Source organism: Cinclus cinclus, chromosome 5 (assembly GCF_963662255.1).
Source record: "Cinclus cinclus chromosome 5, bCinCin1.1, whole genome shotgun sequence".
Classification (NCBI taxonomy): domain Eukaryota; kingdom Metazoa; phylum Chordata; class Aves; order Passeriformes; family Cinclidae; genus Cinclus; species Cinclus cinclus.
In genome coordinates, this window is record NC_085050.1 from 2,419,398 (window position 1) to 2,561,314 (window position 141,917).

At 46.6% G+C, this 141,917-nt stretch overlaps 2 protein-coding genes across 3 annotated transcripts; both read left to right on the forward strand.

Annotated features, from left to right (window-relative positions):
- The first annotated feature begins 4,438 nt into the window (after positions 1-4,438).
- On the forward strand, positions 4,439-71,863 carry SLC4A11 (solute carrier family 4 member 11). 2 transcript variants are annotated; one of them, XM_062493956.1, is made up of 19 exons: positions 4,439-6,414; positions 10,417-10,432; positions 15,429-15,468; positions 20,672-20,903; positions 22,151-22,232; positions 30,790-30,913; positions 34,154-34,360; positions 39,037-39,121; positions 46,187-46,312; positions 47,081-47,194; positions 48,251-48,383; positions 48,675-48,748; positions 53,392-53,617; positions 54,337-54,443; positions 55,554-55,722; positions 58,828-59,001; positions 63,376-63,571; positions 65,105-65,274; positions 68,372-71,863. In XM_062493956.1, exons 1-19 carry the CDS (start codon positions 6,150-6,152, stop codon positions 68,433-68,435), a joined length of 2,604 nt encoding a protein of 867 aa, XP_062349940.1. In that variant the 5' UTR covers positions 4,439-6,149; the 3' UTR covers positions 68,436-71,863. The 2 variants fall into 2 exon arrangements, with proteins under 2 accessions (XP_062349940.1, XP_062349939.1); XM_062493955.1 differs by lacking the exon at positions 10,417-10,432 and adding an exon at positions 21,546-21,608 and having other exon boundaries at positions 15,422-15,468.
- An 11,744-nt stretch (positions 71,864-83,607) lies between these two features.
- Positions 83,608-93,686, forward strand: LOC134044176 (5-hydroxytryptamine receptor 7-like). The gene is made up of 2 exons (XM_062493285.1): positions 83,608-84,116; positions 91,620-93,686. Exons 1-2 carry the CDS (start codon positions 83,608-83,610, stop codon positions 92,392-92,394), a joined length of 1,284 nt encoding a protein of 427 aa, XP_062349269.1. The 3' UTR covers positions 92,395-93,686.
- The last annotated feature ends 48,231 nt before the right edge of the window (positions 93,687-141,917 follow it).

Genomic DNA, 141,917 nt, shown 5'->3' on the forward strand with positions numbered 1-141,917 from the left:
AAACCCTCAGAAGTCCCAACCATGAGATCTGAGGACACCCCCTGCCCCCCAGTTGTCTGCTGGGCTGGCACAATGTCCCTGTGGCTTCCAGGGGTAAATCTCCTGGGAGCCTTGCCAGGGACTGTCTCAGCTGTAAACCAAAGGCAAAGTTTAAAATCCTAGCAAGCATCCAGCTTTATTTAACCACTGTGGCTTACAGTTTTAGTTGGGTGGGAGACAGCTTTGGGTGCTGCTGGCTGGCTGCAGCTTCACAGTTGTTCTTGTCTCTGAAATGCAATAATCTGTTAGGAAGGAAGGGGTTTTTCATGACTCTTGTCATGCAAAACAAACCCCAAACTTTGCAGTTCAACGTCAGCAGGGATGTGCAAAATGTAGGTGGGTATTTACCTAAAAAAATGTGGTTATATCTGTGTAGGTACTCTTATTATATCTGGGGAAAAAAAAAAAAAAGATAATTATTTTGGTAAGCAGGTGATTATGCTGGAATCAGCCTGTGAGATGTGCCCACAAACTTGCTTTGGTTCATGTGGGAGCACGCTGCTGTTTAAACCCTTTTTTTTTCTGGAATGCTCTGGAGATTGGAGAACTGATAACACTTGTACAAAGTTCTTCCAGGTCTCTCCTGAATCCTCCAGTTGGCCTCTCCGTGCCAGAGTTAACTGACTGGAACCTATGGAGGCACCAGGAGTCCATGTTTTCTGTGCAGAGTGTAAAGGTCAGGATGGAGGTGGATGCTCCATTATTAACTGAGTTTCCTTTTGCACCCAAAGTTGGGGATTTGGGTGTTTTCCAGGTGACACAGCGAATTGAAGCCTGCAGAGAGTGAAGCAAACCCTCTGAGAGCCGAGAGCTCAGGTTAATTAAAACTTCATGCCTTTCTTGAAAATTAGTGTCTGTTCTTGGCTAGAGCAAGTTAAAAATCCAGAAGGAGAAAAATTAGGTGAAGATGACTTTTTTCATTTTTTTTTACTTAATGCCAGTATTATCACCAGTTTTAGATACAAGGCTTAAGTCTCTCTTGAGTTCCTTAATTCTCTCTTACAGCCGAGCATTGGGATGCTCAAAAAAACCAGACGGGATTTTAGGGTAATGCCCATGTCCCACTTGATGCTCCTTTGCCTTTAAAAGCTATTGAATATACATTATTATAATTGATTCCTTTGACCTTCTGTACTTGACCTGCAATTTCGCTGAGAAAATGGATGCAAAAATGATTCTCGGGCTCTTCCAAAACAATTTGCTGCCTTCTATGCCTAAAAACTCACTTGAGAAATCCGAAATGGCTTTTAACGTGACAAGCTGATAGTGTTGGATTGCCAATCAAAGCTCAAAAAGCCTCTTCTAATGTAAGTTGATGTTCCTGGCTTTCTGAGGAGAGTTTTTCTGGGGGGTAACTACCATTTGAGAAGAGGAGGAGATGCAATTCCATGATTCTGGAAGCCTGAGCTTGGATTTGACAGAGGGAATAGGCACTGCTATAAATGAGAAGAGTTTTCCAGGCCTTGGAAATTGAGGGTAAAAATCAGATGCTTCCAGAATACTGCTCTGAGTCAGTGGCTTGTGCCTGCAGATGGTGGTTAAAGCTCCACAATTGGCTTTGTCACCTGAGACACCCCGAGACATCTTGCAGGGGCTGTGGCTGGAATAATTCCCATCACCTGGGGTGTGAGAGGATGTTTTTAGTAATAAAGCTGCTTTTCTCCCAGGAAATTGAGCTTGATTGAGGTTTTTGGCTTTGCTGGAGCAGCCTGCAGCTCTTGGACTGGGAGTGCTGCTCCCACTTCTGCTTTTCTAGGGAATATATCTGACGTGGCTGAGGCTGAGCTTTCTGCTCACCGTGACTCTGCTGGTTTTATTGCCCCAGGTGCAGCTGCCAGGTGCCACCAGAGCAGCAGTGGGACACTCAGTGCCACCTCTGATGGCAGTGGCTGCAGTCACTGCTGCTCCCTACAGAGCCCTGGGTATTAAAACTCAGTTCCAAAACAAAATAGCTGCAGGGCAGGCACCTTGTCAGAGCTGTGAGAGGGCTGAGAGCAGCAGGAGCCGGGAGATGAGGTGGAGCTGAGAATGTGAGGAGAGTAAAGAGAGAAGGCTGGGGATGAAATTATGGAATCCTAAAATGGTTTGGGTTGGAAGGGACATTAAAGATCATCCAGTTCCACCTTCTTGCCGTGAGCAGGAGCAGCTTCCATTAGACCAGGTTGCTCCAAGCCCCATCCAACCTGGCCTTGGGTGGATATTGAGATACTAGAGCACTTCAGGTCTAGTCCAAGGGTGAATTACAGAGGAAGGGGTGATTCTTTGGAGGGGAATTGCCAGAGAAATCATAATTATTTCTTTGGTTTTTGCTTCCCAGCACCTGCATAAAATTTGGTTTATTTTCTGGTTATTCTTGTTTATTTTCATGTTACATAGTACGGGCTGGGGGAAGCCCTTAAGGTAAAAGAGGATTTCAGGTGAAAGCATCTGGGTGAGGAGGGGGTTTTGTTCCTGCAGCCCTGAAGGATGCTGCTTGCTCCCCTTGTTCTCATGCACTTCCCAAGTTTTCCATTTCTTTGCCACGAGATGAGTCCTGCAGAGGGTGGACTGAAGGGGATTATCCTGACCACAGTGTGTTCTTCATGGTGCAGGAAGGCTCCAGTGATCTGAGCCAGCTTCAGCTGTATTCCAGCTCTTCCTCAGCCAAACCTCTTTTCTCCAGTGCTTTTAGACCATATTTTGGGCTGAAGTGGCACTTTCTGTGTTCACAGCTCTGACTGGCCCTGTCACTTCAGCCAAGGCTGCTTTCCTCTGAAGGTGCCAACTTGCAGTGATAAAGATGGGGGGGAACACCAATTCGGAGATCTTAAACTCTCCCCCAGGAATCTGATGCCAATGAAAAGGTGTTTAACTTTGTCCTCTGAAGCAACTGCTCCTGACAAAGCTTTTGAAGTGTTACTGGGACTTCTGTGTGGAAACTTGATTGGCATCTGCACCGATTCTGCAACAGCCACATCAGATCCTGCTCTGAACTTCTGCAAAACACCCATCAGACTTCCAGAGGAGCTGAACAGCTTCTGCTGTCGCTTGTGGCATCTGCTGCCCTTCAAGCAGCGGGGGTGGCACTCGGTGAACATCAGGGAATGGGAAGGAAACAGCTGCCAGGGCTGGAGGCAGGGCTGGAGCTCGGAGGGAAGGTGCATCTGCCACAAACAGAGCCTGTGTCACCTCGAGGTCACCCTGCATTTGACATTTGGCATGAATTGCTCCTGGTTTCGAACTCCTGGCAGATGAAATAGGCTGAAGGATTCCAACCAGGAGTGGTCTGAAGCCTGGAGGTGGTTCAGTGGCAAAGCAGACACCTGTCTGGGAGTGCAGTTCCTGTCCAGCCCAGGTTGGGGAATTACTTGCAAGCCGAGTGTTTTGTCCGTCCCTTGCCCAAGGGACACGAGACTCGGCTGCCTTTTGTTCTGCTCTTTCCTCCCCTAAAGAGGGAGGAACCGAGGATGCTTCCCTTGCCAGAGTCCTCGCTGACCTCTGCCCAACCCTCTGATCCTACTCCACCCTTGCCCTTCTTCCAGCTCCTGGGCTGCTTCTGTCCTGTCTCCAACCCTCTCTGTTTTCAGAGGCCACCACTGCCACCCTCTTATCAAACCAGTTTCAGTGGCTGGGAGGGGAATAAATAGTTTCCTATTTCAAGTTTGCTTGGCTTTTCCCTATTTATCCATCTCATTCCATTAGGACAGGGAGGAAAAGCTCAGCCATGTTCTCAGAGCTGGGTGCTCCAACCATCTTTATGTGTCTCCCGTCTGACCCAGCGAGTGGGAAGGTTGGAGATAAAGCTCAAAACTTCCTTGAGGCTGCAGTTCTGCATGTGGTTGAGGTGAAAAAAATCCTTCCCCAGGCTGATTTTTTTTTCCTTTGCGGGGTTGCCCAAACTCTCCTGGTGCTGAGGGGAACGTCAGCACTGTGGGTGCACAACTTTGAGGAGAGGTTATGGTGTCCATCTTGCATTTTGGAGGAACAAAACCCCAGCTTTGGGACTTAGTTTGGGATTGAGATGCTTGTATGGGACTTTGCAGTACTTCTGATGGCAGCATGTACCTTGTCTGGCTGATGTCCATCCTTCCAGGACATCCCTGCCCCATCTGCAGCAGACATTTCATATCTGGTGGTGCCCACAGCATTCAGGTGTTTCCTGTACTTTCCGCTCCTCACTTTTTTCTGCATGGACAAGTTTCCATCGTGCAGGGATGCAAACACCCTAAGCTCTGCCAGCAGCACAGGGTGATAGCCTCAGTGTGCTTCGCTGGATTGGAACAGCAGCACCCTGGATGATTTTTGAAGCCTTCAGGGCTTATGCACATTTATTCCTGCCAAGCTGTAAGGTGAAGGAGGCAGAGATCAGAAAGAGGGGTTAATCTGAGGGGCTTTATCTGGTTTCCCATACCTTTGATAAGCAGTTTAGGAGTCATCTGAAGGCTTGAAAGTCCTGCAGCCCCTTTGCACCCTCTGAGCCTTCTGGGGGGATGCTGAGCTCCATCAGCTCGTGGCAGGAAATGCTGCAGCTCCTGTCCTGTGTCACCAAGTTTCTGTTTGTGGCCTCACTCCTCTGGGTTTGTGTTTTGTGGTGGAGAACTGTCAGCTCAATCCCTCAGAGGCAGCCTGTGCTGCTTTCAGCTGCTGCCTCCACATTTGCTTATACGAGGCTTTAAAAAAAGCCATCAATATTTTAGTTTCCGTTCAAGCCTCTGCCTCGAAGCTTCCCCTTTTCATTTCACTGTAGTGCCTAGAGCCAGCTAATGAAATATCTCCCTCCTGCTTCAAATTAGGTGTAAGAGACTTGTCAGAAGATGAGGAGAAGCTGCTGAATAATCCTGGTAGTGTAAAAATCGACATTCTATAATGTCCCTAATTCTCCTAATTAAACATGATACATGAGTGTGCTACGAGAGTCCTCCAGCTGCTGTGTAATGAGATGTTACAGGGACCAGTTTGCTGTTGGATGAGGCTGGGTTAAACTCTAATTAAAGCCTCGCAAAAGGCTAAGGAGTTGTCTGGTGTAATTAAGAAACTTGTCTCACGTTCTCAGTGCTGCCACCCCCAGTGACCTGCTCCTGTGCCCCGTGGGGAACTGTGGGTCTCTCTGTCCTTATCAGGTGTCTCCTTGGAAATTTATTTTATTTTTAATTTTTTTTTTTTTTTTAATTTTCCTACCCATAGTTTCAAATTGCCGCATCGCAGAGCAGTGGCACGGCCTTGGCTGGGCAGAGGCGTGGGGTTCAGGGTGTGTAACAGTGGTGGGAGTTTGCACTACTTAATTAGTGGTTTATTTCAGTTTCTTTTGCTTTTATTCAGAGTTAGGATTAAAAAATACATGAAAGAAACATATATTCTGTGTTTGGTCTTGGTTGTTTATTAAATTTTATTAAAAAGTACGGAGTTTAACAGCACTTCTAGCTGCTTGCTAGAAGTGAGGAAAATGGAGAAAGATGCAGCTGCTACAGGGTTTCTTAAAGCTAAATAGCTTAATAGAGAATTAACACTTATATTATTTGTTTTTTTAACCTAATAACTGAATTGTCATGACTCTTAGTATGACACTGACTGACTAGAAACTACTACCTGAAACTCATGAAGGAGAAGGAAGATGAACACTGAAAGAGATACTGCTCAAAATCCTCCATCTTCTTCTATACCTATTACTACACTGTAAAAACCTTAAATTTAAACCTTTTACCGTGTGAAATCACACACTTCTATTTAACTGCACACCCGTGATTTTAACTTCATCACTCAATTTTGGAAGCGTTCCCCAAGGCCTCAGGTGTTCTCCAGGGGGTCAGTGCCCAAAAGCACAGATAGCTGGAAAACTCCAGATTTCTGGGATCCAGCATCGGTGGGCTGGGGTGCAGCTCGTCCTTTTGGTGGTGTTTTCATGCAGGACCATAAACGGGGAAACCGGGACAGTTTCCATGCTGTGGTGCTTTTTACCTGAGGGCAGCGAGGTGTTTGGGCTGGGCCTCGCTGCTCTCACCGTTGGCGTGAGGCCAGAGCCGCCGTGGCCACCCCAAAACACGCTGGGGGCCATTCCTTGAACGCCCCGGGCCCGGCGGGACCTCACGGCCGCCCCTCAGGAGGCCCTGAAGGCGGCAGAGGCCTCGCCAGCCATGGACTCGGACTCGGACTTAGACTCGGAGTTTGACACGGACGCTTCCTCCACGCCGCCGCCGCCGCCGGTGGCCAAGGACGGCCTGCGGCCCTCTCATGGCACCCCCATCTCGTTGTCAGGGTACCTCAAGTGCGACACGGACGACGCGAAGGAGGAAGGGACGGGCGAGGAGCTCTTCGACGGCGTCAACTCCACCATCGTGTCCGGGGACAGCATTCGCTTCTTCGTCAACGTCAACCTCGAGGGCCCTCCCAGTGCCACCGGTGAGTGGTCCCAAAAAACAGGGAGGGGAGGGGGGTGTTGTTCCCGGTGGTGGGATTTCATGGGATTGCAGTGGGTTGGGTTGGAAGGGACCTGAAGTGTAATTTCTTTAAGGGTGGGGGCACCTTTCACTAGGCTGGGTTGCTCCAGGCCCTGTCCAACCCATCCTTGAACCTTTGCTTCTGGCACAGTATTTTAATATCCTCAGTACTGCCTGTGATAAGTGGTGAGGAAGAAAGATAGCCAAACCCTTCACCAAAAACTTCTGTCATTTTCTTTGTTTGTATTCCATACGCAGTTTTGAACTTCTTTTCTTCTGCACAAAATCAAACAAAATCCTGTTCGCTTGATTTCCCATAAAAAACAGTGCTGATGTTTAGTGAGTCCTTTGAAAAGCAAAGCTGGAAGAGGTAGGGAATACAGATCTAAACTGAGATCCCATGTAGTGCCAAGCCAGGTCTGAGAGACAGAGGTTTTAGGAGAGGACAGAAATGAAGTCATACAGCTAAAGAGGTCTTTTTTTTTTTTTTTTTTTTTTTTGTGGCTGGTGGCTGGGACAATCTTGCTTAGCTGTAGCAACCATTTTCTTTTTCTAGAACATGTTTTCAATTCCACTAAGATAAGTAGCTCTGAAGTTAGACAAAACTTAACTTTTTTATTCCCTGGAAGTTTCCAAGGCCAGGTTGGATGGGGCTTGGAGGAACCTGGTCTGGTGGAAGGTGTCCTGCCCACAGAAGGGGGGGTGGAACTGGATTATCTTTAAGGTCCTTTCCCTCCCATTTTGTGAAGGCTGGATTTTGTGGGATGTGCCTGGGAAAAAGTAACTCCTGCACTCTGCAGTAGCCTGGGTTTATCCCAGCAGCTGGAGCACTGGCTATTTTAGAGGTTAAATGCACAGACCCTGGATTTTTCTTGGTGTCAGAGAGTCCTTTAAGTTTGTTAAAATTTATTTTTAGGTTACATGCAAACCCCAGTTGATCTGCAGTGAGTAGTTACTGGGAGTGGTGATGCAGATTAGGCATAGCCTGGACCCCTGTTTGACTATCTTGGAGTCTGCTGTTTGACTCTTAAGTGATGGCTTGAACTTAGGAATAATATCCAGCATTTTCCAAGCCTGCAATTTTACAAATGCCATCTTAATTGAAAGATTTAAGGGAGCTGTGCTCTGCTATGACAAGTCTGGACTTAATGCCGTGGGGTGCATTGTTTGGGGATGAGGAATGCAAGTGTTGTGGATTCTTCTGCATCTGAAGAAGTTCACTTTCCTTGTGTGTCCTTCTGGGCTTTTTTAGTTTTCCCTTCCATTCAAAACAGGACAAAAAAGGCTTCCTTATTTCCCTGAAGCACTGCTGTTTGTGCTGGTGCTATTACTTGTAACCTTTTTTTTTTTTTCAGCTGAGGTGTTTAGGATTTTTAAGGAAAAATGGATTTCTGGTGTGCTGAGGTCCTGTTTTAGATGGAAGGCTGGAGATTTTTAAAATGAGCTTCAGGCAGAACAAAAGCCCAGACTTTCAATAATGTGAAAAAAGAGGGGGGTTTTTTTGTTTGGTTTGTTTTTTTTTTTTTTGTTTTTTTTTTTTGGTTTGTTTTTTTTTTTTTTTACCCCATTACAACATCAAAGTGATCCAGGTATCCCAAATCCAACTTTTTCACTGTTAGGCAAAGAATTCATCAGAGTCCAGGTGTTGGAGTCATCTGGGCTATCAGTTCCTTTACAGAGATGTTTTTACTGGAGTTTCTTCCAGGTTGGATTTTATACACATCAAATCAGTCTGTGACTGCACAGGACCCAGCTGATCCTCCTTGAGGGGTTAATTTTTTGGGTGATTGAGATAAGCCCCTTAAGCTCTTCCAAGAAAAATACCCTGAACTTCTGAAGAAAATACCCAGTTCCAAACTGAAGTTTAATTATGCCAAAGCCAAGGTGTGTCTGGGAGTGAATTGTTCCCTGTTCAGAAGTTCCCTTCCATCTCTGCCAGTCTTTGGAATCTTTGGGAAGTTTGTTTTTGTGCTCAGGCTTTGATTTCCTGGAGCAAAGCTGGATCTGAACATTTGCATGGATTGTCCAAAGTGAGACAAGCTGGAAAGGAGGGGGAAATAAAAGTAGGATTTCTCCAGGTGATGCCACAGGCCCCAAACACCTCATTTCAGACCCCTGGGGAGCTGGTGCAGCAGGATCCTACGAAATCCTCTGCTGCTCTGAAAACACAGAGGAAAACCAAGCATGGGATGGAATCTTTGCATCCTCATCTTACTTTACTGTGTTCTCCAAGCTGGGTGAAATGTTTGAGTGTGCTCTCTTGGCTGAATGTGGTGCCCAAACTCTCTCCTGCTGGAGACTTTTTTGGGTCAGCTACTGTGAGGTTGCTGCCCACCTTAATATAGGGGCTAAAAGATCCAAAATTCCCATTTAGGCAGGGGATGAGTTGGAACCCTGGGATCCAGGTGCTGGCAGGCAGTGAAGGTGGAATTACAGCTGCAGTGACAGCTCTGCATCATCCTGTAGAGCTGTTCCTCTCTGTGTGATGTGTGTGCAGCTCTCCATGAGCATAATTGGATGCTCTCCACTCTAATTCTGTTTTAAAGAGATCACTGTGTGGGATTAAGCTTTGAGCCAACAAAACACAGCACGACCCATAAAACTCCAACAATTGACCATTGACATGAAATATTGGGCTTTGTGTGTAAAACGGGATGGCTTGAAGAAATCTGGGGTTCAAGGTCTGGCGTGTATTATTTGTAATTAATACTGGCTGCCTTTGCAGGGAATGCTGAGCCCAAAGCAGTGCAGATGCCTGAGCACTAAAATGCTGCTCAGAAGTGACATTTGGGTCATTTCTCCTGGGTGCTTCAGTGCTTCCTTGCGTTAACTGATGAAAGGTTATTTATAATTCTCTTCTGCTTTTTGTCCTTGTAACTTGGATTTTGGTGGTAACATTTGTTTTCAGCAAATGTTGGTAGCTCTAACAGGAAGGTGGGTGTTTATCTGAAGCTGGAGGCTTTTGGACCCAGAATCTGCATTTTTGGGGGAAGATCAGGGTGGTTTTTAGGCTGAGGCTTTTTCTGAAGTCATAATAAATGTTTGTTGAGTAAAATCACAGAATTGTTTGGGTGGGAAGTGACCTTTAAAGGTCATCTAGTCCAACTCCCCTGCAGAAAGCAGGAATGTTTTCCACTGCACCAGTTTGCTCCAAGCCCTGTCCAGCCTGGCCTTGGACACTTCCAGGGATCCAGGGGCAACCACAGCTTCTCTGGGCAGCCTGGGCTTCCCCACCCTCATTGTAAAAACATTTCTTTTTCAGGTCTAATCTAAATGTCCTAAACTCCCCCTTGTCCTGGCACTCCAGGCTTTTGTCCAGGAAAGCTTTATCTGCAGCACACCTGGAATTAAATAAATACAGGAATTTGGTTTAGGCTGGACTTTAAATTGGCCTAAACCAATGGTCAGGTGATGCAAGTGAGTCTTTGGAATATGTGGGGACACATCCTTGCCATCAGTCACAGTGTTCTTATCTCCTTGGCAGCTGCCTTAGATCAGCCAGGCACGTATTTTCATCATTTGGATCTTGGGGGTTTTTTTCCAGTTTTAGATTTTAAAACAATCATTTGGATCTTGTGCTTGTAATTTGGGGTTTTTAAACGGTGCTTTGGATGTTGTTTCCGTAGGTTGAGGTTCTGAAACAATTCGCCTTCTCCTTACCCACATTGCAAGAGGGGTTTGCACAGTATTTTCTTAAATTTACGCACAGTTTATCAAGGATTTGCGGAGCTGTAGCTGCCCTAACTTTTCCCACTTGCAGCTGATGCTCAGACTGGTGATTTTTGAGGTGCCTCCAGGAGTTTTGGGGAGAACAAGGCAAACCCCTGCCGGCAGCGAAAACCCAATTGGAGAGCAGGATGTAGCTCTGCCGGGGTGTGTGGAGGGGGGGGAGCAGCGGAACACGAATTACGCTTCGGGAGAAATTAAAGGCTGTTCCACCCTGTGGACAATTGATCATTCCTAGATACAGAGAATCAAGAGTTTCCTGTATCCCGCTCCAAAGGCACACACGTGCACGCCCGCCGCCGCTGCTCCCGGCAAAACACAGCATCCAAATGTTGGCCCTGCCCCTGCCCAGATGACTTTTTTCTTCAAGGGGACGAGGAGAAAAGCTGGATGCTGGCGCCAAGGATATTCCAGGGAGAGTAGCGTCCAGAGACAAGTGGTCTGGGCTTGAATGGGTATCATTCTGCACACAATAGTCACATTTCCTCACATTAATACCAAGGTCCTTTTTATGTCTCGAGGCACAATGCTGACCCACGCGTTCCATCTGATAACTCCTGTTTTAGCAGTTTGATGTCAGAGTGGGATGTTGGGCTCCTGAGGCTTCCTACCCTCTAATGGAAAGTGGATATACCGATTGTGTGCCGGGGAGGGGACGGCCTCCCTCCGAATTTCCTGACCAGGGTGTTTTCAAAGCGCTGCTTAGGAAGCCAAGGGAGGTGTGGGGGGAGCACGGGTGGTTCTGCACGGAGGCAGCGGCCTCCCTTCTCCATGCTTCACCTTGGTCCTTTGGAGTGGCTTCCCGTGGGATTTAGAGTGCATGAAAAAAACCGCACGTTTTCCCCCTGCCCTAAATTGGTTGATGGAACGTACCGCAGGTGGGGTTTTTTTTGTGAAATACTCAGCTTTTATGGCACATGGGTGTGACAAGTGACACCTTGGTCAATCTCTGTGCTATCCCCTCTCCTCCCAGTTCCCCACCCAGCAGTGTGAGAGATGGCTCTTCACCTGCCCTGCTGTTTTTGCTGCCCCAGAATCCTTATTCCCACCTGCCTTTAACCCGGGGATTTGTGGGATGAACCCCGTTGACTCCAGGCTCTTTGCCTCAGCTCAGCCCATCACCTGTTGTGGTGATAATGAAGGCACAGTTATTTATCTAACAGTATTTAACCAAAATTACTCAAACCTGATGGGGATTAATCCAGGCTGAGGACAGCAAAGCAAAGAATCCCCCTAAGATCCTGTTTGTACAATCCCTTAGTGCCAGGGGTGTGTCAGAGGTGTCACTGCTGCTCCTGACAAGCTCCTGTCGTGCCATGTGGTGGTGGGCTTTTATTTAAATATTTTTACAGCACTTTTGAAAAGCAGAACAATTTTTTCTGCTCACAGTGGGTTTCTAAGTCTTAGAGTGGGGGCTGAGTCTTAGGCTTGGGCAGACCCCTGATAAAAAAAACAAAGATAAAATAGATTTTTTTTTTTTTTAATAATAAGCCCTCCAAACCTTAAATGCTTCCACTCACACCAGATCCTTGATATTTTTCAGGGGAAAACAAGGAAGTGCTAATACAGTATTCTGCTCTGATTTATTTTACTGTGCTTATATATATTTAATGTGAAGATGCAGGGGAGAGTGTTTGCAGATCTAAAGAAACGTGCACAGCCAAAAAGCTCTTTTTCTCTAATTTCCACTCCTTTTATCCCAAAATAAAGTACTGTCTTAAGATGCTGCAGGCATCCAGTGGTGGCTTTGCTCCAAAGTCTTTTGGATCTTCTCAGGTGTTCAGTGCAGCACTGGGGACCTGGATGAGGAACAGGATGGAAAGGGATCCTGGGTGAAAGGAGATCTCTTAAGGCAAAAGGTGAAAAGCCTTAAACTTTGATATTTGACTTATAGGGGTTTGTTTTCAGGCTTGCATGGCAGATGTTGTTACCTAAGCAGGGGGTGGAGGGGAAGCAAGGAGTATTTTATTTCTCTGGGTTGCTCTTAGGCATATTATTAGGGCAGCTGAGATGCAACTGAGCAAATAAACTCCCAAGCATTAAATCTCCTCGTGTGTGTTTGGATGGGGCCTGTTTGGAGAATGGTGGGAAATAAAAAGGAGATGCAGGGCCCTGAGTGTGCCATGAGTTCTGGTGTTGACAATTCCTCGGTGTTGTCAGAGCTGAGCTCCCTGGGAGTCACTTGTGGCATTCCCAGTAACGCTCCGTGCCTGCGTGCACGCATCCCAGAAATTCGGGATGCGCGTGGTGCCTTGATGTGCCTGCCAGGGGATGTCGGGGATGCGTTGCTGACTTTTTGGCTTTTCCCCTGGGCAGGACCTGGAGCAGAGCCCAACAGATAAGCTCGGCCACCCCTGGCAGCTCTCCCTCAGCTGTGTGTCAGGACACACAATAATGCCCCTCGCTCGCTCGCTTGCCTAAAATAGGCTTTTGCTGCCTGCTCTGTCCAGCAAGGAGGGCCACAAATATAGACATGAAAATTTCACGTGGTCCCGACCTCCTCGTAGAGTTTCATTGTGCTTGATTATGACGTTCAGGTGTGAAATCTCAGATTACTGAGATTTTCAAGTTACTGCTCTTGGTAGTAAGACTTGGCTGAGGACATTGATGGGGAGTTTCTTGTAGGGTGAATCCAGGGTTTTCTGTATCCATGTCATCCCTGTGAAGGGCTTCTCTGTGGAGGTGCAAGGGCCAAGCATGTTGATTCTTTTTACCCCCCCTCCTTGGCTGGAGGAAGGCAGGGATTGTGCTGTGGAAGAGGAGAAAATGAGTGGCGGGCTGGTGGTGGTTGGGCTTGAGCTTTGGATGTATCATGGGCAACCTCCTGCAGGGTTTAATCCCACATTGCCTGGCAGGAAATAAAAGGATATTTAATGTGAGCGAGGCAGAAGAAGCACTTGGGAAGTCTCCGTGTATTTTTCCCTTCCCTTTGTCATGTTCCAGTGGATTTGCTGCTATCCCTCAGTGATGTTGTAGCACTCCAGTGAGCATTCAAGATACCAGCCCAGAACTGGGATGGCCATATCCATCCATCTCCCTGCCTGGATTAAATCCGAGCCCTGTGTTGTTGGGATGAATGATGAATGAGGCTCTGGGCTTTCCAAAACGCCACCTCCATACCCAGAACAGCTTTTTTTTTTTGAGAAGTTTTAAAGATCCTGCTCCAACAGATGCAATGAGATGTTTTTGCTTGTGTTGATACAGCAACACTTGGTGCTCCTCCAGCTGGGTACGTGAGAGAGCTGTCAACAAAGATTGATACACCTTGAAAATGATAAGAGGAACCAAGAGTTGCTGCCTGATACAAAGCACAAGGAGAATTTCTGTTCCATTTCCATATATCCATGAGGACAGACTGCAGCTCTCTCTTCAGCATGTGCCTGCTATTGTTCAGGACTCTGGGTGTTTTTTGTCTCTCCCGAACAATTTCTTGCAAAAGCAGATAAACCAAAACAGGTTTTCTCCTCAATGAATATTTATGGGATTCCAAATCTCCCCACATACTTGTGCATGTGTAATTAGGCTGGAAGTTGGGTAAGTGAGCGTTGGAGAACTACAAATGTGAGAACCTGGGGAAAATGCTTGATGTTTCTGGTTTATTTGGGTGCTTGCTTTTTAATAATAAATTGCACTTTTTAGATGAAACAGCTTGTGTTTTCCAAAAGGCGTGTTAAAAGCAGGAATAATTGGGGCTGTTGCAGCAGCAGACTTGTCTGGTTAAGTGATGCTTTTAATCACATGTGCAGCATCCAAGTGAAACCTGGGAGAAGTTGGGTGATGTAACCGAAGTTTCTGAACCACCTTATTTTTTTTTTAGGGGGAGATGAAGTCAATCCTTTCCCTCTTTTCTACAGCTCTGCTCCCACTTTGAGTTGGAGCCTTTGAACCCCATTGAGGGCAAGACTCAAATTTTTGTTTGATCAGTGATGATTTTGTTTAAAGCAGTTTTCTGCATGCAAAAGATAACTGCTTTTGTTCTGGAGTTCTGGAGTTTGACGTGAGTTGCACCCTCATCTTATTTTTCAGAGAGTAGCAGGGCTTGGCTTGAAGGTGCGTGGCCAAGTCATGGGATTGCAGCAGCTCTTATAGGTTAGGATTTGGAAGTAGAGATCTGGAAAGGAAGCAAAACCCTCATCTGAATAACTCCGTGTTACATTTCTGTAGTTTTCCACAGCTTGGCCTCTGGAAAAGTTTTGGTTTTCAGTGGGTTTTTTTCCATGCTGCTGCTGCTGTGCTCATTGAATTAAAGTTGTTCATGTGTTTCATTTTGGTAGCAGCTCAGGCTTGGGGGGTTGTTTTGGAGAAGTTAAGGAGAAGGATGCCAGGCTGGAAGTGTTCAAGGCCAGGTTGGATGGGGCTTGGAGCAATCTGGTCAAGTGGAAGATGACTTGAATGGTCTTTAAGGTCCCTTCCAACCCAAATCATCCTGTGATTCTCTGTACAAAAAAGTACCTGTGGAACAAATAATGCCACTCAGCTGCAAGGAGTGGAAATTTTGGTAAATACAGCTTGGTTTGGTTTGGTTTGGTTTTGTTTTGTTTTGTAACTGATACCCAAAAAATGCTTCGTAGATGCTCTAAGAAAATGTTATTGTTGGCACTAGGGAGTTTGAAGTGGGAATTTCCTGGGTTCCCCCATCCTGTGTATTCAATGACATTTACTAGTCCCTAAACAGCAGTTTTCTTTCCCAAGAGCTGTGTTGCTTTCTCCTCAGATTTATGGAGGCAGCGTGGTGAGTTGACAGAACATTAATGTGCTCATCTTGGAGTCACTGCCTGCAATCCCTTGGAACTGCCTGGCTGTTATTGTTGACTCCTTAACGAGGACAAGGAGGCTTTCCAAACGAGGATGACTCATGAAATTGTAGCCTCAATCTATCAAACAACGATGCATTGGATTAAATGATTACTTCAAGGATTAGGAGTTAGATTTTTGGGGAGGTGGAGAGGGAGGGAGAGAAGGGAAGAATAAAAATACATCAGAGTTACAAAAGCCCGGCCAAAAAAAGCAGCAAGTCACAATCCCTTAGTGATCAGATAATGGCAATCCTGCGCTTGGTTCACGCTTCCAAAATGGGAAATGTTGTAAAAATTGAATCTCTGCTTTTCTCTAGAGATCATCCCCTGCCAAGAGAGTGATGGCTCACCTCTTCCTGAGTCTCCTGCTTGGCTCCTGCTGCCTGTCAGGTACCTCTGATAGTAACACTCTTCTCATGTGGTTTTTTTCTTTTTCCCTTTTTACAGCTGAAAGTGAAGGTGCTGGCTGCGTGTTACTGCACACATCAAGGAAGGTAAGTAGAGGTGCTGTCTGACTAAATTGGTTTTTCCATCATCCAGAAGTACAGAAAAGATTCATGAAACACACCGAGGGGCTGCTTGTCCCTGGCCTAAGCAAAAGGCATTTAAATGCTTCTCTTGAATTCTTCTCCCTTTCTTTAAACCTAAAAAGCTACGTGCCGCTCATTCTCCAAACAATTTCTCTGTAATTCTGATTGTTCCACTGCTTTTTGTCCCAGACAATTCCTTGACACGTTAATTCATCACTGTCTCTTCTGCAGCTGCCTCCATAGGGATCCAAATGCTGTAGAGATGCTGGCTGCTGAGCTCCTCTGGAGCTGGAAGCAGAGACACCCAGCAGACATGGCTGGGCTTTGGTTCCTTCTTTATTCCAGCTAATCAGTCGTCCTTCACTAGGTTCGGCAGGAGTGAAATTCCTGGAAACAAGCAGGCAAGGAGGAGGATTAGGAACTCACACATAGTTTACACTTGCTCCTGAGGCTGTAACTCACTAATGATAAGGTGAAAGTGCAAAATAACTTGTGCAGGCTTTGTTATTCCAACCCTTCTTCTATGGAAGGGCACAGAAAGTACTCAGGAAGGAATTGGGTTGGTATTTTGATAACTTCCCTGTGAGGGCCCTGGCACAGGGTGCCCAGAGAAGCTGTGGCTGCCCCTGGATCCCTGGAAGTGTCCAAGGCCAGGTTGGACAGGGCTTGAAGCAACCTGGGTTAGTGGAAGGTGTCCCTGCCTGTGGCAGGGGTGGCACTTGGTGATCTTTGATTATTTAATTCTTTAATTCTCTGATTCTCTCTTTAATACCATGTGAAGTTTTGTCTTTAGGGTTGTGAGGCTCACGGTGCATTAAGTTGTTTTGACTTCTCATCTGAGGGCTGGAAGGAGTGGCTGTTGTCATGGCAGCTTGTAGCATCACTGATCATGGTAAATGGCAGAATCAATCAGGTTGGAAAAACCCTCTAAGGTCACCAAATCCAACCATTCCCCCAGCACTGCCAAGGCCACCACTGACATGTCCCCAGGTGCCATGTCCACACGGCTTTTAAATCCCTTCAGGGGTGGGGACTCCACCACAGCCCTGGGCAACTGTGCCAGTGCCTGAAATCTTGGATTTCAAGCTTTGTTGTAGGTTGTTACTCGAGGTTTCAGTTTGTGTAGCCTTGTAAGCTTTGGGGGTGTTTTAGGGAATCCCAGAGAGCTCTTTAATTGTGCTTTGCTTAGGCCTCTAAGACAGCTCAAATCCTGAAAAGTTATTTCAGAAGGCTGAATTAGTAGTGGGAGGAAAATGTGTGGTAGCTTTAGAAACCTTTTCCCCAGTTTAACAAAAAATACCCAAAGCAAATAAATACCAAAGGAAACACTACCCAAAACAAGGCCACCAACACAAAAAACAATTTAAACATTGTTTGGTATAGAATCATGGAAAGTTAAAACAAGCAATTCCATGCTCAGGAATGAAAATGTCTTTATCCCTAATTTGTCTTTGTCTAATCCCAGTGCCGAGGTTCTCAGTCATACACACTTGACTGAAAGTAACCTGAGAACTTAATCACTTAAAAGTGCAAATTCTAAGCCCAAATGCACAATCTGCCTTTGATAAGAAATAGTTAGAAACTGCTAACTCATATGTGTCTCTTCTATTTTGTTTTTCCTTTTCAGAGCTGTAGGATTCTTGCTTTTTCTGGCCTGCAGTTCATGCTTGAGCATTTTAGTGTGCTGTAGAGCCACAAATACCAGAGAGCTTTAGCAGGGCTTGAGAAAAAGATACTTTTGCCAGTTTTTCCCTCCGGGGAGGATGAGTGGAAATTTTGTGCTTCAGATGCAAAGGAAATTGGGACCTGACTCATGGAGGAGATGGCTCCAAGTGTCTGGGAAGGGGGAATCACCAGCAGAGAAGTGAGAAGCTTTGTCTGGAGAGGTTTCCCTGTAGGTTGTCCCTGTCTCTGGTGGTAGCCTGTGGTTCTGGCAGGGTGGTTTGTGTCTCAGGCCAGTTGCTATCTAGCAGGACACTTGGTGGGCAGGAATAAAGGCTTCTTCATACTGATTGAGCTTTTCAGTTACCATCACAGAGTGGTTCTGAGGGAGTTGGGCCAAATCACCAGCAGCCCAGGCAGAGCTCTGCTCAGAAGAATGGGATTTTTTGGACACCACAAAAAATTTGCTGGTGGCTCTGAGTGGAAGTGTGTCCTGAGCAGCCAGCCAGGAGAGAACTTGTGTTTTGAGCCTTATTGATGAGTTAAAATGTGTGATTTTGGCCTGCCTGAAGTCAGGGGAGGCTGTTTCAATGTTTCCCCCCTTTTTTTGGCACAACAGCTTCTGTTCCTGTCACGGTGCGCCGTGGAGCTTTGCAATCAAGGATGCCCAGAGCTGTTCAAGTGGCTCTTGGGTAGCCGGCTTAGGTTTCTTCCTAAGCAATTTCCAGCATCGAGTTTCCAGCATCAAGTTTCCTGGTGTGACTTGACTGTCCAGCTAAAAATATTAGTGAGGCAGCATTCATTAATCTCCCCTGAACCCATCAGGGGTCCTGGCTGGAACATTTGTGCCTGAGCTGTTGCTGAGGCTTTGCTGTGCCAGTGCTTCCAGTAATTTGATTTTGGTGGGTCTCAGGGAGTGATGGATTTCTGTCCTTTCATGGTGGCTGCTTGCCTTGTGATGTTTAATGTGCATAAATCCTCTTTAAGCAATGAGAGTAGATTTAGATCGGGTGTTAGAGATGCTCCCTTGTGAGTGTGCTGAGGCCCTGGCACAGCCCAGAGGAGCTGTGGCTGCCCCTGGATCCCTGGAAGTGTCCAAGGCCAGGCTTTAGAAGGCTTGGAGCAAGCTGGGCCAATGGAAAGTGTCCCTGCCCATGGCAGGGGTTGGAACAGGATGAGCTTTGAGTTCCCTTCCAGCCCAAACCATTCCATGACTAGAACGACTTCCCTAATCTTTTGAAATTATAATAATGATAAATGGTTGAGAAATACAAGTCTTCCCCATATTTCTTATAAAGGACCAACAGCAGGGAAATGAAACAGCAGTGAGGCATGGAAAGTTATTTTCTCAGGACACTGCTTGAAGCCTGTGGCTCAGCTGGAGCTGAATCCTCCTGCCTTGTAGTGAGCTGCTGCTGGTGCTGTCAGGCACAGCTCACTGCAGGATCAGTTTTGATTGAGATGAACTGGGGCCTTCCAGTACCTGAGGGAGCTACAAGAAAGATGGGAAGAGATTATTTACAATAGTCTGGAGTGACAGGACAAGGGGAAATAGCTTCAGACTGAAAGAGAGTAGGCTTAGACTCGATATTAGGAAAAAATTCTTTATCGTGAAGATAGTGAGGCCCTGGCAGACCTTTCCCAGAGAAGCTGTGTCTGCCCCACCCTGGAAGTGTCCAAGGCCAGGCTGGATGGTGCTCTGAGCAACCTGGGCAGGTGGAAGGTGTTCCTGCCTGTGGCAAGGGATCGGAACTGGATAATCTTTAAGGTCCCGACCTGGGCAAATAACCCACATGAATGCCTTTGATTAATTTTTTACTGTCCCTGAACTTTCTCCTTCTTCTGTTCTGCTTCTGGTTGTTTCTCTCATGCAGAAGTTGGTGACACAAAGCCACCTTTGCTATTTTGAAAACTCTTGTTACAGGTGTGTGTTAATCTGCTCTCGGTTTGAGACAGGCTCACTGCTTGCATTTCTGAGGTGGAGTTGTAGCTGTGTCACCGTCTCCTCTCCTACGAGCAGATGGTTCCAAAGCCTTGGGGGTGGGAGCTGAAACACTTCAGAGAATCCTCCCTCTCAAGGATGCTGTGGAAAGAGTGATTGATGCAAAGTAAAACAGTGCTAATTGCAATGGATGTGTACTGACAACTTGATAGTTGCTGTGATAATTACAGTAATTAGGGAGATGTTAGCATTTTTTTGCCTGTGTCTATAAATGGAAAAGGTAAGAGAGAGTGTGCATGGAAGGAGAGGACCCATGAGTCAGGCTCTGGGATGGCTCTGGGATGGCTCTGGGATGGCCCTGTACCCTGGGGAGTAAGTGGCATGGTCCTGGATGAGGAGGCATCTGGGGATCAGATTTGTGAAAGCAATTCAGAGCTTGCTTCTTCCTGAGCTTGAAGGGAACTGAGGGTTTCCATGTCTCTTGACAGTCTGGTTCTCAGCATCATGAATTCGGCCTGGCAGCTTTCCCATCAGGAGGATGATCCACAGAACAGCACAGTTCCCCTTTCCTCACTCAGTTTTAGGCTGTTGAAGGAGAGGGCCAGGACTGCCAGCCCTCCTTTTCCAGTGCTCCGTGTGGATTTCCAAGGACTGTGCAGTGGGAACGAGGCATTTGTAGTTTGATCACTCAGTTAATCACCTTCACAGCTGACAGGTACAGAAAGGAGCTGAGGTTCTGGAGCACACTGGGGCTCTCGCTTCCATCTCAAGGCCAGTAAGTCTGGGACAGCAGAAGGAATCAGCAGAGAGCTGGGATAGTTTCAGCCTTTGCTGTCTTCTTTTCATTATTGCTTCAAAGCTAAATCCACAAAGGAAGAAAACTTCCATGGAAGTGGAAAGAACAGAAATTTAGCAAATGTCAGAAAAGGTGTTGGGCTGTATGGCATTCCCTAACTCCCACATCAGGCTCCCTAACTGGGAGCACTGGGGACAGGTGGTTCCCAGTTTGAGGACAACTGGGTTGACTCGGCACTGGGATTCATACTGGTAATTTTTTGCGCTGCTGAGCTCAGTGTCCATTTCTCCCAAATAACCTTCCCACATTATTTCAAACTTCCTAAATTACTTGAACCTAAAGAAGATTTCAAATGCTACCTTAAGTATTTTGGCTTTTAGACCAACTTATCCTACATTATTCTAGGTTAAAAAAAAAACAAAAACAAACCCCCCTAAAAAACCAAAACCAAAACCAACCAACCAACAAACAAAAAAAGCACAACAGAGCAAAAAAACCACAACCAAACACAATTTTTTTTTTTTTAAATTTCTGCTTTCTGTGTCAGGGTATAAATGGTACCTGGGCATTCACACTGTTAGGATAAGCCTTGAAAATGCAAACCTTCAATGCATTAATGCATAAAAATGCCTTTTCTCCTGTCATCTGAATGGCCACTAGAATCTTTGATTGGGTGGTAACCTCAGCAAAACTGCTGTGAAGGACCTGGATTCTCCTTTGCTGGTATTGTGTACATCTGCCTCATGCTCTGATTTTTCTTAACACAGTACCTGAAATTAAAGAATTTTGAGGAAGAGGTCAGAGCCCAGCGAGACCTGGATGGCTTCTTGGCCAGAGCCAGCATCATCCTGGATGAAACAGCCACGTCCTTGGACGATGTTCTCCGGGAGATGCTGAAACACTTCGCCGAGGATCCTGAGAACATGGAGCCGAGCTGCAACTTCGAAAAAATCATGAACACTTTATTCACAGATTCAGGGACCCCACGGGAAGGGAACGGTAATCAACTCTTGGTTTGCTTTGGCTGGTGGGCTGCTGTTCATTTGCCATCCTTGCTGTGGTGGGGTGCTGGACACTCACTGTGTGGTCCCCACGCTTGCACGTTGCATGTGACGCCGTGGGTTGATTTTTTTTTTTTTTTCCATGTCACTCAGACTGAAGGGCCTCATTTCTCCAGGGTTTTTGTGTTTTGGTGGAGTCTTGCCCCTGTTTCATTAAAATCACCTGTTGTTGTGCTCTCTGGGGTGAGGAGTCAGCAGCACTGGGATGTCTTGTCTGCGTGGACCCTTTTGGTTTGATTGTCTTCAGACAATGCTGTTCAGCCAAGAGACTCCTGCTGGTGTCTTGTCAGCAATGGCTCCTTTGCCTTGTGATTCTCTACCTGAATTCACACAGGCTGGGTAATTCTGCCTGCTTTGGATGAATAACTGGGGAGGGTTGATTTTTTGTGACACTCCCAGCCCACTGGAGGAGTTGGGAGACGCTTGATTTTCCTCCAGAAGCTCAACCGGGGCAGACCTAGCCAAGGTTTTTGGCTCTGGTGTCACCTTAAGCTATCAACAAATGTTGTAGTGTAGTCTAAAACCACTGCCTTTTAGCCCAAGATGTGAAGAAGCTTAACTGAGCATTGTTTCTCTGTAGGCACCCATGATGTTTCAGACTCAACAGGAATGAATGTACAAACATGTCCATCGCACCTCAAATGTAACTGTCACAGCCTGAGTGAATTTGTTTAACAGATATGTCAAGTCCTGAGCATGTAGTAAGCATGTTCATGCTTTGGTTACTTCTTGCTACCTGTCTTAGAGCTTCGCATTTCTAATCCCTTTAATTTAGGCTTTCTGCCAATAAAGAACAAAAAGTAAGTAGTGCCATAAAATAGTGTGAGAGCAGTAGCTGGGAAGAGGGGGAGAGAGGGCAGGGGATTGGGAAGGTGACACCTCTCCCAGTCCTGTCTGTGTGTGTGTGGTGGATAATGCTAATCTAATAACCCAGTACTGCAGTAGGATGATGTTGGGAGGAGAAAGCAGCTGCCTTTCTAAGCTGTGAATAGTTTAAGGACACAGTTCAAAAGCAGCAGGACAAATGTTTCCATCTCTCTCTGTCAGCCCCCACCCCTGCATCAGTCCACTGGGCAGATAGGAATACTTGGGATTAGTAGTAGCTTCCATTTAGAAGGAAATGTTATTTACAGCTGCAAAATAAATGAGGACAACCTGTGATATTTCCATCTCTTCTCTTCCCAGTTCATCTCTTATCAGACACAATTCAAGGGGTCACAGCCACAGTCACGGGGGTGCAGTATCAGCAGTCCTGGCTCTGTATCATGTAAGTACCTGGGTTAGATGAGCAAAATCACTGACATCCAAACCTTTTCATGCTGCTGGGAGGAGCAGAGGTTCAGAATGTGCCCTTTTGGGTTAAGATGGTGCTGCTTTCTCCATCCATCCTGTGGGATCTGTTGCTCTCTGGGCTGCTACTTGCAAACACATGCAGGTGACCACAGCCACTCCAGGGCACTCAGCTCTTGGATGTTTTAGAAATCTGCTGTTAACAAGCTAAGAATGCTGAAAAAAATGAGCCAGAAAATGCTAATTGCTGAGAAATGCTAATAAAGGAACTTCTCAAAGGGACAAGCAAACTGGTTCATGGACTGCTTTGGCTGCCAAAGTCTGGGAGCCTGGACCAAAAGATTTCTTAGGTCCTTTGATGGAACCATCCAAACTTTGTAGCTGAAAATTGAAGTCAGACATTCCATGCTATTTAGACACTGATTACTTTGTCTGACAATTAATTTGGATGCTGATTAATTGTCAACACTGTTAAACATTGGAGGAGCAGGCCCTTAAGAAACTAAGAACTCTGTCACCTGGGATTTATGAGATGTGGTGGCTTCACCCCAGCTTGCACTTGACCAGAACTGGGGTTTGAAGTTATTGTCTCCAAGTCAGGCCTGTGGGGTGAGCCAGGCTGTCCTTTCACAGGGGACAGAACCTGACTCCCTGAGCCAACCAAAGCAGTGCCTTTTTGACTCTGTTGCTTTATTCCTGTGCAGTCTTGAAGTCGAGTTGTCAAGAAATATGTTAATTCCCAGAGAAATGACTGGGATATGTGGGATAGGTGCCTAAAGGCATGCACATATTTTAGCCTTCACAGCCAGTTTGCTGGGACAACTGTCACAATAGTTTTCCTTCTGCTTGCACTTCTGCTCCTGCCCTCTGCTTATGGCTGGGGAAAATGGAGAAAAACAGAGGATTAAAAAAAACAAAACAAAACAAAAAGGAGACAATGCCATCAACAAACAAGGAAAAATCTCCCACTTGTTTTTAATCCCTTATGAAAGAGAAGATGTGATCTCAATGTGAAGAAGAAGTCATTGCATATCAGGGCTGTGTCCTGAGAAAGAAGAGCTGGATGATATTTCATGCTTTGCGTGCTACTTTTTTACACCTGGCACATACAAAAGCAGGACCACAAAGAAGAAGATGAGTTTATAAAGTAAAATGGTGTCAACCAAGAGGACTTTGGTGCAGTTTTCTCCACTTTGGATGCCATAGGAAGGGTAACAGCAGTAAGGATATGTAGGTGCTGCTGATGAAGAGGATGGAAGTTTCTCCTGTGGGGTGAGACAGCTCTGTGGAGGGTTTTGAGGAGTGTTGCCTTAACACCAAAGCATTTTAAAGGTCATGATACAGATGCTGTGATTACATACATGAGACTGAAAAGGGTGGGTTCAGCCTGTTAGCAAAGTGAGCCAGAGCTTTAAATGCATCCATGTGAGTAATCCTGGCTTCCATGACAAGAGATGATTTGAAAAATAAGCTCACAGCCTGAAGGTGTCTTGTGCAAAACTTTCCTTGTTTCTTCCTTTTGTTGCTCTGAAGAGGGAGAAGAAAGTGGTGGGAAAGCAATGATGAGTTATTAACTATAATTATCTAATTATTGCACTGTATTTCTGCTGGATTTATTGTGCAACAGATTGTGAACCATATTTTTAGATCTTACATTTTTCTTGAAGTCAGATTGCAAAACAGCTTCCAAACCTCTGAAGTAAAAGGAATTTGTTGATGAAAAAATTTTCCATATGAGTGGGAAGAACATTTAAGATATCTGCTATTCTTTATCCTTGCATTTGGTCTATACTCTTAGCTAATTTTTAAATTAGCACTGCTGGGTTGGTGCACCTTAACCAACTTTTAATTCCTGGTGGATGAGATAGAATTGAGGATCATGGTAAGATTATATTAATGAGGAAGAACAGCTCAGAGATAAGGTGTTGGTGGTGTTGATTCTGCATAAATGATGAGGGGAAATATTAAGAACTGAAAGTAGTTTGGGGTGAGAAAGGAAGGCATTTTGTTGGATATTCACTGAGTTGTGCAGAGCCTGGCTACATAAGAACATTCCTAATGGAGACAAAAATGTGTTTCCCTCTTCTTTGTGCTGGAAGGAAGGCTCTTACTTCTTATCTGATTTATCCTCAGTGAGTAGAGCAGTGGGGAGAACCTGGGGTTGAAATAGATGTTCTGCTTCTGTTGGATTTGGTGCTCTCCTGATGGTTTCAGGTCCGGGGAAGCTCCAGCAAGGTCAGACATTCCATGTGGTTCTGGCCTTCAGGCACAGAGCAGAACAAACCCTTGAGGAACTGAAGATCTCAAGGTTTCAGTGTTGCAGTGAAGTCCAGGAAAACAGCTGGATTCTGAGGCACTGCATGCTTTAGGGCTGTTTTTGTCAGGAATGACCAAAGCCTGATCTTGCTGAGGCCATACCAGGATACATCACCTTATGGAAAACTTGGGATTCTTCTTTTAAAGTGAGGGCTAAGAGTTATCAAAGCCTTTCAGGCCCCGGTGACCGGCAGGGTCCACCTCTGAAAGAATAAAGGTTTCTATTTGTGTATTAATTTCCTAACTAGAAAGCAAATCTTGAGTTTTATAGATGAGCTTCATCAGCCCAGGACAAGATCTCATACCTTTGAAACCATGGCCACAACTCCTTTTTACCTCCTATTCCAGCATTTGCCAGAACAAGAAGATCCAAATTGTCACAGAGATCTCCTGCTGCTTCTCTGGGAAACTGCTGCTGGTTGTGTCCTTGGAGAACCTGGGATGAGGGTTGGTCCAGTCCCAGAATGGGGAGTGCTGGACAGTTTTCCTCAGTTATTTAAGTGGGGAAACTCAGCTGCTGGTAGGAGCTGCAGAATGGAATGACTGAAGCAAGCAGGAGTGCTGCCAGGAGGGTGCTTGAAGCTCTCCCTGAACCACCCAGACCTGCCATGATCCCAGCACAGAGGAGTGAACTGGATGGTTTCCATGTCTGGACTGGGAAAAATGGGCAAGAAGCTCCAGTGGGAGCTGCTGGTTTTGGTGTTGCAGTTTTGTGCCTCAGAAAGGCCAAGAAACCCCTCCTTATGCCATGAAGAAGTGCAAGCCAAGTCCTATCACACCCCATTCTTTCTTTCAGTGCCTGAGAAATGAAGATGAACATTTCTGATTTTTAATTTCTTTCCCCTTGGAGTGAAGGATATATGATTTTAAAACAGCTTAACCGGCTGCTGGTGGATTTTTCTCCCTCATGTTCTACTAGGAGAAACATCAGCTCAGTGGGTTATAGAACAAAAGTCTCTGAGCTGATGGAACTCCCCAGGCATCCCAGCTTCCAGGCTGTATTCTCCTTGCCAGCAGATTGATACAATTGCTGATTTCCAGAGTTGAATCCTTAGAAAAACATGAAATCAAGCTGCTCCATAGTCTGCATGGAGTAGTTGTAGAGCCATTTCTTCTGGCTGGATTGCTAAGGCACGTGGACTGGGCATTAAACTGATTTCCTAAAGTTGTTTTAATAGGCAGAGCAGAGGGGGAAAAAGCCTCTCTGCAAGCAAGGAGTGGTTCAGTGGTTTATGTGCTCTGTGTTGCTATAGAATTTCTGCCTTTGATTGTAGCCTGTCATGGCAGTGACTCCTGTGGAGGAGTTTAACTCAGAGAAGCCCAGGTGGCGTCTCAAAAATAGGTACTGTGAGATGATATTGGATAACCAGCAAGGCTGCTGTTGAGATAATCAAAATTGGAGGAGGAAGATCCCAAATTTAATGTATTACTGTGCGAAGGATGTGACTGGTGTCTCTCTCAACAGAAGTAATGCAAGTCCATTTCATGTGTTTAAGGATTTTTCCAGATCCAGAGGTCTGTGGGTTTCTAGAAAAGTCACATTGTCTCTGATTTAGCTGTTGAATGGATTTCAAATAAAGATGCTTCAGTTGCTGTCTCTTCCTCAGAGTAGGAAAATTAAAACAATTGGACTGCTTAAAACAAATATTTTCATTTAGCTGAATGATTACAAGATTTGGAGCCTTGTAAGCAAGAGCCTCTTCTCCAGAATTTACAATCATCATCTCTCAAGTGTTCTTTGGGATCAGAGAACCATATAATTTTTAAGGGCCTCTCCACCCTTTCTGGGTTTTCTCAGATGATGCTGGAGAGCTGAAGCTCTTGCAGGTGCTGTTTTATGAAAAGAAAACCTCAGATTCAAACTCTGCATTAGGAATTTGAGGAACAAAGATGGATTGTTTTGCTACCTGCAGAGTCTGTACAGGGATGGGATGTCTCCTTATAGAATCGTGAAGGTTGGAAGAGTCCAGCCATTAGTGCAACACCATCGTGTTCACCTCTAAACCATGTCCCAAGTGCCACAGTCAAAATCTGGCAAGTGTGCTTTGAATTCAGAGAACCAAATAATTTTCTTTTAAGGGCCTCTCCCCCCGTGCTGAGCCATCCCAGGTGCTGCTGGAGATGGAAAGGAGTTCTCAATATGCACTGGGCTGGAGGAAATCCTTCCCCTGGAGGGGATGAGCCTTCCTGGAGCCCAGCAAGGTGCATTTCCCAGGCCAAAAGGACTTTTTCAGCCTGGAGTGGGGATGTTGTGGCTGAGACCAGCCCGTGCCAAGCTGTGGGTGAGCTGCCTGGCCTGGCCACAGTTTCGTTCCTCACTTGCAGAGGCTGGTTTCTCAAAGCTGGAGCCTGGAGCTGCTCAGCAAAGGAAGATTTATTGGCAGTGGTTGAGAACAAGAAGTGTCATTGTTGTTCTGTGTGGGGACAGGAAAAGGCTGGCTGGCTGATTACCTCTGCTGGGCACTTTTTCATATTGCAAGGGATAATTTGGTTCTGAATTAACTTCCTTTCTTACCCTTTTAAAAGAGGGTTTCTGTTTCTCTTAGGTCTCCATAATTTGACCCTTTTTATGATTTGGTTGAGCAATGTGTTATTAGTCTGATAGCATCTTGGGTGTGGGGCAGACCTGGGGCACGTGGGATTCGGTGGATCTGGGATTTTGGTGGAGCACTGCCAGTTCTCACCATCCCAGTACCAGCCTCAGCACCACCAGAGGCAGAGAGGAGCACGGAGAAGCAGAATTTGTGCTATAATTTAAATGCCCTTTTTACAAGCTAATTTATTGGGGGATCAAGATAAAACTGCTGAGAACACAACCTGGCATCTCATTAAATCATAGTTCAGCATTTCCTGGGGTGACTAATACTGGGTGAAAATAGATTTTTCAGCTTTCTAGCCAAACCAAGGGAGAATCAAATCAACTCAAACCAAAACGGAACTTGGAGGCTTTGACCAAACCAGACTTGATTTAGAGTCAGATGAAAATGTCTTGCTAGTTCTCAGTTTTTTGGGGCTTTGCCTATTTACTCTCCAGCTTATTTTTATTTTCTTTTTTTTTTTTCTCAGTGGGAATTTGTTTAAATGCTACTTAAAAAAAAAAAAAGTAGTTTCATTTTGAAAGTGACTTTCTTCTTGGCCTGAGCTGTGCTGACTTTTACCTGTGGTCTTGCTTGACTTGGGATTTCTCCATGTGAACCAAAGAACTTCATTTTGGTATCTTTTGCAACTATTTGCATAAGTCTAGTTGGGTTTGCAGTTTTGGTTTGTATTGTATTTGTATCTGGATTCTGGAATTAAAACAAAAGTGGGAGCTGTAAGTGCTACATCAGGGAATAGGATTTAAGTCAGTTAAATAATGGCTTAAATTTGAAGAAAAGCTTGAGCTGCTGAATGATGCATGGGCAGGAGTGACTTGTCCTTGCACTGGAAGTATTGAAACATAATTTTTTTTTCCCAAATAAATGGATATAACAGAGGGGGAGCAGACTCAGATGAGGCTGCATTCTGCACTGTTTCTCCCCTCCATGCAGCCAGGCTCAGGTACATCCCATCTTCTCTTGTGGCACCTCTTTAAATCTGGTTTTAATCAGGTTTGACCTCACTAAATCAACTCCAGCCTGATTTGTAAAAGTGTTACTGATCTACATTATTTGTCCATTGACCTAAGTGCTGGAAGTTCTTAATTTTACTGGTGTGATATTGGGATTTAGATCCATGTGTCAGTGTCCATAGAACTCTTTACAGAGGAGCTGGAGGAGACTTTCAGCAGTGTGAGAAACCTCAGACTCCAGCACTCCAGATAAAACTATTTCAGATATAAAGGGTGGATAATGACAGTGAATTTCTTGGTGTCTTGTAAATGTTCTCCGTGTGAAATATTTCAGTACTGTGGGATCTTCTTCTTGCTCAATCCCTGAGCTTAAGGAAACAGTGAACTCCTGACTAAGAGAAACACAAATTTTTGGTGGCTGCCAGGAAAATGATCTTGTATGTGAGAGAGACCCAATAGCAAAGCTCAATTTTTTACAGTCCGGTTTTCCCCTCTGTACCCAAGAAGCTCTTGAGCTGAAGTGGGATTGTGGCACTGCTGGTTGCACTCCTGTCTCTGGAAAACACAGCCCTGGAGACAATTAATGGAGCTGAAACATAACCCTGTCGCTCCAGGGAGAAAGAAAACTCCAGAACATGTGGCTTGCTTCATTATTGTACTTTATAATAGGCTTTTCCAAATTGCTTTGTACTTGCTTGGTCAGGTCCTGCCTGGTGCACGTGGTAGGGAAGGGATGATGTCTGAGAAGTGTTGGTACAGCTCTGTGAGCCACAGACAGCTGATACCTGCTGCTGGCCATGTCTGGGGTAGAAATGATGTCCAAAATGCCCAGCAAACCTTCATTTTCAAAACACATTACTCGATGAGCTCAGCAGCTGAGGTTTGGAAATGCTGAGAACTGAGCTCAGAATTAATGCTAGTGGTGCAGTAATCATTCACTGCTGGTGACCAGGTGGGTGAAGCTGAGAGAACTGAAGGTGTTGGACCACTTGATGGTTCTCCAGTTGGTCCAAATCCCAGAGTTCATGTCCTCTCTGGCTTGTTGAGCTCTAACACAAGGAGACTTGTCTGCTGTCCAGCCACAGCTGGATTGCAAGCAGGGGCTTGGCTTTGGTTGTGAAAACAAGTGTAGCTTGCACTCCATTTTCAATTGCTTCAAAAGATGTTTATTCCTCACCTTTGGACCTGCCTTGATCTTTCTCTCTTTCAAAACTGATTCAAGTACAAAAAGAACAAGAGGCTGTGGTGAAGGGAAGTTAGGAAATGAATGAAACAGTGTCATCTTTCTCATGCCCTGTATTGTTCCAATTAAGCTGTTTGGTTGCTCTCAGACGAGTGCCTCTTTGAGATTAATTTATGGGTGCAGGCTGCTTCCAGTCTGAGATCAGGAAGTCAAACTCAGTAAGAAAATACTTCATGGTGTGACCTTTAATTTCTTTTTTAATGTAAATAGCGAAGAACTTGATAAAAAATACAGTGTGGTTCCTGGCCAAAGATCCTCTTAATGGAGCAGCCCTCAGGATGCATGGGGCTGAGAATACATCTGAAAAGGAAAGAAATAAGATGGGCTTAGGGAAGAGACATTAGAGAAATAAATCCTCCTGTTGGAGGACTTGATAGGTGCTTGTTCAATGAACAAAAGGGAGCAAGCAGCTGAAATAACTTTGAACCAGATAAAAGGAAGGGAGAACCACTGTGAGGTAGGAAAACACTTCCATACCTCTTCCAGGTGTCTGTAGGCAAACCCTGTGTGCATTTTTCACCACTGGTTTTACAGAAGGGTTGGGAAGTGGTTGGTGGCTTGAAAGGGAACAGGAGAGCTGCATGCCAGCCTGGCATTACCCACCTGCTGCCCCTGCACCAAGCCCCAAAGTTTCCCAGCAGGAAAAGTGGCAGCTAAGCAGGCCCCAGGCTCTGTTTAAATATCCTGGGGTGGAAACAGACCTGGTCTTTCATGGCCTCTGGACATGATCCCCGTGTTTATTCCACATGACTTTTTTTTGCTAGTCTTGGTTCTGGGAGTCAAACATCCATCCCATCCTCTGGATCCCAGCCAAGGGTTTCCCTCCAAGCACTAATCCTGTCTCTGATTCTTGAGTAGGGAGGTCAGCCTGGGTTCTTCAACACTTGTGAGCCTGAAAGGGGAAAACAACAGCTGGGAGCAAATGAGGAAAGCTATTACAACAGAGAGGACTGCCTGAGGCAGAAGTGGGAATATATTGGCTTGGCATTTTGCCTCAGTGTTTCCAGAAGCACTTTGGGAGATCAGGTGAAATGAAGTATAATCTGCTTTCCAATAATGCAGGTGTTTTTTAAAAAGAGGCTTTTTTGTGTGTGTAGAAGCTTCGTAGCTCTGCAAGCACTCGGTGTGTTGTGCTCTCTGTCATTTGTTTTCTTGGCTGTTAAAAAGCAGCTGGAGGAAAGGGCAGAATACACCTTGAAATCTTGAAAGGTATTTCCCATAAAAACACAGGTATCAAATTGAATAAAAAGTAGAAGAATTGGGCTAATAGTAACTAAAAGTCACCATTTAAGACACTTTAGTGGTCTTAAACCACAAACTTAATGTGTTTCTCAAAGCTGAAATGTGGTTTTATACCTTGTGCACCAGGGGAGATCATTCCTGGTGTTGTGGGGCTGAGTCTAATGATCCCATTTTCCCTGACAGTTGCACTATAAAGTCCCTTCAGCGACGTCACGTTTGCATCAGCCGCCTGGAGAGGCCTCAGAACTGGGGTGAGAACTCCTGTGAAGTCAGATTTGTGATACTGGTTCTGGCTCCTCCCAAGATGGTGAGTCTTGTCTTCTTGTTCCACAACTTTGGGGTGTTCTCCTGTGTTTGCTTTTCCTTGGTCTCCTCCAGGGGTTAATAAATGTTGTTTTTAAAACACAAAGGGATGTGAAAAGACCTGAGGTCTTCTCAGCAGCTGTCAAGATGATTTATCCTGTTGGTTAGGGGTAGATTAGTGGGCTGTGTCCTTGTCTCATGACCTGTATCCTGATGGGGAGGAGAACACTGTGTGGCCTCTGTACACACCTGTGATGCCTTTAACACTCCATGGATTTCCCTCTCCAGCTGTAGCTGCTATTTTTAGAAGTAAGAAAAGCAGTTCCTTGCTAAAGCCAGGCTTTTGAAAGGTCCTTGTGAGCCTACAGCTGGTGCTCCACTGCAAAGGTCTGGGTTGCTTCCCAACAAACTTCCCTGATGGGGCTGACATTTACCCTGCACGTGTGGCTGCAGCAGCTGGAGGTGATGTAGCCAAGAGGAAGATCATTCTTTTTTGAGCTCTGGTGCAGTGAGGGTGAGACTTTCTGGGAGCTGCGGTGCTTCTAAGGCCAGCCTGTCCCTGATGTGTCTTCAGAGATTTTAGTGCTTGAAACAGCAAGGTTAAAGCTTGCTCAAGTTCTGGTTATTCAGTGTAGACAAGAGTGGCACAGTGGAACACATTTACTGCACTCAGAATATCCTGAGTTGGAAGGGACCCACAAGGATCATCCAAGTCCGACTCCGATATCATGAGGTGCATCGAGGTTAATTGGGGATCACCATCCTGTCTTCCTAGAAAGTACTGGCCTGACCAAGGTGGTTCTTCAGCTGATGGCTGAATGGTTCAAAGCTCGAGACCTTTTCACACTCCAGCTGGCTGTTTACACCTTGGAGCTGCTGGGTCTGTGCTCCTGGGAGGTGCTGGAGAGGCTGGGGACCTTTTCTGGACAGGATATGTCCTGATTTAATTTCCTGCTCTTCAATTCTATCTGTGTGACCTTGGGACCTGCTGGTCTGGCCTGTCTCCTCCCGCCCTTCACCACCACCCTCGTTGAAATGGGAATGCTGGTGTTTCCTTCTTTCCCAGGATTTCTGGCAGGTCTTTCCCAACCGAGCAGCTCGATGCTTTTGGCATCGACCTCGAAGCCAACAGGCTGAAAACATATTGATGTTCCTTGTGAAAAGCAGGAGGGAGAACAGCTGGAGCTGTGTGCAGTTCCATGGATCTCTCCCTCATTGTTATCTCGGGCCAGCTACGTGCAGAGCACCCGGCGAACGACTCCGCATCCGCTGGGATCCCGAGAGTTTGCAATTCCAATGGTCAGCATCAAATTAAGGGAAGGGAGTGGAGGCCAACAGAGCTCACACTTGCCAATGTGCTTTTTTATTTTAAATGGGTTGGTGGAGCCAGCCCCAAGTGCGCATTTCTGGTGCAGCAGTTAAAATAATTAACCTGCTGACAGCAACACGTTCAGCGGGCCTTGCTGGGGGGAGGGGAGGGTGGAAAGTCCACAAAATGGGCATTTGTTGTGCTGAGAATCCAGATCCTTGGCCTTGCTAATATGGAGGAAGGAAAAAAATGGATTTTTCCTGCAAATATGTATCTTCTCTAAACTGTTCATGCCCTCCGTAAAGGAAGAATGGGAAGAGCATTGGGAATGTTGAAGCAATCCTTGCAGCATCCAGCCCAAGGATTGCTGCTGCTTAGAGGTGAAAGGTGGAGTCTCCTCTGTGGTGGCAAATCCAGGCTGGTTCGCAAACTCTAAAAGCAAGTCCCAGGGAAAATCCTTCACTTAAATCCAAACCTCTCCCTAGAAATTTAAATTGAATGTGCCCTAGTGAGTGTGTGAAGGGACATTCCTGGTGATGGAATTCCAGAATGGTTTGGGTTGGGAGGCACATTTAAGACAATCTCATTCCAGCCCTCTGCCATGTGTAGGGACACCTTCCACTATCCCAGGTTGCTCCAAGCCCCATCCAATCTGGCCTTGAACACTTCAGGGATGTGTCAGCCACAATTTTTCTGAGCAAATGGAAGAGAGGAGGGTGATGTGAGTGATGGAGGAAGGGCAGCGTTAGCAATGACTCTGGGGCCAGCTCAGTGCCACTCACACCTGCACCTCTGCATCACCCACACTGAAGTGTTTGGTTGTGTTCATGGAGAAATTGTTCATCTGTTCAGTTGTGAATCAGGAGAAGCAATTGGGATCAATCACAGATGCTCACTCCTCTTTTCACAGCAGTGAGAGGAGCTTGGAGGTTCTCCAGGGCTGGAGAGTGTTCGGGTGTCTCTGGTAGCTGCTGCATGATGAGTGTGGAGTGTAGAAGAGGTAGATGGGTTAAAACTTGGCATCAGAAGGAGCTGTGGTTTTAATGAGCTGTGGTTCTGTGTAATTTGACCTTGGCAAGTATCTTACCTCTCCTGGTCACAGTAGGAGTAGGTGAGCAGGTCAGGGCCTGGAGAGCTTGGATTTCCTGGGTTTGTGCAGGGATGGAGAGCCTCCTTTACTCTTCCCTTTGCATTTTATTTCCTGCAGTAGGAAGGCAGCTTGGATTCTGTTGGATGCTGGAACCCCAGAGATCAAGCCCGAGTCTCAGAAATATTAAATCCTGAAAATAAACACTTTCTTCATGGCTCCTTTCCCTTCCAAACATTTAGTGAAGACAGACAGGAGCTCCCTGTGTGTGTGCTCAGCTGTTTTTTCCCATCCTCTCCTCTGTGCCATTGGTTACTTGAGCTGAAAACTCCCAATCTCCACTTGTGCTGGCAGAATTGCCCCAGAGTGGCCAAATGAGCCGAATTTTAATGCTCAGAAAATAGAAATCAGGTAAGCACAATAATCTCAGTCTTTCAGATAAGACATCAGTACCTGCAGAAACCTTGACTGCAGCACCTTTCCACCCCAGGAGCAGCAATGCTGGGGTGCTCTGAGGTAGCAAAGATTTTTGTTTGTCTAGTCTTGATGGGAAACCAGGGATAAAATGCATGCTCAGCATGATTCAGCTTTGGATTGGTTTGTGGGAAGTTGGTCAAGTAAAGATCAGTCAGGGCTTCAGATAAGGACCTGTGCTGGTGCCTCCACAGGATTCTGCTGTGGATGTGTGTTCATCTGCAACAGCTTCCACATGTGCCCTCCTCCCTCAGGTCTCTCTGGGATCCTGGGAGCTGAGAAGTTCCTTTTCATTATGGGGTTTGCCTTTCAGAAGTGAAATTAAATGGTTTTAGAAGCACTTTTTCTGTCTTTTTTCCCCAACCCCTGTTTAGAAAAGCACCAAAACGGCCACAGAAGTGGGCAGGACCTTTGCCACGATGTTTTCTGACATAACCTTCCGGCAGAAGCTCCTGGAAACCAAAACTGAGGAGGAGTTCAAGGAGGCCTTGGTGCACCAACGCCATTTGCTGACGGTGGCAAATCAGAGACCCTCAGGGATGAAGGATGGGCACAAGTCACACGGTAACAAACCACTCAAGGTAAGGCTTGGCCAGCACCTCTGCCATGCCCCTGCTTCCCTGCTGTCCAAATCCATCAATCCAAGGGGATTTGGGGTGAGGAGGTGAACACTTGAGGCCAGTGGATGCAGCAGCATTCCCAGCAAGCCCCCAGCGCTGAGGCTTCCCCAAACTTCTGCTGTGTGCACATCTACCTTCCTCAGATTCTGCTGTAAATCTCCAAAAAGCCACTTGAAAGAGGCAGGTGCTGAAGGGATGCAGAGAACCTGGGGGTTGAAATGGTTACAGGACTTTGATTCCAGATGCTTAGTGGAGGGTGGGATTAATGGATCCCTGCTCCTTGTCAGTCCGTGGTACTTAATCCTCACAATCAGAAGGCTCTGAAGGAAGCTGCTGCTTGTCTTTCCTGCAGCCAAAAGGCTTCTTGGCCATCTCTGCATGGTAATTTCACTTAAAAGTTGCCTGCCAGTATTTGGCCTGAATTCTCCCTGTTTGATCTGTAGCTCTGTAAAACATTACTTGCTTTGTACTTTAAAGTTCGAGGGAAGTGCTGTAACTCAGCTTTCTTTTCTGGAATTTCCTGTGTGTTGGTCATTGCTTTGTTTTTCCGTTCAGAAATCCATTCTTTAAGCAGACATCATACCTGAAAAACAAACTGTGCCATCTCCAGCATGCTGCTCCTGTCCCTGCATTACAAATAAGCCCCAAAGCTTTGGGTTGCTTATAGTGCAGGAGCTGCTTCACTTATCACTTTTCTTTTCCCCCCTGGAATAGATTTAAGGGGTTTGATCTGCACATCTGGAAATAAGCAAAGCTCATGTTTTTCCTGCAGAATCCCCTTGCTTATAGGTAGTGCTTTGAACTTTGCTAGACCCCATACCTGCTCTTAACTTTGCAGAACAAGTCCTGAAACCCTCTTTAAACCAAGGTTGTGCAAGGCAGAGATATTTGGAGTAGTAATTTACCTAGAGTAGGTTTAACCCTTTACACCTGGCCTTTCAAAGGGGTTTTTGTTAGGGCAGTTGAAGTGTCTGGCTTTGTGTTTTGCTAAAAATAGAAAAAAAAAATGTCTCCAGAGAGTTTCCTGCTCTGTCATTTGGTGGGAAGGGCTGGATAACACACTGAGCTTGTAGATTTTGGCCCTGAGACTGGTGATTCCTGCTGGCCTGCTTGGAAAAGCAGCCTTGGCCAGACAGAATCCTGATTTCTCCAAGCCAGTGCTGTAGAGAGTGACACTTCTTCCTTCAGCTCTTGCTTTTGGCATCCAGTTGTGGGTCTGGGTTTGCTGAACTGTTGTTTTTTTTAAAGCCATTTTATCCTTCAGCTCTTGGGAGATGCTGCCTCTGTATCCCTCCCTTGCTCTGGCAGCACAAAGAGCTGGGAAAGGAGATTTCCTGGCAAACCAAGGTTTGCCTGGAGAAGTGAGGTTGATTTGAGCCCCTAGGCTGGATTCCTCAGCTCCTGAGAGCCATCTCCAACATCTCCCCACCTTGTGGAGAGAAAGCATTTAATACGAGCACAAACCCATGTGAGACCAGGAGTGGAATTTCAACCTGTCATCCCCCACCCCCAGAGAAATAAACACCCTCAGTAGAGCCCCTGGACTATGACAAGTGAGCTCTCAGGGAGGTGTAAAATCTCTGGGTGACATGAAAATCTGCCCTCCTGGGTCCTGCAGTGATGGGAGAGAAACCAGGCCTTAAATTCTGTGTGTGAGTGGGATTTTTGCAAGTGCTTGTTTCTACCTCTGCTGGAATACTGAGGGGGATGTGACAGTCACATTCCCTGCTGTGCCTACAGCACCGTCACTTTGGCTTGGCTCATCTCAGAGGATTATTTAGGCAAGGCAATGTACTCAATCATAATTAAGTCAGTCTGAAATCCTCTTGTTTACTGAGGCATCTAATTGTGATTTTGTTCATGGAGGCGCCCCTAACAGCTGTGATGTTTTTCTGGCTGTGATTTTGTGTCCTGTGTGGATTTGCTGAGGGGGCTGTGTGTGCTCAGCATCAGCAGGAGGGAGTATACAGAGGATGTAATATTTTTGCACAGACTCGTGGCCCTGATCTTTGTAAAATACTCCTGCAGCCCCCCAGCACTTTTGGGGAGGGCTGAGGAAGAGTCAGAGTTGTTGGAGCAGATTTTTTCTGTTTGGCTTTGTAGCTGCTAAGTGCTGGCTTAGCCTCTTCCTCTAACCCAAATAATGGCAAGAAGCTGGGAGGGATTTGTAGAATGGAAAGCGGAAAAATTAATGAACTTCAGCTAGTTGGATAGGTTGGGGAATAAAAGCGAAACCAAACAGGCCTGTAACTTTGGAGGCCAGTAAACTTAGTCTTTCACGTTTTGCATTTTTTATCTTTCGTAACTCAGTCTTTTAGCAGCCTTCTACAGGAAGGTGGCCTGCAGGAAGATTGGAGAGGGCTTGAAAGGGCATGGAGTGACAGGAGAATGGGGGAGTGAAAGAGGTAGATTTAGATGGGATATTGGGAAGAAATGCTTTCCTGTGAGGATGCTGAAGCCCTGGCACAGGGTGCCCAGAGAAGCTGTGGCTGCCCCTGGATCCCTGGAAGTGTCCAAGGCCAGGTTGGATGGGGCTTGGAACAACCTGGTACAATGGAAGGTGTCCCTGCCCATGGCAGGGGTGGAACTGGGTGGGCTTTGAGATCCCTTCCAGTCCAAACCATTCTGTGATATCTCTGATGCAGCCCAGGTTGAGTCTGAGGGTAGGAGAGCAGAGAGGAAAGCTCACAGGAGGATCAACCCAACAGAAGGAACAGCTTTTCCTACTGGTGAAGTTCCACTGACACCCCATATCCTCGTTTCACACTCACACACACAAGAAAAGAGTGCATGAAGGAATCAAGGCGGGGTCTTAAACATAACCCTTGTGCCTTGTGGGATGAGTTAGGCAGTGCTCTCCTCCTCTGCACACTCCCAGCTGCCTGGAACAGGCTTTGTGCTCCAGAGCCCCCTCCCTTCTGCCCCAGGCCAGGAGCAGCCGTGTTTCTCCTTCCCTGGAAGATGAGACACCCCGAGCATCCTTTACCCCGTGCTCACTGCAGTATGATAAGTAAACATCCCAGTCTGAGGCCATTGTGACTCTCTGGCTGACTCATGCCTTCAGGAATCTCTTTCTGGGGGGGGGAAATTAAATTGCTTTTCGAGTGCATCTGGCTTTGATGTTCAACTCTGTCACCAAATATGGTTGAAGCGCAGAGATTTTTCAGAAATGCTTAAAATGCAGATGTTTTGCTGGTGTCTGCTGGCAACACATCTGTCTGCTCATCCTGGTTGTTCAGGTTTGAGTTGAAACTGTCCTAAAGTTCAAAAAGTCCTGCAGGTGTATTGACAAATTGCAGCAGAATTGACTGAAATAGCTGAAATCTGAGATGATGCAGTCACTGATAAAGGAGCTGATCCTCTTTTGTGCTCCAAACCCAGTGATTGCTGTGCCCAGTGTATTCTGTCTTAAGGAAAAGATTCCCTTCCTTATTTTGTTTGTGGTTCTGATTTTCCAGGTGTTGCAAACAGGTGAGTCTCAGGAGAGAAGGCAAAGCTGTGTAGTCCATTAAATGAGTAGTGTCAAGTCCTTTCTGAAGCAGTAATTTTTATCAGTTTCCACATGAACCAGCCAAAGGAAGAGCTCCCTGCTGCTTTGAGATGATCTGTGGGTGTAAATTTTGTGTCTGTGATTTTTATTTCCCCCTTTAAACTCCATAGCAGAGGTTATAAGTCTTCTGTGCCTGGTTCTGCAACAAATACATGAAATGTTTTAGCTGAGGCAGCTGGGGTTGTTATCACTGCATAAAGGTGCATTTGATTTTCAGAGTGGTTTGTGTGCTCTGAGAATAACAGGAAAAAATCTGACAGGTGCCTCATTTATAAGTGTTGCCTACCCTGACGTTTTCCATGTGCTTTCCATAAGGAAGGAGTTATGAGGATTGGGAGGCTGAGTGTCAATAGCAGCTGTCACATATTCCTGACGAGCTCCTCATTGCCTGTGATGAGCAGCAGATCCTATCAGCAATCCTACTGCACCTTGCAGGCCCCCAAAGCAGGAATAAAAGGGAACATGTTGCATTTTTGGAACCCTTCCCCAGTGTTTTTATTGTGTTTTAATGGGCAGAAATTATGGTTTGGTTGTGTGGATTTATTCAGGCTTTTCCCTGTCGATGGAGTTTGAGGTGCAGACAGCCTGAATTTCCTCACATCTCTCTGAGATCTCTCTTTGCCATGGCAATGCCAAGGGAGAAGCACTTGCTGGGGATCCTCTTCCAAAGGTTTCATGTGGATTCAGGGGAATTTTTGTGGTGGCTGGCATCTAAAGGAAAAGTTGTGTGGGGGGGTGGGGAAGACACCTCAGACGTGTTTAACCCCAGGGAACCCAAGGTCTGATCCTTCCAGTGGATCTTCAGCTCCCTCACCTGCAAAACAGGGATGCAGATAGGAATGGGAGGGGGGAAAAGGGAAGGAAGGGAGGAAAATAAGGTGGTCTGGGGGATTTTCTCTTTTACAATGCTATGAGGATACAAATTGAACCCCCCGGCGAGTTTATTTTTATTATCATGACAAGATGGGATTTGAATGCTCTATTCAAAACGAGCCCTCTCACTCCTATCAGGGTTGAATAAGGAGCTTAATCTCTTTAACAATACATGAGCCTTTACACTGACACAGCACTTCCTTCCTTTCTTCAGCTGCACGACTTTCTCAATATTGGCAAGGGGATTTCTGATGACATTGCACGAAGATTCCCAGTGTACGCTCTGGACTTCACCGATGGTATGTTGGCCAATGTTTATGGAAGCACTGCCCCGATTGGGGATTTTTTTTTTGTGATGTGATGTCCTGTTTACAGTGTGCATTCAATGTGTGCTCTGATATGTGTAATAGCTCTCCTAACCCTTGTTTAAGAAGGGTGTTTTGGCAAAAGCCTGTGAATGGGCACCGTGGAGCCCTAGAGATGAGGCTCCTGCAGCGTTTCCTTAATGAAGGTGTTGGCTGTGCACAGATGAGGATTTTAATTTTTATTAAGCAGTGATTAAATGGATCGATTATCGCCGTGTGTAGACTCAGATCAACTCCTTGCAATCTAATTACTCAGCACTGGCCTGATAGTCCCTTTCTGCTGCCTCTGCAAGCCGGCTCCACACTAATTATAGTGATGCTGTGGGAGCTGAGAATGCTTCAACAAAATGTGAGCTGCAGTAACTTCAGCCCGGTGTTGTGAAAAACAGGATACAGCTCGTCCGCTGCCGCCAGATCACAGGAGCAGCACACAATGTTTATAGTGAGCCTCAGCTTTCGGGCTTGATGCACTTCCCACAGTGGCCTTGGGGGTTTTAAGAGTTGTTTTCTCCCTTTTCACTCGCAGACTTTCACTTTCTTGAAGGCTGGGAGGAATCTTTAGGGCAAAGCGGGATTACAGAGCCCCAGCCTGACAGCAAAATGTGTTTCTTGCAGCTTGTTGGGGAACTAGTTAATATATTCAATATCATACCCAGAAAGTTCTGATAAAACAGAGAATTAAAGTGTAGGCAGGGAGAACCTTGAAGATTTTTCAGAAAAATCAGGAATTTATCCCTTCCTGCTGTTAAATCCACCGTAGCTCAAGTGTGTCCCTGCCTTCCTCAGTGCACGAGTGCTGTGAAGGCTCGTGAGATGAGGGTGATCTTCCTTGGATTAGGCATAACAAACCCAAGATGCCCACCCAAACCCCAGTTTTCAGAGTCATCTCTTGCAGAGCCACCTTCCACAGGCAACTTAAGCTTCAGAGAAGCCTGGCCAAGGCTGTGAATGTGTGTCCTCACTCCCTTCCAACCAGCAGAGGAGCGTGAATGAGATGTTGCCTTAGCACAGGGGTTGAGTGCTGGGTACTTTTTCCAGGTGCTTTGGCACTGCTGGGATGAAGCTATTTTCAGGAGACTTAGCGTGATGGGAGGGTTATCAGAGAAATTCCTCTGAGGGTTTGAGGGTGTTTTGGGGAGGATGAGGGGTATAAAATGATTTTCAGGGGAGCAGCAAGGGTTCGGATAAAACAGAAACATTGATTTTTGGCGTGTGCATCACTGGCATCAGATCTGGCTGGGGACTTCAGCTCCTAATCTGGACACTTCATCCCTTTGGCTGTTGCTTTCTAGAGCTGTCAAAGGCTCATTCTTCATGACAGAGGGATATTGAAGCACTTGGGAAGGGAAGTGCTGCAGAAGCACCTTGTGGGGATCCGTGTTCACCTCAACACAGAGCAGTGTCTGCTGTGCCTGTCTGAGCACAGCAGGCACAAAAGCAGCAGATTTTGGTCCTGCAGCCAATTCTGGTTGTCAGCAGACTTGGAAACTCCCTTCAGGGTCCTTATTGTGACTCTGGCTGCATCCAGATGTCCCTGTGGGTGCTGCTTCAGCTCTGGGCTCTTGGCTGTAAGCTCTACAAGCTTTGCATACATTGATGTACAGAAGGGGCGTGAAGTTGGGATAAAATGCAACCACAGGTTAAAAAGTGTCAGTATTTTGTTATATAACGTCTGGGGAATGGAAAAGAGCCCAGAGAAACTCTGGAACTACTTCAGCTCATGTGGGAGGTTCTTTCCTTAGGAGCAGTTGTGCCCTTTTAATAGGAAACGGGGAAAAGGGGATTTTCTAAAAAACACTGTATATTGGTATGGCCATTTCTTCCCAGAAACCAGAAATTAAGATGAATTCTTTAAGGAACTGCTTGAAATGAAAAGCAGATGGAGCATGAAGCATCTGCCATAAACCATTGAGACTGAAGGTGATCAGGAATGTGGAATTCCTGGAGCATCTCAAAGCAGTGGTGCATCAGAACATGAGGGATTTGAGCTATCCAAGTATCTGCACTTCAGAGAGCCACATGTGCACCATCAAAGAGCTCTGAATTACAGAGATGCTGGGTTTTGAATGGTTGGTGTCTTTAAATCCTCAGTCTGAGAAGCATCCTGGGGTTTGGGGTTAGACAGATAAATCTGTCAGGGACAGGGTGATAAATTATGAGGCTTTTGTAGGACCAGCAAATCTTTGACCAGTTGGAGTTTTGTGGGATTGGTCCTCTTCACACACTGTACAAATTATCCTTAAAGGAAAAGTCTTCCTCTTTTTTTTTTTTCCTCCCCTTTTACTCCAGATTAGGAACTTGCCAACTTTGTTCTGTGGCAAAGCCTTGTGCATTTTGCTGAATGGGTTAAAGGATCAAGGAGGAGTTTTTCTAAACTTTTGCTCCAGGATTTTGGTGATAAAGATGGCTTGTAATAGATGTCTTCCAGCAGGAACATCTGCAAATGAGCAACTGGGTTCTGCTGAGCCTGAGAACTCCTGTAGTTTTCCTTTAAACTGGAATTTACTCCATTTGGCATGTACCTGTAACCCTTGTGTGTAGGATTCTATCTTAAAATACAGTGTGACTGAATTTCATCCTAATCCTGTCAAATTGGCTCAAAGCACTTGTGTGTCAGTTTTATTACTCTTTAAGCCTCAAAATGTAGGAGCTTCCAGAAATTTCTTTATATTGAGGCCGGTTTGAGTGAAAGGGGATTCTGCCTGGACTCGGATACAAGATTTCTGAAACTCCTGAAAGCTGCTGTCCTCATTCTTCAGTGTTATTTTCTGGTACAACACAGAGGAACAAACACAATTGCAGTGCCTGAAGTGCCCAGTGGGAAATTTGAGGTGCCTGAGATTTTTATGGTGAGCTTTGATGCAATGTTCTTACATATCCATATCCCTTCACTTCCTGGGGAGGAAAGTGAAGGAAAAAGAGGAGAACTGAGGTTTATTCTCTTTCTCCCGATTTTTTTCTTGGCCTGTCTTTGATACCTGGCTGTGGTGGGTGGAGAGTTCTGCTGGAAGTGTGGAATTCTCCCTGTCCTTGGTCCTGCAGAGGGTTCCTAACCAGCTCCTGAGGTCTGCTGGCAGCATCCTTGGGATTTACTGTGATGTTTTACAAGAGGGAGATCTCCAAAGCTCCCCACAATGTGGGCATGCTTAGATGGAAGGCTTGAAAACTTTGGAGAAATGGGATTTGAAAGAGTTTTGCTGGCTGTCTAAAGTAGCTCAGAGCTTAAGCCTTGATCTGAACCCAGAACTGAAATGTTGACCATGGGCCAGCTTTGACATGTGCTAAATACTCATCAGCTTTCCTGCCTTGGCCACCTTGTCTGTCAGGATTCCATTCCTGAGGAAGGAGGGGAAATAAAGGGATTGCAGAGAGGCTTTTCCCCTTCTCATCCATTCCTCTCCTGCCCTAGATCAAATACGGGGGAGCTCCTGCATCACTCTGCAACCCTTCATCCCTAAATATCACCTGGGTACCAAAGTTTAATATCCTGAACTTGCCAAAACATCCAGCCTGGGTTGTTTTGGGGTCTCTGTGTCAGTGGTGGATGAGAATATTCTGAAGAAAGATTGTGTTTTGTCTGTGGATGTTTCCTTCCAAGAGACCCAGGATTTCCTGGGAAGTGGGCTGAAGGAAGTGAGATAGAAAGGGAAGGTTCTGAGCCCTGATCTGATTTTTCGTGCCTCTCTGCTCTCAGCATATGCTTGGCTTCTGCTCCAAACTCCCTGGGTGGATTTCCTTTTCCAGCTGAGTTCTTAGTCCCACTTGTTCTGTGATTTACTCTTCACAGGACTTCAGGGAAGATTCATCTTCACAACATTGATCAGAGTCCAGAAGCCATCACATAAATGAAAGCCCAGCTTGAGGGCATTGGGAGAAGTTTGTAATTCTGAGTTTTACAGTGTTTTTAATATTAAAAAGTAATTAAAAAAATAAGGCTCTAATAAACATATCCTTGCTGCTGTGCTGCAGGTCAGTGTAATTAAACTTTCTTTCATGGGATATTTCAGAGAACTGGGAAGAAACATTAACAGGAAGTTCAGAGAATATCCATCAGTTGTGATTTTTGATTTAGTAAATGTACAATTAATAGACTTCAGGTGCTGTAAAACCCAGTTTTTAGGGCTGCTGGTCACTTACTGCTGTGGAATCCCAAGCAAATGGAGGCCAGAGTTGCTGCAGTTTCCCCTGAAACTGTAATCTTGTCTCTACAAAGTGTGACATTTCAGAAATCCAGGCAGGTAAAATGGAACTGTCACATTGATGAACATAATTTCTTCCCATTCCAGTGCGTAGCTATGCCTTAATTTCAGGGGAATGCTCTGAATTCCTGTAATAATCAGCTACTCAGATTCCTCAGCTGGACCAAGAGTTGATTTTTCTGCTATAAATTTCCATAGTGCAGGTGGAGTGACACGTTTTTCAGTGGCTTTATGAGCCTGTCACAAATGAAATGTCATCATAATGCAGCTCACCTTCTTCTGAATGCGACCATGGCAGTCCATGGGCTGCAGAACATCCTGAAAATGTTTCACCAGGTGTTGGCTTTGAAAAGGCAGAAAGGTAAATTGTGATTAATGCTGGATTTCAGTGCCAGTGGCAGCTGGATCTGTACAAGGAGAGGCAATGTTTGGTCATGACTGCAATTTAAGAGTGATCAATCAGTTTTGGGAAGGAGTATATTTAATCTGGTGCAATTATTGTCTCCATTATAAAGTGAATTTCACTGCCCACTGGAAGGATTCTTGATCCTAGAATCTTACCTGGATGATTATGGATTAAAGAAAGTGCTGGAAGTCTTGGACCCAGCCAGAATGAATCACAGAAGTTGGAAAAAAGTCCTCCAAGATTGAGTCCAAGCTGTGCCCAATTTCCCCCTTGTCACCAGCCCAGAGCACTGAGTGTCACCTCCAGTCCTTCCTTGGACAGCTCCAGGGCTGGGCATTCACTGCCTCCCTGGGCAGCCCATTCCTGTGTTTAACAACCCTTCCCATGAGGAAATTCCTCCTGATGTCCGGCTGAACCTCCCTTGAGGCCATGTCCTTATGCATAAGGACCTCCATGACCACCAATGGCTCCTTTGCCAGGACTGAAACTGAAAATGAGCTCTTGTGGTACTCTTCAAGGTTTCTTCCTTCTGCCCTCTTATAGTATGGTTTAACTACCTGAATCTTTTTTAAAAAGATATTATTTGCCTCTCTGATCTGGTTGTCCTTTCAGAAATTATTTCAAAGCTTCCAGGCATCGTTGCCCCTGACCTTTGATGTTGGAAAGACTCCCTTGTCCAAAAAGCAATATTTTGGAGTGACAGAGAATCCTCTGAACCAGGGTGTGACCATGTCTACTCATGGAACCACCCCTCAGTCCTGTTTGTCTTGCCAAATCCTTCCTTTTCTCTGAAGGTCGCAAGCAGTTTGGAGTATGAGGTTGGAGCCTGCAGCTGTTGGACTTAGGATCACAGGAAGTCTCCATCTGTGAGAATTAAATTCCAGGCCCTTTGGGTTGCCAGGAGTGGTCAGGAATGTGACCTGTGGTTTCTGGATCATCCCAATAAATGGAAAGGAGTTTGCCTGGGAACAGCTGGTCCGATGACTCCCAAAAGGTCAAGCTCATATTTGCGTACTTGAGGTGTCTCTTGTCAGGTTTTAGCCTGGAGTTTGAGGATGCTGAGCATCAGAAGTGCTGTCTGTGTCTGTTCCTCTCCTGCCTGCAAGCAGGCACCTCACAAGGTGTCCTTTATTCATGTGGCTGCCTGCTCATTACACGTCACATATGATTTTTGGGTTTTTACATCCTCCTCCCATCCTTATCTCTGCCCTGCAAATGGTGCAGAAAGCAGATGTTAGATAAGATCCCAAAGTCATTGGGAGATTTTTGTTCTTTTCATTCCAGTGATAAAGATTTTCGGGGTGGCACCAATAACCTCTAAAAGCCAAGCACTCCTTTATCTGATCCAACTCATTGGATTTTACTTCTCTCAGCAAGGGATTGATGCTGCATAAGCTTTGGTGGGCATTTGGGAGCTCAGGGCAGATTCCTGCGTGAGAATTCTCTGCTCTGGAGCCTTCCAGAAAGGGGAATTGGGCAGCTCCAAGCTCTTCCAGCTGTCTCAGAGGAAGAGCCCCATCAAGGATGGTGGCACAGGCAGGCTGGAGGCTGAGGAGACTTTCTCCAGTGCATCCTCTCTGTTCTGTGGAAAAACTTGTGTTCTCCTGGAGCAGTATCAGCTGCTGTCATCTCATCCTTTCTCCTGTGCATCCCCAGTGAGCTCATACCAACATCAGCCTGAAAACAGGAAGGGGAAGGGAAGCTACTTCAGAGGCTCTTAAATTCGTACTGTGACACTTTAATTCGCTTTCTGGCTGCTTTGTGTTTTGGCCTGGTGTGTTTTTTTCCGATGGAGATGAGAGGGGTGAGTGGATGGAAAAGAGAGAGCCTGTTCTTTCAGCAGGGCCTGTTAGAGCAAATCTCAGTGTAGCCATTCCTGACCTCTGGGGCTGTTTGGTTTTGTGTCCTGCTGTCACTTTTTTGGCTCAGGGTAGCATAATATCAATTCAAACCTACAGCCCTAAACTTCTGTCTAGGGAAAAATGGAAGTGCTTCATGTTATCCTGCCCAGGACAAGAGTAGAGAAGATGAGATCATCATGAAGCTCATTAGGGATCCAGTCCAGAATGCCTGAGAGCTTGGTGTTAAAGGGGGTGGTGGGAGTTTATGAACCCTAAATTTAGAGTTTCTGCCTTGATCCTCTTCCAGGCTTTGGGGAGTGGCAAAACCGAGCAAAAGGATTCTTGTATTTCCTGTTTTGATGATGTCAAAAATGCCAGGTGGCAATTTTGGTGCCACTTCTGTTTCGTGCAGAATCACATATTAATAGTTTGGTTTTGTGTTTAAAGTGTGGACTGAATTTCTGCTTCTCGACATGAACTAACGGTGCCCATGGATGATGTGAGAAGGTTTTCAGTGCTTTACCAACCTGATTTTTGTTGTGGTTTGCCCCAGGTATTATTGGGAACAACAAAGCTATTGGAAAATACATCACAACCATGATCTTTCTGTACTTTGCCTGCCTCCTTCCATCCATTGCCTTTGGGTCCCTCAATGATGAAAATACCCGAGGAGCTATTGGTGAGTTCATCAGTTCTGTGCTTCTTAAATTTCTCAGTTTTGTGCATTTGATTCCATGTATTCAGAATGTCATTCTGGTCACAGAAAGTTCTGATAAGTTTTTATTGACGGGGCAAAACAAAGTCAAAACCACGACTGAAGGACTTTTTCTAATTAAGTTCATGACTTTTGTAGGAAATCAGAAAAACTGAACACTGATTTGGGTGTTATCATCTGACTTGTACTGATAACACATGTATGCTACTGTATTTTTTAATTCTGCAGACTTAATATAATTATTTGCACATTTTTCTTGGTACAAGATCCTGTGATTTTGATCTGGATTTGATTGCCAGTATTAAAATCCCTAGGACAGAGCTAAACATCATCCTTTATCCCAGCTGTAGAAGCAGTTCAAACAAGTAGTCACAGTTCAAACAAGCACTGGTTATAAGTGTTAAAATAAATATATTTAAAATGTATATATAAAATACACAGAAAAAATCCCAGAAGCTGAACATCTGGAAGCCTAAATTATGGATATGAATATATTATGGGTGCGAATAAATTATGGTACAAATAAATTATGGGTTCGAATAAATGATGGGTACGAATAAATGATGGGTATGAATCAAGGGTCGCTTTTTGATTTATGAGTGTGTGACTTCTGCACTCTTTAAACATTTCTTCCACTGGTTAGTGGTTGGTTTCTCTGCCCTGTGAACGCTCCTGGATGAGGGAGGGATTGACCCAAATCCCTGTTTTTATTTCCACCCTCCCCAATTGCAGATGTGAGGAAGACAATTTTCGGGCAGTGCATTGGAGGGCTGCTTTACGCCCTGTTCTCGGGGCAGCCCCTGGTTGTGCTGCTGACCACAGCTCCCTTGGCTCTCTACATCAATGGTGAGTCTGCTCCAGGTCTGCACCAGGGGACTGAGGGCTTGGAACTTTGGGTGAGAGCTCCGTAGAGCTTGAGTTGTGTTTGTTTGGTAAATTGATATTTAATGGCTGCTCTCAGGGAAAGGTTCTTCCCCAGAGGGTGGTGGGGCACAGGAACAGACTCCCCCGGGAAGTTACAGGGCACAAAGTCAAGGAATGTTTGGACAAAGCTCTCAGGAACATCATGGGGTTGTTGGGGTCTCCTGTGTGGGGCCAGGAGTTGCATTGATGATCCTGGCAGGGGTCCCTTCCAGCTCAGGATGTTCTGGAATTCTGCAAAACCTCAATGAAATTCCTCCCCTTTCCATCAGTATCAGAATATCCTAAGTTGGAAGGGACCCACAGGGGTCATCAAGACCAACTCCTGGTTTAGTTCAAATTGTTTTTCCCTTTAAAAAAATCATTTTGCAGAGAAAAAAACTTCATGAAAATAAGCATTTTTTCATCTTCACTAAGGAAATCTGTTTCAGTAATGGTTTTCTCAAGTGGCTGTGTTTAACCAGCTTGAGACAAAGTTTTTTGGGTTTGTTGAATTCTGGTTGTGTTTGGTTTTTTTTAATTGATGTTTTAAAGTATGATCAGCAGCTTTCCAGGTACTGCAAGCTGATCTCAATGAACCAGAGATAAGCCAAAGGAAGAAGCTCAGTACCTGTGGGGATAATCAGAGGATGGGCTATGACCAGCTGGGAAGAGCATAATAGCAACAGCATCCCAAAATGTCAGCGAGAGCAAATTCCAACTGCTTTTGTGGCCTCAATTCCTAGGAAAAATGCATTGAGCAGTGGCGGGGGGGGATATTTTCCCAAGTGTCTCTCCCCATTTCTCGTGATGGAAGGAGAGAACAGTTTGTGTTGATGCAGCATCCCTTCGGAAGTGCAGGAGTATTAATTTAATGGTGTCTGTAATAAATGCACTGGGGCAAAGTCTTGAAATTGCTTTCTTTTGGCCTGGAGCAGATGGGTATCACTGGGTGGCAGTGACAGGAGTTGATTGTGACACGTGAATGCTTCACTTTTGCAGTCATCCAAGGAATCTGTGACGATTACCACTTGGATTTCAGCGCTTTCTATGCCTGGATTGGACTCTGGAACAGCTTTTTCCTTGTGATCTACTCCCTCTTTAATTTCAGCCTCCTGATGAAGCTCTTCAAAAGGTAGCTATCAAGAAGTCATATTTTGATCGGATTATTCTTCAAATGGAAAAATTACACATTCCACAAGCTCCTTAATTATGATCTTGCTGCAAAATGTATTTTGTGAGATAAGGAAAGTATCATTTTGGCTTATTGTTCCAGCTTGAAAGAAGTTCTCTGATTTACTGGGTTTTGTTTCTAAGTTGGAGCCTAACTCAAATTGGTACATTTTCATGTAAATTGATGAATATGCTGATTTTTCTTTGAACAGAGTTGAATGCAGCTCTGTTAATTCCTGGGCTTTTTCCACAGGTCAACAGAAGAAATAATTGCACTTTTTATATCCATCACATTCGTGCTTGATGCCATCAAAGGCATTGTTAAAGGTAAGTCTTGCAACAGTGTTTTTCAGAGCAGATCTCTGCTTTGCTGCCTTGTCAAAGGCAAGCACAAGGCTGCAAAAATATGTGATGTTTGCTTGTTCTGCGTTCATTCAAAGTCTTCAGGGAAAAACAGAAAATCTGTGTGTGTGAGATGGAAGTAGCCCTTTGTCAGCAGTTTACCTGGCTGTGCAGAATTTTTAGCAGTTCTAATTTCAGCTGGTTGAGACAGAATTGGTTTCTAAACTTTGACCAAATGGAGAAACCATGATGTTACTGATGTGAGAGCCTTCTCCCGATTCCAGTTTGGTTTTGAATAATCCTGACCAAAAAAAAAGTCAAATTTAAATGCAGTGTCCTTATTCCTTGATACACTATTCAGACTCTGTGGAGGGGAGTTGAAAGATGGGTTGAGATTTCCTGGTTTTCCCTGAGCTCTGAGACCCTTCTTTAATGGCAGCACAAGGACTGCAGTGCCTCCAGCACTTTCCTAAAGTTCCTCTGCCCTTTCCAGCAACTTGGTTTTCCCATTTCTGGGTTAAATTCTGAATCTCCATGGAGAGCCTTGGGGTTTAACAGATTCCTCTGACACTCCTCTCCCTCCCCACGGGGATTGGCAGGAGGTATTTGAGAAGGTGAATCACAGTAGCTGAAATACCTTGTGAGTGGCAGCATTTCTGTTCATCCCATTGAGGAGTTGGACAATGCTCCATCCCTCGATTTTTATGACCTGTTGTACAACATCCCAAAGTTTGGGCTATCCTTTGAAATCCTTCAGGATACAGCCAAGCACACTCCTTGTTTTTAAGACACTCAGGCTTGCAAGGGAATGCTTTTTCCAAGAGATTTGACACTGCAGAGCAATTTGAAGTGAGATAGTTTCTGGCTTCACTGGGAATCCTTAATTTGCCTTGTGTGCTTTGATTGTGCAATCAGAGTTTTTTTTCTCTGCAGAACACCTGCGTCTTTTAAATATCCTGCTTAGAGGTGGTGAGGGAGAAAATTTTCTGGGATAGTTGTTGACTCTGTGAGCTTTGCTGAGTGTGTGCTGTCAGTGCCCTGTTCTGGAGGCTGTGGTCCTCAACAGAACATTGGCTCTGTAAAAATTAGCAAATATTCACAAAGTTTCTGTAGCCCAGAGCTGATCTCCCGTAGCAGAGGTGTGGGGTGCGGGTTAAAAGTGCAGGAAGCATCCACTGGGCTTGTCTGCCAGACTTTCAGGAATATGCAAGTAAATCCTTGGAGTATTGAAGTGGGAACAGGAGAAGATCCTGTAAGACAAGGGGCAGTGGTCTTACTGACAGAAACCAGGTTTAGATTGGATATTAGGGAGAAATTCTTCCATGTGAGGATGCTGACGCCCTGGCACAGCGTGCCCAGAGAAGCTGTGGCTGCTCCTGGATCCCTGGACATGTCCAAGGCCAGGTTGGACAGGATTTGGAGCACCCTGGGCTAGTGGAGGGTGTCCCTCTATGGCAGGAGGTGGAACAAGATGATTTTAAAGGTCCCTTCCAACACAACACATTCTGTGATTTTAGGTGTGATCTGCGAACCTGTTGAATTCTCTTTGTACTTGTGAAGGGATGAATTTAGAGGAATGATGGTAATAAAGTCAAACCAAACTTTTCCAGCTCACGTTGGCTTCAGCTGCACCTGGGAATGTTCAGGGCATCTACATGTGGGACCAGAGCTGTTTCCAGACACAGGAGGGCACCAGTGCTGGCAGGCACAGACTTTGTCCTTAACCTTCTTAGTGCCCACATTTAGAAACATGACACCAGTGTAACTCATGGCCACAGACTCACCTTTGTTCTTCCACTCCTGTTTTCGAGGAGGTGATGGTTCACTGTGGTCACCTCCTCCTCCCACTCACAATTTTGGTTGAGCAGTTCAGTAGGAAGTGAAAGCTGGTGTTTATCCCATGCTGTTTAAACGTGTGCTGGTAGTGCCTTATCCAGCTGGCATCAACTCTGGGCTTCCTGAGTGCCAGGGGACAATGCCACCTCTTCCCAGATGTTTTCCCAGCCCATTCATAGCCTTGATTTTTTGAAAGGTACACATTCAGGAAAGGAGAGGAGGGCCCTGCCCTGCAGAGGAACCAAAGCCGAGAGCGTTCACGCGGTCCCGGTGACACTTTGTTTTCGCTGCCTGGCCCAGCCACCGAGGCTGTGTTTGTTTGATCTTGACATCTGCACTGGGCAGGAAATGGTGGTGAGCAGGCAGAGGAAAACAAAGCCAGTTCATATTGTTGGAGGATGGAGAAGGGCTCGGCTTCAGCCAGGGCACCCCCGGCTCTACTGTTCTCTCTGGATGCTGGCAATGAGGTTCACTGAGCTCTGGTGTGAAAACAATGTGGACATGTTCAGAAATCAAATCCTTCCCAGCGAGGTGGTACGGGATGAAGGTCTCCACTCTCTGTGTTTGTGTGTTCTTGTTGCTTTAATTAAAATACACGAGTAAAGCAAGGTTTTTTTCCTCTATCTAGGAGGGACTGGAGCAATCCTGCCTGGGTTGATGCATATAAATTGAATTGCAGCCTCAGAGACAGAGCATGGAGCGATGTAGTCCAGCTGAGCACAGGGCACCAAAGATCAGCCCCAAATATATTATTGCAATATAGCCATCTGTGGGAGCTGGAGAAAATCTACAGGACCCAAACCAAAGTCACTTGTTTGTTATTCATTCCAGTCTTAATCTGGAGGAATGCAAATATGCTCTCTGTAGTTCCTGGGTTGTTTGTGCTGCCGGTTTCTCTGGTGCTCAGATGTGTCTCTAAGACTTGGTTGCACTTAGGGTGAGCAGGCTTTTCTCCCTGGCCAGCTGTGAATTCCCAGGAAATGCTGCCAGAGTCATTTTATCAGGCCAAAAGTGTCCTTTGGCGTTCAGAGCCGGAAAGTGCAAATCTTCTAACGACCCATTCTGTGCCAGGCTGTGGGTCATGGCAGTGCCCTGGGCCCCAGTTTTACCTGTTTGCAGAGCAGGTGTGTGTCCTGCCAGGGCTGAGGCAGCTGGAGCACAGAGGGAGGAAATAAAGGAGAGCAGAGCCTCTTCCGTAGCACGGGATGGGGAACGCGTGGTGCTGACCGGGCTTGGGATGGGATTGCTCCTCACTGGAGGCAGCCTTTCTGGAGCCTTAAGGTGATTTCCTCACTCCTGGCTGCTCTTGGTGCAGTTTGAGAGATTAAATTTTGAACTGTAAACCTTCTGTGATGTTTAAATTTACGTACAGATGTATTGAGTGTGAGGCAGTCTTGTCTCTCATGGCCTGCATGCTGCGCTCACCTCATCCACTTGTGGAATGCCCAGACTCATTTTAAAACACCTTTAAATCCTTCTAAAGATGGTACAAGAAAGATCACGACTGCATTTCAAATGGCTTCTTGGCTGAACTTGGGGCATTTTACACTAGGGTGAGCTCCAAACCAGCAGTAACACAACCTGGGCTTCAGCCAGACTCAAGGTGGTTGCGAATATTGGTTGTGTTGCACAAGAACATTCAAAGTTTCTTTTCAAATATTCAGGATTAGTTTGTCTCCTCTGCTTTCCCTGTGGCCGCTGCAGATGGAAAAGCTGAAATGTTTGGGGCTTTCAGAACCTGGATTATTATTTGAGGGTGAGGGAGATGTTAGAAGGTGCATTTTAGACTGAGCTTCAGGTGCCTAGAGAGGATGGTCTTGCCCTGAAGTTCTCTATGCAAAGTTTGAAGGGCTGTTTTGACTAAAATGAAGAAAAGTAGTGGGACTGCAAAGCTCTGGCCTGGTGATTTCCATGCTCCTGTATTTCCCATGGGTACAGGGAAGTGTGGGTGCTGCATGTTGCCATTTGAGCAGATACTGTGGTAACACTGAAGCTGCAAAGCCCAATTCCTGTCTTCTGGTTTTAATTGCTGCTTCAGGCTACTCTTCCCCAAAGAGGTTAAATGGTCCCAAAAGCCATATTTATACACTTGGAGACAGCCAGTGACATAAAAATGGGAACACAGTAAATGCTCAAGAACAAGAGGGTCTTTACAGCTGTCCATTCCTTATATAAATGCCTTTGAGCTGATCTAAAACATTTATGGACAATTCCAGGGGCTTCACTGGGTGTTCTGTTTGTGCAGTTTTACTTCAGGTGCCCTGTAACTCTAATGTGCATTGTGAATTTAAATGTTCTGCCAGATTTTGCATATCATCCACACTTATCTCTAAAATCTGGACTAGCCTTGGAAGAAAAGTAATTACTGTACACTGTGTAATCCACTTAAGGATCTGTGCAGCCTGGCTGCTCTTAGTGTTTCCAGAGAATCCTGATGGGATTTGTTTGCCAGGCTGCTGAAAGCAGGTGTCTAGATAGAAATACTTACATGTATATCTAACAGCAGTACTTCCAGTATTTGGAACAAAACCATATAATTAGCACTGGAAGTCCTTACAGTGTTGCTTTATAGAGTAGTTTAACTTTCACCTGTTAAAATAAGTGAAAAAATCAATTTGTGAAGCACTGGCTTCCTAAGAGCAGCAGCTCTGATTTCTCTCTGCAGGCTTGAGAGGCAGAGCTGATGAAGCATAACGTTAATACTTCACGATCAAGCAAGAAGCTCCCTTAATTTTCCTTGCTTTGATTGTCACACTGCTCTCCTAACGCTTGCCTGTTGGTTGTTTGTGCAGTTTTTAAGAAATATTACCACCACGGGCACACAGGAGGTGTAAAATCACGGGCTGATGCTATCCCAGGCCTGGGCATCAACACCACCTTCTTGATGAACTCCTCAGTGAGTGAGAACCAGACTTGCACTCACGATGGGCACTACGGGCGTGAGACCGCCGTCCTCAGCCTGATGTTGATGTTGGGAACCCTTTGGCTCGGCCACACGCTCTATCAGTTCAAGAAAAGGTGAGTTGTTTAGAGCTCAGGCTGCTGATTACTTCATGTCCTCTCCGAGGGAGTAATTTACAGCTTAGGTCTTAATTCTGCAACCCAGGAAAATCAGGTGGAAGCCAAAGGCAGAGATAAACTTGGCAGGGCTGCCTGGAAAATATTCCCAGCAGAACAAAAAGTTCACTCTGTGGACAGTGCTCTTCTGTCTTCGGTTTGGCCTCACAAATGACTTTCAAAAAAACCTTTGGATTCCCCATTCACATTGGGATCCCCGTATCTCCCTCCAAACAAGCACTGAACCGTGTTGCTGGGCAAAAATTCCTGATGGTGCAGGAAGGTCTACTGGGAATGTACCTTCAGTGTGCTCTTGGGAGTCAAACACCGGCTCTAATCTGGGGTTCGCTCCTATTGCTCTTAAACCTCTTCATTTGAAATGCAGGAAACAATTAAAGTGGAAGTGAGACACTAATTGGTCCTTGAAGGCCACTTTTTTCCCTAGCTTGCATTATATTTTCTTGATTCTCTGTGTTTTGCTTCTGCATTCATCAACCTTCAAAGCTGTAGATTCCAGAAGATTTAGGTTCTGAATGAAAGACTTAATTTGTCACTCCAAGTATCTCTTCAGAATTGCAAGATAAGACTGAATTTTCACTTCTAAAGCATTAGATGTTGTCTGGATTGAGTGATTGATGTGACAGGCGGGTGTTGATGGGAATTCTTTGTCTCTTTTGCAGCCCATATTTGCACGCCAGGGTACGCGAAATTCTGTCCGACTGTGCCTTACCCATTTCAGTCCTGACCTTCTCTGTTGTGGGTTCCTATATCTTCAAGGAAATTGAAAGTAAGTTCTGGTTTTGCTCTCTGGAATACTGGGGTTTATGCAAGAGAGAAGTGAAATCCCAAAAAAGTTTAGCTAAAAAATAAAGTTCTTCCGTATAATTTCACAAATGCCGTGTGTACCTCCCACCAAGAGCTCAGATTTCCTCACCATTAGATTTGTGTCATTCAAATTATTGAATGATTAAATGAGGCTGGGGCAAGAAAAATTACCCAGATGTGTCTTTTCAATGAGTTTGAGGTGTGTGTCACAATAGGGGAGATGAACAATTTCTGGCAAAGAACAAAGGGCAGAGTAATCAGCAGGCAGGAAGGGTTGTTGCCAGTCATATCAACATGGAGTTGGTCATCCCAGTTTGTCCTCTTTGTCTCCAGTTTGTTTTGCTAATTTAGGTGAAATGGTGCAGAGCATCTGGGCAGCTCTAAGTTACACAAGGAAATCTAAAAATGAGACACCATTCATTGGCCAGATAGATCAACTTTTCCATATCAGGAAGTGATAATGGGGACAGGAATTGCATTGTCCTGCAGTGACGTGAGTGGGTGATGTGAGGAAATGTATGGAAACAAATAAGAAATGGCTTTTTTTTTTTTTGATTGTGATGGCCATTCCATCCAATTGGATTGCAAAATTATGCGTGGCCATGTGTGATTTATCCCTAGCTGTGGATTGCTTCCAATGGCAGCAGAGTTTTGATTGAGATTTTATACTAAAATGCCTTGAACAGCTTGTTGGAGATGAGGAAGTTTTCAAATGCTTCTGTGGGTTGATAAGCTGAGCATTATGATGGTGGTTAGAAATAAGGCTTCTTCATCTAAAAACACCTTGCATCAAAACAAGTTTCCCTCTTTTGTTTTGCTCCAATGTCTGTAATGCCTCGCTAGGAGTAGCAGTGGTCTGTCCCATCAGGATGGCAGCCAAGTCCTAAGTGGATGGAGGAAAAAAATAAACCAAACCAGCCAGATGGACCCATCTTCCATGGCCTCCAGGCTCCCACATGCCAGAGCATCACGCCTGCTTTCCTGCTTGCTTCCCAGTACTTTGTGGTGTGTGTAAAACATTGATGGTTGGACAAGAAGGTGCCTCCTAACATCCTTCCCCTCCTCTTTGCAGTGTCCAAATTTAACTACAACGCCTCTGACAGCTTGTTTGTGCTGGCCCCTGTGCAGTCCCTGTCCATTGGGTCAGTGATGAGTGCCATGGGACTGGGATTTCTCCTCTCCATGCTCTTCTTCATCGAGCAGAACATCGTTGCGTCCCTCACCAACGCCCCAGAGAACAGGTAACACCTTTGGTGCTGCTTTTCCCTCTGTGGAGGGATTGTCACCACCACTGCTTGCCCAAAGCTTGTCTGAGCATCAGAAAATGTGTTCAGGATGTGTTTGTAAGAATTCCTGTTGTCACAGGTGGAGGTAACTCTGCTGCCTAACTCCTCACCATCCCCAAAGCCCAGTGTTGTGGCAGTGAGCCAAAACCACAAACCCTCAACAAGCTCATCACCTCAACCTGTTTCTTCTTTTCTCTCTGCTCAACACCATCGTTTGACCCCCTAAAGCTCTCAAGGCATTTTTCAGGAAGAGTTTTGGGAGCCAAGAGGTGGCGTAGTCAATGTGAAGTGGATATTTTGTACGGTTTGAGGTCTTTGGATGCACCTCAAGATATTTAGGGGGTGTTTGACACATGTGGACACTTGCACTGATCTTGCAATACAAAGAATTTGTTGAAAATAAGAAGTCAATGACCTACATAAATGTTGTAGCACAGCATGCTGCAGCTGAGCAGCAGGAGTGTTTGGAGCTGGTAAATTCCAACTAAAAAAAGGTGGAAGTGCAGTAAAACAATATGTCCAATGTCTGATAAGTCTCACTTATGTGCAAACTTGAGATGTGGCACTATTAAAATATTCCCTCTGATGTTTTTGTGCCAACTGCAATCAGACCTGATGTCAAGAATGAACACGGATGACTTTTTTCCAGGGAAACTACCATGTCTCCGAGGATTTTTTGCTAATGTGATGCGTGGGAGGGTTCTCTCCTTGCATAATATCCATTAGCATTCTCCATGTTGTAGCTGGAGTGACACAGTATTAGGAGAGAGGAGACAAGCTCAAATTCAGCTACACTAATTTAGTTTCCTTTGACCACCTCTTATCTCTATTATATCCCTTTAAGTGTTGCATAAATCTGTATGTAAGTGGGTCATCTCTTGGCTAATAGGAATTTCTTCTGAACTTTTGGTATTTTCCACTAGAATGTCTTTAAGGAATATAAAATGTTCTTTGGATTTTTTCAGAGTGCCTGGGTACAGGGCCGAGCTGATACCGATCAGGTTTTGGGGCAGGGATTTTTAAAGATGGAAAAACAAGGCAGGGATTTTTAGAGGTGTAAAAACTAGGATTTGACACCATCTGTTTGTGGTGCCATCACACACACCTTGCACTATCCCAAGTTGTTCCAACCGCCATTCAGCCTGGCCTTGGACACTTCCAGGGATCCAGGGGCAGCCACAGCTTCTCTGGGCACCCTGTGCCAGGGCCTCACCACCCTCACAGGGAAAGATTATTTTCTAATATCTCATTTAAGCCTACTCTGTGTCTGTTTGAGTCCAGTCCCCCTTGTCCTGTCACTCCAGGCCCTTTTAGAGTCTCTCTCCATCATTCTTGTAGCTCCCTTTAAGTCCTGGATGGCTGCAATTAGGTCACCCCAAAGCCTTTTCTTCTCCAGGCTGAACAATCCTAATTCTCTCAGCCTTTTCCTTATGGCAGAGGTGCTCCATCACTCTGATAATCTTGGTGGTCTCCTCTGGATTCATTCCAACAGGTTGATGTCCCTAAAGCTTTCTGAAAAGAATGGGAAGGACAATGAACAATAACCCTGAGGGTGGTGAAGGTGCCTTTGCTCAGAGAAAGCAGCACGTGAGCAGGAGCTGTGTTTCCAAAGCGTGAGCCAACGCAGGAAACACGTTTGCAATCCCACCCTTCCTGCCAGCACCTTCCAGAGGCTTTGCAGGCTAGACACCTACCTGACCCACTCATCCCACAGCCTCCTCAGTCAGTGGAAGGGGACACTCCCAGTGGGACCAGGCTTTTGTCCCAAAACTGAGCCCCACCCAAGATTTCTGCTGCCCAAACAATGGCTTTGATCTTCATGTGCTGGGTCAACTCTACCAGCTCCATGTGCCTCGTGTCCAGGAGTAACTTGGATGGCTCCAAGTCTGTGCTGAGGTGTTCAGTGCAGCCTCTTCGGGCGGCGTTGACACGTCTAAATGATGCTTCCCTTTCTGGTGGTGCCCAGAGAGAATTCAGCTGATCACTTGCATTGTGTGAGGATGTCAAGTGCTCCAGTGGCAGAGATACAGCCTTCGACCTTTCAGTGGGGGGTTAAAGTCTGAGAGCTGAATCCTTTCTCAGCCTTTTTTCTAAACTTTCCTCATAATGGCTCAGCAGGATGGGAAGATCAAGGGAAGGGATGGGAATATTCAGGAAAGGGCCAGACCTTGGAAAAAATGGCAGGGTTAAAGTAGATAAATGTGAGTTCTTGGTGCTGCTTTTCTGCACACTGGCAAAGTGACTGTGCTCAGATTCCTCAGTGAAGGCTGTCAGATTCCCCATCCCCTAAAAATCAAAACGGAGAGGCTCTGCAGCATTTGGTGAACTTAGGAGCAAATCTCCTTGGCTGGCTACCAACCTTCTGGAATGTGTTGCCTAGAGAAGCTATAGCTGTCCCATCCCTGGAAGTGTCCAAGGATGAGTAGGATGGCATTTGGAGCAATCTAGGATAGTGAAATGTATCCCTGCCCATGGCAGGGGGTTGGAATTGGATGATCTTTAAGGTTCCTTCCAACCCAAACCATTCTGTTGATCCATTCCATGATTCTGTGATTACCAAGGAGGAGCTGAAGTTTAATGAATTCCTGTCCCATTTTCTTATCATGCAGTAGCAATTACATAATTAAGGGATTACTGCAGCATTACCGAGCACGTGTTCTTCTTGTGGGGAAGGAGACAATTCAGGGCTACAAACAAGAAACCTCAGTGTCAGTACTTGGACAACAAATGCTCAGGATTTTATCCACTCCCTATGTGGACTCTGCGAGCAAACACATGTGTAGGATTTTGTGTAGGCTCTGTGATAAATGTAGGATGAAAATGTTCATGGGCCATTACTTTAGTGGGCTGCCTTTCTGCTCAGAGTTGTTCTCTCCAGATGACAACAGCTTTTGGAGCAAACCGTCACATTTCACTACCTTTAGTGTTCACACCGTGCCAACGGTAAATCCAGAGGTACGAAATCTGTGTGCATGTGTATGACAGCACTTGAGTGTTCAACAGAGTCAGCCTGTAGGGTTTGCACCAGGTGTAAGTGCTGTCCCCAACCCCTCGTTCCAGGCTGGTGAAGGGCACAGCCTATCACTGGGACCTGCTGCTCGTGGCACTGATCAACACGGGGCTGTCGGTCTTCGGCCTGCCCTGGATCCATGCGGCTTTCCCGCATTCCCCCATGCACGTCCGGGCCCTGGCCTATGTGGAGGAGAGGGTGGAGAGTGGACACATCTACGAGACGTAAGTAGATCCCTTTGGATTCATTTGTGGCTTCCCAATCCTTTGGGAACTGTGGGTTGCGTGGTCGGGGTGTTGGCTGTTGTATTCCAGATATGAAAGTGATGGAAAGATGCACCCGGTGAGCCTTGATTTGGCTTCATCCCCTGCACTCAAGCACTCAAATTCATGCTCTGGCCAGTGGCAGCTTCCTACAGGGATCCTACCCACTCCATTGCAAATTCTCGTCTGGAAAAGTCAGCCAAGGCCATTTTGAGTTTCAGCCTTGTGGGAAGCTGAGGAGATGCTTTGGCTGGATCTATCCGGATGCTTTCCCCAGAAAGAATCCAGAGCTGATTCATTGCCTGAAACCTGTCTGGTGGTTATTACGAAGGGCAGAAAAAATGCACCATTCTTTCAGAGCTCCCATAAAATCTCCCACCACATTTTGGGAAGGAGATGCTTAAATTCTCTGGGTTTTAAACAAAAGCAAGTGTGAAGCCATGGCTGGGTCACGGGTTTCTATTTAAGACCAGCTCTGAGTTGAGCAACACATTCTTATCACATATCTATTTAAAAAAAAATTAAAAAGCTTTTTCTCTTGAACAGTCTCTGCTCTGGGGCAGATCTGGCCCGTTTGATCTCAGTCTGTTGTAGTTGAGTGCTTTTACCACAGAAGTGGTAATTTCCACTCACATACTATTAGTTTTAATTATCCTGCCTTGGTTTCCATTTTCTGAGCTGCCACTTATCAGAAGTGAGGCTAAGTGGTCATTGACTTTGGGGGATGGATTGGGTCTGTCTTAATCTCAGTCTTGCCTTCATGCTTGTTTTGGTGCCTAATGGCCCAGCTCAGCCAGGCACAGCTGATTTTTGGGTCAGGGATGGACAGATTTCACCTTTCACATCTGGAAATTGCTGAGTTCTGCTGCTCCCTGTAGGTCTTCTACAGACCTTTTCCTGGCAGATCAGTCCCTTGGGTTTGTATTCCTGTTAGGTTATGTTGTTATTGATTGTTTCTACAGCTATATGTCTCTTGAATAAATGCTAAATCCTATTTAAAGAAAAAAACAACTTTGAAATCTGAGTTCTGTAGGGTTTTAATCCATGCCCCTGTTCTTTGTGTCCATGATGTGCTCTGGGATACCTCCACTCTCTTTCAGTTTCTTTGAGAGATGCAGAGCTCACACTTTGAAACACATGTGCCAAACCTCCCTCCTGTGTCTCCTGTTGTCACTTTTAATATTCAAGTGCCTCTTTTTCCTGTTTTTCCACTGTCACGATTCTGTATTCTGGCTTTACCTGGACAAAGTTAAGTCCCCTTGTTCTCTCCTCCTTCACCCAACTGCCCTAAAAAAGAAGAGCACCAGAGAGACCTTTTTGGCCACTCTGACCTAGATATAGCTCCAGTGATTATCCTGGAAGGGCTGAGGGCTGCCCTGACCTCCCTGAATGTGTTCCCTCATGGCACAGCTCTGCTCTGCTGGAGGCAAATCAGTGCTGGGAACTGGATACTGGGAGTGAAAAAGGGAATGAGGGTTTCCTAGAGCTTTGAACTCCCTTTGAGACCAAAGCTTTTGTTCTCTGCGAAACACTGGGGCTAGAATAGGAGGCTCCAAGCAATATAGTCATCCTTTTTTTTTTTTTTTCTCCCCCTCTTAACCATCTCTGCTGAAAAAGAAATGAAGCTCAATTAGAAAACCAGCTCTGTCTCCCTTGGCAGGCTCCTTCCCTGCACTCAAATCAAAGCTCCCACAGGATGATGACATAAACAAGGATAAAGATCTGTCCCAGTGAAAGCAAAATTTTCTTCTCCCCTGTAGAGAAACGATTTAAGTTTCCTGTGGCAATCTGCAAACAGGCTCTTGTTGCTTACTTGGAGAAGTTCAGGAATGGCTAATCCCATGCTAGCCATATTTAGAGGATTTTGGGGAAATGAGCCTGGATTATGCTCTTTAATCTCCATTAATTACTTTATTTCCATCACAGCACAGACTTTCTGGAGCTGTTTCCTCAAGGGCCAAACCAGATTCTGAACACATGGAAATCAAGGATTCCTCTGTTGACTTAATGTGACTGTGATGTTCTTATTCTGGAAATGAGGTGCTAGAATTAGCAGAAGACCAATCTAAAGATGGGAACATCAGTTTTAAAAATCATCATGTTGACCAATTATGAGCAATTTTAGCTATGTTCTGATAAAATATTCCAAACTAATCAGTGGCATTTGCAGGAGCTGGCAGCAATTGCAGTACATCTTGTCTGTGATCAAACACAGTGCTGTGATTGCTGCATCCCTAAGAGATGGCTGTAGAAAATTCCATGGACTTCAGAAATCTCTTACCAAAGGGCTGCCACTCTGATCTTGTACTTGCAGCCTTGCATCTGACTGAAATGTGGTTTTGAAAATTTGATTGAAATTTGTGGGTTTTTTTCCCTGAACTCTTCCATTTGCATGACTTCCCCTTGCAAACTTGTGTGTGCTTGCAAGGGCAGGAGCCTCCCCAGCTGGAGGGGAGATCTCTGTCTGAAATAGCAGAATTTCTTCTTCTGTGGCTGACCTGGTGCTGGAGAAACTCTTGCTGTACCTGGCTGAGGTTAAATCAGTGAATCCTTAAACTCCTGCTTCTCTGAGCCACCACAGAGGCTCATCGTGGTTCTGGCAGCTCTGGAGTGACCAGACTCTGGAATTACTCTGGTCCAGCACTTCCAGTTGCACTTTAAGCTGTTCGGCTCCGTTCATCTCCAGGATTTCTGTGGTGATCCAGACCTGGGGCAGTGGGAAAGCTGCCAAACCCATTTAGGTGATGTCCCAGTTTTACCAGAGCTGGCAAGAGTGAAGAGCTCTGCTCTCCCTCAGCTTCTCTAGGCACTGGCAGGGACCCCTTGGATTTAGGAGACTTGTAAGAGGATCCAACAAAATCTGCTTGGAAGGAGAAAAGCTGTGGTTTAAACCTGCTGGAAGGTTACTTAAGTGTTAACACCTCTGTGCATCCTGTCCTGGTAAGCCTGGATGATTTCAGGACTTTGTGTGCTGTTTGTGGTACCTGTTATTCCTTAGGTCTCATCACTCCTGGTGTTAATTCTGCCTTGTTGTCCAAATTCTCAGAGCAAGCTTTGGGCTGTCACCCTTTCCCTCCCTCTCCAAATACAGGTGTGGAAGGCTCCTTCATCTCCTCAGCTTCATTTTGCTCCTTGAAGGTATAAACAGGTTTGAAGTTCATCCTGACTTTACTTCTAAGCAAAACTCTCCAACTAAATATTGCAGTAATTCAATCTTCTTTAGGACAGAAGGAGTTAGGAAGTCCCAGCAGTGCATGTGCAAAGGAGGGAAGTGTGTTTTGATAGATCTTTGATGTTAATCCTCAGAGAAATTTGTGTACAGGGTTAATTCAGAATTTGAGGGGTCTCATCCAGGGAATGAGGTCACTAAATTACACCAAAACAGCCTAATGACAAAAATTTTCCCTCATAATAGGGTGATTTATTCACTAGCTTATCCACTGAATTGTTGGCTTTATCTTGTATTTAAAAAAAATAATAAAAATTAGGAATCCTCTTTTTCTCTCTTTGTAAGTAGTCTTGACAGATGTGGGGTTTCTTTCCTCCTATTGTTTCTGGTGATTTTTTTCAGACTGGGAGGAGATGCTCACAGGTTTAGCTGCAGTGCAAAGAAAACACAGCAGCCTCCCCTCAAGTAGGTTGCTAAATCTGCTGCCTGCTTTCCTGTCAGTCTTCCCCTTAAAAAAGCTCAATTTGTGGCCTGTCAGCTCTGGAAAATTTGCATTAATTAATGACATGTTTTGCATGGTAATAGGCAATTGCCCACAGCAGGATTGAATCCCTGTGTGGTGCTCTCAGCATTCCCTTCCATGTAAACAGGGAGATCCTTGTATCCATCAAAAATGCTGACTTGCTGTCAGGAGACTGCTGACTTTCTGTTGTTTGTTTATTTTTTTTTTTTTTTTCTCCAAGAGGTTCCTTACTTCCTGGACAAGTCAATGAGTTTTCTTTGGGACAGAAGCCAGTTGCATGTGCCCAGGGTAAATCAAGGGAAGGATTACTGCCCAGAAAGAGGATTCTTGCCTGGTTTGTTTTTTTTTTTTGTTTTTTTTTTTTCTGCATAGTGCTAAACAGAATGAGTTTCGAGGGCAGTTTAGTTCAGGATAGGATCTGTAGAGTTTTGCAGAAGGGGAGTTGAGCACTTTTCCAGCTGCTCTGAGCTGTGGATTAAGCACCTGGCCTGGCTCCAGCCAGGCTCTGATCTCAGTGCAGTGGGGATGAATTTCCCTTGCCCTGTGGCACGTGTCCTGCTCCTCCACGGAGCAGCCACTGGGATAAATCACGGATCTTGGGGTGGTATCCCATCTCCTCACCCTTCTCTTTTCCTGCTTCCAGGATCGTGAGTGTGAAGGAGACCCGGCTGACCAGTCTGATGGCAAATTTCTTGGTGGGGCTGTCTCTGCTGCTCCTGCCCTTCCCTCTGCAGTGGATCCCAAAGCCGGTGCTCTTCGGCCTCTTCCTCTACATCGCCCTCACCTCCATTGATGGCAACCAGCTCTTTGAAAGGGTGGCTCTGCTGCTCAAGGAACAGGTACCTGCAGCTGTGTTTGCAGCCTGAGCGCACAGCTCTTCAAATTGTTGCTCTCTCAGTGTGGGATTTTTATTTTTTTTTTTTTGAGGATTTTTTTGGGAGTTTTAAATCTCCCTGTGCTGTCGTGTCATCTGCAAAGTACATGCATTTAACAAAAGTAATAATATAAAATATAAAAAGCACAACATCAGGAAATTATGATCTTTGATTTCCCCAGCAAAGCTTCAGGCAGGTAATTTTTTGGATGCTGTTTTACACTTTCATTTTGTGTGAAATACCACAAGATGGGATTTTAAACTCAAAATGAAATTACTTGTGTTATTGAAACCTCTCTGATGTGGGCTGAAAACAAACCTGGGAGATGTTTTTTTTTTTTTTTAAATCTGTCTCTGTTAGAGGTGCTAAAAAGGTGTTGTTTGGCAGTGTAGGTGGTACCTGGAGCAATCTCCAGCTCACCTTCTCTTATGTAACAAGGGTTTAATAAGCCCAACATTTGGCTCTGCATCTCTGCTAATCTGTCTTGATCTCCAGTATTACATGCCAGAGGTTAAAACTGAATTTTGGGTAAAGATTACATTTGTCATGTCATTTTTTGAATGAGGGTTGAACAGCTACTGATCTATGTCACTTATTACTTCTGGTTTTAGTAGGAATTATGTGGGGAATTTTCCAGGTTTTGGCGTGGAAAATTAAAAAGTATTCTCAAATACAGAAAACTCCCTTTTGTGGAAACCTTTTAATGAGTCATGGCACAATCTGAAAGCCACTGAGGCTGAGCTGGTGCCAGCAGACAGTCACTCACCCTCTTCATTGATGTATAGACAGTGAGTCAAAGCCTCTGTTCAGACATGAGCAAGGAACTGTCAAAAGAAACCACCATATTTAGCTTATTAATGTCATTTTTTTCCTCCTTATTTCTCAAAAATGGGTGGCTTATAGGAGCTGAGAAAATCCCCACAGTCTGAGCACAGCCTCTTCCTGCACTTTTCCTCATCTCTTGGTCTTTCCCTAATGGGGTTCAGCCAAGAGATGGGAGCACCAGGGGCAAGCCTGGAGCCTTGGAAGGCTCTAAAATAATGAGGAGCTGGGTGTCAGGTGGAGGAAGCGTGGACAGGAGCAACACCTGGATGCATCTGCTCTCCTTCCCCCTGCACATCCCCACAGGCACCTCTGGCTGTGGAGCCCTGACAATGCCAGTCCTCCTCAGGGAATCTCATTACTGCACTTCCCAAGATACTGCATTGCACTCCAGATATTCCCAGAGGCAGTCGTGGCCCTGAGGAGTGTCCTGTCTTGTCTCCAGCTCTCAGTGCCCAGTCATTCTCTTGGTCTTGCTGCCAGTGCTGTGGTTTAAGGCACTGGAATTAACCCTACAAATCCCATGTTCAGCTGCTGAACCTTTTAAGGATTCTGATGCTGATGCATTGCTTGTACAAACTGATGATTTCCTTCAAATCCTGGTGTCCCAAAGCCCCATTCTGCTGTCACAAGTCCAGGTCCCTGCATGTCTAACTGGGGTTCTTCTCTTCCCAGACTGCTTATCCTCCGACCCATTACATCCGCAGAGTTCCCCAGAGGAAGATCCACTATTTCACAGGCCTGCAGGTCCTGCAGCTCCTCATCCTCTGTGGCTTTGGAATGTCACCCCTGCCTTACATGAAGATGATCTTCCCCCTCATCATGATAGGGATGATCCCCATCAGGTAGGAAGCTTGGCTGTCTTCTTTTCCCTGTCTCCCATGCCTCGTTTTTTTGTTGTTTTTTTTAATCCAGTCCATCAGACTTGGATTACTGGAAGTCTGAGGAGAGGAGAAACTGGGAGCTGGGCTTGTGTAGTCTAGAGGAGAGGGAGAGGGAGAGGGAGAGGGAGAGGAGAGGAGAGATCTCACCAATCCATATAAATATCTCCAGGATGGTGCCAGACTTTTTCCAATGGTGTCCGGTGACAGGACAAGGATAAAGGCCACCAACTAAAACACAAGAAGTTTCACCTCAACTGAGGAAGAGCTTCTTTATGTTGAGGGTGACAGAGCACTGGAACAGCTGCCCAAGGGAGGCCATGGAATCTCCTTCTCTGGAGACATTTCAAACCCACCTGGACACATCCCTGTGTCACCTGCTCCAGGGGGATTGGACTGGGTGATCTCCAGAGGTCCCTTCCAATCCCAACTATTGCATGAAGTGTGAGTGGTTCAGGAGGGTTTTCTGCATTTTCCAGACTAACCAGCTCCTGGAAGTGGGTAATGAAGAGGGTTGGTTTGACCAGCTGTTCAGGCCTGAGGAGGAATCAGGATTTCACTGCTGCTGGGAGTTGTGCAGAGGGTTCTGGGCTGGCAAGTGCTTTTCTTCCAGCTTCCCAGGAGGCAAGAACTCCAAAACCTCTGCTTTTTTTTTTTTTTTTTTTTGGAGAGATGTGAGATGCCTGATCTTCCTGAGAAGCCATAGCCCAAACCTGTAGGTGGTATTTGATACTTTTCCTTATCACTCTGCAATTTGATTTCCTCAGGCCAGTGCTCACAGCAGAGCTGGAAGCTTTTCCTAAGAGGAATCCTTACCTCTTATCCAGTGCTGTGGTGACCTCACAGACCTCCTGCACTGCTGGGTGCCCCTGTCAATGATCACTTGGGTGAAACTGGCCATGTTTAGACTTAAAATATATGTTTAAAGCTGGGACTCCACAATATCCTACAAGCTTGAGAGAGAATCCTTAAGAAATTGGACTAATTTCTTCCTTAGGGTTCATTAGCAGCCACTGCCCATCATTCTCCAGTTAAATCATTCATGCTCTGAGTCCTTTGGATATAATGAGAGGCCATAATAAGATCTTAGAAGGAACAAATCAAGTTTCCAGTCCACTTGATTATTTTTAGGCCAGCATGGTACCAGTGGTATCTGCTGGACTTTGAGCTTGAAGTCCCAGAGCTTTTCCCTCTGATCCCAAAGTTCAGGACTACCAATTTGCTAATCTGCATCACCTGCTGTGGTGTTTTCCTTGGCTGATAAAGATGGGTCCAGTCCTTCCTGAAACAAAAGCAAATGTCAGAGCTACCGTGGCTTTCAACAGGATCATGCAGGAGCCATTTGGGCTAGATTTTATAAGATAAACAGGTTTGGAGAACACAGAAATTATTGTTCCTGTGGCAGTAATGCCTCACCTGCCCTTCACACTGGTGGCACTTGAGGTGCCTGGATGAGTGGCTGGTAAATATTTCTGCTGTGAGTAGTGCTGCATGAGTGGCTCTTGTGGGAATCACAGCTTTGCACACAGGGCAGCTCAGTGCAGAACAGAAAACGGGGGGGCACACTCAGCCAAGTTCAGGTATTGGACATGGAATAGAAAACTCAATTAGTGTGGAGAGAATGCAGTCAAAAAAACCTGATCTTGTACTGAGAGCTAGATACTAATATGCAAGTATATCTTCTTTTCAGTAAATAAGGTGCTGTTACTTTATACCCTCTGTGTTGCTAACTCATTTCTCTTTCCAGGGCAGTTTTTTCCCAGCAGCTGGATAATCAGCCCTGCTGCCAAGGGGAAGATGCTGCTGCCTGGCACAGCGTGGAAATTTGCCCTTGGCTTTCCTTCCTCTGATTTCTTTTGCCTTCATGTAGTTTCTGTGGCCTCCAGCCAAGAAGACAGCACCATGATCCATGAGCCCTGTAGTTAATGACTTTTTCCCAAAGATTTGTCACTCTAAATAGATGAGGCAGTTGAAGAAATTTAATATATTTTCTCCCTTTTTTTTTATTATTTTTGAGAAGTGAAGGGAAAAAGAGGAGATGGGACAGTAGCCAGGGGGCAAATTCCAGAATCAAACAGAAATGAGTGAGGCATGGCTTGGTGTCCCATCCAAAACACCAGCCACGTCCCAAAGCCACATTTCCATCCATCCAACAGCTTTTAGAAACATGATTTGTGTTGTTAATACTGAGGGATCACTGGTGTGGTCTTAGACAGATACTGAGAAGCCACTGAAATCCATTACTGCAGTGGGAAGCAGCCTGCTGGAAGAAAACCTGATCTCTTTGGGTATTCCCAGTTCCTGGCTCAGATTCAGAACTTTGGGATGATGAGTTTTTGGTTGCCCACAGAAGAATCTTCTCTCCAAGTTGTCTCTTGTATGGGCTCTCAAGCTTTTTGTTCTATGCTGGATCTATTTAATGAGATCCTGGTATTTCTCATTAATAAGTGATGTTTGGAATCTCCTGCTCAGCTGTTGAAACCTGAAACTGATTTTTTTTTTTTTTTGGTGCTTTATGAGTTATTTTAGCACCTGAAGAGTCGCTTCCTTGTTAAACAAGGGGAAATGTCACGTAAATGTGCACTGGCATTTACAAGAGCAACTTCACAGCGCCTTTCTAAGCCAAATACATTAATTTGCGAGGATGTTCTTGCAAAAAAATCAAATTTCAATATTTTTTTTAAGTAAGGGAATCTCTGTCTGCACGTGGAGAAGCCAGACACCAGGTCGAGATGGTCTTGTTTGGAGTCACGGCTCTTCACCTTTGTATTTTTGTCACCCTGGGGACTCGGTGGTGACAGAGATTTAGGAGAGTGACGTTCCTCCTGCGAGGATGAGGATGTTACAGCTGAAAGGAGGAGGCTCTTCCAGAGGGAAGTTCCTCCTTTGCTGTTCCTATGGACACTATGTTTGCTTGCAGGATTGGTTGGTTTTGCTCTCCCTCACTTCGTGTCCCCCTCAGCTGGGTGAATTTCACGGCCAAACTCACCTGGGAGCTTTGGGGCAGAGAGAAAAACGCTGCATAAAGCAGGACTGAGTCCCTGTCTCTGCTCTGCCTTAGGTACAACCTGCTCCCGAGGATCATCGAGGCCAAGTACCTGGATGCCATGGATGCAGAGTACTGAAGGCAGCAGGGACAACTCCTTTGGGGCTGGAAAAGGCGTGGGACCATCTCCTGCAGTTTTCTTTCACCACTTTCTTCGTGCTCTGACGTTGGCAATGCACTCCTGGCACAGCTCCACGGGGCCTGTGCCAGACCAAGGGAGCCTTGGACTTGAGAGGACGATGCTCTCTGGAGCTGTGAGGCGAACAAGCTTTATGGAAAATGCTACTTTCCACATCCCCAACCACACAAACCCCAAAGATCAGCCTGGCTGCACGGTTGGAGCATCCAGAGTTGTCCTGTGTTCCCTTGTTTGAGGGTGGGGGGGGTTTTTGTAATGCACCACATCCTTCTCTTCCCCAACACTAAGAACAGCAACTGACCCTTGTTTTATAGAATGACAGCCCTGTCCTGGCCTTCGAATCCAATTCCCTGTGCACCCAGCATTCCCAAAGTGGTGTTCTGGGTGGGATGGCCTCCTGCTAAACCACTCATGTCAGGAGAGATGGTAGCTGTTTTCTCAGATTAATGGGTTTGGAAACAGTTGCAGTGTGTTCTGCTACAACCCACGGCTTTGGATGAATTTTTAATTCCTGCAAATGAGCTGGGAACATTCAGGGGCTGGGCTCGCACTGCCCTGTGGATGAAACCCCTTCTGGGTTTGAGCTGTTTGGGCATTAGTTTGGATCTTTCTCCCATTTCTCCTGGGTAATCAAACACAGAATTGTAGGTTTTGCACAACTGCAGCATTTTTTGCTTGCACCCAGAGGGCAGTTGTGTCGAGGTTGCATATACATATGTACAGTAGTGCCTATGTGTACATATATACATATGGAGTTGTGTATATATTTTGCATAGATATACAAATAGGCCTGGTTCTTTCTAAATTCACAAGTGTTTTGTGCAGTCAGTGTTACCCACCATGTCCTGACCATATACTTGTTCTCTGCTTCAGTGCTGCTTTTTCTCATTTGAGATATGGTCACTTTTATTCCTTTGGAAGCTGCTCAGTTACTGGTTTTGTTCACGTGTTGCTTTATTCAAGGTGTTTTCGTTGCTTTCTCCTTCCTGTGGCTTGAGATCCTTCATCATTCTGTCTCGAGGCTCCAACATGTGAATTTTTCATTTAATTTTGATGTACAGAATGCAATGAAAGTTTTCCTCTTTTCACCTAATCAATACTTACTTGTTGGTCATTTCATTGTTTCTGTTGTGTAGCTGATTTCCAGTTTCCCCCCAGACCTTATATTATATTTCTGGATGAATCTTAACTTCTGCTGTCTTTTATATTTCAGTTTATTTAATTTTGCTTGTACTATGGTCAGTTTTCTTCTTGGAGTACTGTGAAACAAGCTGCCCTTTAGTTCAGTGCTTGGCACATCACAGGTCACAGCTAAAAATGTTCAGAAAATTGTAGGCCTCGGTGATGAACTTTCAAAAGAGTAGAAATGAGGGAAGAAGAGGAATGTAAAATATGAATTAATCAGCACAGAGAAGTGCTTCTTACCAGTTACTTGCCCAGTAGATGGTGCAGAGTTTTCTTTTCCTCCCACCCCAGCATGGTGAGGGAGACCAACCCAGCCATGAGGGAGGAAGGCTTTGGGTGCAAAGCTCCTGTGCTGACACTAAGCCAGGCTCAAGCCACTGCAAATTTGGTGTATTTGCACTAAAGATCAGAAGGTATTTAATCTTTGTGGAGCTGCCCACAGCTCTTGATCACGTGTGCAGAACTAATGTTTTCATTTTCTTACTAAACCCTTTGTATTGAGACTCGAGGGAGGAGAGCAGCCAGAGTTCCTACATCCATGGTTTTATATCCCTGAGGGAATTGTAGGGGAAACCCTTCAGCTTAGCAAGCAGAACAGTGTCACAGATAGCAAAACCACAACTTTCACGTGGCACCAAGCTGGTGTGAGGAGTCTCGGGGTCGAGGTGACCACCCCAGGGCATCAAGGCAGGGAATTTGGCTTTCAGCAGCCTCGGGGGCAGCAGGGTTGGCTCCTGCCACGTCTGGCAAGAGCAGGTACAAACCTGAGCGTGGTTTCTGACCACTTTCCCCAAGATTCCCTGGCTTTTGAGTCGTTTCTGTGGCAGGATCACTCGGAGCTCTTAGCCAGGGTGGCATGTAGGAACAGGGGCAGACAGGATTTCAGAGGTGGCAGAACTCTGCCTGATCTTCAGTCAACAGCAAAAGGGCAGGTGACAGCCAGCAGTTCAGGACCTGCTGGAAGCCATGGAGTGCAGAGGGCTGCTGAGGCTGAAATAACACGTTTTTCCCACAGATGTCAAAAGATTTCAGCAAAGCTGCAATCAGAGGTGTCATCCTCTGGCTGAGTAAAGCTGTAACATGCACGTGTCCTGTGGGTGAATTCCTGGTGTCTCCACAGGAGGAAGTCACCTTGTGGGGTGGTTTAAGTGATGTTTTGGGTGCTGTGGCTGGAGGAAGGACAGGATGTGCCCAAGGGAACGTGGCTTTGGTGCTCTTTGAGGCTCTGGGTGGGAATTCCTCAGGCACAGAGCCATAGTGAGGTAGACTGGCCTGCAGTTCTTGCCAGATGAAATAGTTTTGAGTTGCACCATCCATCCCCTACTTAGAAGGGCCGGAAATGTCCCCATTTGAAGTCTTTTTGAAAGATCAATTCCAGAGAGTGTCAAATGTTGCAGAGAGAATTTAAAATCCAGGCAGCAGGGAGGGTTAAATATCCACCACAACTCTTGTTTATGTCTTTTATTTTCCTTCACCGGTGTGACTTCAGTGTTTGTATTCTCTTTGTAGCATCAGTAGGATTCTGTTCTGCAGGGTTTTTTGTTCTTACAGAAGTCAGGGGCCAAAGAATAGACTGATGGGAAATCAGCACAGCTTGATTGGGGGGAAAAAAGGCTGTGCTGGATTGGTTGAGCATTTGGACCTATGTCTCAAAGTTTGGGTAGGAGGGAGATGTGAGACTCGAGGCCTCTTGTGTCAGAAGGGGTTTTCATGATCCTGCAGAGGATTTGTTTTATTTTTACATGCCTTTTCTCTTCTTGTTTGCTTCTGGTTTTGCTGATTTAAGTGCAGGCGTTTCCAGGAAGTAGCTGACTAGGGAAGGAGGGTTTGTTCAGAGTTGATTGAGCACTTTAATACTTCTGTGAAGGTTTAAGACAATTAGAATGTAAAAGAAGTTTTATTATAAGCTCTTTATATACGCACAATGCTCTGTATAACTGTTGCCAAAGAACTGAGTCTGAAAGGTGTCAAGAGGTGTTGGGCGAGTCCGTGGGGTTCACCTGGCATTGCAAGGTAGGGAAAAGCTTCTGAAACGAGTGGATTTTGGAAGTTGCCATTTGACAGCTGCCACAACGATCAGAAACTGGGGATAGAATAAAATTCTACTCTCAAACTTGTAGTTTTTGATCCTTGTGTTGAATGTAGGAGCTAGAAGTGAGCTTGACAATTAAAATTGGATTTGTACCTGACTGGCTTTGTTGGTCTGAGACTTTATTTTGTTGCTTTTGAAGACGTCCTTGACGTGCTGCATGTGGGATTTGATGTGTTTGTCCATGTAAATGAAGGGAAATTGGTGAAAAGGTGGAACTTGCAGAACAAGCAGTGCAGCACTTTTGGGATTGTTTAGGAAGTGCAGCTGACAACTTCCCTGCAACAACCCCAAGCTCCCTGGCACCGACATTTGAAGTTATCTAAGAAATGTCAAGCTCTGCTTGGACGTGCATCAGTGCTGCCAAAGGATGGGGATGGAGTAAAGGGGTTCAGCTGCTTTGGCTCAGAGCTGCTGCTGGTGAAGTGGTCCAAGATGAGCCCCAGGACTTCTTGAGCCCCAGGATGAGCTTCCTGATGGTCCAGGGAACTGGGATGCTCTGGAAAGAAACAGGGTAGATGGCCACACTTATGCACAGTTGTAGGTTCTTCCCCAAAATTCCACATCCCCAGCTGTGCCCAGAGACTGAGACTTTGCAAACTTCTGCTCGTGGCTTTTGGCTGCTTTAGGAGCTGCTGCTGGACTGGGCTCTGTGGACCCTCCTGGGAGGAGCAGGAAGTTCCCCCAAAGTTGGAGAGAATGTTTGGAGGTGGGAGGAAAGGGGTTGGTTTGGGGTTTTTTTTTGTGGAGCTCTCAGCACAAGAAAGGGACCTGAGATGTCACATCACCAAAAGCAGCTCCTGTTTTCCAGTGTGTCCCACCAGGCATCCACACCATCATTGTCATGTTCATGTTATTCCTTTCCAACCTTTTTTAATTGTTTGTTGCATTCTGAATCTGCCCTTTGTGGGGTTTCTACCTGCCTGGAATGCTGATGGGCAGAGCCAGGGGTGGCTCGAGCACTTCTGTTGTGTCTGTTCTCCCAAAACTCAGTGCAAGCTGTTTGCTGTCATCTCCTGACCCAGCTCTGCTTTCCCAGCCCATTCTAGAAGCTGGCTCTGGAATTTCCACTGTGGAAATGCCCAGGTGCTGGGAGAGAATTTTTCCTGGAGAACCTGAGCCTGTGTCTGGCAGTGGCTGCTCCTTGGGGCTCCTTTGCCACATGAGCAATGATGAAGAATTCATAAGTGTCCAGCAGTTGTCCCCATCCCTTCGGAAATCTCCTTTATTACCCCTGTTCCAGTTGGGATATCCTCCTTTCATCTGCCAAGCTTCCAAAACAACCTAAATAGACATAATAGGATGGAGCTGGGTTGTTTTCTGTATTGAGGCCTGTGAATGTTAGAAGAGAATCATCTCTAATTGTTTTCCTGTCTAATGAAAGCACTGAAGGACCAAACCCTGCCCATTCCACTCGTAGCTGCAGCACTGCTTGCAAAGAGCAAACCCTGAACGTTGTGGACAGAGCAGAGGGGAGGGAGTTGTTGCAGTACAAGCTTTAGAATCACAAATTAGCACTTTCCTCTTTGGCTTTTGGGTGTTTTCCTTTCACACTTCCCTGGCTGTGTCTTTCTTTGCCTTGTACAAAATGCTGCATGAGCTCGGATTGCTTGGCTCTGCTCTGATGTGACATTAAATATTGAAGAGCCTGTCCTGGGGGAGCTGCTGCCTTCTGCTCCCCATCTGCCTCTCCTGCAAAGAGCTGCTCACTTGGAGAGTCTGCTCTTCATCCATGAGACAAATACCTGCTGCTGCATGAGCAGTGCCCCTTACTCAGCCACAGAAGGGGAGCAAAACGCAAAGAGTTGGGAAAAAACAGCTTGAAAATAAAGTCTCTCCCTCCTGATCTGAGTGATGCTGGCACTCCTTAGCACGTGGGGAGAGGCAGGAGCTCTGCAGCAGTGGGGTGTTTGTGATGTGATCAGGGGCTGCAGGAAATCCTCCCATCAAATTCAACACTAGGGGATTGATTGCAGTGCCGGGGAGGCTTTTGGGGGGGCTGGGAGAATTTCTCATCTTCCCAGCAGCAACAATTGGTGTCTTGGAACGCTTGTCTTAGGTGAGTTTTCCATGGCTGGATGAGCTGGGTGGTGCTGCAGTGTCTGGGAGGGAGATCAGGGGTGGCTGGAGCAGAAGGTGCAGCCCCGGGTGCCCTGAGCATCCCCAGTGCTGGGGGTGAGCTCTTTGATGTGAGTGATGGAGCTCGGAACGTGTCCCCTCCTGGCTGGAGCTGCTTCCCCTGGGAGCTCTGCTGGCGCCTCTGCTGTTCAAAGCATCACATTTCTCAAATTTGGGACCAGTGCCACTGATTTCAAATAGCACCTCCAGGGGAGTGCCAGTCTGCTTGAGCAGGATTTTATGGGATTCAGGAATGGGTTGGGGTTGGAAGGGACCCTAAATCCCATCTCATTCCACCCCCTTCAGGGCAGAGACACCTTCCACTGTCCCAGGTTGCTCCAAGCCCCATCCAGCCTGGCCTTGGACACTTCCAGGGATCCAGGGGCAGCCACAGCTTCTCTGGGCACCCTGTGCCAGGACCTGCCCACCCTCACAGGGAACAATTCCTTCCCAATATCCCATCAATCCCTGCCCTCTGGCAGTGGGAAGCCATTCCCTGTGTCCTGTCCCTCCAGGCTCTTCACTGCAGAGCTTCCCTTGCCTGCCCAGGTGTTGGCAGCTCCCTCCCATCTCCACCATTTCTGATATTAAAGAGTAATTATGATCCTGGCATTTAGTGGCCAAGTCAGGAAGCTGCAGCCCCTGGGATGTGTTGGATGTGTCCACTTGGAGCTGGGCTGTGCTCTGAGGTGCCCAGCAGGTCCAAGTGCATCTATTCCCATGGGAGAAAGAATGATCCAGCTGCAAAGCAGAGCAGCCACTGGGGAGAGAGTGAGGAGCTGCTGATTGACCCTGGGAGGGTTTGGCCTGTGGTGTCTGGTGGGGCCACACGGGTTTCATCAGGGACTGAGGGCTCTGCTGGTTTTGGAGGTGTTTATCCCCTCCTTTCCCTGTCCTCTCTGTTGGTGTTTGCACCTGACTCAATGATCCTCACGGGTCCCTTCAAAGTCGGGACGTTCCATGATCCTATGAGATGTTACCCCAGAAAACAGGAGTTTTCTTGCTAAAAACTGCAACAGTTCAGCAGCTACAAACCCCCTAAACTTTATCCAAGCTACACCCTCAAATTAATGCAAACCAACCCCTTCTCCATGATCTCACCTGAGAAAGGCGTATCCTAAACATATAAATATCTTAAATACTCCCCCCTTTTCCCCTCCTGCTTTCCCTGGGGGAAGTGTAAATGCAGGATAAGCCCTGTCTAAGAAGATAAACCTTCCAGGGGCAGATCCAGCTCATCTCCCTTTCCCTGCAGTGTAGGGTGGATTTCCAGTGATGTGTAACAGTGCTGGGTTTATTTCCCCCCATGATGTGTAACTGGTTAAATCCTTCTCCCTTTGTCCCATGATTCTCAGACAGGATTTTAAGTGAGGGAGATCCCTGTCCAGGGATTTCTGGCCCATAGACAATGCTAAAGAGGCTCTCCCAGCACATGTCCCTGATCTGGTGTTGATTTTTCCAGTGAAGGATTTATTTTGATAAGAGTTGCTTGGGGAGGAGAGGGAGAGGGAATTCTTTGGTTGTATGAGGGAGTTCTGTGTTTAAAATGGAAATAAAAAAGAAATATGCTGTTTATATATCTCTACTTTTTGCCCAATCCCTGTCTTTTCTTTAATCTGAAGTTCCCAGCACAGTCTGGGTTTCTCTCCCAGTGCTGAGGGTGTTTCTCTGGGGACTGGGGATATTTGTGCAATCCCCAGCACTTGGAGGATTTGAGCATCTCAGCTGTGACTGTGAGAGAACATGTCTGATACATGAGAGCCTGGGGAGCCAAAAAATGGATTATTTCATCATTTAATGGGGAATAACTCCACCTTTGACCTGATTTGGTGAACTGAGAGCATCTGGAGGTGGCTCTGACTTCCTTGGCATCACCCAAACCAGAGATGAACCCAAATCCTGGTGAATGTTGTCATTGACGAACCTGGGAATGAGCCTCTTCTCCAAGGAGTGGATTTGTTAGCTGCCACAGGATCCAGGCTTGGATCCAGCATCCAGTTGCCCTCCAATCTCCTTTAACTCAAGGATCCTGAAGCAGCTCATGAGGACAGGAGGTTGAGGTGAGGCTGGGAATGGCTGTGTGTGTCTCAGAGCAGGATCTGGGACAAACCAGAGCCTGCAAACTTGTCCCTGATCTCCAGCTTCTGCATCTCCCCACGTTCCATGGGATTCCTTCTCCAGCTCTGGCCTTCATCAGCATGAGCTGTCCTAAAACACCGCCTCATATAAATCTATGTATTAAAAAAATCCCAATTCATAAGTGGACTGAATCCCAGGAAAAGTGGGAGCAGTTTGGGTGGTGTTAATTTAGGGGTTTGCCTCTGATTTTTGGGATGGGAGACGCTCCCTGCTCTGCCATGGGGATTGCTGGGATGTGCCAGGAGCAGAGCACTGAACCTGTCCCAACCCAGGGCTGCTCCCTCCTTCCTGCACAGGCTGGAAAGTCCCAAAACAGGACAGAAAAATCTGTGAGAAGTGGTTGTGCTCAAACAGAGCCTCTGGGAGATGTGGGGATCTTGCAGATCCCTGGGGATGGATGCTGAGCAGCAGGCAGGAGGTGGGAGGGAGGTGCTTGGCACCTTCTGGATGTCACTGCATGGATTTCTTTTGGATGAGCCCCTGTTCAGAGCAGATTTTATACAGATATTGCTTTAAATGTCGGCGGCATTTGGTGCAGAGCTGGGGAGGGTCGGGGTTGGGTTTGATGTGTTTCCCTCACATTGCCCTTCCTTCCCCACCAGGACACAAGTGGTGCTCTGCCTGGAGCTTTGCAGAAGGCTTGAAATGTGAGGTGGCCAAAAATTTCATGGATGAACTGACCAAGGAAGAGCCAGGCCCCAGGAATATGATGTGTGGGTTTGCCCTGTGCCATGGAGGACATGGAAAAAAGGATTATTTAGGTTGGCTGAGTCTTCAAACTGATGATTTTGTCAGTAACTTTCCCTCCTCGATCTCCTGCTTTGGTTTAAACTGAAAAGGGAGCTGGAATATTCCTCCCTGCACTTCCCAGCCCTATAAAGAACTGAAATCTCCTCCTGGAGTGATCCAGGTGTGACAGGATCTGTCACAGTCCCCAGATATCCACGTGCCACTGCAGCAAAGCTGGGGAGAAGAAACGAGTCCTTCCCTGTCCCCTGAATTTTGGGGGGATGCAGAACCCAGAGATGGACCAGAAGAGAGAGCAGCAGAAATCCTGCAGTGTCAGCAGGGTTTGTTTTGTTTGTTTCTTTTGGCATTTTGTTGTTTGGTTGGTTTTTTTTTTTTTTTTTTTTGTTTTGTTTGATTAGGTTAGTTTTTTTGTTTGGTTGGGTTTTTGTTTTTTGGGTTTTTTTGTGTTTTTTATTTGTTTTTTTGTTGTTGGTTGGTTGGTTGGGTTTTTTGGGTTTTCTTTGTTTTGTTTTGTTTTGTTTTGTTTTGTTTGGTTGGGTTTTTTGTTTTGTTGTTTTTTGGGTTTTTTTCTTTTAAATGTTCGGGGTGGATTTTGTGTTTGTTTCTGGCCCTGCTGGCTTTCATCGGGGATTTGATGTGCTGAGAGCCGGTGCCATCTAGGGGACAGAGAAGAGAACAGGGAACGTGTTTCACTCCCAAACCTCCAAAACGTGCTCCAACCTCCCGAGAGCCTCATCCCAATCCCTCTCCATCACCTGGGCACCGAGTGTGGAGAACCCCGGGCTCAGAATGGGAAGATGGTGGGTGCAGGGCTTGACTCAAGCTCAACCAGCCCCAAATCCTGTGTGGAAAGCAGAAATCATGGATTGGTTTTGGTTGGAAGGACCTTAAACCCCTCTCATTCCATGGGCAGGGACACTTCCCACTGTCCCAGGTTGCTCCAAGCCCTGTCCAACCTGGCCTTGGACACTGCCAGGGGTTTTCCCTTCTGCCCAAAACCAGGGACCCAAAAAATATTGGCAGAGAAGGTTTTCATGGAGTGGTTTGCTCCAAAGGGGACAGAGCCCTGTGAGCTCCCTCCCTGCAGCTCGATGTCCCAGAGCAGCGTTCCCTCCTCCTGCTGCTCTCCACAGGGACCTGTCCTGCTCTCCTTTAGGAAAGGTTTGCCCAGGAGTGTTTGCTCTGCATCCCTGCTGGGGAGGACCCAGAGGTGTTATAGGATCACTGAATTATTTAGGATGGAAAAACTCCCTGAGATCATCCAGTCCAACCATTCCCCCACCACTGACCCACATCCCCAAGTGCCACATCCACACAGCTTTTGAATCCCTCCAGGGATGGGGACTCCAGCACTGCCCTGGGCAGCTGGGAAGGGCCGGACGCCCTTTCTGTGAAGAATTTTCTCTAAATATCCAATCTAAACCTCCCCTGGCACAACTTGAGGCTGTTCCCTCTCCTCCTGTCCCTGTTCCCTGGGAGCAGATCCCAAATCCCCCCTGGCTGTCCCCTCCTGTCAGGGAGTTGTGCAGAGCCACAAGGTCCCCCCTGATCCCCCTTTTCTCCAGGCTTTTCCCCAGGCACCAAAGGGGGGGGGGGGGGGGCCTCTCTCTTCTGGATAACTCTATCTGAGCCCCCCAAATAAACCTCTCATCTTACTGCACACACCTAAAAACAGCCTCTTCCCAAACCTTTGGAAAAGGTGGATGGAAGACCAGTAGGTGGAAAAGCTGCATTTTCATTACTTTGAATAAGTAAAATCACCAAAAAGAATCTGGCAAATGGGTGAATACAGCCTCGAACCAGAGCTGCAGGGCTGAGGGATTTTTGTTGGAGACTTCACCTAAATCATTTTTTCCCCCCCTCTTTTTCCTATTTCACTTTCTTGGGGTTTTTCCCTAATTTCATCAGCCTTCCCTCTCTGGAAATCCTTTTGGCACCCACCACAGGCAGCTTCAGGGTGGACAGGAGGAGCTGCAGCCAAAAGTTTTCTGTCAGGGGCTTCTCTTCCACCACCTCATCCCCAAATGTCCCTTCCAGCTCATCCCCATCTCCCCAGGGCAGTCCCAGCTGAGCAGGACATCGGGAGGAGCTGTGGCCACATCTGATGGAGAACAGAGACAACTCCTGAGAGCCCTCCCAGGTAACCAAAATTTGTAAATTTGGTGACTAAAAGCTGCCTGTTGTCTGGGCAGGCTCCAGCAGAGGGAGTGTGGCTGCACGGATCAGGATTAAAAAGCTCCTCTCTTCAGCAAATCCACCTTTTGGAGATGAATTATTAGGATGTCTCCTTTGGATGGCGTTTTCCCGTGACATTTCCAATTGCTGCCCACCTGCTCAAACAGCAAAACGCAATGAGAGCCTTTCAAAATAGCAGAAAAGTTTCATTTTATTATTTTGTTTTCTATTTTAGGCAGGACTGATAAGGGGGGAAAAAAAAACCACCCCCAAATCCTATATTGGAGTTTTAAATCATAGGTAAATCGTTAATTTACATCCCAGGGGGATAGGGTTGGACCACAAGGCAAGGGATTAATTTTCTGGGAGATCCAACCCTCTCTTGGGTACCACATTCCCACTTCTATCTTTCTTTTGTTTGCTGGGTGATTCCGGGGTGATGTTCCTTGATGATCATCAGGAGCTTTTTTTGGGAGAGCCTCAGAGGGAAAGCAGGAGATGCTCACGGAGAGAAGGGGATGAGATCTGGGTCACTAAAACACCTCCGTTTTTGTTATTCCTCATCACAGCCACGGGAGCAGCACCGTGGCAGCTGCAGGGAAGGTTTGGATACCCCAGACCGGCTCATCCCGAATTTCCCTGGAGGTAAAATCCACCCTTAGAGATGCTCCTTAAAAGGTGGGAGTCCCAAGGGATTAATTTAATCCATCTGGGCAGGGAGAAATGTCAGCATCTGTGCTACAGGGAATATTGCCTCGGGATTCTGGTCCTGGAAACACCGGGAAGTTCAGGACGTTGGAGTTAATGAGATTTCTCCGAATTTGCATATTAATAACTGCGCCTGTTACCTCGCCATTAGACTTAATAGGGTGTAATATTCACAATTAATTGTTAATAAAATAGCCCCTTCACGGCCATTTGTACATGAAAATGGAATAATAGATCTGGGCAGCTCCTTCCTGAAGTGCTGGGAGGACTTTGGTCACCCCTCCCCTGCTGCAGGTGCAATGGGAATTTTTTTATTATTATTTTATTTTATTATTATTTTATATTATTTCGTGTTTTCTGCTTCCTGGCTTTGTTTGGCATGGATAATCTCCCTTGGGGTTCACCCCACCTTGCTCCAGCACCACCCCTGCTCCTCCAAACCTGTGCTGTCCTCTCAGCCAAAGGCAGAAAGCTCTAGTGAGTGCTGAGCTCAGGCACGCTGGCCATTTCCTCCCCTAATTGCCATTAAATGCAATTAGTGCTTCCCAGCTCGCCCCAGAAGCAGTGTCTCAGCAAGGTCACCGTGGCCTGGGGCTGGAGAAATGCTGCACCAAGATTTTTTGCTAGAAGAAGAATAATTATTTTAATTATTTCTTCACATGAAAATTGGCATTTTCCCTTCTGTCCTCCCCAAAGTCAACCCAAGCAAAGAATGTCCCCTCTGGATGCTTGGTGAGTGTCCCATGAGCCGGGAGTCACTTTCTGCCCCTGTTTTTGCAGGAATTTCGCTGCTCCCCAAGTTATGAGAGCAGCTCATTACATTGGAAAAATGGGGGGAAGGTCCCCTCAAGGAGTTCCCAGACCTGCAGGAGGTCTGAAAGGGAAAAGCTGGAGGTTGCATCCTACAGAAATGGGGTAGGATGAGACAGAGTGGGGTAAAGTCTGCTCCCTGGAGCTCTTGCAGGATTTTGAGGCTCTGCCAAAAGTCCTGGAAAGCCAGAACAAAGAGCCCAGGAAGCTCCTCACTTCTAAAATCACCTTTTTTTTTTCTCCCTCCTTCCTCTTCTGCCAGGACATGAACTCGACCTCTGTGCGTGAACCAGCGAGAGGAAAAAATCCTTCCCTGTCTCTCCTTAGTGCACAGGAGCTCCTTGCCATGATGTTCTCCCAAAGGCAGCCTCCAGGGAAGCTGGAAAAAAATCTCCAGGGAAGTTGGAAAAACACCTCCAGCCTGTCCCCCACCCCCTATCCTTCCTCTATCCCCTCTCCCAGGGGTGGGAGCAGATCTGTGCCTCGGGCACAGATTGTTTCGCTGAAATTCTCCCGACATCTGGCCACAGACTGCCTGAGCCGGTCCTCAGGGGGTGTTTTCATCCTTGGCTGAATTTGTCTGGGTTTGGAGACTGCAGAATCCGGCGGTTCCCGCAGCAGGGAGTTCTGCAGATCCCCTTTTCCTCCCTGGAAATTCCGGGTGTATTTGGCAAATCTCAGTGAGCTCCCACTCCTCAAGCCGTGCAGGGTTTGTGCATCAACCTCATCCCACCTTGGCTCGTCACTGCACTGGAGGGGCTGGGAAAAAAAAAAAAAAACCAAAAAAACCAACCAAACAAACAAACAACAACAAAAAAAAAACCCACCTGTCACGGAAAAAAAGAAAAAAAAAATAAATCCCGAAGCTCTTCCAGCACGTCCTGGCCTGGCGAGGAAGCTATTTTCACCAGCCTCCCACACACGCTGCGATGCTCGAGCAGCAAAGGAGGAACCCCAGCGCTAAGCACAGCTTTAACAGCCCTGGTTTAGCTCACCGGCGCTTTCCTTGCGGATGCTTTTTTTTTTCCTTTTTTTTTTTTCTTTTTTTTTTCTATTTTTTTTTCCTTTTCGGGAACATCTGCCCCAAAAATCCCTAGGGATCGGTGCCGGCTCTGCCCGGAGGTAATAATGCAGTGTTTGGCATCACTGAGATTGCAAGGTGTTTTTCCCAGGCTCAGCCCTCCAGGCTGTCCCCTGGGTGTCCTGGGATGAGATTCCCACCTCGCTCCCGAATCGCCGGGCTCGGGAATCGCGAACAGCTCCACGGTGACGTCCCCGCACCTCTCCCCCATCCCGAGGGATGCAGGACGGCCCCGCACTGTCCATCCTCCCGGGAAGGCAGCAGAGGGGCTGAATTCCCGAGGGAATGACCTTGGGAACAACCAGTGTCGTAGATGCCTGTGCTTCGCATCTTCCACCCCGGGAGGAGCAAACTGTGACTGACATCTGCTGCCCTGGGTTGAAATATCAGAGTGATCCCAGCTCCAAAGTCCCCATGGAACATTTGGTGGGGAGGGAAGTGGATGTGGGTCTCTCCATGTTCTTTCCCCTTTGTGGTTTTTTTTTTGTTTGTTTGTTTTTGTTTTTTTTAATATATATAGTCTCGGTTTTGGAATGGTAATTTGATCTTTAAGGATCTGCCTCTCCCTGGCTGTTTGCTGCTCCTCAGCGTGGAGCTGAAGGAACACGAGACCCGCTACAGGCCAGGAGTGCTGGGGAAAAAAAAACAAAAAAAACCCAAAAAACCAAAAAAAAAAAAACAAAACAAAAAACACCGAACGAGAAAAGAACCCCTCTCCTGTAAAATAATCCTTAAAAAAAAAAAAATCATGGGGAAGGGCGCCTTTCCCTGTGCCTGCCCTACTTGCTGGGTTCCAGGCTGCTTCTCCTGCCTCTCAGCGCTCCATGGCATCTCCTCAACTTCCAGCCTTTCCCTCCAGATCCTCACACGCTCCCCGCTCCCTCCCATCGCTGCAGGATCCAGCCTGGACCCCCCCGCCCCGCTCTTTGCTCCTCCCTGGGGCTCCGAGGAGCCGGGGACCATCTGGGTCCGTGCCCGGCAGAGGCGAGGGGAGGGCGGTAGGAGGGACGGGCGAGGCGGGGAGGGGAGAAGGATGCTCCGGGGGTGGCTCTTTGCTTCCTCGCCTGCCCGGAGCTCGCAGGGGATCGCCTGGAGGATGTCTCACCCCCTCGGCACAGGTAACTCCGGGACCCACCCCCCCGCCCCATCGCCGCAGAATGGGGATGCTACAAAAAGGGAGGGAAGGAGCCGCAATCCGGCTTGGATTGAAACAAAACTTCCAGGGGGAAACGGGGTTTGAAACAAAACACCAACAAAAAATAAAGAGGATGCAGGTTTGTGCGGGATGCTCGGAGCATCCAGGGAGGTGAGCCCTGCCCTGAAGTTTCCTTGTGGACGGCTGGGAAATACTTGCAGGGGTGGAATCCCGCGGGTGGCTCTCCGAGCCTCTCTGCTGTGCGTGCTGGTGATGCTCAGGCTCCGGCACCGAGCTGGGATGCCTGGGCTGTGCGTGGTACCCTGGGATGCTGCATGCCGTAGATCCCGCATCCCGTGGCTACTGACAGCCCGTGCGTGGCCACCGCATGCCAGGAGCAGGGATTTGCGGTCCCGGCTTTGAAGTTTGCGTGTTCCACGGGCAGGGGATGCAGCCGGCGGGGGCTGTGCCCGCACTGGAGCTGTGGGCTCGCGGTGTCGCATCCGCTCCCACATCTACAGAGGAGGCTCTGCAAAGGATTAAATGTATGGATGCAGAGGAGAAGTGCAACGGCAGCAGGCACAGCTCGGCAGGGAAACGCGATCCACAATCCGTTCTGTCTCCTGGAAAAGCACATGGATGGTCAGGGAGATTGTTGCAGGCAGCCCGTGCTCCTTCCCAAGTGGAGAGCGGCTCCCTCCGAAGCATCCCCCGGCAAAACGCGTGTCCTTAAGGAGACTTGGGAAGCGTCTTCCTGCCGAGCACGTGAGATGCAGCCGCAGCTTTGGGGAGCTGAGAGGGGTGGAGGGGGGTGGTGACGGTGGGGGAGAGGATGAGAGGATATTCGATTTTCTTCGCCCTGTTTGCGACAAGATGTTCTGGTTTGTCACTGGAGGTGTCACTGCTGGGGGAGCGCTGGAGCATGCTGCTGAGGGCCAGCCCCAGGAGGCTTCTGGAGCAGCACCTTCTCTTGGTGGAGAGCACAGAGCAGCAGCAGCCAGCTCGGGAACCGCTCCCAAATCCATTCATGACTGAGGAACCTCCCGCCCCAGCCGAGCCCGAGCTGCCGCCCTCCAACCTCACCAACGCCACGGACTGCGGCGAGGAGATCCTGCTCTATGGGGACACCGAGAAGGTCGTCATCGGGGCCGTGCTCTCCATCATCATCCTCACCACCATCGCCGGCAACGGGCTGGTCATCATCTCCGTGTGCATCGTCAAGAAGCTCCGGCAGCCCTCCAACTACCTGGTGGTGTCCCTGGCCGCCGCTGACCTGTCGGTGGCCTTCGCTGTCATGCCCTTCGTCACCATCACGGACCTGGTGGGGGGCGAGTGGCTCTTTGGGAAGGTGTTTTGCAACGTGTTCATCGCCATGGATGTGATGTGCTGCACTGCCTCCATCATGACCTTGTGCATCATCAGCGTGGACAGGTAAGGCAGGGCCTGGCTCAGGTGGGCTCTGATATTTGGGGTGTTTGGGGAGCTTGAGGGCAGCTAGAATTGTGTTCCTGCTTGGATCGGTGCTCCAAGGTGGTTTTTTGTTGTTTCTTTTTTCTCCTCAAGTGATGAGGGTTTTCTATGGGAATGCAGTGCTTCATTCCCATTGCAAGAGCTGGGGGTTCAGGGTGTTTTCTCAAGTAACTTCCCTAAGTTACTTCCTTAGTCTTCCCCTTTTGGCAGCTCCTTCATGTTGTTCCTGGGGAACAGCACCTGACCTTCTCCATGGAAGGTGCCTGGGCCATGAAACAATTCAAGAAAGCAGGAAAAAAACCCAGATGCACTTTGGAAATCCAGGTTCCAGGGCTTCTGGAGCCTATCCTGCGGGATTCTCTGCTGTTCTCTGGACTCATGCCTTGGCTAAGGATGTCAGCAGCTCCCCACACCCCATCCCAAGATCCCAAACCCCTTTGGTTTAGCTCAGTGAACACATTTGTGAGGATTTGCTGGCTTCACCTCCCACACCTGGGGTTGGAAGAGAAAGGCTAAGCCTGCCTGGCAAAGTGGCCAGGCTTGGACAAGTCAGCACCTTGGTGGCTCTAATTTTAGCAGCTGCGTCATCGGGACCATGGTGCTGACGAGCCGGTGGCCGGGGCTGACGTGTGCTGGCATCTCGGGGGTCACTTTGGGCTGAGCCAGCACTGCTGGGCTGGGCTGCTTTGGGAGCAGCAGCTCAGGGAAGGGACACATCCCACATCTGAGATGTGCCCTTTCAGCTGTGCCACCTCCCTGGTCACCTCTGCAGGTGTGACAGCAGGTGACAAAGCAGAAAGGACAGAGAAAACCCTGCTGCTGCTTGACATCCTCCCCAGGGCACACCAGCAGCGAGTCCTGCTCCCGAAGCCTTCATCCCCACCATCCACTGCTCCCCTGGGAGCTGCAGATCCACAGCCCTGGGCAGCTCAGAGCTGCTGGGAGAGAGAAAAACCCCTGCCAGGCCACAGGCAAGGTTCAGCTCTTCTGCTGAACTTGCTTTCTTTTAATAATTTTCCTGTTGGGAAAAAAAAAAAAAAAAAAGAGCAGGTGTGCTCAGAGCTGGCAGGAGCCTGAATCTGTGAGAGGGAAAGGATGAAATGCAGGAATGGAAAGTGTCAGTGCTTCCTCCCGGTGGGAGAGGAGCAGGGAATTGGCTGCACACTAACTAGACTGGCTTTGCTTGAAAATTTCCTTCTCCTCCTTCTCCTTCTCCTTCTCCTTCTCCTTCTCCTTCTCCTTCTCCTTCTCCTTCTCCTTCTCCTTCTCCTTCTCCTTCTCCTTCTCCTTCTCCTTCTCCTTCTCCTTCTCCTTCTCCTTCTCCTTCTCCTTCTCCTTCTCCTTCTCCTTCTCCTTTTGCCTTGCCTTCTCTTTTCCTTTTCCCCCTTTCCCCCTTTTCCCTCTTTCCATTTTCTCTTTTTCCCTTTCCCCTTTCATTTTTCCAAGCATGTCAACAACTCTCCCCACCCCATCCGTACACCCCAAAAACCCAATACGTGCAATCCTTCTGTTTCCTTTTCTTTCCTTTTCCTTTCCTCCTTCCTCCCTTCCACTTTCCCTCCTCTTCCTCTTCCTCTTCCTCTTCCTCTTCCTCTTCCTCTTCCTCTTCCTCTTCCTCTTCCTCTTCCTCTCCCTCTTCCTCTCCCTCTTCCTCTTCCCATTTCCTTCCCCTCTTTTCCCAACCAACCAATCCCACCCCATCTCATCCCATTCCTTGGAGCAAGAATTTTCCAAAGACACACACACACAAATAGGAGAGATCTTTCCCCAAAAACCCTTGCCATGGATCCCACCTCTCCATCGTGTCCCTCCCCATCCAACATCGCCATGCTGGGGAGCAGATCCACATCCAAGGACAACGTGCAGGCAGATCCTGAGTTTGATCTCTCTTAGTCTTTCCTGGGAAGGAGACAGAGAAAAGCTGTGTCCCAGGAGGTTGTCAAAGAGCCTGAATTTTCTGTGCTTGTCCCTCATGTGCTGGCACAGGAGCTGCACCGTGATCAGTTTGCTCCCAGAACTTCATCCTCTCCTCACCACAGGCCTGATGGGGAAGTTGGGTGGTTGCAGGGCAGTTGCCTGGAATGTGTTTGCAGCTGGGAAAGGAGAAAAACTGCAAGGACTGAGCAGAGGGAAGGGACTGGATAGTCCCTCCCGTGGTGCCCACCCAGCTCTGGGTGGGAGGAAGGGCGACCTGCAAGTGCAGGGGGCTTGTGGGGTCAATCTGTGCTGGAGCTTGAGGAGGGAATGGGAATTACTGGGATGTCCTTTGGTGCACATTAGAGGAGGAGATGACTGGGATGCTGTCCTGCTGCTTTCCCCCTCAAGGATCCCCAGGAATGGGTTGGGAGTTTTGTGAATCATCCCAGGGCAGTGTCTCCAGCATCCTGTGCAGCATCACTGCTCCACATCCACCCAGCGCCCTCAGGCAGTGTGTGGAGATGGATTGAGGATCCCGGATCATGCCTGGATCTCCACTTCCCCCCTGAGCCTGGGATGGGCAGGATTTTTGGTTTGACTCTTCATGGAAACATCTCCAAAAGCACAATTCTCAATTCCTGTGCTGATACCAAAAAAAAAAAAAACCAAAAACAACCCAGAAGCTCAAGGGGAGCTGAGCTTGCAGAGTTCCTGAAAAACCTTCTCCAAAAGAGATGAAACTGTTATCTTAGTGAGGATCCAACCATGGGGACCACCTCTTCCTCCTGCCCTGTGAGGAAGAAGAGGAAAAGCCCTGGTTCTTCTCAGAAATAGAAATATTTCCTCTGGTTCTGTCCTGAATCCAACTTGGTCAGCACTGTCAGGCCTCTTCCTGCCAAGGAGGAGGCCCTGTTTTTATTGATGGCTGAAGTGTCCTCAATATTTCGCTTAGCTTAGATGGAAAAGCTACTTGGTTTGCCCAGGATGATGAGGACTATTAAAATGTAGGCTGCCGTTATTGATTATTAATGTCGAGGCTTCCTAAAAGCCTCTCGATTGAAGCTGGTAGAACTAATCTTGTCTGAAGCGAGATTTGATTGATTTCCTTTGAAATCAGAAAAGAAAAATGCTGGAAACATCCATCTTCCTCTTATATTTTCCTTATGTAAAAGCCTGCCAATGTTGCAGATTTTTTAATGTCACAAACCAAAAACAAACCAAAAGAAAAAAAAAAATCCCCGCTTTTGGCTGCTCAGCTTTGATGAAACTCTCCATAAAAATGCCAAGGAGCTGACAAAAGGAGCTCCCCAAAGCCCACACATCACTTCTGGCATTCCTGGTAGAGAAAAAACTCTCCATCCATTTCGCAGGCAGCTCTGCTGGGGCTCTCCCCTTTCCCTGGCAGGTATTTTCCACCCCAAATCAGATTACATGCCCCAAACTGGGGTCACCCTCAGTAAAAGGATGCCTCCCAAAAGACAGTGGGATGAAAACCACACAGCATTTTGCTGGATTGTCTTTCCCATGTCCTTCATCCAAATGTTTCCCAGGCTGGGTAGATCCCTGCTCTGTATCTGGGATGGATCCCTGGGATGCTCCAGCAGCTCTGACTTAGGGCATGTGCAGGTGTAGGAGCCTCCAGCTGCCTTTTGTTTCCTCCTCTCCTTTAGCAGGATGAGGCAGGAATGGCATCAGGTTGGAAATCAAGGAAAGAACTTATTTTGGCTGCAGATGGAATTTTACAACAAAGGGGTAAATTCCTTGTGGGGTCAAGGAAACCCTAATTCTGGGCTCGTTTGTCCTCCTGTGTGAGTGGGGATTCACCTTTTCCCAGTTCACCAGCTGCAGGATGGGGAAAAGGGCTCCTCAAAGAGGTTTGGGTGATTTTTATTATTTAACCCCTGCCATAATGATCCAACAGTTGAAGGGGGCCTAGAGGGAAGCCAGAAAGGGATTTTTCATCAGAGAATGTAAATACAGGACAAGGGCAGGGTTAGATGGGATATTGGGAAGGAATTATTCCCTGTGAAGGTGGGGAGGCCCTGGCACAGGGTGCCCAGAGAAGCTGTGGCTGCCCCTGGATCCCTGGCAGTGTCCAAGGTCAGGTTGGATGGGGCTTGGAGCAACCTGGGATAGTGGAAGGTGTCCCTGACCATGGCAGGGGTGGGAGTGGGTGGGATTTAAATCCCTCCCAACCCAGCCCAACCCAACCCAACCCAACCCAACCCAACCCATTCCATGATTCCTGTTGAGTGTAGAATAAACTCTCTGAATTGGCTCATCCATGGGGTTTGCTGGTGCAGCCCAGCCTGGGGCAGATCTCCCAGCCCACAGCCAAGGGGCTGCAGGATCTGCAGGATCAGGGATGTGGCAGGAATTTAATGGGATGTGTGGCTGCACCATCAGCTCAGCACGGCGGGAGCCCTGCAAATCCACACCAAGCACCCACAAATCCTGGGAATTGCCTTTTGTTACCTGATTACCCCTAAACTTGATTAGCAGCACGACACACGCACACAAAGACAAACTGGAAAAAAAAATTCAAAGGGAGAGGATTACACTCGAATTGCACAGCCTGTCAGTGGCACCTCGCCTCATGTAAACCCTGCCTTATTTTGAGGACTTCCTGCTGGCTTCAAAATTATTACAAAGACCTCAAAATGGCCCCATTTCCTCCAGCAGTGGCTGCAGGAGGCACCCGCAGATGAAATGTGTCAGCTTTGCCTGCTTGTTAAACCTTGTCACCGAGTGTTTTCCTCGCTTAGGGTGTAAATTCCTTGAAGTTTCAGCAAATCCCAGGCGGATCGTCTTCCAAAGAAACTGGGTAATAACATAAGAGAGGAGGGCACACAACACAGCAGGGATTTATTGATGAAGTTCTTGGCTTGGATATGTAGAGAGGTGATTTTTGGGGATGTTAATTTGGGAATTGCAAGAGCAGAGCAGGGTTTTCTCCCAGCCTGGCCCCATCAAGGGCCATCAGGAGAAGCTGTGGGTGGTCCATCCCTGCAAGTGTCCAGGTTGGATGGGCTTGGAGCCTCTTGGGATAGTGGAAGGTGTCCTTGCACATGGCAGGGGGTTGGAAATGGATAATCTTGAGGACTCCATCCAACCCAAACTATCGTGGAATTCTCGAACATAGATGGTCACAGAGAGTTTTGGTTGGTTCCTGTGACTAAGGCCAGCTTAAAAAAAAAAAAGAATACAGAGGAAAATAAGGAAAGAATAACTCGGTGAATGAATTCAAAACCATTTTATCAGGGAGGCAGGGGAGAAGACTTTAGTCTCTCAATTGATTTATCAGTCAGGAGGGAAGGAGAAATTAAATTTTTTTTGTATTTTATTTCCATCTTCTAATCTTGGGGGACGATCTGGAAAAGTGAAATAATCAGGGAAGAGAAAATCTCCTAACACGGTAAGCCTGTCAGGAAAAAAAAATTATACAGCGGAGGTAAAATTCTCCACAGATATTTTCTTTTTTTTTTTTTGTTCTGCTTTCAGCAGAAAGTGCTCATAGAGCTGCTGTTCTCACTGCCCCTCTGGAGTGACACTGCTTATCCAAGAACAATTAAGAGGTGATGTGTTCCTGCCTAAAAATTCCTGGCAGCAGGAAACTGGAATCAAAAAGGCTGTAACAGAACAGAAATCCATATGACTGGCTCAAGGTTTTTGCTGGATTGATTGGAGCTGAGTCGCAGGCAGATGTTTTCCAGGGGGAGCATTGGCTGATAGCAGCCAACTCCTCCCCAGATTTATTGCTTTACAATTCTAATTTACCAACAGCTGACACAATTTCTTTATCAAACAAACCCCTCCAATAAAAGTCAGGATGGTTCACGTTTACACCCCATGGCACAATGAGGAACTGATGGTGGGTGCAGCCTCCAGCTCCTTTCAGGCAAAATAATAAAGTAACTCCTAACCCAAGGGGCCAGGGTTGGGGAATCTGTGGGTCACCAGGTGTTTTTGGGATCTCTTTCTCCAAACTCCACTCATTTTCCTCTTGAGGGAGAGCTGGACTCCATCACTTCAGCAGCTACTGGCTGTGCAAGCGAGCAGATGGCTCCATCTCCTTGGGTCACTCCTATTTGAGATTCCAGAGGTCAGCAACTTTCAGGGAGTTGTGCAGAGGCACAAGGTCCCCCCTGATCCTCCTTTTCTCCAGGCTGAGTCCCTTTCCCAGCTCCCTCAGCTGCTCCTAGTGCTCCAGACCCTTCCCCAGCTCGGTTTCCTTCCTTGGACACTCTTCAGACCCTCAATGGCTTTTTTTTTTGTCGTGAGGGGCTCAAAAACTGTCCCCAAACAGCAACGTGCACTCTCCTGCTTGCAGGGCTCATCCAGACACATCTTTAAGTCTTCTCAAAGGCAAGATTATTTCTTGGTCTCCCAGGGCCATCTTAACTGCAGTTTGTATTTCTTCACCAACAAATAAGAGAAGGCTGTTGTGCTTCCCACTTCCACATTAAACACTGCTAGGAGTTATTTCTTTCATCTGGAATCAGTCCTGTTGAACATGAGTGGGCATCACTCACCCCACTCCTGGGTGTATCCTTGGGAAGGGCGACACTCTGGAGTGAGTTACGTGCCAGGGCTGGAAGCTGTTGCATGATCTCTGTACGGAATAGTTCTGGTGGAAAAATGAAATTCTTAAAGCATTTTTTATTCCTGAAAACTAAGCTTTTTAAAGCATTTTCATTCCCCAGGGGACCATGGAGAGTTTAGACTGCACTCATCACTTCAATGACAGCTGGTGTTATGGACTCCCCATCCCTGGAAGTGTTCAAGGCCAGGCTGGTCAGGGCTTGGAGCAACCTGAGATAGTGGAAGGTGTCCCTGCTCATGGCAGGGGCCTGGAATGGGATGGTCTTAAGGTCTTTCCAATCCAAACCTCTCTGTGATTCCACATGTGGGGTGATTGCAAGAAAGCGGGGAATAAATTGTGGTGTTTAGTCAAGAGATCACAGAACCAAAGAATCACAAGTTTGGAAGAGACCTTCAAGATCATTATGTCCAACCCATTCCCTAACCCCTCAAGTAAACCACAGCGCCGAGTGCCACATCCAATCTTTTTTAAACACATCCATGGATGGTGACTCCATCTCCCCGGGCAGAGCACTCCAGTACTTTATCACTCTTTCCATGAAAAACTTTTTCCTAATATCCAGTCTAATTTTCCCTTGATGCAACCTGAGGCTGTGTCCTCTTGTTCTGTGAGCTGCTGCCTGGAGAAAGAGACCAACCTCACCTGAGCACAGCCACCTTTCAGGGAGCTGTAGAGAGTGATAAGGTCACCTCTGAGTCTGCTTTACTCCAGGATAAACAACCCCAGCTCCCTCAGTCGTTCCTCATAGGATTTGTGTTCCAGAGCCCTCACCAGCCTCGTTGCCCTTCTCTGAACGCTCTGAACGCGCGATCACGTGCATGGGGAGATTTTCATTTGGTGAAAAATTGGTCCTCTGAGGGCCAAAATCCTCTCACAGCTGGTTAGGAGTGAAAACCACCCACCGGCACCCACTCCTAACCCCTGCCAACTCCTCCTCCCCGCAGGTACCTGGGCATCACGCGGCCGCTGACCTACCCCGTAAGGCAGAACGGGAAGCTGATGGCCAAGATGGTCTTCATCGTGTGGCTCCTGTCGGCCTCCATCACCCTCCCTCCGCTCTTTGGCTGGGCCCAGAACGTGACGGTGGAGCGGGTGTGCCTCATCAGCCAGGACTTCGGCTACACCGTCTACTCCACGGGCGTGGCCTTCTACATCCCCATGGCCGTCATGCTAGTGATGTACAGCCGCATCTACAAGGCGGCCAAGGTCAGTGCCGAGAAGCACCGCTTCATGAACTTCCCCAAGCACTACGAGGAGGAGGGCGTCTACTGCCTCGAGGCTTCCTCCAGCCGCGTCCACCACAGCTCCCGGCGCACCAAGGCCGTGGAGGAATGCGCCACGCTCTCCAAGCTGCTCCGGCAAGACCGCAAGAACATTTCCATCTTCAAACGGGAGCAGAAAGCCGCCAGGACCCTCGGTATCATCGTGGGGGCCTTCACGTTTTGCTGGCTACCCTTCTTCCTGATGTCCACGGCGCGGCCGTTCATCTGCGGCATCCGCTGCAGCTGCATGCCCCTGAGGCTGGAGAGGACTCTGCTCTGGCTGGGCTACACCAACTCCCTCATCAACCCCCTCATCTACGCCTTCTTCAACCGGGATTTGAGGACTACTTTCTGGAACCTGCTGCGCTGCAGGTACAGGAACATCAACCGGAGGCTCTCGGCCGCCAGCATGCACGAGGCGCTGAAAGCCACGGAGAGGCATGAGTGCATCCTGTAGTGCCTGAGCCGCTGGCTTCTGCCTCTCCATGCTGGGTTCCTCGCTTCCCTGGACTCCCAGGGGCTGGCAGGAACCTTCCAGACGTTGTCACTGAGAGTGACAGTCCTTCCTCTCACCCTGTGAGGAGCCGCAGTTTTCCTCACCCTGGGAACAAGTGGAGGGAACTTTGGGAACGGCTCTTCCTTCTCACTCTGCTCCAGGTGGGAGTAAGACCTGGGAGGGTTCAAGGTCTACCAACGACTGTGGGCAAGTCACACCACCTTTCTGTGCCTCAGTTTACCCATCTGTTATTAAAGTTTAAAAAAAAAGGAAAGAAAAGAAAAGAAACTGGCCCAGCCAACCAACCAAACAAAAACAAAAAAACCCTAAAAACTTGATAAAACTGTGGCTCTCCACCTTCAAAAAGGGCTCTAAGGTCTGTGGAGGGCATACAAAATCCTGTGTAAAGACAACATTGGCTGCACTTCTCTGTGGAACCTGACAGCAGCTCCATTGTACATCCAAGCCTCCATGCCATCCCAGCTTATCCGAACCCTTTTCCCCGATGTAATTGCATTTCACACTCTGAGCTCATGTCCAGGTTTGCACGTCAGAGCAGAAATACCAACGACTTCGTTTCCCCCCAACACTGTAGCACTGCAGCACTTGAAGGAGACGAATTTGCAGGATGAAACACAAACCAACACGGAGTTTCCTTTATGGTTGGATAGGGAAGTTTGACGCCTCCTCCTCATCAGGGCAATGATCAGAGAGCAAAGCCAGTTGTGTTTATTGGGTTGTACTGTAATTCATTCCCAGACAAGTGACGTGTGTTCATCATTTGTGGCTAATTGACTCCATAAAAGCACGCTTTGGTTGACAACAGAAAAAAGCATATAATTTCCCTGACAGCTTTACGGTGTTTCAGTATGATGTCCAGCAAGCTTGAAAAAATACACTGAATGATGTTATCTTTTTCATAAAAAAAAAAAAAAAAAGAAACAGAAAAAAGGTTTGGTTTCCTTATTTTGGTGTAGAATCTTTGATCTCTCTGACTTGAAAGTGTCTCTTCACTTTTTTGTGGTGGTGGGACTTGTTTTCCTGCAGTTGTCTTTTCTCATGATCAGCATTGTAGCATCAAACTTGCAGCCCCACAAACCTTTACCTGTTTGATCATAGAATCATAAAATCCTAGCATGGTTTGGGTTGGAAGGAACCTTAAAAAAACATCTTAAAAAGCATGGGCAGGAACACCCTCCACTATCCCAGGCTGCTCCAAGCCCCATCCAGCCAGGCCTTGGACACTTCCAGGGTAGTTGATGTCTGCTCCAGTTCCTGTTGAACATCTCTGGGTTTTATTGTCAAAGCCAGATTGCTCAGAGGCTCAGGGAAAGTTCTTTGTAGTCCTCTTTTTACTCCAGATTTGCTTTATCTGGCACGACTGGTGTAGTCCCACCTCTGGCACCACAGGAGCTCTGAAGCCTTCATCCATATCCGAGCTGGTTGTTGGATGTCCTGGCGGGGTTTGGCTTAGCAATCAATATTTCTCCTTTGATGTGTTTTGTGTTCTCATTTTGGCCTCTTCTCAGCAGCCATTTCTACCCTGTCTTATTTCAGACCTGCCCTTTTTCTAGAGAAATGTGATTTCCAGTTTGGACTGGTGGGTCACAGCAGGGAAAGCAGCTCAAGCCCACAGGGAATGTCCCGAGGGACTGCGAGGTCAGACACAGCGATGTTCCCAGATGTCCTCTGAGCTCGTGTTCCTCACAGATGGAGTCAGAAATGCACAGAGGAGCAGGGGAGGTTGTAGCTGCTGTCTTCAGGGGAAGATATTTTAAGACAGAGCAGGGATTTGAAGGAGAACCTAATCAGGAATGATCCTAAAGGATTTAACTGGAGTCCCAGGCACCACATCTGTAGGGCACGCTCTGACTGCCCTGCTCAGGACCTGCTTCACAAAACCAACCCCTTTTTCTCCCAGAAAACACTCCAGGCCAACATCTCCTCTGTCACAACCTCTCAGCAGCAGCTGTCACTGCTTCTGTCCTGCCACGGGGACACGAAACTCCTGCAGGCTCCCATCTCCTCCCTCGGCTCCTCCAGCTCCTTCCCTGCCCTTTTGACAGAGCTGTCTGGAGAAAAACTGACCAGCTGCTAATTCAGGCTGTCTCGGCAGGGTGGAGAACCCCAAGACAGCCCAGCTCACATCCAGCAATAACAGAATCTGGTTGTGCAGCTGCAGCGTATTCATTGCTGTGCCTGAGGTCACTGTTTTACTTATTTTCTGTGTTAGGGTTTTTTAAACTGCCTTTAAGAAAATCAAAATTTTGCCTAATTCCTCTTAACATCCTTATTCTGATGGCATTTCTGTCACTCCTTGAAAGTATTCTGCAACAGACCTATGAAACAGTGTTTCACTTTTTGAATGAAATCGTACCAAATAGTTGTTTTTTCTGGTTTGAGGGCTCTTCAAGAATTAAAAGAGTAAGGGAAATAATAGGATTCTGGATGATCTAAACCCCAAAGTATTTCCAACCAAGGGATCAAGCAAAATGGTTTATTTGTCTCAAAAAACCCCAAAAAACCAAAAACAAAACAAACAAACAAACAAGTGTTTGCCTTGACTTGGAATTGAATGCTTTGTTGCACTCGAGGCTTACCTGATAAATGCTTCTACAGCTTAAAATGAAAATATGAAGGAAAAAAATTAAAAGGAAATCTTCCCTCTCAGAAACAATTCCAGAAGCTTGCATCCAAAAGTCCTTTAAAAATAAAGGCAACAACTCCACTAAAACAACGCATTTTCCTCCAAAAAATAATGAGATAGGTTGCTTTTCCCAGTAGTGATTGACTCAAGCTTTGAGACATCAGCCTAAACTCTGTTTTTTTAACTCCCCATGATCAAATTGTGTTTGGGTTAAATAAAATAATGTGCATCCAAAACCACCAGGGCCTTTTCCACACACGAGTGAGCACCAAGCACTTCGTTAAGCCAGTCAAGATCTTTGTAGATGAGCCACTAAATCATGCTGAAAATACTCTGTGAGCTTTTTGGGGTTTTTTGGTTTGTTTTTTTCAATCAGACAGGAATCAATGCTTTTGCTATCTGAAAAAAAAAAAAACAAACAAACCTACCTGGCTTAAAAATAAATCTGAGCCATTTTGAAACTGATTTTAACGCACACACACGTGTGCCTAAGCAAACTACGAAGAGAAATTAGCTCTGAAAGAGTCCATATTTAAGCAAAGAAAATGAGTTCGAGGAGAAAATCACCAATTTAGGACGAAAGAAACTTTTGTGGACAATGAGAGATTCCCAGCAGGCCAACAGCAAGACAGTGGAAAAGAATGAGGAGCCTCAGGCAGAGAAAATTGAACTAATTCAGGCATTAAATGAGTAAGTCTCCAGTCAGCTTTTTATTCCATTCCCTGTGCAGGGGAAATACAAGAACACAGCCAGGGAGATCTGGGGAGAAAAGGCATTTTTGAGAAACCCTCCAGAGAGGTTTGTAGGGTTTTGATAACGACTCTGAGCAAAGACAGGCAAGGGATGTAAAGCCCAAGTAGTAAAATCCTGTGTTTCTCCCCAGAAATCCTGAATCTTCCCTCTCTGAGCTCAGCACTTCAGGGACTGACAGGCAGAGCTGGAAACTGTAATAGGGTGGTGCTTTGTACCACTTAATTAGTGGTTTGTTTGGAGGGGTTTTTTTGTCTTTATTTAGAGCTAGGATGAAAAAAAAAAAAAAAACCACGAAGGAAATGAATTTTCTTGTGTTTGGTCTTGGTTGTTTATTTAATCTTTTTTAAAGCATAGAAAGTTCAGTAATACTTCTAGCCACCAGCTAGAAACGAGCAAAATGGAGATGAACCCAGCTAGCTGCAAGGTCTCTTAAAACTAAACATTCCAATAGAGAATTAACACCTATATTATTTATACTTTTGACCCAATAACCAAATTCCTGTGACACTCAGTGCAGCACTAACTATCCAACCAGAAACTACTGCCTGAAACCACGAAAAAGAAAAATAAAGGGTACCGAAAAGAGACACTACCCAAAATCCTCCATCTTGTCCCACAAAAGACAAATAAAAACCTATAAATTCCAAACCCTTGGGAAAAAATTCCAAACCCAATGTCCTAGAAAAACCTCAAATTCCAAACCCTTTGCCCTGTGAAAGCACATTTCTATTTAACTACACACCCACGACTTTAACTCCATCACTCAAATTTGGAAACCTTCTCCAAGGCCTCAAATCAAAAGCGGTGTTCTCCGGAGGGTCAGTGCCAGAAAGCACAGAAAACCCCCAAAAAATCCCAGATTTCTGGGATCCAACAGAGATTTGCAGAGGCAGCTCAGCAACCCCAGCCCTGTTCCCCCTCCCCACGGGAGTCCTGCCACCTCCTCCATCTCCTGGGGACCAAGGAATCCCAACCACATCAGTCTGGAAGATGATCCAACCTGGAGCACAGAGCAGTGCTGGATTCTGACAGAGCCAGACCAACAAAAACGTTTGTGCAATCCTTCCCTGTCCCACCAATTAAAGGTTCAGCAACTTTCTGAGCCAGGAGCACTCCTGGAATGTTTATTAACCTCCGATGCCTGCTCTCCTTCCTTTCTATTTCATTTTTTTCCCCACTCTGTCATCCCAAGATAACGAGTTCCACAATTTAATAACTTTTTAGGCGAAGGAGTCTTTCCCTTCCCTTTTTTAAGCCAGCTGCTGAGCTCTTTAGGCTCTGGCTGATCCCTGCCTCAAGAAGGAGGATGAGTGATCACCCCTGTTCCCCCTCTCCAGCCCAGTTAGGATCTTGCAGCCCTTTGTTAAGTTCTTCTTTTTCAAACAAAAATCTGTTCAATCCATAGCTCCTTTTCCAACAGTAGGAGACACTTTGGGAAAAATATTAGGACAAGGACAGCCTGGATCATGTGCTTTCCCACCCTTTGCTATGTTCAAGGCATCAAACCATATTTAGTCCAGGAAATTCCCTGTTTAGCCACAATTTCTGGGCAAGGCTCAGTGTAACCCTCTGTTTTTCCACAGGGAATGCCCAATCTTTTATCTGGGATTGGATAACCCAACATCAGAGCCCTGGGTGAGCAGGACCTGGTGCCCAGGGCACTGCTGAGCTTGGCAAGCAGAAGGGTGATGGTGGCAACTGAGGGGGATTTTGGCAAAACTCAAACCTCAGTTTCAGGAACCTGACCTGCTTCTGAACCTGACTTTGCTTTGAGCCTGGCACAGATTCAGAAGACTCCAGGCCGCCCTTCCAATTTCAGTATTTTAGGATTTGGATGATTTGTCTCATTTCCCACTTGATTTATCATCCAGATTGTTTTGGCAAGATGATTTACAGATCTCTGACCTGCCATGTGAAAAAGCTCCTGCTATTTTGAGTCTCGTGTCAATAAAACTGAAAGGCAGCCACAAGACACTTTCCATCTGTGTCCTTAGGTAAGAAATGGGTTTTATTCTATATTTTATTGCCATTTTAATCCAGAAATGTTTCATGTTCGCTCTGCAAGATCTTTAGGAGCCTGAGTATTCCTTTTCCCTGTCTTGTGCATTACTCTGAGATTGAGCTTAAGCAACACCCCAACACCACCAGATGAAGGGGCAGGTTTAAATCATCATATTAAAGCAAAAATTGATATTTCATAGAATCACAGACTGTCTTAGGTTGGAAGGACCTTAAAGATCACCCAGTTCCAGCCCCTGCCACAGGCAGGGACACCTTCCATTAGAGCAGGTTGTTCCAACCTGGCCTTGAGCACTTCCAAGGAATTTTTCCAGCCCATCTCAGTACTGGCACCCAGGGAAGGAAGCAGACAGCTCTGCTCTGGCAATTCCACTTTTTTTTTTTTTTTAATGACAAAATCTTCCATGTAGAGCACACAATTTCAGAAGAAAGCAGGACTTGAAAGATGATATTACAGAAATGCTTTAATCTGTGAGGAGCCGGATCTCCCTTGCAAACAAGTGTGGAACTGGGGGAGTTTTAAGGTCCCATCCCACCCAAACCATTCTGGGATTCTACATCCAGCCTGAGGGAGGATGACACAAATACAGGTGAGATCCACATCCTGTGAATGCTGGACAGAAACATCACCTGGTGTTGGATTTTTTTATAGGAAGGGGCTGCAGGCATGGTGGTCTCAGAACTTTTATTTCAGGGCATCATCTTCTTTACAGGGAGATGGTGAAAGCTCAACAACAACAGCCAAAATTTTCTTTGTTACAAGAAGGTCTTTTTAAAAGATTTTTTTAAAGGTCTTTTTAAAAGATTTTTAGCCAAGAGGATACTATTAAAAGCTTACGGGCATTTTTATTAAAGGTACATGTACACCTTGCTTTTAACAATGCTTGCCTGCTGTTAATTTAAAAACAATGGATAATTATTATTAAACTTACATCTTTCAACTATCTTGCTTAATATTTTCTCAGGCCTATCTCTACACAGCTTCTTGTCCTTGCATATCTATATTCTTGCATTCTTCTATTCTAAATTTTGCTTTCACACAGCTCCTGAGAGTTTTCTACCTTTTCTATTTCCCACAACCTGGGTGGGCAGGAAAACCCATGCTGGAGCTGGTCCCTGTCAGAGTCAGGAGTTGTTCACACCACCACACCTAGAGAAGCTCCCAGGATTTCTGTGCTAACTCTGCCGTGTTCCAGCATCCAAGGGCTGAATCCAAGCCCTGAGCCTGTCCCTCCAAGGGGGGGGCGCAGACTGTTTATTAATTTATTTATTATTTTTATACCTTTTTATTGTTTCCCAAGCTCCGTGCTAATTTCTCTTAATTTAAATTACATATTTTATTTCTATTACCACTGTGCAGATTCTGGCTTTATGCTGACAAGGTCTTGAAGTATCCAAGGATCTTTTCACTCTTCTCCCAGCATTTTTCCACCCCTAATCCCAGACTATTTCCTGGCTTGGACCAGGGCAGCCAGCAGCCCTGCGTGTTTTCCTGCTCCTCCCACCAAAAACAGGGACCTTGGACAGCAGCACCAGGACTCTGCTTGGCAAAGAGCTGCCCTAGCAATTAAAAAAAAATAAAAATTCTTTACAGGCTGCAGTGTGTGCTGTGCTAGGGGGTAGCTGGAAACTCCCAGCACTTGCTCCAGACAATGAAAATTAACTCCTTCTAGGTGATGAGAAAATTTGAGAACCTTATTTGGAGCCAATTTTCCAGCTTCTTTTCCTTCACATTTCCAACCCTTTGAGCATGATCAGTGGTCTGTTAGCACAGCATTTGGGACAAGAGGGAGGCAGAGAGTGGCCAAGTGCCAGACACTTGGTGACAGTGTGTGACAAGGCAGCCTGAGCTCGTAAATGGTGAGCGTGGCTCGGGAGGGCTCTGCTCAGAGCCTGGGATGTGTCTGCTCAGTGCAGACAATCCAGATGTCTTTGGGCACTTCCAGACTGTGGAATGCCTTGGTCATTCTGCTCCCAGGACACAGCTTTGGGCAGGCGTGTGTGCTGGGATGAACGTGGCCAGACAAAATGCAGCCACGTCTTGGGAATTGGTAAATAAAAAGGAGAATAAAAAGGTATTAGAGAGTGTCCAAAGGAGGGCTGTGGAAATGGGGAATGGTTTAATGGAGAGGTCGCACCAGGAGAGGTTGGGGTCTCCTGGTTGGTTTAGCCTGGAGGAGACTGAGGGGACACTCACTGGTGTCCGCAGCTCGTCCTGAGGGACAGATCCAATCTCTGCTCCCTGGGACAGGGGCAGCACCCAGGGAAGGGCTGGAGCTGGGTCAGGGGAGGTTTATTTTGGGTATCAGGGGAAGGTTCCTCATCCAGAGGGTGCTGGGCACTGCCCAGGCTCCCCAGGAATGGGCACAGCCCCGAGGCTGCCAGAGCTCCAGGAGGGTTTGGACAATGCTGCCAGGGATGCTCAGGGTGGGATTGTTGGGGTGTCTGTGCAGGGACAGGAGCTGGATCAGTGATCCTGGTGGATTCCTTCCAGCTCAGGACATTCTGTGGTTCTGTGGTAAATTAGAAGCAATAAGAGGTCATGAGTGTGGTCCTAGGATCACCTGTGGTTTCCATCAGTCTTAACTTCACATTTCCATGCTCCTTCCCATCCCAAGGCCATGTGCAGGTCCCCTAAATGAGAATTTAAACCCTCAGGTAGGGGTGGTGTGGGAGTGTGTTGGACCTGTTAATTTGGGAATTAACATTCCAGGATCTTTTATAGAGAGCTTTGGGAGGGTTTTTTCATCTCTCCTTAAAGGCTGAAGGGGAAATATTCCCGATAACAAGTGCTTTTTCCAAGCATTGCATTTCTATAGCATTGTCAAGAAAAGTCTGGGCTACATATGGAAATGGAGGCAGCTCAAAGGAAACTGTTCTGGTTGACTCTCCTTGGAGACATTAATCAGAGTTTTGTGCTGTCACTTCTCAAGAGCCACTTCTCTGCTGTATCTTCAAGAGACATCAAAATGCCAACAGCCCCGAGCAAGAACAGATCCTGTGTGGAAACAGAGGGATGATTCCCAGAAATTTTGTTCCTGGGATGCAGCCTGAAGGCTCAGCACCCTGGGGACCATCCAGGCTCACCCAGCCCTGCCTCCTGACCTGGGCATGGCCTCCTTGGCAAAAAAATCCATGGGGAAACACCTCAGACAGCTCTTGGGATAAAATTTGGAGCAGTCTTGGCTCTCAGAGCCAGCTGAGGTTCCTAATGTGGTGGAAAAGTGTTGGGAGAAAGGTGGAAAGAGCCTTTGAGACTTCAAAACCTTGTCAGCACAAAACCAGGAGTGCAGAATCTGCATGGTGGCAGTGGAAATAGAAATATGTAATTTAATAATAAAAAGCATTTTTCTCTTGGGCACCCAATATAGTTCTGGAAATTAGTCCTAATCAGAAAATCTCTGGCACCACCAGATTTTAGCCCTAAAACCTTTCAACAGTTATTTCCCACAATGCAAGGTTGTTTTCTACCAGGCAAACACCCCACAATACATTTCTGAGAAAGGATCTAGGGTTGTTTCTGTGGTTAGAAAAATGATGGCAGGAGCAACAGAGATGTAACAGAGAAAGTAAAAACATCCCTGTGAGAAAAAGCTGCCAGAACCAAAGATCAGGGGAAGAAAAAGCCAGCAATTCCAGATGTACTTTTGAAATCAGTTTCCACCTCTGCTTTTTATTTTTTTCTTTTTTTTTAATACAGCACATCCTTCTTATCAAAATCACTGATATTTTTTTAAAGCCTTAAGGAAAATACATCAGCAAAGATGAGCTACCAGAGCCTAGGAAAGAATAAATCTGTTCAACCATCAGCAAACCAATGCATCAACACCATCCCATTTTTAGGTTTAAATTCTATTATCCAGTGTCCTCAATCCTCAAAATGAGCTGCAATTGGAGCAGAAACTCCAATAATGTTTTGCAGTGAGTGAAAAGGGCAGACCTAGAGGTGAGCAAGTCTTGGGCATGGCCACTGCTGTACGTGGTTGCCACCCAAAACAGGGAAAATTTATATATATTTGGGAATAAATATTCCCAAAGCAGGGGATATTTCAGGCATGTCAGGCCTGGAGAAATATTATTCTGGCAGCCTCCCCACGCAGGAATTGGCATTAATTGGTGAAAATTAACTTTTCTCCTGCCACAACTCACACAGAGATCAGCCCAACCATCCGCTCCTGGATTGAGGAATTTGGGAATGGGTTCAGGCCATCCCAGTGGGCTTTGTCAGCACAGCTACAGGGATTTGGGGAGTGAAAAGGAGCTCAAAGGCCTGAGCTGCTGTCCTGTGGAGTGGCCACACTCCCTTTCTTCTCCTGGGTCACATCACAGCACGACAGAGCCATCTCCTCCCAGAGCCCATTGCCAGGGGAGAGCTTCAGGATCTCAGCTCTGTCAGGGATGGTGTCTAGACATCAAAGACCACGTGTTTCCTTGAATTTCTTTCAGGCAGCACCTCAAAAGGATTTGGACCTGACTGGATAGAAAATGAGCTTCTTTTGCTTTTCACAGCCCCTGCCAGTGATGCATTCCCAAATCCTTGCAGTATTTGGACACACGGCTTATCTCCACTCATCTCATTTCCAGAGTCTCCAAAACACTTCACCAGAATTCACAATTCTCCATGGACCACAGGAACAGGTGGAAATGTTTAATTTAAGATTACTGACCATGCTTAGGGAAATGGCACAATGCTCCCATTGCAGTTGCTGTGGAGAAATAAAGTTGGGAAGTTATTTCCTTGACCAAACAGAGATGTCTGGTAGGAATGAGATTAATTTCACCCTAAACAAGCTGTTTCTTTCCAGACACAATAAAGAGAGCCTGAGGGATTTGCTTGGAGAAGATGGCAGTGCTGGAGGTATCTGAATTTGATCTGAATCCTTTCCTGTGTAAAACTCTGCCAGAGTTGGAGCTGTGTCTTGGAAAGCTGAATCCAAACATTTGGCAAGATTGCCAAGGGCTTTGACCCAGAAAATCCCACACTGATAAGAACTGCTGTGGTCTGTGTGAGTGACACCATTACAATCAGACCCCAAAATGGGTTAGAAACCTTGCAATTCCTGACACAGAAAATTAGGGGGAAATAATGAGCAAGAGGAGGCTCTGAGGGCTCTGAGGGCTGGAGCTCCTTGTTATGGACACAAGTGGAGAGAGTTCACCTGGAGAAAAAAATGCACCAGGGAGACCTTGGAACTCCTTCCAGAGCCTAAAAGGGCTCCAGGAGAGCTGGAGAGGGATTTGGGACAAGGGATGGAGGAACAGGACACAGGGAATGGCTTCCCACTGCCAGAGGGCAGGGATGGATGGGATATTGGGAAGGAATTGTTCCCTGTGAGTTCCTGGCACAGGGTGCCCAGAGAAGCTGTGGCTGCTCCTGGATCCCTGGAAGTGTCCAAGGCCAGGCTGGACACTTGGGCTTGGAGTAACCTGGGATAGTGCAAGGTGTCTCTGCCCATGGCAGGGGCTGGAATGAGATGGGATTTAAGGTCCCTTCCAACCCAAACCACATAATATGGGTCTTCAGTTTGAGGGCAAAGCTTTAAGTATTTCAGTTTTTGCTGGGAGCTCTCCAAGGGTCAGAGCTGGGATGATCCAATGCAGGAGATCCCAGTGTCCATCCTGCCCCAGCTGGGTCTCCTGGGGATGTGGCAGGAGATAAACTTGGTTTTCCACTCCTCTGCCCACCTCCTTGGGCTGAAGTGGCCCTTTAGAGCAGTCTCCTAGTTTTAATTTGAGTGTGACAAGAGCATAAATGCTCAGCTGGACGTGGAGAAGTCCCCAGAGGGGCTGGGGGAACCTCAGCCTTCCTTCAGCTGACCCAAAAGAAACATCTCGTCATCTTTTCAGGCTCATTACTGGCAAATTTAACTTGCTCAGCCTCACTAATATGACAAATCAAGGTCAAGGCTGACCTGGGAGGGTCCAAGGACCTCAAACAAGGTCATGAGGAGAGATCTGTTTTAATTCAGGGATTAAAATAAAAACACACGCTCGCAACATCTCGCACGCCACCAGGACTAAGTCAGTGACACTTCAAAAATATCACAGCTTTTGGAAAGCTGAGAAGACATTATTTGGGATTTAACCAGAAAACATCTCTCTGACTGACACGATGCCACCAGCTGATGGGAAGTTCAGTTCTCTCCCCACCCCCCAGTGTCCTATAAAAATAAGTGATGGAGAAAAAACAGAAAAAAAAAAGAAAAAAAGAAAAAAAGAAGAGGGCATAGTGAGAAATCTCTTGGCTGTCAAAACATCCATCAGCAAAATGAAACACAATGTGGACACATCACACTTAGCACTTTTGTTCTTTACTGCCAGAACCAAGGCAGAAATGTTCCAGTTTAGGATCTGGACAATAAATCAAACAGCCAGCCTTGGAAAACTTCTTCTGAGCACTGAGAAGAATTACCTTGATACCTACAGAGATGAGACCCACTTACATCCCTCCAAAGCTTTTATTAAGGCTTTTCTTTGCACTTGTGCTATTTTTTTCCTGCCTCACAATATCTCACGGCAGGTGGGAAGGAGAAAAAATAGTCTGCAGCCTGGTAATTAACTAGGTTTGGATTTAACTCCACAAATTACAGCGAGATGTGACTGTCTCAGGTAGTTCTAATGCTCCAGTCACTGTCACACCTCTCTGCTCTTCCCTGGCTGATGTGCCCAGCTCCTTTTCCCCCTGCCAGGTGTGCAGTGCCATTATTTGCATTCCAGAAGAAGGAAAAGCAGGGGGAGGACTGGAGGGACCCCACAGACACCTTGTTACACACCACCTTTCTGGGCATATCAAGAACCAGCTCCCCCCGTGGTTTTTTATCCCCTCTCAGGAGTTTTTCAGCCCCCTCGCCATCCCAGCCTGGGTTGTTTCACCACAAGGTGAAGGTCTGAGCAGTTTCCAGCTTGGCAGCGAGACCTTTCCAGGAGGTGACTTTTTGTTTTTAGCACTGATTTCCTTCACTCCCTGCTCAGGATATTTATAGAGAGCAATAATACGACGTCTTAGATTTCACTGTCAAGGCAGGATGAGGCAAAAATTCTTTTTGTCTCCTCTAACAAGAAAAATTCTTTGCTCCCCTGCCATTCAGTAGCTCCAGTCTGGATCCACTGGTGGATCCAGGAGAGCCTGGTCACAACTGGATGTGCTCTTCCCATGAGGTCAGAGATGCTTCCTGGACCACCACAAGTGGCTGGAAGAGGAGGACTCCAGGTGGGATTTCTTTAGGAGAAGCCCTCAGGGATTTTGGCAGCTTCAGCACCACGCTGGTATCTGGTCAGCAATTAGTGGGATAATCAACTTGTCCTGAAATTGATGACCAATAGAGCAGGGAAACATCTCCTTTCTGGGGAGCACCTTCTGTCCCAGAGGTGCTTAAGTCACGTTTGTAACTCTGAAAATTCTCTTGTGTGATAATGTACTACAAGAATACGTACTGATGGAGTAGGGGGGAATGGATTTAAACTTCCAGAGGGCAGGGCCGGATGGAATATTGGGAAGGAATTTTTCCCTGTGAGGGTGGTGAGGCCCTGGAATGGATTTCCCAGAGAAGCTGTGGCTATCCCTGGAAATGTCCAAGGCCAGAGCTTGGAGCAGCCTGGGTTAGTGGAAAGTGTCCCTGCTCCAGGGGTGGAACCGGATGATTTTTGAGGTCATTTTAAACCCAAACCATCCCATGAGACACATTAATGTGGGCAACTGGTGTCCACGGCACTGGAACAAACTGGAAAGGGAGGTGGGGGGGACTGCTGCGCCCACAAACTGCTCCTCCAACAGATATCCAGGCAATCTCCTCGACCTCCTTGGCCTCAGGAATTCGAATTTCAAGCCAAGCCACCTAAATTTAATGTGTGTCTAGTCCTAGATGCTGCTGCTGTTGGTGCAGCTGGGCTGTGCACGCTTCCAGCGCAGGGGAGATCCCAAAAGGAAAACTTTCCAAGGCCCATAGCAGATCCAAAAAAATTCCCCTTCCTTCCTGCGTAAAGCCCAGCTGCAGACTCTGAGAAATCCAGGGGAGGAGTGTGCCAGCCACACACCTTAGGGTTTTTTAAGGAGGGTTTTGGTTCAGAGAGAGCCCACAAGAAGGACTTTCACTAGGGGAAGTTGTGCTTGTGTGCCCCACTGCAGCCAGAGAAGGGTCTGGAGCTGCCCTGCAGCCCTAGCTTCACCCAAAAATCACCCAAAGCTTTCTCCTGGCTCCCATCACAGCCAGGGCTGTCCCTGGATGTGCAGCTCTGCAGGAAAGGGAACGTGAGGACAAAGGCAGCTCAGCCAGCATCTCCTCCCCTGCCCAGCCTTGCTGCCTCTCCTGGGACAACTTCACTGCTGGAAGGAGACCCCAAAGCTGCTCCCACCTCCAAAACCCCTCCAGACACACCTGCGGCAGGTGAAACACCCACGCTGGGGAGTGGGAAGGTCACCTCAGCTCTCCACCAAGCTGCACTTAGGACACAGTGCCATCCTGAGTAGTTGTTACACTCCCTGAGCTCCTGTTTCACCTCTAAACCTGAGCCTCTTTTAGCTCCTCTCCCTGCTTTTTTGGGGGATAAGGAAGAAAAGATCATATCCAACACCAGAAGTTCCAGTCAGCTCCCAGTAAGTCCTCACTGAGATGTTTCTCCTTCATTTCAGTCAGGTCTGTGACCTGTTCTGTGTGACCTGGCCCAAATGACAGTCACCATTTGTTAAATATCACCAATGGATATTCCAGGAATTCCACCCACAGAGGTGGAAAAAATGCTTTAAAAGCCAATAAAATAAACACATGCTGCATGAAGTGACAGGCAGAATAATCTAATTGTTTGGGTTTTAAAAACAAAAGGAAAATCCATCATCTGCTGAAAAGCAAGAGATGTCCCAGAACTCTGTTTGCTATTTGGTATAAATGTCTCTTTGATGAGCCCTCTTGTTTGTTTGCTGTGTAGCCCACTCGAGTCACTCCATCTCCAGCTCAAATTGCATCTGTGTTTCTACTTGAGCAGAAACACGAGTCACCTTGGAAGGAGCAGAGCAGAAAATAATTTCTGCACATAAAAAAAAAAAAATAAATAAATAAACCAACCACAGGCAAATGTCTGAACGGTAACCAAGGAACTGCTATTTCCCTAAAACCAACTTCAAGTCTCTGTGCTCTCTCACCAGGCCAAAAAAATTGTTCTTTTCCTGGGATTAAAGCAGCTCTCCTAAATGAGGCTGGCTATGATTGACGCTTTAATTGACTGGCACAATTTCATGCTTTAATGACTCTGGGCTCCTCAGTTTAGCCATGAATAAATTTAATTGTTAAGTCCTTGCCTATAAATCCTCCTGCCTGGAAGTTCCTCTTTTCCCTTTAGGATGGAAACTCGGATTAAGGAGACTCACCCACGTGTCAGGAACTGGCTGCTGTGATGTGCACATCCCCTGCTCACCAGTTGCCCCAGTTGCTTCCTGGACCACCACAAGTGGCTGGAAGAGGAGGACTCCAGGTGGGATTTCTTTAGAAGAAGCCCTCAGGGATTTTGGCAGCTTGAGCACCACGCTGGTATCTGGTCAGCAATTAGTGGGATAATCAACTTGTCCTGAAATTGATGACCAATAGAGCAGGGAAACATCTCCTTTCTGGGGAGCACCTTCTGTCCCAGAGGTGCTTAAGTCATGCTTGTAATTCTGAAAAATCCTTTGTGTGGTAATTAAGGGGAGAATTTTGCACTGATATATCTCCTTCTGTCCTCTTTTTCCTGTAGGTTTTAACCCTGTGGGTCTGCTCTGCCCCCTTTTTCCCTGGTTTATAGGATCTGGTAGTAAAGCAGGGTGAAATGCAGCTCCCAGGCAGGATCCACTTTTCAGGCTGTATTTTTAACTTTTCAGTCATTTTGCTTTTTTACATTTTCTCTCCCTCTTGTGTCTAAATCTCTTGATTTAAAAATCACAGCTGGTTCCTGGACTAATCACCTTTTTTTTTTTCTTTTTCTAGAAGTGTCCTCCTCCTTCAGCACCTTAAGTCAGGGATACTCAGATTCATAACAGGTCGCAGAGAAAAAAAACTGCAGCTGAAAATTCAAGCGAGGTTCAGCATTCAGTGAAAATTCTGTGAATCTATCACTCTTCAGGGGCTTCTGCTTTCCCATCCCTGTGTCACTGCATGGAACAGGATCACTCAGGCACCTTTTAGTCTGGAAAAACTCATCTTCTCCAAATAAACCTTTGATTATGTGAGAAGCATCCCCGTTTCAAGGATTTCCTCACCCAACTCCTTGCTGCTGCCCCTTTTTCTGCAGGGAAATGCTGGGATGCCTGAAAACTCCCTGAGTTCATGCCCATGGCAAGGAGGATGCCCTGAAGATGCTCATGGAGGTTTCTGGCTGTTGGTGCCTCATTCAGTGGATTATTGGTTTCTCCCAGATGAGCTGGAGGAAAAAATAGATAAAAACTATGAATGGGCCACTTCTGCAGCTTTGAACTGGGACTTTGGAGTCCTCCCTTGCAGGGGATGCTGTCAAATACAGCTGAAAAAAGCCCTGCCAGGAAGGAAAGTCCCTGATCAGCAGCTCTGCCTAATTAAAGGATCTCGGTGGGTCACAATTCCTTGCTCCTTGTGCCAAAAAAGACCCAGCAGAGATGGATAATTCATTATACCACCCTACCCAGCACTTGGCAGACCACACCTGAAGTATTCCAGGTGTGTCCAGGTTCGGTGCCTGCTATTCCAAAGAGATGTGGACAGGCTGGAGAAGGACAATCAAAGGACTGGGAAGCTGCCACATGAGGAAAGGTTGAGAACGGGGTTTGGGGAGCCTCATCCCCATGCTTCAGTGCTTAAAGAGTGGCTGCAAAGGAGATGGAGATTTTCCTTTTATGAGGAGTCACATGGGAAAGATGACAAAGAATGGAAAAGTCACTCCTGGGGAGGTTCTGATTGGTTAAAAGAGGGGAAAAGTCCACAGAGAGAACAATCAGCCCCTGGAATAATCTTCCCAGGGAAATGGGAGATTTTCCCACTTAAAGGAATCAGCAGGACATGGTGCTGGACCATCTTGTCAGGACAGTACTTTTGCCAAGAAAGCTTGGACCAGATGACCCTTGAGGGCCCTTCCGACCTGGAATTCTGTGATTCCATGAAAATCTGGATATGATTCAGCTCAGCTGGTGTTGTTTTACTGCCATGAAACCTCTGCAAGGTTTCTCTTTGGTGAGCATCAAAGCACCGGCAGATGTTGAAAAAAACAGATAATCAGTTCCCGTAAAAATAAATTAAATACCATGATTGCTTGCTAATATATGGGGATTTCATTTTTTCCAGGATTCTCCTTCTGTTATAGGAAAAGGTGAGGTGAAACTTCATCTCAAAGCTAAGCCTTCACCATGCCAGTCCTAAATTTAGATCTTGTCCCTTTTCTTAATGAAAAGCAAAGCATGAAGGTGCCATAAATAGAAAAAATTTCTTGTTATTTCTGCAGCAGTGCCTGATAGCTTTTAATAATTAGCACAACCTTCCATTTCATGTTGGCCTTTGATGAATCAGAATATCTCTGGTATGAAAAATTGCTCTCCTTCAGCAGATGGAGCAGTTTTGTGGGATGCCAGGGGCTGGGAGGAACCAAGAGGGATGGATGGATAATTGGATGAGCCCAGGGAGGATCCATCATGCAGCCAATGTAAATCTCAGAATCCCAGATGGGTCAGGTAGGAAGGGACCTCACCTGGTGCCACCTCACTGCTCCAGCAGGGTCATCCCAGAGCACTTGGCTCAGGATTGTGTCCAGAGGGTTCATCCCATCGAGTTCCTGGGTGTTTTATACCATGGGAACTCCTCAAGTGTGCAGAGGACTTCTGCCCTGTTCAGATAAGGACAGGTTTGTTCAAAAGGGACCCTGAGAAGTCCCCCCAACCCTCCTTGGAAAGGCCATCCCAGGGAGGGTCTGATGGGGGGGGGGGATTAGTAGGGATTATCCTGAGTGACCTGCGTTGGACAAATGCTGACAATTCTGCTTAATTTCTTTGCAGAAAAACTCCTGGGGTGAGCAGAAAATATTTGAATTTTCTGGTTGTGGTGGTGTGGCAGGAGGAGCAGGGCTGCCAAGCACCTTCTTCTGAGGATTTTCTGGGTCACTTTTCTCTGCTGGTGGCCCCTGCCCTTCTCCTTGGAGCCACAAGCACCAGCAATCACCACCCACCACTGGGCAGTGCCAGCTCTGCCTCCTCCTCTCCAGGGATGAAGCTCATCCTGCTCATCCTCATCATCCCTGACTCCAAACCCAGGGTAAACCCTCACCTACTCCCAAAGGAAAAGGCTCCTTCAACTCCAGCCTAATGAAAATCCTGGCAGTGAACAAAGATCCCAAAGTGGAGTTGGGAAAAATTCATTTGCTTGAAGGGAAAACAAACATGGACTGGGCTGCTCTTGGTTGCTCCCAGAAGGAAGCAATGGGACAAAACTGGACTGGGAGATGCTTCAGCAACATCTCAGGGATAAACAGATTTCAGAAGCTCTTGTTGTGAAGAGAAACTGGCAACAGAAACAGATTCTTTTTGTTGGGAATGGTGGGAGGAAGGTAAAAAATAACATTGGTGGAAAACTTCACCAGCTCTTTTCTACGCCTCATCTGCTGCTTTATTAGTACTCCTAAATCTGTTCTGCTAAGTATAAACATCACCAAATTTACATAAACTTCATTAAAAGCCTGAGTGTCTCAACTCTGCTGCTCCTGTAGCACACCCAGGAAACTGAGAATTTCAAACTCCTCTGCAGCAAAACAAGTGAAACAAAACAACATTTTAAGGGTGTTTTTTACTTTTTGCCCTTGTTTGTTTATTTATTTCTGCCTCTTTTTTTTTTTTTTTTTTTTTTTTTGGCCTGGTTCACAAGGCTTGTGGGCAACTTCTCTTTCCCTTTGGGGTCTTTTCTTCCCAGACCTGGAGCAATGCTTTCCATCTCCTCAGAGCACATTAAAAAAGAGAAGTGGAATCATCACAAAATACTGAATGTGATGGGATCTTCTAAGAGCTTTTATTTCCCTGCAGCTTGTGTCCCCAGTCAGGCTGATGGGAGACACCCAGAAAACATTCCAGCAGTGCTGGAACAGGATAATTCCTCTCAGGGATGCTGTGGGATTCAGGATGTGCTGGTGAGGAAGAAGAGGACCCTATTTCTGGTTGGTCATCACTTAAATAAATCTTAAATAAATCCAGGGTTTGTGGCTGGTAGTGCTTGCTGGAGCCACAAGTGCTGCTTTATCTTTGGAACTGCTCAAAGGTTTGCTGGGATTTGGGGTCACATCCCATGTGCACCAGTGCCTCAGTTTCCCCAGGAAGTTTGATTTTACCAGATTTGGGCCATTCTATTTATAAAATGACAGAATGATGGAATGGTCTGGCTTGGAAGGAACCTTAAAATCATCTCATTCCACATCTTCCACTATCCCAGGTTGCTCCAAGCTCTGTCCAGCCTGGCCTTGGACACTTCCAGGGATCCAAGGATAGCCACAGCTTCTCTGGACAAAACCTGTTCCATTGTTTCACCATCCTCACAGTAAAGATTTTGTTTCCTAATATTTCATCAAACCCTACTCTCTGTCAGTTGGAAGCCATTCCTCCATGTCCTGTCTCTCCAGTTTCTCCCCATCATTCTTGTAGCTCCCTTCAGGCACTGGAAGACCACAATCAGGTCACCCCAAAGCCATCTCTTCTCCAGGCTGATCAGTGCCAACTCTCTCAGCTTTTCTTCCCAGCAGAGCTGCTCCATCCTTCTAATCAGCTTGGCTCTCCCTCTGCATCAGTGCTGGAGGTAAAAACTAGGGAGGGAATCCAGGGAAATGTTTAGACAGGATCGAGTTCACTGATCTCAAGGAGAGCATCTGGCCAGACAAGTTAAAACATCCTTCCCTTGCCTCCCTCCCTGTGGATGCTCTGGTTGGGAAAAACCTGAGAACTCTTAAATTCCACACCAGATCTGCCAAAGAAACACGTGGATGAGCTGCTTCTTCATTCACCAGTGAGGAGCAGGAGCTGGGGGCAGAGAATCTGGTTATGCGCTCTTCCAAGAGCAAAGCATTTCCCTCTCACTCCTGCCCTTCCCAAACGCCTCAAACGCTGCTGGGAACAACGTGTCCCCCTCCGGGATCAGCTCTCCCAGTGCTCACCAGCAATTGCTGCTCCCACTGGAGCTTCCTGAGATATTCCAGCTTGTGCCTCCTCTTCTGCCGCTGGTTTGAAGCGCTCCAGACAGCTTGAGGGAGAGGGTGGGATGCTGTTGCTGCAGCTCAGCCGTATGTCCCCAGCCATGCTCCTTCCCCAGCTGCCTCCCCGTGCCCAGGCACCCATCCTGGGCAACCCTGAACCTCCTGGGCAACCCTCAGGGCTGCTCTGTGGCCACAAACACTCTCCAGAGTTTCTCCAGAAACTCCCACATGTGCAAATTCTCCCAGGGTAACTCTGAGTTTGCACTTGGACCCTGTCCATGAGCTACAGCCACGGTGAGGAGAGCCCTGATCAGCCCTTGCCTCCCTTCAGCTCTCAGGTGATTTAATGAGATGGATTTATTTAATGAGTTGGATTCATTACATAGATTTAAGAGGTGGTCCAACCCCTGTGATGGAAATAACCTTTCCTGCAATGTTCAGGCAACAACGACCAGGATGCAGCTCCTGTGAATGGTTTGAGGGTGGGGCACAGAGTGAATATACAAATATTTATGCAATATTTGTATATTTTTCCCAAATAAACAGCTTTTGGGAAAACAAATCCTCAGTTAGGACATTAACACCATGACTGTCTGCTGCCTGGAGAGTTGGAACAGGAGGAAACACCAACCCAGTGAAGGAATTCTTTAGGGACCAAGCCAGACCCTGCTGCAGGATGGACAGGTACCTAAGAAACCCTAAGTGAGAGACAGGAAATTATTTACTAAGAGTGCAATTTCCTCCTTTCTTTCCCGAGGGTTGGATTGAAGCTATTTGGGGTAAAAAAATAAGTCAGCGAAACACTCTCACCCCTGCACTGAGGGAAGTCTGGACACAGCCCTCAAAGATCTGTAACCCCCAACCACAGAACTGAGATAACAGAGAGGGAACAAAACCCAGCGTCTGCAGCAAAGAGCCCTCTGGATTCCAAGTATTTCCTTTCAGCGGAGTAAATGATGTTTTATGCCTATAATTAACTGGGAGCCAGTACACACTGCGCTGGTTTTAAGCTGACTCAATGCTGTCTGCAAGGCACAGTGTGATAAAACAATATTCAAATCAACTTCTTAACTGAGCTGGCGGGTGACACAATCTGGAGATGGATGCCAGGAGTAAGTGGAGGTTTGCAAAGCCCCGGGCGCAGGGAGGGATTTCAAGGAGTATTTTCTTTAAAGAGTTGGTTTCCAATCCACAGGCTGTGCGTTCTGGAGCTGTGTGTTCTGGTTTCTGAAGCAGCTGAGTTCCTACAGACTCGCTGTTATGTGGTTTTTCCTAGGGAAAAAAGTATCCAAGGGTGCTGGAGACAACTGAGGCTGAAAGCCATAGCTTCTGGGAGGTTTAGGTTGGATATTAGGGATAATTTCTTCATGGAAAGGGTTATGAGCCACTGGCACAGCTACCCAGGGCAGTGGTGGAGTTCCCATCCCTGGAGGGATTTAAACGCTGTGTGGATGTGGCTCTTGGGGACACTTGGGGACAGTGGTGGCCTTGGCAGTGAATCAGAATCCCTGGAAATGTTCAAGGCCAGGATGAGTGGGGCTTTGAACAACCTGAGCCTGAAAAGATGTCCCTGCTCACTGCAGGGGGGTTGAACTAAAAGACCTTTAATGGTCCCTTCCAACCTAAACTATTCCATGATTCTCAAGTTTGGATGAGTGGGAGATACCTCAAGCTGAAAAACCCTTCATTTTGGGGGGGGGGGGAGGTCTCCCTGTTGTCACCTGCTTGTCATTCACCTGCTGAGGGGCCCCTGATGATCCCTGCAGGTTGTGGCTGTGCCTCCAGTGGGGCTGGACAGAGGCTCAACCCATCCAGGGGTATGGAGTGAAAGCTTTTCCCCACAAACAAAGCGATTCCACCTGAAGCATTTGCAGCTCCAGCGCCTCAGGAAGAGCTGCTGAAAGTTTGGCTGATGAGGAGACCTCCCAAATGCTGGATCAGGATGGATCAGGAACCTGAAGGTCACCCTGAGAGTGCTGGTGACTGCCCCAGTGCCTCCTCCTCTCCCTGTAGGACATGACCATGCTTCCAGTGGGGTTCCTAATGGCTATTAATCCCTATTAATCCCCACTTCCTGGAAAGCACTGTGGTTCTGGAGGTGTTTAACTCTTCTAAAGCCTGTAACTGTCCCTGTCCTTTAATAGGATTCCTTCCCTTTAAAAGACTTTTTGCTTATTGCTGCATTTCATTATGTTGAACCCCACAGAACTTCAAACTCTCACCAGATTTTCCTTCTGAGTGATAAAAACCAAATTATAAAAAAGGACTGAAATTGAAATGAACCCTTTTCATTTGAATGAAGTGGAAGCATTTCTCGTTGGTCTGATGGAAAACGTTTTTGTTCAGGGGTGAGTTTGGAAAGCTGATCCCACCTGGGACAAAACTCCTTGGTGAGATCACAGATTCCTGCACAGCTGAAGGCAAGAATCCCCCCCTTAGTTCTTGATGTGGTGGTGGGAGTCACTTCCATGCACAGCCAGCTTTGTTTCCTCAGGAGAGGTGAGGTTTGTTCATTAATATTCTAGAATTAGTGAAAATTTCACATTTGAGATGGATTGCAGTTGTGTCGGGAGAGCTTTCAGTGCGAGGAAAGGAGATTTTGGAGCTGCACTGAGGCAGGACAGAGGAGAGGAGAATTTTTGGGGGGTGGTGTTCTGCTTTTGACCTATTCCAGACTTTGGAGGTGCAGAGGTAGAGGTACCCAACCCAGGCTGGTGGGCAAACAGCTCCAGCTCTCTCAGGATGTGCTCAATCCATATTTTCACCTGCCAGGGCTGCAGTCTCTTCCCCTGTGGGACAGGGCTGTCTCCAGACCTCCTGGAACCACCTGAGGAGGCTTTTTGGAAGTCCTGGAATGGATGTGGATGCTTCAGCTCCACTCCTAAGGAACAGGCCATCACATCACTGTGGTCCCCATCCATCCTACACTTGTCGCTTTTTTTTCCCCCTTCTTTAATGAAGCTGCACAGGAGAGAATAATGGATTTACTGTTGCTGACTCTCTGGCTGGGAGCAGACACATTTCCAGGAGAGCACAGGGGACATTACCCTGTCTCCTGCCCTGCTGGCCCCATTTGGGACTGGCAAAGGAAGCAGCCATTGATCTTAATCCTTTTTTTCCTCTGCTGTGAATACTCTGAAGCTCCCACTGACCCTTTATTGACCAGTGAAGCTTCTGGTTTCCCATATTACAGCTGGGTATTAACACTGGCAGAAGCTGCCTGGATGAGAAGCAAAAAAAGAGATACAGCTGGAGGGCAGCTATTACAGCCAAAAAGATGAAGGAAAAAAATATAAAAGAAAACAAAAGCCCTAATAAAATTGTAACAAACTTCCTAAGGGAATGGAAAGGAGGGAAAAAGACTTTCAAAGAGCAGATGTGACTTGCAAGGCAAGCACTTGCAAGGATACACTTCCATTGAGCAAGGATCTGCAGTGTTATGATGTTCCTGACGTGCAGCTGGTTTAACCCTGGACAAAGGTCCAGCAGGGTGGAGCATGAAGGACATCCCAGGGTTCCCTTCAGCCCTGACTGCTCTGCTTAAACCACTCCTGCAGCATCTCAGACTTCCTGCTGGATTTACCCTGAGGCACCTCAGGATGAGCATTCCTGTTTTGTTCCTCTGATGCTGTCCTGGGAGTCAAAATATCTTCCAGAAGCATCCAAGTGAGGAGCTGGAGGGAACAGGTCCCACCTCCTTCCCCTGCTTTCCAAGGATACACACGTAAGGTCTGCAGCATCCCATCCTGCCCTTCCATGAGCTCTGAAATCATTTGGGATAAAACGCATCCCTTGCTCAACTTTGGAGCCGTCCAGGCACTTGCTGATAACAGAGGAGTAGTAATGGATCACTTTGTGTCGCCAATCAGAATTTATTTCCCTTCTTCCCTAAACTGTGAGTTCTTGAAAGTGTTGTCATGGCTACTGAGGAGTGAACTTGACTCACTTGGGCAGCCTTTGCTCCCTCCAAGTGAGCTGATCTGAAATTTGTCAAGGCTCTCTTGTCACCGGCTGCAAAAATACTGTATCTGTTTCTCGAGAGGAGCTTCCTCTGCAAGCTGAATATAAAGGGCACAACCAGAGTCCAAGCCTGCTGTAATGCAGAGGTTTTAGTGCCCCTGAGTGCCCTCAGCAAATAACTCTTTAATTGTTCCCTTCTTTCCAGCAATCTCCCTGCCACACAGCAAAAGGTCAGTCTGCTTGTGAGGTCCTCTGCAATCCCTCTGCTGGGCTCTGCTGCAGTATTTTCTGATCAATGGTTAAAACTGGCGTCTCTTTATTCTAATGGAACCTCCTCCACTGGAGAATGAATTCCAAGAGGCTTTCCAGCACTGGAATATATCTCGTGGTTCTGGCTCAAATGAATGCATGACATAATTCCACTAAAATCGATGAAATTGTGCTCGGGGATGCTGCTCCACTGCTGATATTAAAGCTGCATGGATGTGGTTTTATTGCTACTTATTGCTTGCTCTTAGTCTGTTTTAATATGATCCCAGTCCCACATCCATCAGGGGGAATTCCCAAGGCTTTTGAGCAACCCATGTGGAAATCAATGGATGGAAGTGGAGTGGGGAGAGTCTCCTGTGTGAGTATTGAAGTTCCTGATCATAGTGTGGGAAACAAGCAGACGCTCTCCTGAGGAGTGTACAGTCAAAACAGATGATGCAGATCCATGGCAGATACTGGTTTCTGTAGCTATCAGCATCAACAAAAATAATCTGGTTTATTAGGAAAGCTGCTCAGACAACAGATTTTTCACCATCCAATAAACAGTCCCTTACCAGTCCTTAAAAAAATAAAAAAAAATAATAATAAAAAAAAGCTATTGAATTCAAACATGCAGGAAGGAAAAGAGATGAGCAAATACAGGCTAGGGGAGGAAAAGGTGAGACTGGGGTCAGAGCAGTTGATGAGGCTGAATCACTCTTTGTCACAAGGATGCTCAGAGCCCCACTCTCCAAGAAAGCTCCTTCTGCAAAAAGGCTTTGGGAAATGTTGTGACTTGAAATGGGGGCTGAGGACTCTGCAGAACAGAAGAAACCCCCTTGGTAAAGTGTCTTGGATGTAATGGGATAACACAGGTTAAAGCCCATTCTATTAAAAGATAAGTAGAAGGATGGAGAGTGGACCTTTACTCCTTTGTTTTCTTGTAGTGTTTCAATTGCCTGGACTTCTGTATCATCACCTCCTTCAGTTTACTGTGCCCAAAGATCCATTCTCCTTTGAATCTCCTTCAGTTTATTGTGCCCAAAGACCCATTCTCCTCTGAACTTTCTTTACTGTGCCAAAAGATCCATTCTCCTTTGAACTCTCCAGCTTTCAGACGTGTGTTATTATCAGTGCCTCTCACCCAGCTATTCACTGAGGTGTTTTCACAGATGAAAACATTTCCTTCTCATCTCTCCTTCCCACAGCTGCTTGCTCATTCTGTCACTGCCACTATTTTTCTTCCCTCAACATCATTCCACTGGAGCATTTCTGGTCCCTCCAAAACTCTCCAGCCACACGTGGGGCTCATAAAGCTGCTGTGTTCAGAGAGCACCTGGCCTCACTGAAAGGCTTGAGCCTTTTTCCAGTGCATTAATCCTGTCAGGACCTGAGTTTGGTGATCTATTCCAGCCAAGCAAGCATCACTCAGAGTTAAATGCAGAAAGATTGGAAATGGCAGTTTTGGAACACCCTTGAATGGCCTTGGGGGTTGGTGCTTCAGTACCTAAAATGCAAGGAGAAAACTTTGCTTGGCTGCTCAGTTGAAAGACAGTTTGGAAATATTCTCAAGTGCACCAAATATTGCAGCAGGTGCAGCAGAGGAGTTGCAAATTTTCCTGGCTTCTCCCTGGCTCACCCTGCAAGCTGCAGTGACTTACTGCCCATCACCCCCCCTGGCACCTACCCTCACCTCAGCCTGGGCACAGAATTGGAATTCCAATGTGAGGAAGAAAATGCTTTCCCATGCTGGCTGAAGTCAGATTTCAAAAAAAAAAAAAAAAAAAAAAATTCCCCATCTTTCTGAAGGCAAAATGTATTCTCTGATGTTTGGTGCAACCTCTCACCTCTCCCAGTGCAGGAGGTGGGGGAATGGAGGGATGTGGTTGTGGAACCTGAAGGTGAGGTCTCCACTTTGCTTCCAAACTTTGCTCCTCTTCCTTGCCTCCACAGGAATCCCCAGGCTGTTATCCTGTAATGGGGGGTCGGGTTTTGCACCACTTAATTAGTGGCTTCTCTGAACTTTCTTCTGTTTTCACTCCGAGCCAGGATTAAAAGACACGGAGATGAATTTCCTCATGTTTGGGCTTGGTTGTTTATTAAATCTTATCTAAAGTACAGAAAGTTCAGTAATACTTCTGGCCACCAGATAGAAATGAGCAAAATGCAGCTGAATCCAGCTAGGTACAAGGTCTCTTAAAGCTGAACAGTCCAATGGACAATTAACACCTATATTATTTATAGTTTTGAACCAATAACCCAACTCCTGTGACCCTCGGTGTGACACTAACTGTCCAAGCAGAAACTACTGCCTGAAAGCATGAAGAAGAAGGAAGAGCACTGAAAGAGACACCTCTCAAAATCCTCCATCTTGTCCCATACCTATTACTGTATTATAAAAACCTCAAATTCCAAACCCTTCACCATGTGAAAGCACACACTTCCATTTTACTACACACCAGTGACTTTCACTTCTTCAGTCAAATTTGGAAGCTTTCTCCAAGGCCTCAGGTCAAAAGCAGTGTTCTCCTGGGGGTCAGGAAAGCACAGAAAGTTCAAAACCCCCAGGTTTCTGGGATCCAACATTATCCCTGGAGCCCAGCAGCTCCAGGAGCTTCCAAAGAGGAATCCTTCTGGAAGGAAGGTGAAGGTGCTCTGTCCATCAGCACAACTCCTTTACACCCCTTGGGCTCCTACAAATCCTACAGCCTGCAGTGCTTCCTCTTTTTTGTCCGTAAAAGGCACCAAAAATGGGACCTGTGGTGAGGACTGGAATGGCTGGGAAGAGATTTTTGCCCTCAGCACTGAGCTCTTGGTTAAAACTGTTGGAGAGTGTTCCCACTTGCTTCCCTTCTCTGCTCTCCTCTCGTTAAACACAGGCAATTTGGAGCTGCAATATTTATAAAGGATTTAGCCTTGTCCTGGGCTGAGCCACTGAAAAAATCATTGGTTGTCCCCCCCCCCCCCCACCAGGACTTCACAGCAGCGGGGATTTGGACACGGGGAGGGAAGGTCTTTTGAAGTCCCCTTGTAGGTTTTATCCTCCCCCCAGTCCTTCCATCTGCAGGGAAAATGCAGTAATTCACCTGTCCCCATTTCTGGATGTATTTTCAGGCACTGAAGAGCTTGACCACTCACTGTTAATCAATAGAGTTGGAGTGTAGCCACCAGTCTATTACTGTTTCAAGCTTCTTCAAAGCAGAACATGTCTGGAAAAATGAAAGGCAGAGATGAAATACACACATTTCTCTGGTAATATTTCAGAGGCAAGGGCACAGCGGTAGCTTTCTTTTTTAAGCCTGTACCCTATATATAAAATATATTTGAGGGATTTGGAGAATGAAGAAAAATTAAAATAATTAAGGAGCTGACAGAACTGATTTAGAGTCAGGGGAAAGAGGCAAAGAATGAAACATGTGCAGTGTGGTGGAGCAGGGCTGGCAGGGATGGAGGGGACCTGAGGGAAGGGACCCTGGTTCTCTTCCAGGGATGTGCTGGGCCAACACATTTCCACCTTCATCCGGGGGTGCTCTGAACTGGTTGGAAAGCAGGAGTGAAATCCTTAGAAATCCTAAGGAATGCTGTGACCCAGAGCTTTCCAAATTTAAAGCCCATCCAAGGCTCAAGCTGCAGTTGTGGCCCCTCAGTGACGTTTTCAGGTGCCACACTGAGACCCTCTCCATGCAGGTGAGGTCTCTTGGAGCAACCAAAGCACAGGATGTAAAATTCCCAACAGAGGGAACAGCTTCCTTTGGCAGGGTGGCATTTTGGCCGGGCTGGCCAAACCTGCAGCACTCTGTTCCCTCCAGGTGACATCCAACCTTCACCTGTGGGGACACCAGCACAGGAGAGAAGCTGAGAGAGCCCGGGCCAGGCAAGGCTGGGTTGTGCAAAGCCTCTCCCAAAGTCTTGGGTTGTTTTGGGAAGGCAGCAGCTCTGTGAGCACGTCTGTGCTTGAGGCAGCAGATGGAGGATGCATAATTTAAAATAGGAGTGACCAGAGGAAGGTTTTTCCATCTGCTCTCCAAGCAGTTGGACAAATCCTCTCACATCTGATGGGGCTCCCCCAGGAGCTGCACTTCCAATGGACAGGCTCTACAAACCCAGACCTCCACAGGTCCTCCCCTGCTCTCTGATAGAGGACAGCCCTCTTCTAGCCACTCCAAGAACCTCTTGGGAGCAAGAATCCCAAATTGGCATGTTAGCCCTGTCCTCTTCTGGGGTAGGAACACAGAAAAAAAACCCCAAAAATTTGATGCTGTCCAAGGAGCAACTTTATCTGCACCCTCGCTCTGGCAATCAAGAGCCCTTCAAAAACAAAACAAAACAAAATAAAACAAAAACCAACAAAATCCAACCAACCAAAAAAAAAAAAATAAACAACAACAACAAAAGTTTAATTTCAATGTAGAAACCTGTCCTTTCTGTCCCGCAGAAGTGAATTCAGGTATCTGAGCTGAGCACATGAACCATTCAGAGGAGATTTGACACAGGAGATGGCTGGACATCTTTCACTGAAATGCCTGGATTTTCCCATGGAAAATCATAGAATGGTTTCGGTTGGAAAGGACCTCAAAGATCCTCTGGTTCCAAACCACCTGCCCTGGTCAGAGAAACCTTCCACTAGACCTGAAATTATTTTGGAATGAGAAATATTTTGTGGTGAAGGCATTTCAACACACAGCTTTGGAGATCCTGAAGTACTGCTTTGAGCAACTAAGAATCAAGACTTCCAGACATCCCATTTATCCATCTTCTCTTTGAATGTCTCCAGACCCACTTTCAGTCCATCTAAAGATCATTTGGACACCAGAGATGCCATTTCTGCAGTGATGAGCTTCACAAATCTGTCTTCCAGTGGAGCTTTTGCCTCACCTCCCTCACAGAGATCAGCCCACATTCTCCTTTATTTCCAATGCCTGCCTCCATCCCAAGGAAGTGCTTTTCCTCTAACGTGATTAGGTACTCACTGGCAAGCTGCCTAGAAAGCAAAAAATTGGGGTGGAAAAGTGGATTTTTCCAGTGGTGAGAGCAAACTGCATGCTGGTCTTGCTTCAAAATGTTTGCACAGCCGAAATATCTGTGGTATGAGAGATGCAGAGGAAGAGATTCCTCTTCATCCTCTCCTCCTCCTCCTCTCCTCCTCCTCCTCCTCCTGCTGTTCCAAGGGCACATTTTCCATGAAGGAGGTTGATGAAGGTCGTTGCTCACTCCAGATCTGTTTGGCCACTTGAACGCTGCCGTGGGCTATGATCCTTCTTATGCAGCCTCTGAACCATCTGGACGGCTCACAAGAGGTATCTGCTCCCCCTGGTTCCTTGCTGGGATGGAGACAGGAGCCAGTGGAGTTTATCCTGCAATTCTGATCCCACAGCATGGAGTCACCCAGAGCTGCTTTGGTCATGTCTGGAATATGGGCAAGGGCAGAGATCTCAGAGAATTGATGGTCACACGGGTCTTTTCCAACCTAAATGATTCCATGGAGGATTCAGGAGACCAGCACCGCCATCCTGAGGGCAGCACCACTGTCACAGGTCTAAAATGGACAAGGTTGGACAGGGCTTGGAGCAACCTGGCCCAGTGGGAAGTGTCCAGGGAGTTGGAACCAGATAATCTTTAGGGTCCCTTCCCACCCAAACAATTCCATGATTCTAAGATGATCCCACGGGCTTCAATGAGCTGCACGTGGCTGGAAATGAAATGGGGCAGGATGAGGAAAGGCACTGATGCAGTGACAACAGCTGACCCTGTGAAACCCTGTGGGAACCTCAAAAGAACCTGTGCCCACCGTGAGAGCTGCCAGAAAGATCTACAGCACCTCCTCAGAAGCAGGGCCCAACCTCAGACCTTCCTCTGGAGGTTTTTTCCAAATCTATTTCTGACCCCTGCTCTCAGAGAGGACCTGAAATGTTCAGGCAAGCTCCAAGCATTTCCCCAGCCTTTAGTGCTTCCTGACTACCACACGAAATCCTGAGTCCTTAGCGGGTAGTGAGTACATCCAGTCAGTCACCAAAAAATGCTTTAACTGTGGGAAGCTGATCTTTTCCTTTCCTCCTTTATCCCAGTTTTACTATTCCTCATGCCTTGTGCTATCTATGTGTTAAGTTTTCTTCCCACTTGGATGCACTGTCCACCTCCTCAAAGTCCTTTTTGATGGAAAGGACCTGAGTGTGGACACCAAACCACACCCAGGACCAGCCTGTGTCAGTCTTCAAGTCCCTCACTTTCACTCCATGGGAGTAGAAACCAACCAGTCCAATTCTCCACCATCTGACCTGGAGATTGGGAAAGAGGATTCTGTCACAGCTCTCCTGGCTTGCTTTACCAGCTGATGTCCAGATAACCTCCAGTGCACATCAGCACTGCTGGAAACTTCAGAGAGGACCAGAGGATGACCCTACAGAAGGGCTGGTCCTACCAGCTACCTGGTCCAGGAATTGATGAAATGCCCAACAATCCCATTTTTCCTTGGTCTTCCAAGGGAAGACCTCTTTGATTTTTCCTTTTGAATGCTTGAGACTACCTTCTTCTGTGAATGAGCTGCTCACAGGTTTTAGTTCCACTTTTTTTTTTTCTTTTCCTGGACCACAGAGCAAATAGGTACAGCTTCATGTATAAAATAACAGCTCATCTTCTTTCAACACGCTGAAAAAACTCCAACTGCCTCAGCAACCTCTTCCTGCCTCCAGGCCATAATGCTGGGAAGCAGAAAGGTGGAAAAAACAACAAGAAAAGGGAATTTTACCATAATAAATGCCAATGCATTTAAGGAGCACATGTTTACTTTCACTGGGCTCAGTTCCAGCGTGTGTTCTCTTAATTACCCAGACCTGAGACCTCTCCTGGGGTGGATCCAGTGCCAGGAGCTACACGAGATGGAGCTGAGTTAGGTCATTTTTCCTGGCTACAGCTGCTTGAAAAGTGTATTTCCTGAAGTGGCTTCCCTTTGGGAATGGGTTGTGCTCATCACTTTCAGGGGAGATGTTTGTGGGGAGGAGGGAAATTGAAAAGGATGGCTTTCCCTGTAGGAAATGTCTGTCCCTGTAAAATGAAACAGGGGAGACAGCCCCTGTTTGGAAGTTACTTGTTTCTGGGGCTTATCGCACTCATTTGACACCAGTGTTATCAGATTAGGGTCTATCTGTTAGTGGCAGTTGGAAACTATCAGAATAAAACAGCTCAAAGGTATTTCCAAGATGGATGTTCCTTCCGCAGGGAAATTTTTTACTTTTCACCATCCCACAGCAAAACCTTGCTCTGAACGTCCCAGACAAAATTCCAATCTCCACCTTGTGCTGCTGTTGACCTTCAAAAGAAGGGGAAGGGATGCTCAGCGATTCCCAAAAATGATGTGCAGCCTCCTCTCCTCTGCACACCCCCTCCAGGCATAGCAGCACCCCGCTCTTCCCATGGATTTCCTGCCCTGCAGCACCTTGCTGCCTTGCAAGGGGAGAGTTTGTCCTACAGAAGGACATTTTTCCTTTCCCTGGGAATATTTACAGTGGGGAGAACGAGCTGGATGCAGCAGAGGACTGGGGAGAATTGGGAAATGGGGGTGAGACTTCTCCTGCCTTTCCTTGTGCCCTGGGGGATCACTGGGAGCCTGGGGGTGCAGTGGCAAAGCAAACCACAGCTTAGGGAGCTCATTTAACCAATTGAATCTTTTACCTCTCCTCAGGAGCATTGCCTCCTCTGGCAGCCTTAGGCAGGATCTGAAGTGTCCTGCTCTGTGCCTTTAACGTCCCTATAACCTACATATATATCTATATAAACATATATATAATGTAGATATGTTTATATATAAATATATTTTATATATATATAGATAGATTTTATATATATATTAGATTAGATATAGATATAGATATAGATATAGATATAGATATAGATATATATTAGACATAGATATATAGATATAGATATAGATTATATAGATAGATATAGATATATAGATACAGATAGGTAGGTAGGTAGGTAGGTAGGTAGGTAGGTAGGTAGGTAGATAGATAGATAGATAGATAGATAGATAGATAGATAGATAGATAGAGCCTGAATCTCTTCTAAGCCTTCATCCACAAACTCATGAACCATCAACCAAATTGTCATGTCCAAATTCCTCTTCTCACCAAACTGAACAAAATCACAATCACAGAACAGAGTCACAAAATCACAGAATCATTTATGGTGGAAAAGGTGTCCAAGGTCATAGAGTCCAAATTCTCATCCCCTCCTTGTCACCCAGCCCAGAGCATTGAGTGCCACATCCTTGGACACCTCCAGGGACAGGGGCTCCTCCACAGCCTTTCAAATGCCTGACCACCCTTTCCATGAAGAAATTCCTGCTGATGTCCATCCTGAAGCTCCCCTGGCACAGCTCGAGACATTCCCAGCACAGTGGAGGAAGAAGATGCAGTGCCTGAGGACAGGAGTGGTGGCTCCTTTCCATCCAGGAACTGCTGGGATCAGCTGGGATCAACTCCCCATCCCATTATGGTGGCTGCAGCTGCCCCTCACCCCCACGCACGTGCTTTGCTCACCTCTCCAATTCTGCTTTTCTTTTGCACCCAAACCCCATTCAGTAAATCCTCCTTAACACACAAAACCAGCTGTTCCAAATGCATCCCAAGGGCTGGAATGGCTGCAGATCCCAGAGTCCTGAGGGCTTTAGTGGGGCTGTTTGATGGCAACATCTGCCTTTCACAGCACACTAAAATACCAGGAGTGCCAGCACTGCATCCTGTGTGCAGCTGGACAGGGCAGGACTTGCCAAACTCCTTATCAGGGAGGCCCAGGAGTTGAGGAGTTTGAAGAAAAAAGCTGCTTTTCCTCACTTTTGGTCCTGGGGTCGTAGGTGGCTTTCCACTCATGGGCAAGTTTTTTAAGCATCAAGAAAATTCAGTACAGGATAACTCACCCTGTCTTCATTTTAAAAAGCCAACAACGCTTAACTCTGGCGAGATTTAGTCCAAAGGGGGCTTTCTAAATTTTCTTTTGGCACATTCCCTCTTGGACAGACTCCCCAGGGGATGGGAATGGCCTCGAGGCTTCCAGAACTCCAGGAAGGTTTGGACAACACTCCCAGAGTTGCACAGGGTGGGAATTTGGGGTTGTCTGTGCAGGGCCAGGGGTTGGACTGGATGAAGCTGGTGGTTCCGTTCCAACTCAGAATATTCCATGATTCCATTAGGTTAAGCAGGTCATCATCCACCTTAAAAAACAAAACAAAACAAAAAAATCCTTCTGATTTTCTTCCTGAGGAAGAGCTTTGTTGTAGCACATGATCAATTATAAAAGTTCTTCAACAAGACCAGGACTTTCCCAATCACCTATAGTTCCACCACAGCAGCTCTGCTGGATTTCTTGGTCTCTCCAGGTGTCCCCAGGGAACGTTCAATGCTTGTTTAATTCCAGGATTTCCATATTTGTCTTGCCCATGATTTGCAAAATGCTGGACTGAAAGACACCTTGAGTAGGATTCAGAAGATTCCACTCAAAATGTACATTTCAAAAGCTGGCCTGGACTCAAAATGTGGTATAACATCAAATTATGGCTGAGCCCTTGGTAAGAAAGATCTTCTCTGAGACAAAACCATTTATGTGGAATTATAAAACCCAAATTTTGGAACCCAAAGCAAAGCCAGCTGTGGGCTCATAGGCCTTGGCTGGTTACAGGATTACAATACTCCAGCTGTGTGCACTCAAACCACCCCAAAACTGCAAACATCAACCATTATGTTTCCTCTCTGAGAAAGAAATGATGACCTGACGTTTGGGTGAAATTTCTGTCTATTTGTCAATCCTGGGACTTTGGAATGTGGTGGACCACCAAGTTTTCCACAAAATATCCCCAGGAAGGTGAAGAACCCTCAAGTTCTGGATCTTGGTGAGCACTGGTGGAGGAGAGAACCCACTTAATCCCCCAGCTCGTGTCCCTCTAACAGGATTAACTGATAAAATTTGGTTTTGGCTCTTTGGAATTAGTTCTAAGCAGCAATTGCTGCAGGGAGGGAACACTGGGGAAGTGGCATCTTGTGGAACATGCAGAGATTTTAAATTCCTCTGCATCCTCTGAGTGGAAAAGGCTGAATTAATTTGGGTTTTCTGGGTTTTCTTTCTGATTTTAAGGGGGAAAGGGTGTGTGGTTCTCCCATGGCAGGAGGGGTCTGAGGAGAGGGAGGCAGGGTCAAATCCCTGAGGAGAATTCAACTCCTTCAGAAAAAAAAAAACAATCCAAGTTTTCTCTGAATCCAGGCAGGACCACGGGAGATAATTCAGACCACTACAAATTCTCCTCAGAAGCCCTTTCGGCAAAGCTGCTTTCATTTCCAAGCTACTTTGGAGATAGGAGGGTATCAGGAGGATATTTTCAGCCTAACATGAAAGCACCATTTTTTCAAGTGAAGAAAAAGTATTTGAGATTCTTTTTTCCCCCCTTTTCCGTGCACTGCCCAAGAAATGTGTCGTCAGCTCATCCCTGTGCCAAACCTTCCTTATTTACTTGTATTCCCAGGAGGGGATTGACTAAGCTTTCCATTACTCCACAGCATTTTGGCTCCTGCACAAAACCACTACAAGGCTTGAAGGACTAAAATATATAAAGTTATACTGAGGGGGGTGGCATAGAGAAGTTACTGTGAACTAAAGGTGACTTTGTTTTCCATTCTAATTTTGCTAAATAAATTAATTAATATTAATTAAATGGATCCCAGGAAGGATTCTTCCTAAATCTTGGCAGTTATGACTTGATCCAGCACTGCTGTGAATAAATGACCTATGTGACCTGTGCTTCTAAAATCTATTGATTTTTTTCATCACTTGACCCTTTTTCTGCCTGGAAATCGTCCCACCAGGTCCTGAACTCTGCTACCTCTTGGCAGAAAAAATCCTCCATCTGAGTTGCAATAAACACAATTATTTTTGGCATCATTGTATTTCTAAGAGAGCCACAAAGGATATAAATTCAGTTATAAAACCCCAGGATATCTGAGAGAAGCAAAATAGAAAAGCGCAGCATGTGGCAAATACGGCCTGACAGCTGCAAAATGAATAATTCCTGACTATCAAGGAATCAGAGCAGAAATCAGCCCCAGCCACAATCTCGGGGTTGTAAAGCAAAGGATTTCAGGGGCTTGGGAAGTGAGTTTATCACCACCATCTTTGCTGTCACATAAAGCCAAGCCCTGCCCCTTCTCCATTCCAGGGTGTCCCAGGCTGGGATAATTTTGCTGCAATTTCCCTGTCGTGGCAGTGGCAGCTGTTCTGCTCCTAATCCAGCTGACACCACAAATGCCTTTAATTAACAAGGAGGGAACAGGATGAATTAAACCTCAAGGTCTGAGTCATTAACAATTGAGACCATTTAGACAAGGCGTTTTCCCTGCAGGGTGGTGTTATTATTAATTATAATGATCCAGTGGGCTGATATTCTTCAGGATCCATGGCAAGGTATTAAATATTGCAGGGGAGTAATTTGTGCAATTCAATCCACAAGAAAGGTTTAGAATGATGCTGGTTCCTTTAGGATCTGGCACAAAGCATCCATGTGGATGCTCCCAAACTTTGTCAGTCCCTCTGGCTGCTGGGGAGGAGATGTCCAGCTCCCAGTGATCCCATGGCTGACCAAACACGTTGTGCTTCATGATTAAAACATAAATATTCTGCTGAATGATTAATCAGCATGACAAGGATGGGAAATCCCTAATTTCAGGCATATATTTATAATTTTTTCCAGGGTTTTATAGATGGATGGTGAGCACGAGTGAGGTGTCAGAGGGATGAGTTGGGGAGAAAGGGATCATATTTTCCTCATCCTCCCAGGTGTCTTGGTTTGAACGACAGATGTCTGCTAAGAAAGGCAGGAGACTCTCTTGAAATGAAAAATGTAAAACCCCTCCCCCCAAATTATTATAATCTTGAAATTAAGGGGCTCTCAGGCAAAGATATGGGAATAGGAATAACAAGGAAAAATTAAAACAGAAATACAGTATTACAAACAAACAAACAAACAAACAAAAAACCCTAAAACACTGATAGAGTCAGAATCCAGACCCCCCATCAGTCACTCAGGGTGTTGGAGCAGTCCCATTAAATGGTGGCTGCAGTTCTCCTGCAGTGACAGATGTGGTTCAGTTGGAGCAGTGCTCTTGCAAAGGGTGCAGTTTCCCACTGATGGTTCCAGTGATGATGTAGAAGGGTCTGGTTTTCCTCTGGAATGCAATGGGAAAAGGTGCCTCTGACGTTCCAAATCCCAGATTTTATCTAGGTAGGAAAAGCTTGGCTCCTCCCCCTGGGTGGAGCATCTCCCAATGGGATGATGGAATTTTCTCAGCCATAAGTGGGACTCAGTGGCCATTAACAGGAGATACCTCCTGGAGGAAGGACGGGTTGTGGAAAAGATAAAGAACACTGCCCCAGCTGGTTTAACAGCTGGCCCATTAACAGGAGATATCTCCCACGGAGATGAGGATCACTGCCCCACCTGGTTTCAGCAGATGGTGATAGAATAAATACTTCTGGTCACATCCTGCATTGCAACCCAAGACACCAGGACACTGGGAAATCCCTCCTTCAGCACTCTTCAACCATCCTTGTCCTGGAAGGAACCATCCTTGTCCTACACTGATGGAAACAGGAGCTAAAACCTGTGTGGGTCGGAGATTTTGTGTTTGATTTTGGATTGTGTTTGTTCCACAGGATCTGCACTAATTCTTCCTTGAATCACTTGGCTACATGAAAAACTGCTTTTATTTATTTATTTGTTTGTTTGTTTGTTTGTTTATTATTGTGACCTTTCAGCGCTTACAGGGGTCTTTTAAGAAAGATGGGGGCAAACCTTCCAGCAGGGCCTGTTACAACAGGATAAGGGTGACAGTTTTAAACTAAAAGAGAGTCAATTTAGACTAAAAATAAAAAAGAAGTTTTTTATTATGAGGCTGATGAACACTGGCATGGGTTGCCCAGAGAAGCTGTAGCTGCCCCATCCCTGGGAACATTGAAGGTCAGTTTGGATGGGGCTCTGAAGATGTCCTTTAAAGGTCACCTGTCAGCCAGGTACCCATCTTCAGAGACTTTTCCAACATTTACTAAAGCATTTTGAAAACCTTCACTGACTTGAATTTCTCAGTGCTGCTGTTTAAGGAATTTGTAAGTTCGGGGTCCTGCTTTGCCTCCATCACGCAGCTTGAACTGAATTGACATAAACTGCAGTGTCTCAAACCTCTTCTTTTCTTTCCCAAACAAAGTCTGAAATACCTTGACCTCCGTGGCTCCCTGCAGTGCTGTGTGTCCTGCCTCACTGCAGGATACACCAGCAAAACCTTTTTCTCAGCTGCAAACTCGACTGTCAATGATTTTGTGTCATCAGGTGGGTCATTGGCAGAAATGTGATGGCCACAAGCTCCCTGTGTTACTTCAGCACCAGCTCAGCAGTGATGTTGGCCAGGAAGCCAAAGAACAAAGCTGTGATCCATCCCTTTCCATGCTGGGGTTGGAGAGTGACCCACAAATTTTGGGCAGGCAGTGCCACACAAGATTCCTGCACCTAACCCATGAATTTTGGACAGGTAGCACCACATGAGATTCCTGCCCCTGAACTCTGAATTTTGGACAGGCAGCACCACACGAGATTCCTGCACCTAACCCATGAATTTTGGACAGGCAGCACCACAAGAGATTCCCGTGCCAAGCAAAACGCTCAGCTTCCCTTCCTGACATCCCTCCTCTCACCCACACACCCACTCACACTCCGTTTATTTAAGCCCCCAGAGAAGCAACCAGGAGAGAGAGAGATTAAAAAAATATCTCAGACAACATGGAAAAAGCCAAGTGGCTGTGGCCAGAGTTTGCAGCACCCAGCGAGGGGTGGTTGAGGATGTGGTTGGGACCACACCAGGGGGTGCAAACGGCTTCTCCACCACTTATCTCACCGAGGCAGAGCTATCACAACTCTCCCACACACCAGCCCAGCAGGGTCTGAAACACCAAATGGCCTCAGACTTAAAAGGGAATTATTTATTTACCCTGCTGCGAGATGTTTTTAATTAAGGTTGCAGCCAGAACTCCGCCTGGCGTTCGTAAGCGACATTGAGACGCCTCATTATGGATTCAAAAGCCTCTGAAATTTGGATGGGCTGTTCAGCAAAGTGATGTTGTTTATTGTAATTAGGTTGGGTAGGATTAAATTTCTGGAGAGATGTCCTTGTTCAAAAGTAGTCAGTGACCCACTGACCCTCCAGCTGACCCCTGTATTTCCTACAGAGAGCAGGAAGGTCTTGGAGCTCTTAAACCTCTGGAATCCTGGAAACCTTCAGCACCATGAAGATAAACAACAGCTGAGTGCTCCTGACCACAGGGAAATGTTCAACGCTATCTCCAGGTTTGATATGCACAAAGAAAAAGGAGGAGGGGGGAGGAATCCAAATTATTCCACACCTTTGGGGACCAAAGTCTGGGCCATTTGGTGAATCTGCCTTGTGGTTTGAACCTCCATAATTGGTGCTATCAAACATCACAGGGAGAGTGTGCAATAATATACTCAGTTCAAAAAATCTCACAAAACCTATTCCTGGCTGGAATATGGAGGGAGGAATATAATCCCAGCCCACTCTGAAGCACTTTTCATCAGGCGAGGTTTTCTTTCTCTTGCAAGCCTCTGTTTCCGTTTTGATATGATTTTAAAATAAAAAAACATATAATCTAAACTGTTACAGCAATTTTTCATGTGTTTGAAAACCACAATGAGCAAATATTTTAGGAACAGTTGCTCTAAGGGAAAAAAAAAATAAGAAGAAGCTGTGAAAAAAAAAAAAAAAGCAAGGATTTTCTTCAGGGGGAAAAATGTCTCTTCACCCAAAGTCCACGTTTGGCCTTTTTCTTGAGAAAGGGGTGAAAAACACATGGTTCAGTAAAAGCTGAACATTCCAAAGGGTGTGAAATGGGCCGGCGTGAGCATTAGCCTTGTTCTGACTAGAGTCTCAAGTCGCCTCATAGCTCTGTTTCTTTTCAGCTTGGAGACAGAGGAAACAATTTGTACAAATGATTGCTGGGAGAAAGGCCACAGCCATTTGTGTATGCTAATCAGGTTGTACCTGCCAATCATGCCTTATTTTCAGTAGTATCTGTGGTTTGCGAATGCACAGAGTCAGAGCAGGGGATCTATTCATAGACACAAGCCAAAATAGATGTATTTTCTCTGGTCAGAGGCATCACAAAAGCATCCTCCTTAAAATTATGCAACAGTTTGCTATTAGCAGTGATTCATGGATGCCAGCCGGAATAAATTTATAAATAGATAAAGCTGATCTCCGGGACATTCCTGAGTCATCTGGAAGCCAACCTTTGCTTTTGGGGGACAGGATGACCCAGCTTTTTTGCCTTTGCCAGTTGTACTGCTGTGAAAATTAGATGTGTGTGTGTGTGTGTGTGTGTGTGTGCCTGGCACAAGCTGTAAAACAGCGTTTGCAACCTTGCAAGGAGATGCATGGAAAGAATTGATACCGAGGCAAGAATTAATATCCCGCCAAGTATAAATACCAAGACAAGAATTAATACCAAGGCAGAACAGCTCAAATCCTCCAACTCATCCCTTCTTTTCAGGCTGATTTTGTATTTCAGTTGAGTCACGTTAAAGGGGCCCCATTTATGACAGCAGCTCCTGCTGATGCTCAAAACCCTGGGAAGGGACCAGCACTTTGGTGTTGGACCTTTGGAAATTGAGAGTATTGGGCTTTTCGTGCTGACAAGCACAGACCATCAGGAAAACACTGCTTTTGACCCGAGGCCATGGAGAAGGCTTCCAAAATTGAATGATAGAACTGAGATCACTGGTGTGGAGCTTGAATAGGAGTGTGTAATATCACATGGTGGAAAATCTGGAGTTTAGGATTTTAGAGTATAACAATATATATGGAGCAAGATGGAGGTTTTAGGATGGAGGTTTCTTTCTTCTTCACCTTCTTCATGGGTCTAGGTGGTGTTTTTGTAATTAGATTAAAAAATTCCACATTGAGGGTCACGAGTGTTTAGTTATTAAGTTAAAAGTAAAAATTAATTGGACAGTTTAGGCTTACAAGGCCTTGTAGAGAGAAATACATCACCATTTTTAACTTGTTAGCTGGAAGTGCTGTAGAACTCACTGTAACATAGATAAGAGTTAATAAACATCTGAGTCCAAACACGAAATTCTGTCTCTCTGGCTTTTAATCCCGACTCTGCAGAAGAAAAAAAAGAAGATAAAATGCAATTCTTTGGAAACCTGATCAGAAAGGAGGAATTATTGCTTCCTTCAGAGCTGCCGATGGCACCGGCTCTGGCTGTGTGTAATTCAGTGCTTGGAGAAAGGGATGGTCCTGATGACAGTGGGACACCAGGGTTGCTGTTGTTGTTGCTGTGGGCATGGAGCAGAGCCCTGGGAGCTCACACCCACCTGGCTTGGTGCTCCCAAAGCTCTGAACTTCCTGCAGCTCCTTCCTTCCCTCCCTTTTGGAAAGAGGAGAGTGCTGCCAAGGGCTGGGAGAGGAGGATTAGGGACAGGTCAGCAGGAACTGCTTGGGATAAGACAAGCAGCTTCTGAAGAGCAGCAGACAGAGCCAGGGGTGAGGTCTGGGATGATTTGATTCTTTTTGCTGCTGAGCTGAGAAGCCCAGGGCTCAGTCATGGACCAGAACAGGGAAAAGGGGACCTGAGGATCACCCAGCTGCCTCCCTGACTCAGAAAGTCACTGCATGTGGCAGTGAGGGTGACAGAACGAGGGAACAGCAGCAGGCTGCCCAGGGAGGTTCTGGGAGCACATCCCTGGAAGGGCTGGAACGTGGATGTGGCACTTGGGGACAGGGTGGTGCTGGGCCAGTGGTTAGACTCGATGGTCTCAGAACTTTCCCACCCTGAATGAATCTCTGATTGTATGAAACTGTTCCAGCAGGCCTGGTTTGGGAAAGCTGCCAGCCAAGTCTTTCCCTGGAGCAGTTTCACTCCAGCAGAAATGCCAAGGAAAACATCGGCAGCACGGGAAGCCTGGCCAAAAGCCTGGGGAGACCCCCCCTCCACCCTGCTACTGGTGCTGCTTGTCTGTGTCACCATCCATCACAGGGGCTCTGGGAGGGCTGAAATGAATTTACTCACCCATGCAAACTGCTGATTTTCCTGTGACCTGAAGGAGCAAGGAGCCAGGTATATTTGGAGCTGCTGGAGCAAGGTATCAGCTGCTCGTGTGTGTCTGGGACCAGCTATTTATGAAATTTTTATGCCTAAATCTTGAAGTTTTTGGTGCTTTATAGACCATGGCCTCGAGCTGTGGCAAGAAGTGAGTTTTTCTCTTTACTGGACTGCAAAGAGCCGAGCTTTAGGATGGAAATCTCAGCTAATGCAGGAGCCACAGCAGCAAGAGTTGAGTTCATGCTCCCTGTCCCAGCCTGCCAGGCACAAAAAACACCTCCCTCACCTGGCAGGGACCTCAAAGCAGATTGCAAATAAAAGTCTTGGAAGCTTCCTGGAGAGCTTGGCCATGGCTGGAGCCCCTCGTGATCAAGCACTTGGTCCCTTCCGGAGCGGCATAAATCTGCTCTTAGCAGAGCTCTTTTAGAAAGGTGCACACAATCAAAATAGGGATGAAAAGATTCCCCGGTTGTGAAAGAGCTGGCACAAAGTCAGATTTTTCTATCAGCTCCCCTAGCCTCTGTTTTGTCCTCATTTTTCTCCCTGCTCTCCCCTCCAGGTCCTAGGGAAGCTGCCTCACTCCCTGGGCTCTGGTTTCCAACACGGAGCTCCCTCAAAGCCACCTCCCAGCTCAGCTCCACCACCCTCCAGCTTCTGTTCTCTCCTCCTTGGTCTTCATTCCTTCAGATTTCCTGACCCAAATGGAACCTCCTTTCTCTGAGAGATGAGTTTCCACACCACATCTTTCCCAGCCTTACTTCTGCCCCAGTCGTGCCATGCTTGAAGTTCCTCACCCAACTCAAACCAGTGCCCAAGAAATGTCCCTGTTGCTTGTGGAAATCAAAACAGGTGAGATTTGCATTAAAACTGCTGGGTGGAAGTCTGTAAACTCAGAGTCTGTGGGAAGACAGGTGAAATTTAGGCTGGAAAATACCTTTGTGATGATGTCTGATGGGGTGGATAGAAATCTTCACGAGGGACCATGCAATCGGCTAAAGGATTATTGTACCACCTCAGCACTCATATTTCACCCAGGATCCCAAACACTTTAAATTATCTGCAAGGAGAGAAGAGGGAGGGGGATGAAATTTGGCATCCAGTTTAATTCTTAACTGGAAAGACCAATAGAAATCCAGGTGGCTGAGACCCAGACACAAAGCCTGGACACAAAGCACTCCCCTGTTGACCAAACAGACTTTTCCCAAGCCACAGCCTTGCCCCTCTCTGTGTTTCTGAAGCCATATGAGATTTTTCCTAGACTCTGTCTCCTCCCATTCCATCACCAATCACCAGTCCCAGGGAAATCTCCACCAGCAGACACTTCCCACCACATCAGACTTTTCCTGGATTTGGAGATGGGAAAGGAGAACAAGCAGAACCCACCAATGTCACGGCAAGAATAAGGTGAGGACACCTTTTTTTCTTTTTTCTTTTTTTTTTGGCTTTTCTAAAAAGTGGCAGGAAGATTTTTTGCCTCTCAAATTATGAATGAGTCAGGATGACCCAGCTCTCTTCTCCAGGCCTGTCTTCACCTGTCAGCTGGATTTTGCTTGTTACAGTGCAAAGTTGGCCTCTGAGGGTTTGAGTATTCAAACAAGAATAAAACAAAGACAACAACAACAAGAACAACAACCAAAAAAAAAAAAAAGAAAAAGAAAAAAGAAAGCCATGTTTCAGACAAGTAATGCTATAGGGAGAAAGATGAAGGTAGGGGAGGGAACCTCTTTTTGCTTGCCTGGAAAGATTTATTTATAGCTCTGCCATGGCTGTGTGAGAGCAGGGCTTTAACTCCAGCCAGCCAAAGAGGTTAAAACCAGATGTTCCTTCCAGTTTTGGGCTAACAGCATCAGCTTTGCCAAATTTGCAAAGAATCTTCACAACGTCAAGTGCTCAAGGACAGTGCCTTGCTCCGTGTGTTCAGCCCCAGTGTTCAGGCACTTCCATGGGCACTGAGCACCAACCTGCAATCCAGCAAGGAGAGGCATCTTTGGGACAGCTTCCCACACATGGAAGAGCCTCTGGAGAGTCCTGTGCTGATGCATTTGGGCTCCACTCCTTGGGTCTTGCCCAGAGACAGCAGTGGGCACTGCCAGGGGCTGTTCACACCAAATGGACACAAACCCTGAGGGTAAAAGCAGAGCCACTCTCCAGAGGGGCTTCTCTCCTCTGACCTGGGTGTCCTTCAGCTCAAGCCCTCACACTTATGGAATCACAGACTCAGAGAATGGTTTGGGATGAAAGGGATCTTAAAGATCAGCTCATTCCACACCTTCCACTGTCCCAGGCTGAACCAAGCCCCATCCAGCCTGGCCTTTGACACTTCCAGGGATGCAGGGGCAGCCACAGCTTCTCTGGGCACCCTGTGTCAGGGCTCAGCACCCTCACAAGGAACAATTCCTTCTCAATATCCCACCTAACCCTGCCCTTCTTCAGCCTAAGGCCATTCCCCCAACTTAGTCCATTCCCCCTTTTAGTTTCCTCTTTAAAGATGCAAGCCAGGGTGGCTCTTTCTGCCACAGGACCTTGTTTCCCCAGCTAAGAATCCACATTTCAATCATAATTCCTGGTCCCTGTGTGCTGTTTTCCCACAGCAAGCAGCGAGTGATCTTCTCCAGTCCTCGAGGGGCTCACCCAGAGATGCTGGGATATATAACATTTATTGGGATGGAAGGAAGGGGGAAAAAAAAACAACCCTTTTGTGCAATTATGTCTAGGCACAGATTTATGGATTCATGTCTCCCACGCCCTGCCAATCACACCATGCTATCTCCAGTTCCTACGGAGCCTTACGCTCCCCCATCACAAAAATAAACACAAAAGTTAACTCCAATAATGAGCAGTCACAGAGAGTGGGTTCAGCTCCCTAAACACAGCCCTGGAAAGGCTCTGGGCTCTCCCAGCTGACCTCCAGCATTGTCTTCATCCGAGGGAGAGCTTCCCACAAATCTTCTTTTGCAACTGAGATGGCTCAGGGACTCCAGGTCTTCTCCAATGGCATTGTGGCACCTCTCTTCAGAGAAACAAATACCACTGGGGGGGAGTTGTGGGTTTTATCACTTCTCAGGAATGGACTTGTTGGAACGACTCCAGAGGAGGCACCAGAGATGCTCCAAGGGCTTCGGAGCTGGGGGTGTTCAACTGGAGAAGGCTCCAGGGAAAGTTCAGAGCCCCTTCCAGAGCCTAAAGGGGCTCCAGGAGAGCTGGAGAGGGACTGGGGACAAGGGATGGAGGAACAGGACACAGGGAATGGCTTCACACTGCCAGAAGGCAGGGATGGGTGGGATATTGGGAATAAATTCTTCCCTATGAGGGTGGGCAGGCCCTGGCACAGGGTGCCCAGAGAAGCTGTGGATGTTCCTGGATCCCTGGAAGTGTCCAAGGCCAGGGTGGATGGGGCTTGGAGCAACCTGGGACAGTGGAAGGTGCCCCTGCCCGTGGCAGGGGGTTGGAACAAGACCAACTTTAAAGTCCCTTCCAACCCAAATCATTCCATGATTCCATTATAAAATCATACCAGGAGGGATCTTCAGCAATGATGCAACTACAACAGCAAATACATAATTGATTTTAGGTTGAAAACGCATAATTTTGTCCACAATGGAAAAAAAAAACAAACCTCATTTCCTCTGGATTCCTCTTTGAAATCACTCCCCTTCCATCAAATGTGGGGCTCAAGAGCTGCTTGGGAGCACAGGCAGAGAAGCTGCTGTCATTTTGGGGCAGGATCTCTCTGCCCCATCACAAGTATTTTACCATGGATGCTTCCACAGCTGCCTCACTCCATTGCCAACAGAAACAAACCCACATTTCCTGGGCACAGTAAGACACACATCAAAAGTTCAATATTTTGTCCTTTCAGGGACTTTTTCACTCCATGGACCACAGCAGGAGCTCAGGGTCAGAAGCTCAAAGAGATGCATTTTCCATCCAGGCATTTCTTGTAAAGCAAAGTGAATCCTCCAAACACCCAGAGGTGATACCCATGGATGTTACTCAGTGCTGTTTTCAGGCTCAATGACTTCACTGTTTTATTCCTGGCCTTCTTCACACCTTGCAGTGGGCTCAGGACAAAGTTTGGATCAAATTCTCGATTCCTGCTGTTCCCCCCAAGGATTTGGGATGCCCTGACCTCCCAACACTCACAGACACTTTGTGCTGAAGGAGTTCACCTCGGTGACTCCCACCACACAGATTTCAAACCCACAGACTGTGGGGACAGCAGATTTGAAATTGGCTTATTTTGTGCAATTTTAAATGGTTGAATGCAGCCAGGAAGCCAGGGAGGAGGGGAAATAAGACCAAAGAGCAAAGCATGGCTCTCAGCAGCCTTTGCTGGGGTGTGATGGATGCTGTATTTGTACAGATCAATGATCCATGGCACTGTAGAACAAATTCATTACAAGCAATGCATGATTTTAACTGTGAACCTTCACTCCTTTGGGTCTTCATTCTTTTCATGAATATTCTTGACAAAATACACATTTTTTTGTTTCCCCCTCCCTGGCTTGGCCACCCTTACCACACGAGGTCCGTGAAAACAACTCGCCAGCTCATTTTTGGGCAGGACAAAAATGCCAGCCCAGTCCTTTGGACAGTATTTCATGAGGAACAGTTAATCATCTTAACTGCTCCTGCATTCCTGAATAAAAGATCGAAGTGCTTTTGCTTTCATCTCCGTATAGCTGGAGAGGGAGAAACCTCCAGCTCATCCTGTGAATCCCCTTATTCCTTTTTACATTTCAAAAGGCAGCTATTGTGCAAAAATACATCTTAAAAGCCCCAGAGCTCTGAGGGTTTTTTGCTTTATTTTCCCTTCCCAGCATCTCAGTGGATTTCATCTAACAAACTGTCACCTTCAGCTGGGGTTTGGGCATAATGGGTTTTGCTGCTTGGGTTTGTTTTTTTCCCTAGTAGCCCAAATCTTTGCTTTTTGAGCCTTTGGGGTGTTTGGGATTCGTCTCCCGAGCTTTCCTTAGGGGTCACTGGCACCAGAATTTCCTGTTACAGGTGGAGACCTGAGATGCAGAGACTCTGTCCCAGATCTCCTGAGGTGTTTTGCCCACCCAAGCCCAGACTTTCTGTATTCTGGACTTGGTGACCCACACTGGATCAGAGGACTGTGCCCACATTCTCACCATTTTAACCTCATGATGAAATTAAACCCCATCTTACAAGCATTTTTATCTTTTCATCTTCATCCTACCAGCTTCTGCATTTTAGTTCCAGCCTGGCCACGTGCAGCCTCCTCCCAATCCATATCCACATTTCTTTCTCTGGGGAAATGCTGGATCCCTCTTCCTTACTCTCCATCACCACCTGAGTGCATTTTGTGTTGTTCAATCTCCTTTTTTGAACCCCAGCCTTCATCCCAGTCCTCCACCTTTTCTCCATCCCAAACGGGTCTTGGGAACAGCTATGAGATAACAATAAAAGCTGGAAGCTGAAGCTGCAGAAAGGATTTGCCCTTGGAGGAGATTTGTGCAGCCACAGGAGGCAAGACTTAGCAGAGGTCCCATGAGAAACCCATCGCTGCAGGAAAGACAGCAGTGGTTCATCTGTGCATCAGCAAACTGCTCAGTGCTCCTGGGGGACCTGCACCCTCCCAGAAAACCAAGACAAAGGGTCACAGGAAGCTCTGAGTGGCTCTAAAAGCCCCAGGCTCTTTGCAGCAAGCTGAATTTTTAATATCCAACACTAGTCCTGGGGCTGCCCGTGCCCACGTTCAGTGCAGGGGTGTTGCAGAGCAAATGTCTTGACAGAAAAGAAAAAATGTTCTTCACATGCTCCCAAACCAAGGTGGAGAATGAGCTCTTCTGGTGCCCATCTCCCATTTCTGCTGAAAATAAAGATTTTTATGAGTGCAACCAAGTACCTACAAGGGCTTCCATGAGGTTTAGGGATGGAAAGAAATAAGGGAGGCTGTGAATCTATTGTGCTGTGTCAGTTTTGTTGTGTGCCTTGGGAACACCAGGAATAAATTGGGGTGGCTCCATTCATGGCTGACACCTTCCAGGGTCCAACTCTGCCCTTAACAACAGTAACCTCTGCACAAAACCATGGAATTATTTTGGTTAGTAAAGGCCTCCAAGATCATCAAGTTCAACCTGTGACCAATCCCCACCTTGGCACCAGCCCAGAGCATTGAGTGCCACATCCAGGCCTTCCTTGGATGCCTCCAGGGATGGGGACTCCAAACCTCCCTGGGCAGTTCCAGTGCCTGACCAACCCTTCCATGAAGAAATTCATCCTGATGTCCAAAATTCTTCCTGATGCCCAAATGTGTTGCTTCTTCTGGTCTAAATGTGTTTATCAGGGCTGTCCCTATAGCCATACTAGAAAAAAAAAAAAAAAAAGATAATTTGTGACCCTGAGAATCAAGTTCTTAAAAAGCACCTGGGATCCAAAGCTTCTATTCTATTCTATTCTATTCTATTCTATTCTATTCTATTCTATTCTATTCTATTCTATTCTATTCTATTCTATTCTATTCCATTCCATTCCATTCCATTCCATTGCATTCCATTGCATTCCATTGCATTCCATTGCATTCCATCATATTTTATATTTTCCCAGAGGGTGTTTTGAGAATCTTTTAAAACAAAGTAAGCTGAAAGAAAATTAAATTGAACTTTTAAATGAGAAAATTGAAGCGTTTTCATGCAAGACTGCAAAAATGTTTCAGTTGTCAAAATGTTTCAGCTTGTGCATCTTTCCAGCTGAATTGATGGGTGTATTAACAGGAATTCAGGGAATGTTTCTGACAAGCAGATGAGTTCTTTTGGTTGGATCTCCCATTGCCCTGGCTCCAGGGGGAGCAGGTTGGGTTCCGCTCCACCACAGATCTGAGCTGGTGCTCTGACAAATGCAGCGACTTTTTGGGTGAGATGAGACAAAACTTGGCTCCCATCACTCCAGCGTGGGACTTGTACCCTTTTGTGCATTTATTTGTCAGTGTTGAGAGCGAGTCTGCAACCAGCAAAGCTCAGCTCAGGGAACGTGGCATCCCGAAGGAGCTGGGGCTGTGTGTGTGTGATGGATGGAAAGGATGGAAAATATCCAAACCAGCACACTGGGCACGGAGAACAACCAGAGCCTGAGCTCTGGCCGCTCAGCCAGGGATGCTGGAGCTCCAGAGATGCTGTACTCCAACCCCCAGAGGTTCAGTCTGGGGAAGAGAAGGATTTAGGGAGGCATTCCAGCATCTTCCAGGGTATAAAGGGGTTCCAGGAGAGCTGGAGAGAGATTTAGAAGAAGGGATGGAGGGGCAGGACACAGGGAATGGCTTCCCACTGCCAGAAGGCAGATGGGTGGGATATTGGGAAGGAATATTCCCTGGGAGGGTGCTGAGGCCCTGGCACAGGGTGCCCAGAGAAGCTGTGGCTGCCCCTGGATCCCTGGAAGTGTCCAAGGCCAGGCTGGATGGGGCTTGGAGCAATCTGGGACAGTGGAAGGTGTCCCTGCCCATGGCAGGGGATGGAGCTGGATGATTTTTTAGGGTCCTTTCCCACCCAAACCATTCCATGATTCTCTGTCTTCCCTCGATGGGTTTTAGAGGGAAATATTTGTCCCACTCCATGCTCAGTGCAAAGGAACTCAGGAACTAAAATTAGAAACTTCTGGAAACCAAAACTACAAACTCTTCTGTTTACCCTTCATTATTATCTCCCTTCTATTATCCTTTTTATATGTTGTCCTTTTTCTTTTCTCTATTATCCCTTTTTCTCTCTTTCTCCTCTATACTCTCCTCCATTGATCCCCATTGCCTGCTCCTCCAGAGGCACAAACTTCTCCCCAGAGAAACAGTCTCAGTTTGGAGATCTGCTGGTTCTATTTCAAATCCCAAAATTAATCCTAAAACCAGTTTGATTTCTTTCCCAGGTGCTTTAACAGAAGGTCCTACCTCTACCTACAAACCTTGACCAGCAGAGAGAGATCTAAAGATGGGAAAAATCAGGGATTCTCCATGCTGCTGTCAAAGTTGACTAATTCAAGATGAAAGACTTGAAATTCCCATCTTCCTCCACTCCCACAACTCACCATAAAGCTTAAAGAGACATTTCAGGCCTGGAAGTGCCTCAGTGTGACCAGACAGCAGCTGAAAAGCCAGGGGAAGGTGCCAGGATCTCCTGCCACTGATGGTTTTATTCGCACCACCATTCCCAGCTGCCATCTCACATCAAAACTCTCCAGGGATGAACAAGCCCAGCACTGGACTTCTGCACACTCAGGGCAAAGCATCGTTTTCCTGTTTAAAAAGGCCTTGATTACATTAAAAGACCCTTTGAGGATGGAGACTCCCTTGGCAGGAGGGAGCCAGAATTCCCGGGTTCCTCTCTAATCACTGTGCAGTGCTAAATCGAGGTTTTCCAGCCTCTTGGAGAAATTTGTAGGCGAGGCACCGGAAAGGCTCCGGAGGCTGCTGTTGAATTTTGATGCTGTTCATCCATTATGGATGAAGAGGTTTTATGTAAGAGTCTTCCCCTGGCGTTCATCTGAGGCCAGGCTGTCCCAGGATGCAGATGGCAATTCACAGAGGGAGAAGGGACAC

What these genes read in the sequence shown, in the direction of transcription:
- SLC4A11 (XM_062493955.1), top strand. Translation starts at nt 6,150, where the DNA reads ATGGACTCGGACTCGGACTTAGACTCGGAGTTTGACACGGACGCTTCC. An exon ending in CTCTGCTGCTCAAGGAACAG is followed by an intron (nt 63,572 to 65,104) that starts GTACCTGCAGCT and finishes TTCTCTTCCCAG; the next exon opens with ACTGCTTATCCTCCGACCCA. An exon ending in ATAGGGATGATCCCCATCAG is followed by an intron (nt 65,275 to 68,371) that starts GTAGGAAGCTTG and finishes GCTCTGCCTTAG; the next exon opens with GTACAACCTGCTCCCGAGGA.
- LOC134044176 (XM_062493285.1), top strand. Translation starts at nt 83,608, where the DNA reads ATGCTGCTGAGGGCCAGCCCCAGGAGGCTTCTGGAGCAGCACCTTCTC. An exon ending in TGCATCATCAGCGTGGACAG is followed by an intron (nt 84,117 to 91,619) that starts GTAAGGCAGGGC and finishes TCCTCCCCGCAG; the next exon opens with GTACCTGGGCATCACGCGGC.